Below are 144,179 nucleotides of genomic sequence, written 5' to 3'. Positions count from 1 at the left end.
CCTACGTCCACGTGTATGGACTCGGAGATCTTATGCAACTTCAAGATGGCTTGATAGACAGTCGGAGCGTTGTCTGGAATGAAAATACAACAGCTCGAATGGATCACCTTACATACTCCACCTCGATCTGCTAGGACAACGTCTAAAACCATGCGGTTTTGTAACGTCATGAGCCTATCCGCCTGAAGCTCTGCTGTAATGTTGCCAAGGGCACTGGCAGTGATATTAGCAGTCGATTCCACCACTCGAGTCAACTGTCTCAGGTTCCTACTATTAACCATAGGCCCCCAAAATGGAAAGAAACCCTTGAAAAAGTCTCCTGCCTCTTGACCGGCAGTGTCCTCTTTGCTAATCACGTCCCTCACAACTCTAGTCTTGTGGTAATCTGCGGCAACGGTAAACGTCGGTGGTAACAAGTTTGCAATATAACAGGTGCCCGCGAAGTCAAGGGGCAACCATGTATACGCACGATCGTAGCAGACAAAGTACGTACCCTTGGCAGTCAGGAGAACAGGGGAAGAGAGCATTGGTAAGACATACGTCTCAGAGCAAGCACTCTCTCCAAGGTGAGCTTTCGGGCTTCGGCCACGGCATTTCAGACAGAAATTACCAAGGTGGGGTACGACCCACATTGGGGACGAACTTCTAAGCTGTCTATCGCCTACGAGCGCACTATACTCAACCTCACTCAGATCCCTATAAGCTCGCACCTCTTCCTCTGGGATGAGTGAAGGCTCATAGATATCCCTATCTAAATCAGCAATCGCTATTACCAAAGACTTATGGTACGGGCCGGGACCAAAGTGTGGAGGACGTGGCTCTCGATTGGGGTAGGAATCTAGTGCACTTCGAAACATTGTTTGAAATGCTCGAGCTGAACCCTGGGAACTATAAGGAAGGACCAGGTACGGAATCCCCTTATCGGTGGTATGTGGCATTAACCCACACACCCAACAATTGGTAGTGTTCACCACTAACTGATGCTGATGAAGGAGCTGAACGAAGGAATTGTTCATGAATTCCGCACGTCTAACCTGCTCGTGTTGGGGTAAGATGTGGAAGGAATGGGGAGAAACAGTGGAGGTAGGTTTAGGTTCAGAAGTAGGGGTAGGTGAGGCAGTAGGCAAGAACGACTGTATCATGTAATACACCCCACCCACCAATAACGAGGAAACAGTCAAAAACAGAAGGAACACCTGAAACATGAAGCATTGTGTACGAGCAATTTGTTGGAGCTTGAATCTTTGGGCCTGAGCTTTTTCCAAATCCAACAGCTTCGAGAAAGCCATCCTCTAAAACCGTCTGCAACGTTTTTGACGCACTTCGTTCTGTGTAGTAGTAGTCAATCCCTAGGAGTTCCCAGGAACCGACGGTCTCCAACCTAGTGTCAAGACCTACTAACCAGAAGGAAGTACCCGTGCGGCCCTACGGTCTACCCGGATGTAAGGTATCTTTAATTTACAAATATATACAAAGTCTCCTAGCTGTGGAAGCAAAAACACATATGTGGAAAAAACTCAATATTACAAAAATTACAATTATACGAGTGTGTTCAGATTGAATGGTGGCAATGGGGTAACGTGGATGTCAAAGGAGAAAGCAAAAATTTATTAGTCTTTGATATTGGATCGCAGGAAATATCGGCTTCTCCCAGGACGTGTCTGTTCGTCAAACAACTGATCCGATGATGGGACAGAGTTCTGCTGATCAGTCAATTGTTCAGGTCTTGAGTTTTGCGATGACAAATGTTCAACAATGTCGTTCTGCTGCACTGAGGGCTCTCCGACAGGCTGAGCGTCACTAAAAGGAACGAAGGTCGGCACCGTGTCTGTTTCAGATGAAGCAATGCCCTTCCTCACCCACGAGTCTGCTGGTAAAGGTATAGGTACCTTTTTAGTATGGGTGGCGTGCACCCAATTTTTGCGTCCTTCCAAACGAACAGCAGTCCTCGTGGCAAGGAGCACTTGGTAGGGTCCGGTAAAGTGGGGTTCAAGGTTGCGCTTCCGTCCAAAGTTTCGTGTTACCACCCAGTCTCCAGGCTGGAGCTGGTGGCCTGGACCCTCCGTCTGCGTCGGCAGTGCTTCAAAGACCTGTTGGTGAATTAACCTCAATTTAGCAGTAAGATCATGAAGATAGTCGATCAACATTGGATACTGAAGATCAGAAAACACACTCGGTCTAGGGACCCCCCAAACATTTGCAGGACGACCGAACACTATTTCATGGGGGCTGAGCCCTACTCGGGAGTGTACAGTCGCCCTTGTTAACAGAAGGGCTAGAGGCAAAGCGTCAGGCCACGAGAGACCAGTCGTAGCCTGAATCTTCGCTAACTTCAATTTAAGGGTGCCATTATACCCTTCAACCAAACCTGCTGACTGGGGATGATTGGCGCTGTGGAATTTCTGTGTAATTCCAAGGCCCTTACACACACTCTTCATCACACTCCCCACAAACTCACTTCCGTTATCAGACCATACAATCCGTGGCATTCCATACCGAGGAAAGTATTCCTTCAGTAGGATTTTCGCAGTGGACAGAGCGGTATTGTCTTTGAGAGGATAGGCTTCAATCCATCGGGAGAATGCGCAAACCACAACTAAAACATATTTCAGGTTATTGCATCGCTCCATATGGATGAAGTCTAGCTGAATCACCTCAAAGGGACATGAAGGGGGAGCAAAATGGCCAGGAGGTGTAGGGGTTCCCTTACCAGGGTTGTACATCATACATATCATGCAATTCTTAACCAATCTCTCAGCACATTTAGTAATACCGTCATTCTTCCATACAGGAGACAACAACTTGCAGATACCTTTCGCACTAATATGTGCTAAACCGTGTGCCATCGTCACAACAGCTAGCACATACGCATCCAGCAACATCCATCTCTTATGCTCCGACAGATCGATCCAGCAGCCATTCACATCCAACTTTCCCGTACTCTCTTTCCACTTAGTCTTTTCGGTCTCGGTGGCCTCATTCTGAATCGCTTTCACGCTCTCTATAGTGTCTTCACACATACCCGTTTCTGTAGGCCACCTTACCGAACTCGTCACATACATTCTAGTGCTAAGATTCCGGGCAGTCTCCTTAGCAGTCTCATCCGCAAACGCATTACCACGACCAACATCATCCGTCACCTTACGGTGCGCACTACATTTAACAATCGCCACCTGCTTGGGCAATGTAAGTGCGTCCAAAAGATCGTTCACAAGTTGTCCATGCTGAATCTTCGTGCCATGCGACGTCATAAACCCTCTCTCTCTCCACAATCGTCCAAAACTGTGCGCAAACCCGAAAGCATACTGGCTGTCAGTAAACACATTCACCCGTTTCCCTTTCGACAACACACACGCTCTAGTCAAAGCAATCAGCTCTGCCGCCTGAGCAAAATTCTGATTCAGTCTCGCAGTCTCCACAACCGTACTCAATGTTACCACAGCATACGCAGTCGTTACATCACCATTTCTCAACTTAAAACACAACCCATCCACATACAGAGTCCCCTCGGGATCTTCCAAAGGAGTGTTTTTCAGGTCCACACGACCTTTTGTTTCCTCCTCCGTTCGTAAGTAGCAGTCATGAGGTGCTACTTCATCTGATTCCATACTAATTGGCAACAAAGTCGCCGGGTTCAGGACATTAAAACGTTTTAATTGGATATGACTTGCCAAAAGCGTCAACTCGTACCCGGACAACCTTGCACTCGTCAGGTGTTGGGTCTTCGTACGATTCAAGAGAGTGTCAACTGCATGCGGAACCATCACCGTAAGCATATTATCCATGACCAATCCTGCTGATTGTCGGATGGACACCGCAGCTGCCGCTGTTGCTCTCAAACAACTCGGCAATGCTCTAGCTACCGGGTCCAAGGTCGAGGAAAAATATGCACATGGACGCTGCTTACCACCGAACTGTTGCGTCAAAACACTCAACGCACAACCTTCTCTCTCGTGAACGTATAGTGTAAACGGCTTACTGTAGTCAGGGGTACCTAACACAGGAGCCGAACACAACGTGTCACGTAGTTCAGAAAAACTTTTCTGACATTCTTCCGTCCATGGCAAAGGAGTTGGAACATCCTTGCACGTAAGAGCCACCAATGGTTTCGCTAACAATGAAAAATTTGGAATCCATTGCCTGCAGTATGACGTGATACCTAAAAAGGCACGCACATCTCCCTGAGTTGTTGGCACAGTCATTCGAGCAATCACTGCAATTCTCTCTGGGGTCAACCTTCTTCCCTCCTTTGACAATAAGTGACCTAGATAGGTTACTTCTTGGCAGCAATATTGCAGTTTAGAAGGTGACACCTTGTGATGTAGGTCACAGAGATGCTGCAACAACGACACCGTAGCCGTTTTGCAAATGTCCTGAGTGTCTGCAGCCACCAATAGGTCATCGACGTATTGGATCAAGGCCGCACCGGCCGGCAACACAAACGCATCAAGTTGGCCTTTCAAGGCTTGACTGTATATCGATGGACTCTCACAGTAGCCCTGAGGAGCACGTTTAAACCTAAAGCTGCGGCCACCAAGAGAGAAACCGAAAAGGTCTCTACTCTCCTCAGCAATCGGAATGCTGAAGAACGCATTCTTCAGATCGATCACTGAGAACCAAGATGCAGAAGCTGGAATCAGAGTCAGTAGAGCCGTAATGTCAGACACCACAGGGAACTGAGGAATCACAATTTTATTCACCTCCCGTAAATCGATAACAAAACGATAAACAGGGGGCTTCGACGGATCAGTACGCTTCAAAATGGGCAGCACAGGACTATTGCACATGTTTCCCCGAGTCTCCTCAATGACGTCTTTCTCAATCAAATCGTAGATGATAGCTAACAACGCTCGCTCTCCATCAAGGGAGATACGATACTGAGGACTACGTGGCAATCGCACATTAGATTTCAAGTGAACAACATAAGGGGAGATATCAAGCAGGCCCACGTCATTGGGACCTGTTGCCCACAAAGATGCAGGAAGAGAACTCAATTCCGGTGGAAGTTTGTTGAGAGACAAGTACATTGGAGAGATAACTCTCTCACCCAAAGTAAGCTTTACTCCCGAAGGAGAACAATACAAAGTTGCATACAGACGTTTTAGCAAATCCAGGCCCAAAAGATTTTCACCACAACCAGTAGTCAAAATCAAAGGAGCTTTCAGCTCACGGGGCCCAATTGTAAGGGGCAAAGGCGCGAAACTGGATTGCTAACAGGAGCGCCAGAGAATCCAACGGAAACATTTGTTAAGCCAGACAAAGGTGCGCCAGGGAGTTTCGAATGCATGATGGAACTTTTCGCTGCACCAGTGTCCAACAGAAAAGGCTCAATGATGCCCGAGGTGGCAACTGCGACGTAAGGCCCTCTCTGATCAACCGGAACTGATACTACTCCCTCTCCTTGTCTATGGCTGTCCTAGTAATTACCGTCGTCAGTGCCCTGATCAGCGTAATAATCGTCTATGTTGTACTGCGCAGATCTTCCTTGCGACAATCCACGCTGATCGAAACAATTATTAGAATCTGAAGAATTATCAGAACGATCATTTTGAACACCGCGGCCTCTACCACGCGATGCTTGTTGTGGACCACTACGACCTCCTCTAGATGAACTACCACTATTGCGATCACGCAAAACTGGACAGTCGAATTTCAAATGACCCTCACCCCTGCAATAGGCACACTGATTGTACCCCAACGAAGATCTCTGCGAAGAGGAGTCATTTCGTGATTGCGACCTATTCGACTGAGACTGTGATCTATTCCGCTGTTGCGAATCATTCTGATTCGAACGTGGAGGATACGCTTGCTGCAACAACACTTTAGTTTTGAGCTCTTTTGTCTTTTTATCGGCACAGTCATTTTCCTCTTTCTCCCTATTCTCATAATACTGTGCCGTAGCCAATATTTGAGCAGAAGTAGAAACAGCCCACGCACTCTCAGAATTTCGTAGTTTGTTGCTTAAGTCCGGCAACAGATTAGACACAAATTTGTCCACGAACAACCTCTGACCTCCCTTGGTACCCATATCCTGACCACTATGATCGATGAATGCCTCCTCAAATCTCGTAAAGAAATCAGAGACACTCTCGTCCTTCTTTTGTTTGCAGGCGGACAATTTGTCCCAATTCACCTTCATAGCTGGCATAAGCGTTTTCATAAGGGTAATAATTCTCTGAGGGAGATTAGCAATCAGCTGTTCAGGTTTAGCCCCACCAACTTGCAAGGCATCCGCCGCTATAAGAGCAGCCCAATCACCACCTAATGCTGCCACATGATTTTCTTGACGAATTTTTGCCCAAACCTGTTGCGGAACTACGTTACCAAACAGCATATCAATGTCAGCAAGGTTCATAACCGTAGCATCCACTAGCTGCGACAATTCTTTATAGTACCCTGCAGGATTCTTGCGAGGGTCAGGCAAAGATTGCTTCGCTTGCAAAACTTCCGATCGTTTCCAAGGAAGGTGTATCCACACTCTCTGAAAATATGGCGGAATAATGGGATTAGCATTAGGGTCGCCAGGCATCCACACCGGTGGAACCTCGCGCATGGGATACTGACCAGGCGCTTCTAGCGGTCCCTCAATGTCTTCTACAAACAATGCCTGAGGCATTATAGAAGCACGAAAAGACAACAACTGCTCGACAGCACGTCGAACATTGGTGCCTACTAACATTCCGCTCGCAAACTGAAGCTGAAGATTAGTCAAAGCAGTCAATACATCGTCAGATGCATCAGCCGATATTTGGTCACGTAAAAGCTTGCACATTTCTTCAAACACGACCCTTTGTGTTGGTACGTTGAATTGACAAAACGTATCAAGCACCACACGTGGAGGAATTCTAAGGGGGTATTTCATCCAACCCATCGCCATATTATGCAATGTGTCACGTTCCCTACTACCGGGAAGCTGACTTCGTCTTTGAGGACCATGCGAACCAGCGGACTCAAGAATAGGTCCAAGAGAATTAAAGAAGTTAGCTGCAACAGAAGGAGTACGACGTCGAACAGATGGAGAAGAAGAGTAGCACAACGGGGTAACAAGAGAAGCGTCGGAAATAGAAGGGACAGCAGGAGTAAGTAGAACAGTAGAGGCAGCGGGAGCAGGAGTATGAGGAAGTGCAAGCGGAGGAGCAGTAGGGACGGAAGCAGGCAAGGGAGCAGAAACAAGCGGAAGAGCGGGTACAGGTTGGGGAACAGGAACAGGTGGAGGAACAGGGACTGGGGGAACCACAGGAACTGCGGTACCCTGTGCGTACGGAGGTGGCGACTTCATGAGATAGGACAGCAAAGGGTCCTCCACTGTTTCCTCCTTCTTATCCGTTCCCGTCGGTAAAGCGGGATAACACTTATCTATAGTCATACGCTGCAATCTATCGAAAACTTCCTTTTCCTTTTCCTCCTTATCTCGCTGGAACTGCTCTGCATTTTTTACCGTTGTAACAATTCCTTCTCTCTTATTACGTTTTATCTGTTTGATCTCTCTCTGCTTGGCTTCTTTACACCACAACTGAAAGGAATCAAACATGGCCGGCCTTGCTTTTCTTTGGAACAATTTAGCCTCAAGATTATCTAATATCGGGGTCTCGAAACTACCATGGGGTGGCCAACTGACTACACCGTCTTTTTTAGTATACCGAACCCAACACTCATTGAATGTAATTGGACCTAATCCATGTTTACTGTACAGTTCGTAAGTTGGAGTTCCAACCGGAGGTATCGTACACGAGTCCTCCAGTCGGGAATCCACACCACAACTTCTAAAACAACTGAACAAAGTACTACGGCCAGGCATCTTGCCCACCAACTGAGTTTCACAAACTCCAAGGGTTATAGGATTTACAATGTCCCTGCAAAGAGCAAAAACCCTCGGTTTTTGGCGACTGCAGACGTCAAATATCACAACAAAGAACCAAGTACTAAGAACCACAAAAGCAATGGAACCATGCAACAGCTAAGCACCCACAACTAAGGACTCTGGGAGCGACCCACAAATACTTAACTCAAAGATCGATGGCGTCACCAGGAAGGCCCGTCAATCGTCTCGCTGTACCAAGGTCTACGCCAGCCGCCAAAACAGGTCTACAGTCAGGGCAGCAGTCCGTCGCAGCCGTCAGGAGGCGGGAATCTTCGCGGGAAAAGTCGTCGGGCCACTTGTTTCGACAACAGGATCGATGAAGCGGGGTGCACCTTCCCTCGGAGATTACACACGAAGTTCCTCACGATCGTCGGGCTTGGACCGGTACCACTGATGCAGCCCCACGTTGGGCGCCAACTGAAGGACTGGGTTTTTCTAAGACCCAGCGGTGCCAGGGATAACACCTAAAACCTTCGTGGGTAACCTGTTCCGGCGTACAAATGACAGAGACACGGGACACTTCCTTCGGCGTCAAAGATTCGAGGTTTATTTACTGCAGGGAACACAGAAGTCACAGGAAGTACAGCATGTGTAGGTTCAAGGAGTCTGATTCAAATTGTATCTGTGGATCGCTCCTTTTATACTGTTTTCTCTCATAGGTTAACATGGTACGCAAAAGATTACAACCTGGTTCCCATCGTAAAGACCATAAGGGGTCGCTTTCATGTATTCAGGGCCCGGAACATAAGTACAGTGGCGTTTGGTAGTTCCCAACTGTAAAAACACATCTTCCCACCATTAGTACATTCCAATCAGCAGTAAACAGATCGAGGAGAGGACAGAAACAGGTGCAGAGGAAGACGAGGACAGTGAACAGAACGAAAAGGGTGTAAAAGGGGTGGTACCAGGAAACACGAGTTGCAGGCATCAAAGGGGACGTGCCTAATGAATGCACAACTAAGACAATAGACCGGCACGGCAAGATGAGCCTCGAGCGGGGCCATCTGCCTTACAGTGTCATCCCCCTCATCATAAAGACACCTTCAAAGGAAACGTGTCTTCCACAAGAGTTTGGGAATCTAAGGGTCGCAAAGCGGACAGCGTCCGTTCGCTGGCTACCTGAGGGCAAGAAACAAAATGGATGCCATATCTAAGATGGAACCCGTGGGTTCAGATGAAGAAACCCACGAAACAGATGAACGGTTTAGGCTAGTACAGCGAAAACGCGTACACCCACTAAACTCGTCATTTGCGGTTCGTAGATACCAGACTCGACCATATTCGTGCGAGTCGAAAACACCACTTACGATTGTCACGGAACCTCAGAGTGGCTGCGCCCCAGTGCCACATTGAGCTGTGGCCCAGTCCTTCTTTTTATTTAAATCAACAAATCTCAATGTCTCATGGGCTTTCAGCTCTCCTGGGCTGGGTGAATTCGACTTTTCCCCCAATGGACCAGAAAGACTGTGGGGACTTTGGTGGGTGGAGATAGCAGATGCCTAAACCAGAGACACGCTCTTTCTAATCCACGGTGTGTACTATGTCTATCAACATCCGCATTAGCATTTGACTATGAAAGGTTTGTAGATGTGTTTGTGAGTAACAACTGGGACCTGATGCACCCTCTCCTTCACCAATCATTTTAGGGTTTTCAGCTATCAAAATTGAAATTACGTGATGCTCAAATGTCATGTGCTGAAGCATAATGGACAAGAATATCCATTTTACGGTAATATCGATGTTAAAAATATCTATGTTGTTAATATACTTCACAAAAACATTGATGTTAATAGTACAGTTTTGAAATTATTTTTATGTTATGAATTGTAAAATTATCATTAGTGTTTTTTATTATAGTTTGCGGGTTGTGGCGAATATAGGGGTACAGGGTGGGAAATAAATTGATTGTCATCAATAATACATTTTTTATTAACATTAAATATGCAATTGATAATTCATTGGGTTAATTGTGCAATTTTATTTTTTAATTACATTGGGTTATAGGTGCAGGTTGTTAGGTTTGTAGGGGTATAGGGTGGGAAGTTTTTAATGACAATTATTTAATAGTTTTTTTAATTATTATTAATTATTTAGTTATTAGTTAATTATGTAACCTGTGTAATTATTTGCATTTTTTATTAATATTTTTGGTGTAGGTTGTGGGTTTTGTAGGGGTAAAGGAAATTACTTATAATATTTAATAATTAATGTTAATCATTACTAATTAATATATTGGCAAATAATTAGGTAAATTGTGTAATTAAACATTATTTGTAAGTTATATTTGAGGTGCGGGTTGGTGTGTTTGGAGGGGTAAAGGCTGGGAAGTTCCAGAAATATATACAATTTATTATCAGTTAATTTTTATTAATTGTTTAGTTGATAGTTAATTATGTAAATTATGTAATTAAGAAATGTTTTAAAATATATATTGAGTGCGAGTTGTAGGATTTCTAAAGATAAAGGGTGGGAAGGTAATTAAATATCATTTAAATTTTTTATTAGTGAATTAATTGTAATTGTTTAATTGATACAATATTATGTAAACTTTGCAATTATTAAAATTCCTAGATATATTTTTTGTGTGTGTTGTTTACTTTGTGGAGGTATAGAGTAGCAAGTTATGTAAGTAATTATACATGTACAAATAGTTATTTGTTGTTTAAAAGAAATGTGCTATTTATTATGTAATGTTTTAATTGTGTTATGCTTTTTAACTGTTAATAACATTAAGGGGCCTATTAGGATGCAGCCTCGGAGGCGGACCGCTTAGCAATCGGCCGCTCGGTTTACTTTCCGACCGGCACATTATAATTGCGGCAGTCAGAAAGTAAACCGGTCGGTTATTCCGGCTGGCTTCCGACGGACGCAAAGAGCCTGTTGTCCGATCGGAACCAGCTCGTAATACCAACGGGTGGGTGTTTTCGCCCTTGGGATTATGATGCACAGTTTCCAGAATGGTTTCATGCCGGCCTGTCCGAGAAAGAAACCATGTTGGAAAGCGTGTTTATGGGTGCACAGTACGGCACCTTTAGGTGCGCAGCCTCCTGTTGGGGGCCAGGAAGGCACCTACGGTGCCTCCCTGTTGATCCCTGCACCCCACAGCAGGCATCTTAAGGTGCCTGCCACGGGGTGCAGGGATAAACAACACATCCCATTTCTCAATGGAACAAGTGTTACGGGCCGTTTACGGCCGTAACACACGCTCCCATTGAGAAATGGCATTGTAATCAGTCCCTATTTGTAGTTAAAATATAGTGTGATATTTTAATTGCACTATTATTATTATTATTTGTTCAAATTGTTTTATTTTAAAATATTTCCCAAATTTTTTAATAAAGATGTAATTGTTTTCATTTAAATAAAATATATATATATCTATATTCCAAATTTAAACATTTATTGTTGTTGTTATTTAATGTAGTTGTTAAAATATATTATTTGTTGTAAGTGAGCTACTCTCTATCGATTTCCCTACTGTGGCAGACATTGGAGTGGGAATGGTATTCGTATTATACCTACAATTTTATAGTTTTGTTCATATTGCTTACATTTATATTATTATTGTTATCATGTTTCTGTTTATTTAAAATTATATTATTTTTATCTTTTAATGTTTAGAATATGAAATATATTTTGTATGTAATATTTTATTTGGTTTATGTTTTTGTGTCTAAATAAATTGGTATGTTTTTTAGATTTTTCCCCATTTTTTGTTCCATTTTATTGTATAAATGTATATATATTCATATATATATTTATTTGTTATTTTTTAAGTTTACAAAAAATGTGTACATTGTAACATAAATTATAGTTATTATTTTAAAAATAATTTTAAATTACATATGTTTGAATAAACACACATATATTTTGTTTTATTTTTAAATAGGTGTGAAATTTATAGAGAATTCTTGTATTATTTAAATATACATAACTTACACTATATTACTGCTTAATGTTAATATATTTCATCTCTGCCACGGTCTTCATGGAGCAGGAACCGCCATGAAACCTGTGGCGGAGAGTAAACTTGTAATATCCTTAGCGGGACCGATGTGGTTCCACCCAAGCATATTAGTGCCACTACACCCCCGTACCACTGCCAGGGAATGGTGGTTCCCTGGTGCTGCAGTGGTGCAAGGGCGGTCTGACAGCCCCAATTGCAATAGTGCGGTCAGGAGACTGCTACCGCCGTGCCCCCGCAAGTCTGGCGGTTTATGGACTGCAAGACTCATACTCAAGGCCTAGGTCGTGTGAAAAGCCATATACAAAGCCCCTAAAGTACAGCCCCAACCAGCTAATTAGAACGAGAGAGTGGACAGTGGCATTGCAATGAATGGACTCCACAGGAGGATGTATGACGGTACAACGCATACCGTCACAACGCATCCCTTTACCACGCATCCCTTACAACGCAAGTCGTTACCACGACTTGCGTTGGGGGTGCGGATTTCGAATAGTATCATTTACTATTCTAACACCAGTCCCTGTGGACCCTAGGGAAGGTGTTGGGATAGTAAATTTACTATTTTTAATCCTTTAGCGCCCTCCAGCGCAAGTCGTGATAACGACTTGCGTTGTAAGGGATGCGTGCTAAAGGTACCGCGTTGTAAAAACTTCGTGGTAAACGATGTTTACCCACAGGATCTTGCTAATATTTTAAAACTGCTGTCCTGTTTGGAGAAATCCTAAAAATGTAAACTTGTGACTTTTGAAAGACCTAGTTCTATGAAGTCCTTCATCATCACAAGCTCCTGCTATATAAATCAATATAATACAAATAAAATAAATATTAGAGTCACCTTCAGATTCATATCAAAAGGACACTCGCGAGTGATTTCAACATCCTGCCACAAATTAGAAATATTTTGATAAGATTTTATTTTCCGACACCAACATGTCCCTGGCAAAGGAAGAATGGCGAACATTGTATCCTCTGGCACAGCATTTATGACTTGCATTATTTTACCTGGCATATGTGGCCTTATTTATGAGGCACTTACGCAGCTTTTGTGTCACTTTTAGTCATGTTGCGGCGGCAGCGGCGGCGGCATAAAAAATGCACCGCAACGCGCCATATTTACAAAGTGATGCATCTAGGCAGATGCATCACTTTGTAAACCCTGGTGCCACGTTATACCTGTGACACCCACCCTGCAGGTATAATGCATGCAGGGGTGGGCGCTCCGGTGCAGAAAAGACTCGTAGAAGTGTTGCAGTGAAATCTATGAGATTTCACTGCAACACTTCTATGGCCATAGTGTGTCAAATCCGTACGCCTGTTTGAAGCAGGCATAAGTTGTGAGACAGTGACTTTCACATGGGGCTTCCCCCATGTGGAGTGACACATTGCTGAAGTTACCTCTGTTTCCAGACACACTCCAGCAATGCGCCACTTTTGTGCTGACAGATACATCAGGATTCCTGACGTATCTGTCAATCCTTGCGACATGGAGCACCATACAATAAATACGGCGCATCCATGATGTTGCAAGGAGGGTGCATTGAAAAGTGTTTTATCACTGTTTTACTGTGGCGATGCAACACTTTTCATAAATGAGGCCCATAATGCACAGGAGCTGTTTTTCCAGTGTCATAACGACACATGAAGGTCGCCCTGCAAGATATGCTGAGGGGGCCGATAACTCTAAGCTACCTTCTTCTGTCTCCATAACATCCTTTAGGAATGCGTTAATTACACAAATATGAAATACTACATAGGACAGGCCATTATCAGGAGATTGATTTACATAGTAGAAGGCTGAGTGCATGTCCCTTACCTAAGAGATACATGAAGACAATAAAAATGACCTTCACATTTTTGAATAAGTCAATTGCATTTATGTAGCTATATGTGTCTGTGGGTAGGTGATTGTAAGTGAGTGTGTCTGTTTGTATGTGTTCGTACGTGTGTGCGTCTGTGTGTGTGTGTGTTCGTACGTTAGTGTGTGTCTGTGTGTGTTAGTGTTTGTACTTGTGTCTGTGGGTGTTAGAACATGTGTGTCTTTGTGTGTGTTCATATATAAAGACATACAGAGAGAGGGAGAGAGAGAAAGATATGTTCTATATAGATATTCAGAGGCTTCTTTGCAAGAGGCTGCACCACCAGAGAGTCACTTTATTTGAGGCTCCAGTGGCGCAAGCCTATCAGTCATATCTGTGAGGCCACACAAAGCCACTCTGCGGGGCCGATTTACAAGCCCCTTGCGTCACTTTTTCGCCGCTGTTGCGTCACTTTAGTGATGCAGCAGTGGCGGAAAAGTAGCCGCCATTTACAACGTGACTCATCTAGGGAGATGTGTCACGTTGTAAAGCCCTGCGTCACATTATACCTGCGCCCGGTATATGTATGCAGGGCAGGCGTTCCCATGTAAAACTAATGCTGTCAAATTTACAACATTTCATTGCGTCACTCTAGGCATTCACTGCGTCAAAATCCCTACGTCTGTTCAGACCAAGCGTAAGGATTGACGCAGAGCATTTTACATGGGACCTACCTATGTTTTCTGGCGCATTGTTGGAGTTGCGTCACTTTTGTGACAAACTCCAACAATGTGTCACTTTTCCTCCAACAGATGCGCCAGCATTTCTGACGCATCAGCAATTCCTTGCGCCAAGGTGCGTTGTATTGTAAATACAGCGCATCCATGGTGGCGCAAGGACATTTGGAGGGGGACGCAAGGAAACTGACGCATCTATGCAGATGCGTCAGTTCCTTGTAAACCTGCCCCTGCGTATGCAGATGCGTCAGTTCCTTGTAAATCTGCCCCTGCGTACCTTTCATTGCCTCATGGGTATGGAGTAAGACAATGAAGTACAAGTCGCTGCCTTGCCTTACTCTGCTTCAAGGAGGCGTTTCATGGGTGCTGCGGTGGGTTTTCCCCCACATCTCCCATGGATTTTGAGGCAGCCTTACTTTACTTCATCACATAGACCTGGGGCAGGGCCAAAAACTTACGCCTCCCCAGAGCAGGCGTAACTGGGAGAAATATTTTCATTTTTTCTTGTTTTTTCCTCTCTCCGTATGTGCTGCATTCTGCTAGTTTCTGGATAGTTTTTGTGCAGGAAGGAGACACTAATTCCACAAAAACAATTCTTACAACACAGGCACCATTGCACCACCACGGTACAAGGGTGCCTGCCTTAGCGCAAGGCTGCCGAAATTGCCCCAGTGTGGGGGAGGAAGGAAAGGACTGCACTGTATTTTACAAATACAGTGCATTCCGGCTCTTTCACATTAGTGTAGCGCGGCCGAATAATAAGACTTGCGGCGCTGCCTTACGCTAATACCCCGTAAGCAAGGGCCTCAGTGTGTATGTGGAGGCATAGAGGGCATTATGAGGTATAGAATTCCTTCCATCACACCACAGGTAGGCAGTGCCGATTACAAGTTTCAGGGGGAGCTCCTGACAACACCCTGAGCAGCACACACCCACAGAACACGGCTGAGCACTCATGGAGGCAGAAAGGCCTCAGGGAACTAAAGTGACTTCCTGAGTGGCCTGTGGCCTTTCAAGCCAGGACGACTTATGGAGTGGATCAGACAAGAATGTCTTCTTTCCTTTGAGAGCTGCCTGTCGTGGAACGCAGGCGGAAGTGACGCAAGATATCAGAGAACAGCAGTCAACTGTCGCTGGAGTCTCTTTTATCTCCTTTGGAAAGCAACTTAAACAAGAAAGGCAGCGACTCTGGAAGACCAACAAGAGAAGGATGAAACAGCAAGAGAGAAAAAGAGACTGAGAGAATGCAGTGCTGTGGACTGAATTACACCTTCACATTTCACAACTCACCAGAGTGATGGTTAATGTTACACAATAAAGTAGATGAACAGAAAGAGAGATGAATATAAGTTTGATTTACATTCTTTGGCAGGGATATCAGGAAACTGCAGCTTGGCTTGAAGGAATGTATGACAGCCAGTTGCGTCTGGCATTAATCGAGGGTGGGGGAGCCGGGGGTCGCAAGGGGAGGGTCGCGCAGGGAGGAGGGGGTAAAATTAATAATGAAAAGAATTGTACCTGTCCGCTAGCCGGGTCCCATGTTCTCTCGGCCAATGCTCCAGCTCGGGAGCAGGAAGTAGGTAGCCTCCCTCCCCTCCCCTAAGCCAATCACAATGCTGCAATGGCAGTGTTGTGATTGTTGGGGACGCCGCCCAGCCAGGGGCTTCCCGGGAGGCCATTTTCTCCATGCAGGTGCATTGCAGCCTGCATGGAGAAAGGGCAGAGAGTGCATGACTGGTTTGGGCAGCCCCAGGTGGTACACCACTACTCCCCTGCTCACAGAGCAGCCCTGCCCACCCGCAACCAAACCCTTCTGCTTTCTCGCAGTGCGAGAAGCAGAAACATTAAATCGTAGCAATTACCATATTATTTTTCTTCTTCTCGCACTGCGGGAAAGCAGTGGGGTGATAGTTCTCCGCCCTACCGGAGGAGCCGCCCCTGATGAGACCGAGTCACAATGGAGACAAGGAAAGTCCGTGAAGCAGGCTTGGCTGCCGGTATCTCGCTTCAGGCAAGAAAAAATAAATTAGGGAAGTTGCAGCTGCATACACTGACCCCTATGCCCAGCAGCAGGAGAGACGCTGTTCAATCAATCAGAACAATCAGAACAATTGTAAAGCGCACTACTCAACCGTGAGGATCTCAAGGTGCTGGGGGCTGGTGCTACTGCTCGAATAGCCAGGCCTTGAGTAACCTCCTGAAGGTTAGTAGGTCCTGGGTATGCTGTAGGAGGATGGGGAGTGGGTTCCAGGTCTTGACAGCGAGGTGGGAGAACAATCTATCGCCGGTGTTTGATCTTCGGATGCTGGGAATGGTGGCGAGGACGAGGTCGGCGAAGTGGAGCTGGCGGCTTGGGGTGTAGAAGGTAAGTCGTTTGAGGTATGCTGGTCCGGTGTTGTGGAGTGCCTATGTGCGTGGCTGAGGAGCTTGAAGGTGATCCTCTTGTTGAGAAGGAGCCAGTGTAGGTCTCTCAGGTATGGTGAGATGTGGCTGTGGTGAGGGATGTCGGGGATCAGGCGTGCAGAGGCGTTCTGTATGCGATGAAGTTGTTTCAGGAGTTTGGCCGAGGCTCCCACGTAGAGGGTGTTTCTGTAGTCCAGCCTGCTGCTGATGAGGGCCTGGGTGACTGTTCTTCTTGTTCCGGTCAGGATCCATCTGTAGATCTTGTGGAGCATGTGGAGGGTGTTGAAGCAGGAGATTGAGACGGCGTTGACTTGCTTGGTCATGGAGAGTGTTGAGTTGAGGATGTACCCCAGGTTGCGTGTGTGGTCGGTTTATGTCGGTGCTGCTCCCAGTGCGGTCGGCCAGCAGGAGTCGTCCCAGGCTGAGGGGGTGGAGCCATGGATGAGGACCTCCATCTTGTCCGAGTTCAGTTTCAGACAGCTGTTCTTCATCCACTAGGTGGCGGCCTTCGTTCCTTCGTGGAGGTTGGTTTTGGCGGTGAGGGGGTCCTTGGTGAGGGAGAGGATCAGCTGGTTGTCGTCGGCGTAGGAGTTGATGTTGAGCTCGTGCAGTCGGGTGGCGTGGGCGAGCGGTGCCGTGTAGACATTGAACAATGTCAGGATGAGGGATGACAAGACGGAGGTCCTCATCCTTGACTCCACCCCCTCAGCCTGGGATGACTCCTGGTGGCCAACAGCACTAGGAGCACCCCCACACCCACCAACCACGCACAAAACCTAGGGGCATCCTCGACTCCACACTCTCCATGACAAAGCACGTCAACGCCGTCTCCTCCTCCTGCTTCAACACCCTCCGCATGCTTCACAGGATCTTCAAGTGGATCCCCACCGAAACTAGAAGGATAGTCATGCAGGCCTTCATCAGCAGGAGACTGGACTACAGTAAAGCACTCTACGCAGGAGCCTCGCCAAAATCCTGAAAAGACTCCAGCGCATCCAGAACGCCTCCGCTTGCCTGATCCTGGACATCCCCCGCCACAGCCACATCACCCCCACCTGAGATACCTGGCACTGGCTCCCCATCAACAAGAGGATCACCTTCAAGCTCCTCACCCACGCACACAAGGCATTCCACAACACCGGACCAGCATACCTCAACAGAAGACTCAGCTTCTACAACCCCGCCCGCCAGCTCCGCTCCGCAGACCACGCCCTCGCCGCCGTCCCCCGCATCCGAAGAATGACCACCGGCGGCAGATCATTGTCCCACCTCGCTGCCAAGATGTGGAACACCCTCCCCATCCGCCTACGGCAGACCAAGGACCTTCTAACCTTCAGGAGACTCCTCAAGACCTGGCTGTTCGAACAGTAGCAACAACCCCCACCCCCTAGCGCCTTGAGCCCCTCAGGGGAATGTAGTGCCCTTTAAAAATGTTATGTTCAATTGATTGCTTTTGGCGGATCTGATGAGGTGATGGTGTCTGCGGATGGTGTTCTTGTGGGCTGCATAGCTGTCCGGTGTCTGTTCGCGGTGCCATTTCTTCTCTAGTTTTCGGCAGGTTTGCCTGGAGGCCTGGAGGTCCACGGTGAACTAGCTGGCTCTCTTGTTGGTGCGTCTGTTGGAGGGTTTCTTGATCGGGCGAGAGTGTTCGGCGCATGCATCGATCCATCACCTCAGGTTGCGGGCGGCGATATTGGAGTCGGTGGGATCTGTGGGTGGGCTTCGGGCGAGGGTGGTGTTTAGCTGGTCTTTGGTGACTTTGCTCCAGCTGAGGCAGGTGATCTGTTGAGTGCATTAGTGTGTGGTGGGTTTACGGAAGGTGAGGTGGATGCAGCAATAGTTGGTCCAGTGGAGTTCAGTGGTGTAGTTGAAGGTGACGTTGGAGCTTGCGGAGAAGATGGGGTCAAGCGTGTGGCCGGCGGAGTGGGTGGGCGTTGTGACAAGCTGTCTGAGTCCGAGGTTGTCAATCAGGGTGGTAGAGTTGTTGTTGTTGTTGTTGTTGTTGTTCTCAAGGTGGAAGTTCAGGTCTGAGTCCGAGATTGTCAATCAGGGTGGTAGAGTTGTTGTTGTTGTTGTTCTCAAGGTGGAAGTTCAGGTCTCCGAGGAGGGTGTAGGGTGGTGTTGGGGTATGTGTGGATCTGGAAGTTTAGGTGTTGAGGGTGTCGTTGGTGCTGGTCGAGACCCTGAGGGTGGACAATGGTGATTCTACCTCCTACTCCGTTGGTGTGGTCCCTGCAGGTGATCTTATAGCTGTCCGGGATGGTTATGGCAATGTCGGGTGCCGAGGAGGCGTACATCCAGGTCTCTGTCAGGAAGGCGACATCCAGGAAAGATCTGTCGAGCAGGTCCCAGAGTTCGATGGCGTGTTTGCATGCGGAGCGGGTGTTCAGTAATATGCATCTGAGGTTCTGTCGCGGTGGGCGGATTGGCGGCTCGGAGGCTGGTGAAGCTGCAGCTCCGGCAGGAGAAGAGTCCTTTGGTGTGCTTCGGGGCAGCAAGGAAGCAGGTGTGCGGTCATCTGGTGTTGAGTGCGTGGAGTGTGCTGATGGTGGAGTGGCGGTCGGTGTGGCATTCGCGGGGACCAGGGGGTCTGGCGCTGGGCGAGGTCCAGGCGCGGACGGTCACAGACGGGCTTGCCTTAGGTGCGCCTTCAGCGCGCCAGCAATGTAAAAGGGCCAGCCCTCATGGGAGGTTACGGAAGCAGAAAAGGCGGCACTAATGATTGACTACTAAGCCTATTCACAAATCAAAAGCAATCATTTAGAATGGACAGTAACAGGAGCCAATTGAAAAGATGGGAGGAGCCTAAAGTCCGTACCTGAATACAACATGTCTCGAAGAGACAGCGCAAGTGCTGCCTAGGCACGACCTAGAAAATTATTCACATTGATAATAGTAGATTTAATTAATGAGTTGAATGGATCAAATGTACCTTCACAAAATGTTAGCAGAGGTCACTGGTACATGCCGTCTTGAATCTCACCCGATTGTAACTTGTACCAGTAATCTCTGCTAAAACAAGCTGAGATTTCTGTACTTTTATTAGACTTCTTGGGTGTGTTGTCCCCTTCTAAATGACAAAACTACACCCCAGTCGAAGAAACTTCTTTGCTCTGGCTGACTCTTTTGCATTTCGCACGCTATACATGTGGTTCCATTTCTCCTTCCACCCCGTTATCGCATTGCCAAAACAAAAGGCTGTCTCCCTAATACTAGCGTCAAACTGTACCTTCAAATCTCGCTCTAAACCTCTGGGGGGACATTGCTGGGGTGGGGGGGATAAAGCAAAATAAAACAGGACCACAGTGAAAAATATGTAGCCCAGATCTTCCAAAGTGCTCGTTTTATGCTTCACCAGACCTAGCTCCATTTTGTCTGGACAGCCTGGTCCCAACCATGGGGTTTTCCAGTAATGGCTAACTTATCTGTTCACTAAGTTTACTTGTGTAAAAAGAACACGCTGGTTTCAGATTGACCCTGGAACTCAACAGTAAGTCATAAATGAGGCTCCAAAGAGAAAGCAACCAGGGTAGGGACAGCACAGCAGGACAAACAAGCATTGTAAATGCAACAGGTTTTGCATTTGTTGGAGTTGGAGCTATTGGCATTATAAATGTCAATATTTTTTACCTATCCAATAGATATACCTTCCCCACCAAAACGTGGCATCTATGTGCATGCAATAGAACAAAAATGTACAAAACTTTTCCACAGTTAATAAACAGATAAAGATAAAGGTCTGGTAATCAGAGTCAACATTTATGGATGAAGAACCTGCTGACAAGTCCTCCAAGGTTGTGAGCACTACCACTGTTTCATGACTGTCTGAACCTCTGCCCCACTTGACAAAGAATAAGGAGGTAAGTGGTTTCATTGCAGATGTAGGACATTAAGGATTTTTTTTTTAATTGTGGGGTGGGGTGCAGACGGGTTTGCCGGGACCCAGCCTGGACTGAGTGTCTAGTTGGGAATCGGGAAAGGATGGGAAATAATTGACATTTTAAGTTGGATGTTCTGACGATCCTTGCGTTGAATACAATTGATGGAAATGCTGATTGTCTAAGAAATCAAATAAAATTTATTTTAATGAAATATATATAAAAAATCAAAGAATAAACATTGCCTATATTCTTAAAACAACAATATTAGAGCTTCCGATTTGGCAGGTGTTTTTAGAACAGGTATATAAACCCAGAATATTTTTCATTCCCATCACAAGAAAATAAAAATATTATTGGGGAAAGTAAAATGTACTATTGGCTATGAATTACTCTAAATGAAGTCATAGTGTAAACACAGAAGGATAGCATAAAAATAAAAAAGAATAAAGATTGGAAAGAATAAAACATTGGGATAGTAAAACATGAGCCAATCAGCCTTGGTCCTAAAGTGCACTTCTTGCTAGACAAATGTGCGCGTGTAATCACAGAAAGGTCAGTCACACACAATATAGGACAGCCATTGGCTAAAATGGGCTGGCCCATCGCTCTGTGCTTTATACAGTGGTGGGCGAAAGCAAAATGTGAATGTCAGGCAAACAGACCAATGGATGAAGAGGGCTGGCCCATAGTCTTCTATGTATGTATAAATGTGCATTTATATGGTGTATTTTAATACATGAGGCTGCTGAAACAAATTACGAGTGGCTAGACAAAACTTACAAAACATGAGAAATCTTCTAGTAACAGAAGTCAGTGAAATTGCTCTCCCTCCCTCACAGCTCCACCATTAGGTGAGGCCTTCCCCCGAGCCCCTGCACTCTCGAGTGTTGGTGTTCGAAACCCTTCTCCACCAGCAGGTTTCACCTGCGCCTCATCCCTGGTGGTCCAGTGGACCTCTGTCTCCATTCTCTCGCCCCGCTTTTTCTCTCCTTTTTCACTTGTTTGTTTCCCTCACTTCTATCTACCCCTTTCACTCTCCTTCTGGGTCTTTTCTCCATTTTCTGTCGTTTTCCCCTCTTTACAAGCTCCCCCTTCACTCTCCTTCTGTGTCTTTCCTTTGTTTTTCACTCGTTTTTTACCATCATCTCAATCTCCCCCTTTCACTCTCCTTCTGTGTCCTCTGTGTCTTTCCTACACTCTTTCTTGCACTTTTGCTGCCTTATTTGCACTTTTCTCTCTCTTTTTGCCTTTTTCCTTTGCCTTTTCAGCCCAATTTTTCTCTGCCGCTGCTGCCCCCGTGGCCCCTCCCCCCAGCACGATCAGTACCACAGGCCAAATCCAGCTCCCCTCCCCGCTCCCGCCTCCAAGCTGTCCAGCCCTCCCCAACCCCTACTTAATGGCGGCCACGCCACCAGCGAGCCAAAGGCTCGTCTGCACCCGTCTGCAACCCAACTGCGACCAGCGCCAAGAACCTTGGATCTCTGAACCGCCAACGCTACGTCCCAGCGGCACTCCATTCTCTCAACCCAGGCCGCAACAACAACTGCAAGCTAGCATCACCAGCGGACACCCACGGACCATTCAGCTGTCACCGCTGCCGGCACACCTGCAGCACCGCCAAGACCACGGACCCAGCGTAACCCGCCGGCAACAACGCAACCGACTCGGAGACTCTGCAATGCATCCTCCACAAACATGCCACTGAAATCTGGGACTTCCTTATCAGCACCACCCTGGACGGAGCATTCTTTACCAAAACCTGGACCAACACCACCTCGGGACTGGACATCGCCATCGCCATTCCCCAAGGATACAAGATCAACAGGAAGGACCACCCCACCCGCCCGGGAGGAGGAATCGCCAGCATCCACAAATCCACCCTCCACCGTCCACCTGAGCACACTCCCCGACGAGCCCACAGACCTGATAGAACACCTTCCCGTCAAGATACTGGCCAGCCCTACCATCCTCTGAGGAACCCTCATCTACCAACCCCGTGGACCCCATAGACTTTTTGCCAACTCCATCACGGACATCGTCTCCCTGCATGCCATCGCGACCACCAACTACACCCTACTGGGAGACCTCAACTTCCAAGTCAACAACCAACTGGACCCCAGCACCACATCCCTCCTGGACTCCGCCAGATCGTGACCCAACCCACGCACTCAGCAGGATACACTCTCGACCCCCTCTTCCCAACAGGAAACTCCATTACCTCCAGGCAACCCACTGAGCTCCCATGGGCTGACCATCAATGCGCCCACTTCACCTTCAGAACACCCACTATCCACAGACACCAGCACCTGCTCCCACAAAGAAACTGGACCAGAATCACTGACGACCAGCTAACCTGATCAATCAGCAACTCCACCCCAACCACTGTGGAAAACAACGACCCCAGCACTGCAGCCCGAACCCTGCACAGATGGATTTCCGACACTACCAACACCATAGCCCCCCTCAAGAAAAACAACAACACCCACACCAACAAAGCCAGATGGTTCACCATTGAACTTTGAGAGTCCAGGCGCACTTGCCACCACCTCCAAAAGGCCTGGAGGAACACCAAATCCACAGAACCCCACAACAACTTCAGAGCCGACACCAACGCCCACCACCAACTCAACAGAAGAACAAGGAAAAAAGCGATTGAAGACAGAATCTCCACTCATGCACACAACAGCAAAGAACTCTTCAACCTCCTTAAGGAGTTCACCCAACCTACCAGTGAGTCCACCGACATCCCTCCCTCACAAGACCTCTATGACAAACTCTGCACCTTTTTCCAACACAAAATCAATAGCATCTACGACAACTTCGACAAAGACAACCAACATACTGAACCCTCACCAACCACCCCGACACCCTGAAGCCAGCGATCGTCAACTGGACAGCCTTCACCACTGAAGACACACTAAAGACGATGTAGTCAATCCACTCCAGGGCCCCCACGGACCCCTGCCCCCATCACATTTTCAACAGAGCCACCAACACCATCGCACCAATGCTCTGCCACACCATGAACCGCTTCTTGGCAACCGCCTCTTTCCCTGACGACTGGAAACACGCTGAGATCAACCCCCTCCTGAAGAAATCCTCAGCGGACCCCACCGACCTCGAAAACTACAGACCCATCTCCCTGCTCCCATTCACAGTGAAAGTCATTGAGAAAACCATCAACAGCCAACTCGCCACATTCATTGAAGAGCACAACATCCTCGACTCCTCCCAATCCGGCTTCAGAAAAAAACACAGTACGGAAACCGCCCTCCACGCCGCAACAGACGACATCCCTCACCACTGAAGACACACTGAAGACGATGTAGTCAATCCACTCAAGGGCCCCCACGGACCCCTGCCCCCATCACATTTTCAACAGAGCCACCAACACCATCGCACCAATGCTCTGCCACACCATCAACTGCTTCTTGGCAACCGCCTCTTTCCCTGACGACTGGAAACACGCTGAGATCAACCCCCTCCTGAAGAAATCCTCAGCGGACCCCACCGACCTCAAAAACTACAGACCCATCTCCCTGCTCCCGTTCACAGTGAAAGTCATTGAGAAAACCATCAACAGCCAACTCGCCACATTCATCGAAGAGCACAACATCCTCGACTCCTCCCAATCCGGCTTCAGAAAAAACCACGGTACGGAAACCGCCCTCCAAGCCGCAACAGACGACATCCGTACCTTACAGGAAAAAAGGAGAAACAGCAGCTCTCATCCTCCTTGCCCTCTCAGTGGCGTTCAACACAGTCTCTCATCGCACCCTAATATACAGACTCCACAACGCAGGGATCCAAGACAAGGCCCTCGACTGGATCCGCTCCTTCCTCTCTGGCAACACGCAGCAGGTCAGACACCCCACTTTCCTCTCGGACCCTACACCTACCACCTGCGGAGTCTCCCTGGGGTCCTTCCTCAACCGTATGCTCTTCAACGTCTACATGGCTCCGCTTTCCCCCATCATCAGAACCTACGGACTCAACATTGTGTCATACGCAGACGACACCTAACTGATCCTCTCCCTATACAACGAACCCAACACCGCCAGAAACAACTTACAAAAAGGCATGCAACCCGTTGCTAAATGGATGAAAAAGAGCTGCCTACAACTAAACACCAACAAAACGGATGTACTCATCATGGGCCCAAACCCCGACTCCTGGAACAACACCTGGTGGCCCCCCGCACTCGGAAGCCCGCCCACCCCCACTGCCCATGCATGCAACCTAGGTATCATCCTTGCCTCAGAGCTGAAAATGGACAGCCAGATCAACTCTGTCTCGTTCTCCTGCTTCCACACCCTTCGCCTCCTTCATAAGACCTTTAAATGGATCCCCCTCATACACAGAAAAACTGTCACTCACACCCTGGTCACCAGCAGACTCGACTACCGCAACGCACTCAATGCCAGAATAAACAAAAACAACACCCGCAAGCTACAGAACATCCAAAACGCCACTGCAAGACTGGTCCTTAACCTGCCAAGACACTGCCACATCTCCCAGCACCTGCCTACACTCCACTGGTTCCCCATCGAAGCTAGAGTCGCCTTCAAGATGCTAACCCACGCTTACAAGGCCCTCCTTGACACCGGACCAGCATACCTGAACAGCCGACTCAAAGTCCACGCACCCCAAAGGACCCTAGTGTCAGCCCAGCTCTCCTACGCCATGGTCCCCCACACCAGAAAGAAGAGATTGGGAGGCTGCTCCTTCCCCTTCTGCGCTGCCAGAGCCTGGAACGACCTTCCGCTCCACCTCAGACAGACAACATCGCTCCCCATCTTCGCAAGAAACCTCAAAACCTGGCTCTTTGACAGACCCCCTCCTTGATGGACTGGAACCTGCAACCTCACACCACCAGCACCTTGAGACCCTTACGGGTGAATTGTCGCGCCTAAAAAACACTTGATTGAGTTGGAATGGGAGCAGTTGAGGGGAAGGAAAACGACGTGCAATTGTTGTTGAAAAACAAGAGAAAACAGTATAAAAAAATGCAATTTAAACCATGAACAAAATGCATTCCGTGAGATGGCTTCGTCCAAATGCCAACGCCATACATGTTGAAAATTTTGATTAAACAATTTTTGTACAATTATTTCTCAGAAGCTGTGTTCTGTGAAGCCTTTTTTCTCTGAAATGACATACAACCATTTAAACGTATGCTATATGTCTAAGTAGGTGACCTAAGCCCTGGAGCTCGCGGTTACCTACGAGTGCCTGAGCTGACATTTCACCGAAATCATTGCAGAAGGGTGAGGTGTTGGACTATGGCATTGAAAATTCAACACGTGTCACTGTTGGTAATCAGAAAGGCGATAATGTAAAATAATTCAGCTGTTCACAATTTTGAAAACTTTCTATAAACCTAAGAATTCCCTTGTATTTAAAATTTGACAAGAACGACAGACATAAGACTAGAAGAATAAAAGGGAAATTTTAGGGGATAGCTTGGAAGAAGGCACACAGCTAGGGAGAAGCCATCCTGGGCTTGTAATATTACAATGGGATTCACTATTTCATTCTGCTGTTTCCAGAGGTGATAATGTTGATCATAATTCATTAAAACAAGGTGTTGTTATCAGCACCTGTTTTGGAGAAACTTCTGGGATGAAAATGTGAACCCCTCACAGTAGAGGGAATGATCACTAGAATCTGGTCTCCCCAATATATTGAAACTCCTCTAATAAAGAGGGGGTTTACTAGGATTTCTCACCAGACATTGCAAAGAAACCAAAGTGCTGTGACACAATCCACAACATTAACTACCTGAGCAGCAGCGTGAGGACACCCATCCCTCATGGCTGCCTTTAACTTGCACTTCACCACTGAAGAATGCTGTGACCTGCACACAGTATTACACAGCAGACGTCGTGTAGTCACATATGAGAGTCGGGGACGCCTTACCATAGATGTCTCAACTCAATAACACAAACAGATGTAAGCAAAGAGTCACCTGCACCACAGGGATTATTATCATCAGCAAACGGCTGATGAGACCAGTTTGACGGCTAGCCCTGGATGCCTGGCATATCTACTCATGTATTTAGGAGCATTTATCGCTTACTCAACAAGTCATCCCAAGAATGACTAGGCTATGGAAGCTTTTCGAGGGGTCTCAGAACACCCTTTGGTTTGCAGAAGTGGCTGGCGACTGACAAGTAAGGTTGAATTATACGTGGTCGTAGTGTTGTGTGCAATGAACGGTGCAAAGGTGCAACAGCACATGGACACTGGAGTGTTGCATCCACCGGTAAACACTACTCTCCAGGTCCTTGTCTGCAATTGAACACCATCTACTGCTGACTCCATAAGGCAACTGCCTTATATATCCTTACCAGAGCAATGTCTCGGCGTGCAATGCCACCTGGCTGTGCAGAACGGTATGGCATATAACTCTTGGATGGAATGAGTGCCCCGGTGCGCATGTACACACACACACACACATACACACACACACATACACACACACACACCCACACACACCCACACACACGGAGGTACACACGCAGGCACTCACACAGACACACACACCCGAAGCACACACGAAGCACACGGGAAACATCACTTACAACGCATTTATTACAACGCACTACCATTACAACGCAACCATTACAACGCAAACCATTACAACGCATTGCGCTGGGGGGCGCTCTAGGATAGGGAATATATTTAATTTACTATCCAACACCTTCCCTACTATCCACGGGGACTGGAGTTGGAATAGTAAATTAAATAATTCACTATCCAGCGCTTAAAAGCACTATGCGTTGTAATGGTATGCGATGTAAAAACCGCGTTGTAACAGCAGGCGTTGTAATAGCCTGCGTTGTAACGACACCAATCCGAAGCACACACACACACACAAATGTGAAGCTAAAGCACGGTGTGATGCGAATGCTAAGAAAGCAAATGATTTTTTTGTTAAAGCGGGCGGCCGACTTTACACCTACTAATAAATTGAATAAATACAAAAAAGAAAACTCTTTACTTTGTTATGCAGATATTTTAAACATGTCCTCATCTGCAGTGTCACAGTTTCAGAAGCAGGACAGAATTTTGTGCCTGCCTCAGCAAGACATGAACTAAATAGTGCTCACTAACTGTTAGTGAAACCTAGAGAGAAAGAACACATGTAAGAGGGGCTGTCCTTATGGGAGGTAACAACGGAAGAGAGGGAGGTATTAAGGAAGGACTACTACGCCTATTGACAAATCAAAAGCCAGTATTTACAAAGGACAGGAAGAGGAGCCAATACCTGCGTCCTGCAGTGTGCACCCGGCCCGGATCGGTCCATTTGAAATTAAAGCACTGCGGCTGGGAAAGAAACCCTTCAATTATTATAAGCATCCTAATTTAACATTTGCATTGCAAGGGCGAGGGGGCAATAAATGCAGGGAGATGCCCCCACAGAGAACCTGCTGCTGCGTTTGTTCTTACCCCGTCCACTTCAGGATATTAGCGTGTGAATGAGCCGGATCCGCTCTGCTTTCTTATGCCAAATTTCATAGTTTTTTTCACGACGAAGAAATTGAGGTCCATGTGCCACAATAGTGGTCGTGACAGCATGTTTCCTGTTGTGGCTAGCCAATCACAGCTGTGTAACTCTGGTAGAAGACAGCAGAATCCAATTTCCCAATGGAGAAACTGCGTCTTCATCCTGTGGGATTCATTTACTTTTCTAAAGATTCAGGGGCTTACCTATGAGCCCCTTGCAACACTTATACGCCGCTGTTGCTTCACTTTTTGTGACGTAGCGGTGGCATAAACAATGTGCCACATTGCACCATATTTACTTGGTGACTCATCTAGGCAGATGCATGACCACATTATACCTGCATCAGGTATATTGTTTGGAGGAGTGGCGCTGTGAAATCGATCAGATTTCACTGCACCACTTCTAGGGCGCTACAGTGTCAAAACCTTATGCCTTGCCTCTAAGCAATGTGTATAGGTTTTCCTCATGCATTGCTGGAGTTGCATTATGCTTACGACACAACTCCAGCAATGCGTGACTTTTGCGCCTACAGATACATCTGGATTCCTGACGCTTCTGTCACACCTTGCGACATGGAGCGCCGTACAGTAAATACGGTGCATCCATCGTGTCACAAGGAGGGCGCACTGAAAACGATTGCATTGCTGTTTAATCGCAGCAGCGCTACAATTTTCATTAATGAGGCCCTCTGGCCTTTGGACCATCTGCGCATCCAGGTTTTGAGATATTGGACCCGCCATACAAAACCCTCTCTACTTAACCCTTTCCAGTCCTCCCAACACACTTTTGTAACACAATATCTCAAAACTATTGAAGGCTTGCTTAAAACCACAAAAAGGCCTTATTCTGAGTAAATATCTGGGTGCATGACAAGTGGAGTGCAGGTCCCTTTATAAGTTTTTGCTGAGGTGTTGGTCAAATTTTCCTATGGGAGCTTGAACGGAAATCATATCTTTCCCCCTGATCCTTTCCATTTTCCTCTGGAACCAACGTACACAAACTTCGACATACCAAGATGCCCTAGGGGATGACAGATGTTGTGCAGGTTCGTCAAAGGGTGTCACATGCATAAACAGACTAAAAAACAAACGTCCATTTAATGGAATAGGCATCATAACTATAACTACGCAGTTGCTATCGCCCTCCGTGTAATGTCTAAGAGCTCTGAAAGATGCCTGATTCCTGAACACAAGTTTACTAAGCGCCTGTGCCTGAGACAGGGATGCACAAAGTCAGGCGCATGACAACCGAGAGGACCTAGGCACAAATGCTCTTAGCAGACTTGACCATCAGAGATCACTGTAAACCAGGCAGCTGGTCACTGCCAAAATGACGCATTTTTTTTATTTATAATTTTTTTTTATTATTACACAAATCGACATTACAGACTACTGTGACACATGCGCAGGAGACAATACATCCTCCATTTCTCCGACTTGGGTTACAGAGAATCAATTCACAATAAATATTACACGACCATTAGGGGTTTACAAGAGTCTCGTCGTCATTCATGGGAGGCGGTGGGGTGCATATATTACCTATATATGAATTCCAGGGCCCCCATATTTTGCCCCACTTCCCGGGACACCCTCTGGCTACATAGACCGATTTTTCCCGGAACATGCACCAGTCCAGATCTTCCTTCCATTTTCCTAGCTTTGGCGGTTGGTGAGCCCCCCAATGTTGTGCTATGTTCCTTTTAGCAACCATTACTGCTAGGGTTGCCCATTGCTTAGTATAAGAGGTCAGGTCCATAGGCTCTCAAACATTTAGGAGGCATCTGCGTGCTTCAGGCTGAAAATCTATCGCCCGTACCTCCCGGGGAGTGGATGTATGGCCCGCCAGTATGTTTGTATGTGTTCACATTCCCATATAATGTGGATAAGCGTACCCACCTCCCCACACCTTTGTCTGCACTCTTCACTATCTGTCCTGCCCATGCGGACCAAGCCCGGACCGGTGATGTAGACTCGGTGTAGAATTTTTAGCTGCACAAAACGTAACCGTGCTTGGACCGCTACTTCTCTCAGGGAAGAGACTGCATCCTGCCAGTCTTCCTCATCCAGTTCTGGTCCATCTTTAACCCATTTTTCCTTGAGGGACTGAAGTGGGTCTTCCATATTGTTTATGTACTTTTTGTAGATCAGGGAGATGTTTTTTTCGGGAAGATGGTCATTGAGTATTCTATCCCTAAGGGGGATACATCGGGGAGGGCGAACATACAAGCTATGTGAGCGTGAAGTGCATGTTGGACCTGAAGATACCTTTAAACTCAGTGCCTGCCAGGCTATAATGCTCTTGAAGGGATGCAAAGGGGAGGATTGCATCTTTGACCCAGAGGTACTTCATCTGGGAGATACCTACAAGGTCCCATTTGTCAAACCCTTTAGTTTGCCGCGGGCTCCCCTGTCTTTCGGTGTTCCAGAGGGAAGTAGCTAGTGCGAGTCTACGGTCCCATCTCAGGTGCCTGTTCACCTCATGCCACACATGGACTGAGTGTGCGGTCGGACTTATGAGGGGGGTATTTACAAGGTTTAAAATAGAGTGCTCTACTATAGTCCCCTCTAGGAGGAGCCATCTATCCATAGCGTATTCTGGATTATCTGGACAACCATACATCCCCTGGTTTATCGCAGCCAGATAGGCCGCCCGCTAATATTTTTAAACCTATCATGTAGACTGATGCCACCATCGTACCAGTTGATGGTGAGTTTAGCTAGGGCAATCCTAGGTTTGCCATCCTATAAGAGAGTGCACTGTAGAGCTTCTATCTCTTTAAAATGTGATTTGGGAACCAGATCCATTGAGTTTTGGACAGCATAGAGGAAACGGAGAAGAGCTATCATCTTAAAAAGAACCGCTTTACCCAACAGAGAGAGAGGCAATGACTTCCAGTGTTTGAAATCAGCCTTCAATTTTTGAATTGGCAGCAGTAGATTGTGAGTGAAACGGAGTGCGGAGTTCAATGTAATGAATATTCCGAGGTAGCGAAAGTCATCCAAGGCTATCTGTATCGGGCAACCTTTCGGGAGAACAGGTAGATTTCCTTGCAGGATATAGATAACGGACTTAGACCAGTTTATGGTAAATCTGGAGTATCTGCCGCATATTGCGAGCATGGGAAGAGGCACTCGGGGAGGTCAGGTAAAGCAGAATATTGTCCACATATATTGATATCATATCTTTCCATTCCGGAGACCAACGCATACCGCGAACCATGGGGTCTCTGCGGATCCACGCCGCCAAGGGCTCCAGTGCTAAGGCAAATAGAAGCGGTGATAGTGGACACCCTTGACACGTTCCATGGCTGAGCTTGAATACTGCAGATGTGCGGTTGTTCACCACAACTTGGGCCATGGGTATTGAGTATAATAGCCGGATCCAGCTCACGAATTGGGGCCCAAGTCCCAGTTTGTCTAATACAGCAAAGAGATATGGCCACTCCCCAATGTAAAACGCCATGGTGGCGTCCAGTGATACAGCGGGCTCTAGGATAGTTGAAGCTCTGCTCAACACCTCATGTAGCCTGTGGCATGAAGCCAGATTGGTCAGGGTGTACCAGGGTATCGACTATTTTTACGAGCCGTGTCGCAAACATTTTAGCTAGGATCTTGGGTTCTGCATTAAGCAGTGATATCGGTCTATAGGACGTAAAACAGGTTTTAGGTTTGCGATCTTTATGAATAACTACAATGTTAGCAATCCTCTGATCCATAGGGAGTGTCCCTCTCTCTTTGCTATCCATAAACATCGAATGAAGGTTGGGGGCTATCTTGTCTGGTCTCAACTTGTATATCTCATTTGGAATGCCGTTAGGTCCCGACTCTTTCCGGGAATTAATCGCTCAAATCGCCTGAGCCGCCTCGTCATTCGAAAAAGCGGACTCAAGGTACTGACGATTCTCATCAGTCAGAGTGGGGAGCACAATATCTCGAAGTAGGGCAACGTTGTCACCCTCCGTGTACTTCTCTTCGTTCTGTTGACTTGTTGAAAATATTCTGAAAATTGGTTAGCTATGAGTTTCGGGTCAGTAATTGGATCGGCCCCTTCTCCAGCCATCCCGGGCACCAATCGGGCTGCCCAGTCCTTCCTATCCAACCATGCAATCAACTTCCCTGCCTTGTCTCCCTGTTCAAAAAATCTACTCTGCGTTTCCCTCCCCTGTGCCCTTGCTCTATCTGCTGCTATGCCTTTGAATTCGTCTTGCTTTAAACTTAGAAGGTGCAGTTTTTCAGGTGTAACCGTATGCTCCAACTCCTCTTACAATTCGATTACCTCGTCCTCCGCCCTCACCAAGTCTTTTTGTTTGTCTTGTTTCCTACCCGTAATAAGGGTTATGGCTTCCCCACGGATAACTGACTTATAGGCTTTCGTAACGTTTGGCTTGATTGCACCGTTCCGACATTTTCTCTGAAATAATTATCTGTAGTCTGATTTACTTTCTTTTGAATTTCGGGGTCACATAAATACCACAGATTAATAAGGGCAATTCCCCCTGCACTCATTTGGCCCAGGACCACATGCATCCAGACCCGGGATTGATCAGAAATGCCTCCGCTCAGATGGCGGTACTCTTGAATATCACATATCTGTGACGCTGTGACAAGGATATAGTCAAGGCGGGACAGACTACAATGAGCACCAGATTGGAAGGTGTACTGAGCCCTACCCGGGTTATGCAGCCTCCATCCATCTACCAGTCCCACGGCCTCATAGCCACTCCTGTGCTGGTCTAATGTCCAGCGGGGGTGACGGTCCAGATCCCCGGACATCACTGCGTTAAAATCTCCTCCCATGATGAGAAGGTCTTGTGGGAATGACTGAAGTACAGCACCCAGATCTTTATATGTCTCACTCTGAAGGACAGGGGGGACATATACTAAGACACATGTCATAGTACGGTCTTTCCACTGTGCTGTGATTCCTATTTACCTGCCCTGGGTATCGGACCATGTGGACTGCACCGTGAAAGGAAACAATTTCTTAACTAAAATGCCCACCCCTCTTCAACCAGATGTAAAGCCTGCGTGCACCACTAACTTATGGATGTATGACGTTACAACGCATACTTTCACAACGCATATCATTACAACACAACTTTTACAACGCAGGATCCATTACAACGCATGCCTTTACAACGCATGACATTACATAGCAGAAGCTATTACAACGCAAGCCATTACAACGTAAGTGTAGGTAAGTATATTCATTTTTTTTAAATGTAATTAATAAATATTTACTTAATTTTTTTATTAATTAATTTTTTGTGAACTTTTTTATTTAATATTAAAATTACTTAAATTAATTCATTTAATTTATATAAATTACTGTTTTTAAAACTAAACCCTTAAAATACCCCTGTACCCCAAAACACAAACCTAGCCCTAAACCCTAAAAATACCCCTGTACCCCATAACTCAAACCTAGCCCTGAACCCTAAAAATGCCCCTGTATCCCATTACCCAAACCTAGCCCTGAACCCTAAAAATACCCCTGTACCCCATAACCCAAACCTAGCCCTGAACCCTAAAAATACCCCTGTGCCCCATAACCCAAACCTAGCCCTGAACCCTAAAAATACCCCTGTATCCCACAACCCAAACCTAGCCCTGAACCTTAAAAATACCCATGTATCCCATAACCCAAACCTAGCACTGAACCCTAAAAATACCCAAACACCCCAAAACATATACCTCAGTACCCCAAAACATATACTCCTATACTCATACTTATTTTTAAAAATTACTTACATTAATATATTTAATGTATTTTGTCAAAATACATAAATTAATATATTTATTTATTTTTAATATTAATTAAATTAATTAAATAATGTTATGAATTAAATAAAAGATAAAATAAAATTATACACTTACCTATACTTACGTTGTAATGGCATGCGTTGTAATAGCATCTGCTATGTAATGTCATGCGTTGTAAAGGCATGCGTTGTAATGGATCCTGCGTTGTAAAAGTTGCGTTGTAGTGGTAGTGCGTTGTAAAAGTTGCGTTGTAATGGCTGTTTCCCCTAACTTATACCCTCCCTATTCGTTGCTTGCCACGTGTTCCCAATCAGGTTGGTTTCTTGTAACAGGACAACATCTGGGTCTTGTTTTTTGATATACTGATGGACCATACTACGCTTAATCTTATCGCCCAGCCCATTGACATTCCAGCTAAGGACTCTAACCCCTACATCCCACTGTGTACCCATCAAAACCTGCATGTGTACCCTGCTCCCGCTCTGTGTCGTCACCCAGTGTAGTCAATTGAGCTAAGCCTAAAAAAATTGAATACAACCAACATTAACAGTCCCTCCCAACCACCCCCCTCCCTGTTCCCCTGCCCTATGGGCTCCAAACTGCCCATGTTTAAACTTGCAGAGTGCCTTTTGCCCCTCAATGTTAACTAAAAGTAGAAAAGTGAGGTGCGCGGTGCCCCTATCCCCTCATCTCAAAACTACAACATCACATTCCCTTACAGATGACACAAAATAGTCCTCTATAACGTGAACTGAGAAGGTTCCAAGATGCATGCATATACTCACCAATGTGTCCCCGCTTTAGGTCTCATTCCCAGCCTGATCAATTCTGCATGAAGGTCCAATTCCCATCCTCCAGAACACACCCATACCCCCCATCAATTTTACCACAAGGTCAAATGGACCACTGATCAGCGATTGTCCAGCCACTCCGCCGCTGCCTTCTGGGTGTTCAAAGAACCAGGCCCTACCGTCTGCCTCAACTCGGAGCCTGGCAGGGAACAGCATTGCGTATTTATAGCCTTTATCCCTCAACGTCTTTTTGATCCCTAAGAAGGAGCGTCTTTGCCTCTGGACTAACTGGGTGAAGGCCAGAAAGTATGATATGTCTGCGTTTTCATACTTCAAGAGCGATCCTGCCCTGGCATGCTGGAGTATGACATCACGGTCTCGAACGTTGAGCACCCTACCTAGGATGGGACGAGGGGGAGCCCCGGGCCTCGGACGACCCCCAGGGACCCTGTGGGCCCTCTCGTTGACAAAAAATGTTCCCAGTCCCTCGGGTTGCAGGTGGTTGAGGATGAGGTCTTCCACAAAGAGATCTGTGGCCTGCCCCTCTGATTTTTCTGGGACCCCTACAATCTGTATGTTGTTGCGGCGCAGGCTTCCTTCATAATCATCCAGCTTGGTTTCTGCAAATTTTCCGAACGTTTGTAAGTCTTTGACTTCTAATTGCAGTTGGGAGGCATCTTTCACCAGGCTCACAGTGGTGAGTTCAATTTGCTTAACACGTTCATTATTTTTATAAATATCCGCCCGGAGCAGGTTAACCTCTTCAGTGATGACATCCATCTTATGTTCTAGGCAGGTCTTAATACGTGTGATTGCTTCCAGGACTTCTTTAAGTGTAGGTTCTGGGGTGGCTACTCCTTGCGCTGCCCCACCTTTGCCCGCAGGGGAGGAGTCAGGCACTGTTGTCTTAGTGAGCGTGTACCTGTCCATTCTTTTCTGTTGCACTGGTTTGTTGCCCCTTGATGATGACATTGCACTTCTTTCCCTTGTGCCAGGTGTGTCGACAGCCAAAACGTCATGACTCAATGCTTCTGATCACTACGTCACCCCACCCTGATTTTCCAGCGATCGCGCGGGGGTTGGCAGCTGAGTTAGCAATGGACAGATAGGTGTCAACAATGTCTGCTCACGATTCGTGCGCTCACTTGGCTTCTGACAGAACGCTCCCATGCCACAGTCCGAGAGGGCAGGGCGCGCTGGAGTACTAATAAGTCCCCTGAAGAGCTACCACATAGTCCAGTCGACAAGGACAGTGTTAGATCTCTCATGGGGGGCCACAGGTCCAGTACGGCTCTAGCCTCAATGTCTGGAGGGCAGACCGCAATGCATGCGCCCGCTGAAATAGCAGAACATCCAAGTCACATTGGCCGTTATGCTGAACAAGTGAAAGTAGCGCCGGCAGCACATGCACTAATGGCGCTCTGTGACCGGTGATTATGAGTCGGCGGGCGCCGCAAGCGCATCAGCACTCCGGATAGGTCCTTGCTGCAGAGCCCCCTTAGTCCGTCTCTGTATGGTGTTTCACTGGCGGGTGCCGGCACGATATCTATTGCTTGCCCGCTGCATCCTCCAGAGGATCGCGGCCTAGTTCAGGCGCCCATTCCTCATTCATGCTGTCGCGCTGGACGCATGGCCTCCGCTGTCCCCCAGATTGCCACTCTGATGCATCACAGCCCGTTTATGGGGACTCACCACCACAGTTTTATCATCCCCGCTGGGAGATATAGAAACAGATGGGGAGGGGGGTGGCAACTTCTCTTTGGGAGAGAGGGGTGGGGGAGATTGAGCAGACCATGAAACCAATAGAGTGTGAAAAAGGCCGCTTTAATGGAACAGGTGCACATTTACAAAAACACAAAACCTCGGCAACAGCCTAACAATCTAAAACCATACCAACTTTGTTTGTATATTTTCAAATCCCCAAACCCCGCCCCCACCCCTCACCCTCCATCACACCCGCCCCCACCCATACATACCCAAACACATAATAAACCATACCAAAAACCCCAACAACATTATAACATCAACATTACCCCAATCATAACTCCAAACCCCAATTACAAACCAAACTGATCCAGATCCCCCAACCCATATCTCCGAACACCACCTCAACCTGTACAAAATTCCCCCAACAAAATCCAACTTCACAACTAACGGGTCCAATCCTGGCCCAAAAACTGACAATCCAAAATAAAACCGCCACGCACCTGTCCCAAGCGACAAAATTAACACAGCAAAAAACCCCTATGTCCACCTGTTACAACCAGCCGCCAAATAAATAATAAATGAAAAGAAAAGAAGAAAGATTAAGAGCCCAGAAAATAAGGGAGGGACAAAAACTAGCTGAGTAAACAACCGGCCACCAGGTCACCTAAGCCCAAAATGGTGCCCGGGAGAAGGCGCCCCGCCCATTTATAGGCTGGGCTCCAAATACAACCAAAAATAGCCCAAAAGAAGCCCAAATGGAAGCTGCTAGAAGAAGGGCCCCACCCAGATCTCCCAAACCGCCCGGGGGAGGAGACCTCCAGGGGGTCGGCTGCCCTCCCCCAAGCCCCCCTTCGACAGGAGATGGGGGACGGAATAAGACGCACTCAGAGGAGGAAGCACTGGGGAAAAGCGTGAGGGTCCCTGTGGGGCTTGGGGAAGGATGCATGGGATGGGTGGAGGACCTTGGACAGCAAGGGTTTTTTTGTGATCCCAGTGGTCAGGACGAAGGGGAGGAATAGTACATACCTGTAGAGCTAGAGGGTAGGGAGACAAAATATCGAAATTTAAATATTGATATACAATAATATCGATGTTTTAATTTCGATGGTATAGAATATCGATGTCCAGAATATCGACAGACAGAATATCGTTTTTATGGTATGTATGTAACTAATATCGAAAATTAATAATATCGAAATTATGTTTAGTGTTTTGTATTTTATTATGTTGTTTATATGTTTGTTAAATATGTTATTAAATGTATGTTTGAAAATTAGTAATTTTGTTTACATTTTGCGTGTTAGTATCAGAGCGGGTTGTGGGTTCATAGGGGAATAGGGTGGGAAGTAATGTATTAATAATTAATTAATTAATACATATATCAAAATATTTTTAAATAATAATTAATTGGTAATTAATTATTAATAATTAGTTAATTAAATTAATTAGAGTTAATGTGCTAATATAATTTATTTTTATTATTGTTAATTAATAATTAATTGGTAATTAATTTATATTAATTAGATAATTACATTAATTAGAGTTAATGTGCAAATAAATAGAAATATTTGTTATCGGTAATTAATAATTAAATGGTAATTAATTAATATTAATTAGTTAAGTACAATAATTAGAGTTAATGTGCAAATATATGTAATTTTTTTTAATTGTTAATTAATAATTAATTAGTAATTAAATATTATTAATTATCTAATTAAATTAATTAGTAATTTTTATTCCTACGCTATCCAACGCTTTCCCTGCTGTTGCACCCTCTGGAGTGGGAATAGTAATTTTTACCCCTACGCTATCCAACGCTTTCCCTACTGTTGCACCCTCTGGAGTGGGAATAGTAATTTTTACCCCTACGCTATCCAACGCTTACCCTACTGTTGCACCCTCTGGAGTGGGAATAGTAATTTTTACCCCTACGCTATCCAACCTTTTCCCTACTGTTGCACCCTCTGGTGTGGGAATAATAATTGTTACCCTTACGCTATCCAACGCTTTCCTACTGTTCCACCCTCTGGAGTGGGAATAGTAATTTTGACCCCTATGCTATCCAACCTTTTCCCTACTGTTGCACCCTCTGGAGTAGGAATAGTAATTTTTACCCCTACGCTATCCAACCTTTTCCCTACTGTTGCACCCTCTGGAGTAGGATTAGTAATTTTTACCCCTACGCTATCCAACGCTTTCCCTACTGTTGCACCCTCTGGAGTGGGAATAGTAATTTTTACCCATACGCTATCCAACGCTTTCCCTACTGTTGCACCCTCTGGAGTGGGAATAGTAATTTTTACCCCTACGCTATCCAACGCTTTCCCTACTGTTGCACCCTCTGGCGTGGGAATAGTAATTTTTACCCCTGCGCTATCCAACCTTTTCTCTACTGTTGTACCCTCTGGAGTAGGAATAGTAATTTAAACCCCTACGCTATCCAATGCTTTCCCTACTGTTGTACCTTCTGGTGTGGGAATAGTAATTTTTACCCCTACTCTATCCAATGCTTTCCCTACTATTGCACCCTCTGGAGTGGGAATAGTAATTTGAACCCCTATGCTATCCAACGCTTTCCCTACTGTTGCACCCTCTGGAGTGGGAATAGTAATTTTTACACCTACGCTATCCAACGCTTTCCCTACTGTTGCACCTTCTGGTGTGGGAATAGTAATTTCTACCCCTACGCTATCCAACGCTTTCCCTACTGTTGCACCCTCTGGAGTGGGAATAGTAATTTAAACCCCTAGGCTATCCAACGCTTTCACTACAGTTGCACCCTCTGGAGTGGGAATAGTAATTTTTACCCCTACGCTATCCAACGCTTTCCCTACTGTTGCACCCTCTGGAGTGGGAATAGTAATTTTGACCCCTACGCTATCCAACCTTTTCCCTACTGTTGCAACCTCTGGAGTAGGAATAGTAATTTTTACCCCTACGCTATCCAACGCTTTCCCTACTGTTGCACCCTCTGGAGTGGGAATAGTAATGTAAACCCCTACGTTATCCAACCCTTTTAACTACTGTTGCAATATGTGTAGTAAGTATATATATTAATTTAGATGTACACTTTTTAATTTATTTTAAATGTATATGTATTAGTTATTAATTTTCAAATATGTTTTAATGTTTTAATGTAATAATAGTAAAATTATATGTATTTTTAAATTATTTTTACATTATTAATAATAAATTTAAAAAAACGATATATTTAATTTCGATATTTTTGTACTACGATATTTTTTTCCGATATTTTTGTACTTACCTTTATAAAGATATAACTCCGATATTTTTGCTGTCGATATTTTTGTGTCAATATTTTTGTATGTAGATATTCTGTCTGTCGATAATATGTCAGACATTCAAGCTAGAGACCGATGGGGCACACAGGCTTGGGAGGGCCTGAATAAATTTGCATCTTGGAACAATGAGGCGAGGGGTTTAGACAGGGTCAGACAAATAGATGCATACATAGCTTGGGGAGGGTCCCTCCAGGGAGAAGGAGGGCCATAGGCCAGGTTAGGCGGTCCAGAGGGAGCAGCGACAGGGTGTTAAATTGAAATGGGGGCACAGGGGGAAGCTGGGCAGGGCTTAGTGCTGGGCCCGAAGTCTGCGCTTGTCACAGATATGCTGGAATGGAGTGGAGATGAGGAGAGGAACAGCGACAGGGAGGTGACAAGGGAGTTAGAGGGAAAGAGGGATGGGCAGAAGGAAATTTACAACAGGGCAAGAAGAGGAGGATAGATCAGACAGGGGGTTTTCAGGGAACCAGCACACCAGACGTTTGTTTTGCAGGGCGAGGAGCAGGGCAGCACAGCAGACTTTCCAGAGCTGGGAACAGCTTGTTGGCGCTGAGGCAAAGGGAGGGTGGAGCCCAGACAGCGCACCTAATACGGTGGGGGAACCTGTCATGGCAGGCATATGTAGGCCCGGAATTACCTTGCTGGCCCCAACACCCGGCAGACCTTGGTGGACTGCCAGGGCAAAGAAGAACAGTCAATAAACAGGTAATTAGGGCCAATGGGAATTTTAAAGACCAGGCTCCAATATGTTCCCAACAATCATATAACAACATATATATCGGAGGGTCTAACACACAAAGCACGCTCAAGAATGGGTGTTTAAGATGGGCACTAACCGGGTGGGTTTGAATGATGACATACCCTGGTCAACGCTCTTATCCTAATGGTTTCTCTTTTGCTGCCATATGATCTGCAGCGGTCAGTTTAGTCCAATACTAAACATGGGTTTAGTTCCCCTGAGTGGGTGGTGAGCCGTCATTTCCTACATAAACCCCTTCTGTTTCAATATATCACAGTATATTGTGATATATCATTGCTGGTGAGTTTGGCTGGTGACGAGCATCCACACATTTAACCAGTTATCATACACTGATCAATCACCATACACCTCCCAGAGATATGATGACTATTCTCTCTTCCTTTACATATATTTTCTCTTCCTTTACTCATATACGTATCAGCTTTTTTAGCTGAACTAGGAAGTGAACTCTTATAGTTTGTTACAATCAATTACTGACCGGAGGTGCCCTCCACCTAGTATAACATCATGAACACCAATATCGTCTTGGTTTGTTTACAATTAGTTTCAGTTACAGGCATGTATTGAAGGTATAGGTGTCCCAGATTTATACATTATATTGGTGTTCACGATGTTGTACATCGGATGTACAACATCGTGAACACCAATATCGCCATCGTTTGATTTGTTATAATTACCGATATGCATTATAGACATTCAACATTTACTCAATGATTGCCCGTATTATTTATATTCATGTATTTTTTTATATATATATATATATGTTTCAGCTTTTAGAGAAATTGGGAAGTGAGTGTATGAAATTTGGTGTAATTAATCACCTACCGAGGTGCTTTTCATCTGTCTAAAACATCGTGAACCGCAGCATCTCCATTTTGGTTAGACTAACAGGCATACAATGTAGGCAAACCCAACTGAATGACTGTTCCTGCCTTGCTGTTTTGAGACTCTTTTTCGATAAAGTTATCCATAGTCTCCTTACTCGTTAATGCTTACATACATCGGAACATGGCGCTCTGATTGGCCACTAGTTTGTCCGGTTGAGCCTATCAGAAGCTAGCTTTCAACTAATCAGCGGAATCACACCATGTGAGCATTTTCGAGCCAATCAGGTGATACGATATAATGTTCAGCCTGGCCGTCCGACGGTACCTCCCCGATCGGCTTGGATGCCGACGCTGAAGTACCGACGGACAGGTAGGGAATGGCTGCCGGATCATCTTACGGGTTGCGTATGCGTTTGCCGCTTTGCATTAGTGATACGCGGAACGTGTGTGGAAATATGTGTGCTACTTGATAGGCACAGACAACTCACCTTTCACATGAGCTACCCACTACTTGAATGGCTTTCACTTCGCTGAAACTGCGGTCATTACAAGTGGTTAAGCCTCGTGGGGGAGTGCATTTTGCGTGTGGCTATAGGTGTATAAACTTCGTTTGGGCTTCTTTTTGATAGAGACAGAAGGAGCAACAGTAACAATATGAAGCCTCTGTTGCTTCATCATTTACCCTGATAAACACACGATTACAATAATGTACGTGTATGATCGACTTTAAGTATACGGTTTGAGAGTGAGTGAGTCCATGGTTCGATATGCGCTACCTCGATTTTTTCGAGTAAAACGATAGTTTGAGTATAATAATGCTGCGTACATGTTTATCTCTTTCTATCACAGAGCGGTGCTTCTCCTCTTCCCTGAGCCGTGGCCAGGTGGGGTGAGGTCTATACCTCTTACAAAGATGGTAAGATGGGTTAAAACACTTCATTGGTAGTCAACAGATTAGGCCCAATGATAATATGTATGCACTTCATGGTTAGAGACATTCAGTATACTTTATTGATACTAATTATTAGTCATAACTATGATTATAATGTTTCGCCGGTTTGTCATCAGGGTAGACTTGGCTGCAACCTTCAAACTTTTCTCTTTCCTCTTTTTAGAAAAACTTGTAAAGAGGGAGCAGAACACCTAGTGATATCAGGTGACCTCTGTATCTTATTTTGATTTTGAGCACTTAGTTGTATTCACTATCACTTAATTGCAGTAGCTATTAGTAAATATGGTCCTGAAGAAAGCAACGACGAACTTGTCATTAGTTTGCTGAAACATGTTGAGCACATAGAACATCCAGACAGTCTGTATACTTTTGACTGTCACTGACAACTACTTTTTTAACATTGGAAGGTTGGGTAACACCTGAATAAAGTTATAAGTACCCCCCTATCCTATTTTATACTCACTAATTTTTCTTACTTTTCTAATTTTTCACACTTTTTGAGCACTGCAACATCAGTCGCCCATTTTTGACATACAAATCCTCAGAATTTGAGTAGCAATACCTAAGTTAGACCTCACTGATCGGTGGTGGAGTTCCTTCTTACATCTGGACCCCCGACCGTGATAGTTGATTGGCTATCCCAGTAGTGGTCTTGGTGGAATCCCAAATTATGAAGGGCGGTTTCGTGTGGTGACTGATGGGCATCCTTTCTTGACCACCTTGGGGATGTTCCTTTTTTAGATACACATAGTTTGGGGTTGTTGTAGGGTACCCTGTTAGGACTCTTGAGCGCGCTTTGTGTGTTGGACCCTCCGATATATATGTTGTTATATCAAAGAAGAACAATAACAAACAGGTTGGGGTGCCGGAGGAATACTGGTGGGTGCAGTCAGCCCCAATAGAAGCAGGGAGATGGGGGTCCAGAAGGGACGCGAGGGTAGAATTATATAATGAGTGGCCCAAGAGTTGGGACAGGATGGATTAGATTTCAATGAAGAAAGCCTTGAAGAAGCGAGTTGTGAGAGGAGGATGACCGGGATGGGAGGACAAAGTAACATGTCAACTTGTGTGTTTCAGACACCACGGAAAAGGCACGGAAGGAGTCGGGCCTGCTGCGAGGCCAGCAAGGACATCTGGAAGTATGGGGCTACTGGCGAGGCACACTGCAACTGTACGGGCACCCTCCTTGGAGCCATGTAAGGCCATGTGTGCAAAGGCGAAGCCCATAATTGTTTCGGTGGGTATAGAAGGGGAGGATCGGAGGGGGTAGGCTAAGGAAAAGGAAGGATGTTAAAGACATTGGAGGAAGTTGAAGGAAGTACAAACACTGGAAAGGTGTCCGAAGATGGTGAGATAAAAGAGGATAAGAAAGAAGAGCCAGAGGGTAAGGAACTGAAGATCAAACATCTCCCTTACATGGGGGTGACAAAACCCTTAGGGGCGCATTTGATGCCGACAATGAAGGAGGGCATTTTGAAAGGGGAATATGTAGAGATGTTTAAGCTCCAGCACAGGGAGGTGAGCTCCAAGGAAGGGTCAAAAGACAAAGAATACGAATTGGCCAAGCGTCCAAGAGTTCCATTGACTATAGAAAGCTGGACAGCTGCTTTTCTGATATACGCATGCGTATATTGCGAAAAAACGCAAGGCGTTGTGAGTATTATTCAAATACATGGATGTGATCTAGAGGCCTCAAATCATGGGTGGGGGATGTGCATCGACCCAATATGATGAGGAATTCAGAGCGTGCATGGCATAGTACCCCGAAGCTAAATGGAGGGAGCTAGACAAGGGCGTGTGACAACATACCATGGGGACAGCAAAAATGGAAGACTATATTTACGGCCAGTAGTCTCCCCACTGTTTCTTTGCCCTTTCAGGGGAGGCCCACCCGGGGAGAGGTGGGAAGCACAGGAAAGGGTCAGCAAGAGGCAGGAAGGGCTTGCTGGGATTTCAACAAAGGGTTGCCCACACAAGAGTTCTGTAAATTCTGCCACGAATGCTCGACGTGCAGAGGTCAGCATGCACTGGTCAATTGCTTCAGAGTGGGGGACGGTTACCACAATGGCAACAGGTAGGATCCAATTCCAGGGGTCACCAACAACAGTTTGCAGGCGCCCTGGGAGGGAAGGGACCCCATGGGCCTGGGCCAAAAGGCTTGTACTCCGCTTAAACTGGAGAAAGTGGAGGTAGGGCTGCAGGGCTAGAAAGATCAAGGGGCAGCACAGGTTTGAGGGACGGGTTCAGATGGGGGTTTTGTTTGGGAGACACGGGTACTAAAAACAGGAGATGGGTGAAAAGCTTGCGATCAGCCACAGAACATAAACGGATAGTGCAAGAAAAATTGGACAAAGAGGTGAAGGAGGGGAGGATAGCGGGCCGCTCAAGGACTGGCACATAGAAAACGTAATTGTTTCCCCTATTGGGATAGTCCCAAATAAGTAGTCAGGGCAATAAAGACTGACCCAGCACTTGCCATGGCCAAAAGCAAGTTCGGTCAATGACTTTATCGACAAGAAAGCGGCAACAGTATCCTGTTCATCGGTTGACGCGGCCATATCATTGGTAGTGGCAGCTGTACCAATGGCACAATGTGACATAAAATTGGCGTTCTGTTTGCTTCCTGTCCATCCAGATTACTGGGATCTTTTGGGAATCCATTTAGAGTGGAAAAAGCACTGCCGCTGGGCTACTCTATTTCATGCCCCTTGTTTGAGGGCTTCAGCACATGTTTACAGTGGCTGTTTTCACGGCACACAGGGCACCAGTTAGTGACACATTATTTGGACGATTGTTTCTTTGTGGGCTCCCCTGGCTCTGTGGAATGCTAAGAGGCACTGGAAAGTTTCCAAGACCTGATGTGGGAGCTTGGGGTGCCGTTGGCACCGGAAAAGACAATGAGCCCCAGCACGGCACTGTCTTTTTTGGGAATGAAGATTGATTCCAGGGCAATGCTGGCGTGCTTGCCAAGTGATAAAAAAGGGAAAATGCTGGAACTGTTCAGGGACATGTCACTACGGGAGAAAGTGAAAGTTAAAGAAATACAGGTAATTTTAGGTCATCTCAACTTCGCATGCAGAGTAGTGAGGGCAGGGAGGACTTTCTGTAGGAGATTGGGGCAAGCACTATCAGGAAAACATTTACCTCACCAATAGGTTCGGCTCTCTGCCGATGTTAAGAGGAAAGACACTCTCGGGCAGTCATTGAGCGAAGTGGAGTAAAGGCGCCATCTTCGCCTCAGCCCACGGACTCCGCCCTCCCCTTTAATCCCTTCGATGCTCATGACGAGCTCAGCTCGTCATGAAGTACACCTCTCGTACGCTCATGACGAGCTGAGCTCGTCATGAACCGCGGGATCGCGAATCTTTAGCCCACAGCGGGAAAATGCTCCACACCGATGGTGTTATTGATGTTGCTGAATTGTCAGAATAAGAAATCGTGCTCTGGGTTTTCACTTTGAAAGGACGTCTGGCCCCTACTTTTATAAAAATATAGATTAGCTCATACGTGTGCACCGGCTGCACAACTGTGAGGCGTTGGACCTGAGACGTCTCGAGATGTTCTGAGCAGTCTCAGAGTTTCCGCAGAGACATCATCCATGAGATTTACTAGCAGCAGTGTCTACCACTGTATTAAGATGCTCCTCAGCTATTCCCCATTAGTTCAGAAGTATCAGTCTAACTAGTAGTGTGGGATTGTGAGAGGTGTCACATACTAGTGACATTATCCACATTATGACCCTCCCTGGCGGCAGGGGCGATGTTGCCACACTTGAGATTGTCTGTGTCTCCGCAGCCCTCAGACAGACGTCTCTCGGTGCTTGGGGATGCAGTAGATCCCCTGTGAGTTGATCTATTCTCTCTTTTGAATACTTTCACTATTTACTGCAGGCTGGCGCGTCGCGCGGTCCCTGGTGCCAGCGGTAGGCGTCGACCTTGTGATGGGTTCTGCAGGGTCCCTGAACCCACGTCTACCTTTGAAATGTGGTCCCTGAAAGTCATCAGTGCCCTGAGGTTGTGAGAAGTGTTTGTGATTTCTGTATCCCAGGGAGGGAGGAGCCTGAGACATGTCTGATGACTGTGGATGGCCCCTGCTCAGAGGCTTGGGCTCACAGCAAGCATCAGGCTGCTGTGTTCAGGGGCAGAGGGGGCATCTATCAAAGTAATCGTCAGAGGTGGGTGGACAGGGACGGTTCTTATACACAGTGATTTATGTCTGTGTCATCCATGTAAGTAACATGTATGATGAATGATTCTTTGTATGAAAACCAGCAGACGAGCTAGGAAAGGATTATCAAGGGAATACCAGCCAGAAACAAATGTGTATTCCTGGAGGGCGCGCTCTCTGCCATGGCACGCGCTCTGGGATCTCTGTGGGCACCACCAGCAGCCTGACTGATCAAGAACCGGAAGTAACAATCAACCACTTCCGCTCAGCGAGGACAATGCGCACAAGATCTGATCCCAGTAAAATGTGAAAGTGCACGTGAAGTCTGCCCCTCTACACTTTTCAGATCCCTGGTCCTTCCTTCTGTAGGCAGGAATAAGCACTGGCAAAGACAGATGTGGACAGTGGAGTTACGCAAAATGATGGGCCCCTGCAGAATGGAAGAGGAAGGGGCCCCTCAGTTTACCATCTCACAAATATTCACTGGCCTTGGGTTGAATGAGGGTCCCTGAAGAGTTGGGTGTTGCTAAGGGACCAGGGGCCCCCTGCACTGCAGGGGTTCCAGGGGCTACACCCCTGGATAAGGGGTTCATCAGCAGCTTGGGAGGGCACCCAGCTCTGTGCACTATAGGCCACAGGGTAGACACGCCTCCATTCTGGTAAAGTCAGAGGAGGAGACAGAAAAATAAAATACCACCTACTTGTAGCGACATGATGAATGTCTCTGGGCGAAAGAGGAAAGAAATCTAACCCGAACCTCTGGAAAGGTCAGAGGGTTTCCAACTCTGAGGGTCATTTTTCAAATGGGGTATTTTGTAGCACACTTTTCAACACATTTGTCCAAAGTGCTACATGTATTCGAGGGGTGTTTTGAGGGGCACTTATGAAACAAAAACATCTATGTTTCTTTCAGCAGGGGTTTTGTGAGGGTTTGCTTCTAAAAAGGAAGCACTGGAAATGTCAATAGGTCTGGTGTTGGCCGCAGGCCTTTTTGCTTTGTCACTTTTTGTTTTATGGTGTCATGGTTTTTACAAAGCTTTGTGGTTGTGGAAGCTGTCAGGCTCTCTTCAATCTAAAAGAAACATTGGCAAAAGTGATTGTGTTTTCTGCTGTCAAAGATCACACATTACCACTGTACTCCCTGGCACTGAAGGGAGCTACCTTGTGTGCGGTAATTGCACCGCACCCTACAGGGTTTGGCGCCCATGAAACGCATCGTCCCTGCTGAATTTCAGGGTAAAATAAACTCCCAACTTAGGGCCCGATGTAGGTGGCCCAATACCGACCGGTAACGGCCGAAAATACAGATTTTCGGCCCTTACCGATCGGTATCCAGCCATCGTGGACGGTGAAATTAGTCCGATTCGGTATTTATACTGAATCGGTATAGGTACCGAATCGTTAATGAACCGATTCGGAAATACATCGAATCGGTAAAAGAACGAATCGCTAACATACCGAATCGGTAAATATACCGATTCGGACAATGTACCGAATCGGTAGATATACCGAATCGGTAAATAGTCCGAATCGGACTATCTACCTAATCGGTAGAGTTACCGAATCGGTAAATTACCGAATCGGACAGGCCAAAACTCTGATTGAGATGTAAGGAAGCACAGAAATACCGATTTTGCCTCAAAATCGGTATTTCAAATTCGGTATTTACCATGGATTCCAATCAGGTGGTAACCAACTGCAACCTATAAAAAGAGACCCAAAATGCAATGCAACTTGCAGGATGGTGGCATTTTATGTCATTGCAAGGTGGCTATGGCTACAGCAGGAAGGAGAGAGGGAATGGCAAAGAGAGGAACAGGTCTACAGACAGAGGATCACCCTGTTCATGCTCACAGAGGGAGAGATCCTACAGAGGTACAGGCTGGACTCAGACACCATTCTGGAGCTCATCAGGGACCTCAAACCACTGTTGGACTACCCCACCCCAAGGGCACATGCCATCCCAGCGCACGTGCAGGTGCTATGCAGCCTACACCTGCTTGCGTCTGGCAGCTATCAAAGTGGAGTCCCTGCAGTAGGAGGGGTGACCCAGAGCAGCCTGTCAAGGTTTTTCAACAATTCCTTGACGCCATGATACACAGGATGGACCAATACATTTCTTTCCCTGCAACCCATGCGGAACTGGTACAAACAAAAGCAGACTTTTACCAGATGGCACAATTCCCCCACATCATCGGCTGCATTGGTGGCACGCACATTCCGATTTGCCCCCCTGCTGACACAGAATACATATACCACAATAGGAAGTCTACGCACACCATCAATGTGCAGGTTATCTGCAATGCTAAGTGCACCATCACAGACCTGGTAGCAAAATTCCCAGGGAGTACCCACGACTCCTACATTTTCCAAAACAGCGGCATCTATGCAGGGCTGACGGCTGGGGAATTTGGTGAAGGATACCTCCTAGGTGAGACACATCATCATACCCCCATAACAAAAAGTAGCACTGTAAAGTACATGTATGCAGGTGAGTAATGTTACCCCTTTTCCTTCTAGGCGACAGTGCATATGCCCTCCGCTCATTCATACTCACCCCCTACCTCAACCCCTCTACACCCAGCCAAAGGAGGTATAACCGGGCCCACAAAAGCACAAGGAATGTAGTAGAACGGACCTTTGGCATCTGGAAAAGCAGGTTCAGATGCTTGCACAAGAGTGGAGGTGCAAGGCAGTATACCCCCATCACCTGCTGCAAGATCATAGCTGTCTGTGCAATGTTGCACAACCTTGCGGTGAAGAAGGGCACTGAGGTGGAGTTGTTAGACTACGAGGACCATGACGACGACGTTGCTGTGCCACAAACACAACCTGCTGGGGTGTCTACACCAAGTGATGGCAGATACAGACGTGAGGAGATAACAGAAAACTATTTCTGAGTGACTACAGATGCACAGACAGGTCAATGGATTTTTTTTAATAATGTTGGCACAATGTTACCGCACTGATGTGCAACAAATTAAATAAGTACAGTAAAGGTGGGGAATGTAAATGGGCCGGGATGCCTCACCCACCCTGGCAGTCTCACTTCTTGCTGCGCTTAGCTGACCCACTTGGATGTGGCTCACCCCCTTCTGCGTGTCCGGCTGCCTCAGCGGAGCGCCTGGTGCTCCGTCGCGGCTCAGATACAGCGCTGGCCGGGCTGCTGCGGCTGCTGCTGTCCCCAGCCTCACCACGTCCAGGGCAGGATTCACCACCGTGTTAGAGATTATTAGTGCCTCCATGGCAGTGGTGATGCGGGCCATGTCACTGGTCACCTCTGCAGTGTTCTGCGTGAGGCAGTCCTCCATTTTAGCCCCTCGGCAGCATAGCAGGGCGGTTGCTGCGGCAAGCCGGTTGAGTGCCCGGTTTTGCACACGGGCATCCCTGCGCCTACTGTGCTCATGCTCCTCCATCTTGCCACACAGCTGGGTTATGGCGGTTTTGATGCGCCCCAGTCCAGTAGCTATTTCCCTGTTACTGTCAACGAATTTCTGAAATCCCTTTGTCATCTCCCCCATCTGCAGGTTGTGTTCCTGCAATTGGCGCTGGCAAGCCAGGATAGACTTGGCCTGCATCCGTTGGATCCGGACCATGCTCCCCTCCAGCCCTTGGAATACGGTGCCCTCCCGTGCTGGTAAAGCACTGCTGGAAGTGCGTGGCCGGCGCCGATTGCTGCTGCCCTGCTGGGTGGGCTGCTGTGCCACAGGTGTTGCAGGTGTGGGTGCTGGTGCCTGACCCGCTGCTCCCTCCATGATGGACAATGGTGCGACTATGATCCTCCTGGCAGGAGATGTGGCAGGTGCTGGCTGGGTCTGTGTGGGTGAGTTCTCCGGTGAGAATTGCAATGGAGGCGTTAGTGACAGTAGGGGGGAGTGGGGAAATGAGAGGGTATGTCCTGTGTCATCCTCATTGCCCACAACACTGCAGTCCTCCTCCTCCTCCTCCTGTGACGGTACCATGCTGCTTGGCCCTGCCACCGCACTGTCCGACGGTGCTGGAGCTGGAGCTTGTGGTGCTGCTTCTCCACTGCCTCATGGTGCCCCTAGGTATAAAGAAGCATTTGTGAACTGAGTGCAAATGTCTTACAGTCACTACATTAAAGCATTGCACATCTCATTTTCAATACTCTGATTCTGTTTTTAGGAGCATTTCATTTGAATGTGCACTGGCATTTGTTACTACAATAGCTGACTACATTTACCATGATGCATTGTTCATGTATGTTGCTAGCAGTACTGGGCTGGGGTTTGGCTGTGCATTGGGGCTACAGGGGAGGTGGTAGGGTGTGTCATGCTGCGTATGCTTCTTACCTTTTGATGTAGCTCTGGCTGAGCTGTCCTGTTCCCCAACTTCAACCACACTCTCGGTCTCAATCGTGGTTGACACCAGTTCCTCCAGGTCTGTGAGGGGTGGCGCGGGGTTCCTGCCTCCACCTGTTAGTCCTGCCTGCTTGTGCAGCTCGGCCAATTTCCTCTTGGTGAGGCTGCGTATGTCATAATACCTCTTCTTGAGGTCGTCCAGGCTCCTGGGGGTGACACCAACTGCATTCACTCTCTCACCGTTGCCACTCCACAGCTTCCTCTTGGTGCTCTCTGGGACAGTGAGGGACAGCCTCCCAAACAGCTGCCTGTGGACCCTCACCACCTCCTCTACCAAAACTTGCAGCTCCATGCTGCTGAATTTGACTGCGTTTGCGCGCTGCCTTCTGGCTCTCAGAGCTGCTTGCCATTTCCACATTTCCTCTGCTGCTCACTCTGAATGCTCAACTCAGGCTGCCTCTCCAGAAAGTTCTAATGAGTTGCACCTGCCTGGGTAGCCACTCCCTGCTAGGGTGGGGGAGGGTGGTTCCACCTCATTGGCTGTTGTCATTAGTTTCACTTTTACTTGCTCGCCGATTCCGTATTTACCGATTCGGTAATTACCGATTCGGATTTTACCGATTCGGCTAATACCGAATCGGTAAATACCGATTTGGTATTTACAATGTATTCCTATGAGCATTGCCATTACCGAATCGGTATTTGCCGATTCGGTATTCGCCGATTCGGTATTTACCGATTCGGTGAATACCGATTCGGTAAGTATCGAAACATGATACCGATTGTTTCCGATTCGGTATTTTTCCGATTTTTTTTCCCTACATATCATTTTCCGAATTCAAAATACCGATTTGGTAAAAATCGGTATTTTAAATTCGGTAAATGACTTTTACCTACATCGGGCCCTTAGTCCCCACACCGTCATCCGCTCCCCTCCCACAACATGTACATCACTCCCCAAAAGATACACTGGACACATGTTTTATGGGTAAGAACTGCTGCAGGTTTATTATCATACAACAAGAGTATGACGTTTGGTGGGTCATCTTACGGGCGATCCAAAGCAGGCAGCCCCTCGAAGTCCCGCTTGCCTAACGAGCCAGCCAGCACGGTGAGTCAATGCTCGAACGGTGCAGCACCTTGTAGATCCTATCTTATCGTCCCGCCCCCCCCTTTCAGGGTGGAGCGATATGGCACTCCCCCGGTCGGTTCAGGCCCCCCGACCGCCCGAAAGACTAACGGGGCGCCGTCGCGGTTTCCCGGAACCTCCTGCGGCTCCAGGTCCTTGGCCCAGGCACCCTTACTGTGCCAGGCAGAGGTACCCTTACTGTACCAGTCTGCCGCAGAGGTACCCTTACTGTACCCGTCTGCCTCCAGATCACCCTGTAACTCCGCCTGCAACACAAAAGACAACGTTAAAACATTCCATCACTATGCGCCGCCTGTCGAGTCGCTGGGTACCCAGATGGGTGGGTTCAGAGCTCAGGCGGGCGACAAGCCGGAAAAGAGGAAGAGTGAAGGGCAGCTGGGGCTTAAATATCGTCACGCCATCATCACGCCTCCTCGCCACAGGTAAGCCCTCCCCTGGCCGCACGCGCGTCATGGTATGGCGACCATGGGGTCGGGAAGATGGCCGTGCCTGCTCCACTCCACAGGACAAGGAGGTGCGTTATAACGAATGGCCACTAAGGAGCTGCCCTGCCAATGTCCCCCTGCGTGGGACGCGGGCAGCGGCATAGTGTCCACACCGTCATCCGCTCCCCCCCCCACAACATGTACATCACTCCCCAAAAGATACACTGGGCACATGTTTTATGGGTAAGAACTGCTGCAGGTTTATTATCATACAACAAGAGTATGACGTTTGGTGGGTCATCTTACGGGCGATCCAAAGCAGGCAGCCCCTCGCTGTCCCGCTTGCCTAACAAGCCAGCCAACACGGTGAGTCGATGCTCGAACGGTGCAGCACCTTGTAGACCCTATCTTATCGTCCCACCCCCCCTTTTAGGGCGGAGTGATATGGCACACCCCCGGTCGGTTCAGGCCCCCCGACCGCCCGAAGGACTAACGGGGCGCCGTTGCGGTTTCCCAGAACCTCCTGCGGCTCCAGGTCCTTGGCCCAGGCACCCTAACCGTGCCAGGCAGAGTTACCCTTACTGTACCAGTCTGCCGCAGAGGTACCCTTACTGTCCCCGTCTGCCTCCAGATCGCCCTGTAACTCCGCCACAGCTCTGAAGGAGGCCACCGCCTATGACAGAGCCCCTCCATCCAAGTTATTTACTGACCGCCTGCAGCAGACAGTGCTTCCTGTACGTCCAATAGGAACATATCCATGCCTAATTTCGCCAGGTGCACCCCATTTCCCTAAACTCACTTGGCGCCCGGGCTGCTGTATGCCACGCGGCCACGCCTCAGTGTCATTGTCACACAGTGTCTCAGCGGGGGGAGAAGCATGTTTCCAAACCCCAGCCCCTGGCGTGCACAGAGTCCTAAACTGAATGAACCCCCTTCACGAGGCAGGCGGTGCAAGGAGTGCCCGCCTGTCTCCTCTGGGGGTATCTGCTTTTCATCTGACTTCTTCAACCCCTGATCACTCGAGGACTGACACAATGAGGGGTGAATCTTGGCAATGGAGGGATAAGCCAGGTCTGGTGGCTCAGTGAACTAATGCATCCACTGCAGGAGCCTGTGTTGGAATGGATTTCTTCTGGCTCCTCAATCACCACGATTATATTTGCTTTTATCAGACCCCTTTTTTTGAAGGAGGAAAACAATCAATATACCTGCCTTAGCCTCATATTTCAGCTTTCAGTGACAAAGCCTTCCCTTATGTGCACATCACAAAGGCAAGAGAATTGCGACCAGACACATGTGATTCCTATTTTTACACACACAGATTTTATTTTTTTCAAAGGTAACCATAGTGCCGCAGAGATGATACCTGGGGCCAGATTTATCAAGGTCTTGAGCTGCCCTTGTGTCTCCCAAGGTGTGTGCTTTGGATGATATAATAAATATGGAGTAATGCGGCAGTGCAAGTTACTGTCTTTCATTGCTATGCATTGGGCAGGTGTTCCAAAGGTGGAGCATGGGTGGAGCATGGGTGGAGCGTGGGTGGAGCATGGGTGGAGTGCGGGTGGAGCATGGGTGGAGTGCGGGTGGAGCATGGGTGGAGCATGGGTGGAGCGCGGGTGGAGCATAGGTGGAGTGCGGGTGGAGCATGTCAAGTCAAGTCAAGTCAGAGAATTTATATAGCGCACTACATACCCAGAGGGTCTCAAGGCGCTTAAGGAGGGGTAGGGAATCACTTGTCAAATATCCACGCTTTAAGTTGCTTTCTGAATGCTAGGTGGTTCTGGGTAAGGCGAAGGTAGGTGGGAAGTGAGTCTCAGGTTTTAGCTGCCAGGTAGGAGAAGGATCTACCTCCCATGGTGGTCTTGTTGATGCGAGGTACATTGGCAAGGGCTTGGTTGGAAGATCGAAGCTGGCGGGAGGGGGCGTAGAAGGACAGTCGTGTGTTGAGGCATTCTGGTCCGATTTCGTAGAGTGCTTTGTGTGCGTGGGTAAGGAGCCGGAAAGTGATTCTCTTATTGACGGGAAGCCAGTGGAGGTTTTTCAGGTGACCAGAGATATGTTCTTTACGCGGGATGTCTAATATGAGCCTGGCTGAGGCGTTTTGGATTCGTTGGAGTTTTTTCTGGAGTTTAGCGGTAGTCCCGGCGTAGAGGGTGCTTCCATAGTCCAGTCGGCTCGTGACCAGAGCGTGGGTGACCGTTTTCCTAGTTTCGGTGGGGATCCAAAGAAATGTTTTTTTGAGCATGCGAAGAATGTTGAAGCAGGATGAGGAGACAGCGTTGACTTGTCTGTTCATTGAAAGTGAGGAATCCAGGTTGACGCCCAGGTTCCGTGCATGGTCTGTCGGGATGGGTGCTTTTCCAAGGGCTTCTGGCCACCAAGAGTCGTCCCATGCGGAGGGGGAGGTACCTAAGATGAGGACTTCTGTTTTATCTGAGTTCAGTTTCAGACGGCTGTGTTTCATCCATTCGGCTACTTCTTTCATTCCTTCGTGTAGGTTCGTTTTGGCGGTGCTAGGGTCATTGGTGAGTGATAGGATCAGTTGAGTGTCATCCGCGTAGGAGATGATGTTGAGGTTGTGTTGGCGGGCAATGGCCGCGAGGGGGCTCATGTATACGTTGAAAAGGGTGGGGCTGAGTGAGGATCCTTGTGGTACGCCGCAGATGACTTCAGTGGCCACTGACTTGAATGGTGGAAGGCGGACTCTCTGTGTTCTTCCGGTGAGGAACGAGGTGATCCATTCCAGAGCTTTTCCTTGGATTCCGATGTTTCTGAGGCGCTGTAGAAGGGTGCTATGGCAGACTGTGTCGAAGGCTGCTGAGAGGTCGAGGAGGATGAGGGCGACTGTGTCTCCATTGTCCAGTAGAGTTCTAATCTCGTCTGTTGCTGCGATGAGGGCGGTCTCAGTGCTGTGTTTTGCTCGGAAGCCGGACTGTGAGGAGTCGAGGGATTTGTTGGCTTCGAGGAAGGCGGCGAGCTGGTTGTTGACAGCTTTCTCGATGACTTTGGCCGGGAATGGAAGGAGCGAGATGGGGCGGTAATTTTTGAGTTCGGTGGGGTCTGCTGTGGGTTTCTTCAGAAGGGCGCTGAGTTCAGCGTGTTTCCAGCTTTCCGGGAAGGTGGCGGATTTGAAGGAGCAGTTGATGACGTCTCGGAGGTGCGGTGCTATGATGGAGTCTGCTTTGTTGAAGATGTGGTGAGGGCATGGGTCTGTGGGGGATCCTGAGTGGATGGAGTTCATCAGGCGGATGGTGTCCTCAGTGGAGATTGGGTTCCAGTCATTAAGGATGTTCGAGGGGGGTGGAGGTTCAGTAGATGGTTGGGTGGGTTGGTCTTCGGGTTGGTTGTCGAAGCTGTTGTGGATGTCTGCAATTTTGTTGTGGAAGAATGAGGCTAGGGAGTCGCAGAGTGCTTGAGAGGGGGTGATGTCGTTAGAGTTGGCCGAGGGATTGGTAAATTCCTTGACGATGTTGAAAAGTTCCTTGCTGTTGTGGGCGTTGTTATCTAGTCGTTCCTTGAAGGCGGTTTTCTTGGCTTTTCGGATCAGTTGGTGGTGTATGCGGGTGGCGTTTTTGAAGGCGTCCTTGGTGCTGGTGGTTGGGTCTTTTTTCCAGGCCTTCTCAAGGGAGCGGCAGAGTTTCTTGGATTTCTTAAGATCATCGTTGAACCATGATGCCTTCTTGCTGCCAAGTTTGCTTTGTCGTTTTTTCAGTGGTGCTAGGATGTCGGCGCTGTTGGAAAGCCAAAGGGTGAGGTTGGTGGCGGCTTGGTCGGAGTTTGAGGAGTGGGCTGGGGGGTTTAGAAGAAGTGATGAGGAGATCTAGTCGATGGTGATTTTGTTCCAGTTTCTTTGCAGAGTTGGTTGGGGTTGGTTGTTGGGTTTGGGCTTGTTGTAGGTAAAGTGAACGCAGCTGTGGTCAGTCCAGAGGAGAGCCGTAGTGTGGCTGAAGGAGACATGATTGCTGGAGGTGAAGATAGGGTCGAGAGTGTGACCTGCGATGTGGGTGGGGGAAGTGACCAGTTGTTTAAGTCCGAGGTTGGCGAGGTTGTCCAGAAGGGTGGTGGAGTTGCGGTCGTTGTTCTTTTCAAGGTGAAAGTTGAGGTCTCCCAGAAGGATGTAATCTTTGGAGGGGAGGGCGTGTGGGGTGATGAAGTCTGTGATGTCCTCACTAAATTGTGCGCGGGGTCCTGGTGGCCTGTAGAGGAGGGTGCCTCTGAGTGTGGTCTTGGGGTCGATGTGGATCTGGAAGTGAAGGTGTTCAGAGTTGGCGAGATTGATGTCAGAGCTGGTTGAGATGTGGATGGATTTCTTATGGACGATAGCGATTCCTCCTCCTGTGAGGCCGGTACGGTCCTTGCGTATGATCTTATAATCTTCTGGGATGGCAATGGTGATGTCTGGGGCGTTTCTGTAAGGAAGGCGACGTCCGGAGAGATGGTGTCTAGTAGATTCCATAGGTCAATGGCGTGCCTGTGGACCGATCGGGTGTTGAGCAAGATGCATTGTAGGTGGTTGGGGTCGGGAATCTGAGGTGTGATCGAAGCGGAGATGTTGACGGTGCCGATGAATCTGCAGGAGTAGCATGAGAAAGGTCCATGGGTGTGTCCAGGAGCGGCTTGGACGCAGTTGGGGGGACGGCCGGGGTTAAGGGCTAGGAGGGTGGAGGCATCGTAGGTAATGCGGGAGGGCTGGGCAATGCGAGGGCCAGGGGGTCTGGCGCTGGGCGCGGGCTCGGCGCGGACGGGCGTAGACGGGCTTACCTTTGGCGCACCTTCGGCGCGACTGGGGCGCGGTCGCTGCACGTGGACGCTGCACGTTATGACATTGGTCATAAATGGATGGTGGAGGGGGCGGAGCGTGGGAGGGGCAGCAGCTGGGAGGCGGTGGCGGGAGGAGGGGCGGACCAGGGGAAAACAACAACACCATGGGTGGAGCATGGGTGGAGTGCGGGTGGAGCATGGGTGGACTGCGGGTGGAGCATGGGTGGAGCATGGGTGGAGCGCGGGTGGAGCATAGGTGGAGTGCGGGTGGAGCATGGGCGGAGTGTGGGTGGAGCATGGGTGGAGCATGGGTGGAGCATGGGTGGAGTGCGGGTGGAGCATGGGTGGAGTGTGGGTGGAGTGCGGGTGGAGCATGGGTGGAGCGTGGGTGGAGCATGGGTGGAGCGTGGGTGGAGCATGGGTGGAGTGCGGGTAGAGCATGGGTGGAGCATGGGTGGAGCATGGGTGGAGTGCGGGTGGAGTATGGGTGGAGTGTGGGTGGAGTGCAGGTGGAGCATAGGTGGAGTGCGGGTGGAGCATGGGCGGAGTGTGGATGAAGTTTTCCTTTGCAATAATCATGGATGTTAGAGGTTTAATTTCATCCCCAGTAGGTGGTCACATTTTAGGCATTTTGTCCCTCAAGGAAGATTGAAAGGAGTTCTTCTGATATGAATACGATCCTAACCCATGTTTTTTGTTATCTTACTGTTCCCTGCTGTACCGAGATCATTGCTAATTTTTTTAATTTTATTTAAAAAGTTCTGTATACCACGAACATGACCCTAGCGGGTATCAGAGCGCTTGACAGCAGCAACAGGTACATAAACACATAATAAAGGAGGGTATCGGAGCCGTAACATTGCAAAATAACATAGGTAGGGAGAGATGCATAACACGGAAGGCAGAAGAGCATGTAAGTAAAATAAAGCAAGAAGAGTTGTTGTGACACTAGATGAGGAGGAACTCCGTTGACTCAATAAACCTATCCTTCCTGTGAGGGCGCCCCTTTCGTCTGGCCCTAGCTCTGGTGTTCACAATGAGATCTTGAATTTTCCAACTAACCCCTTCCAGATCAATCCTTGCCAAAGCCTGGCACCGGTGTATCCACCGACCACTCTTCATGCGTCCACCTGCGCCATAGACGTGGGCCACGCCATGGCATTGTGCTACACCAGTTGTACCAAACGGAGCGGGTCCTACCTGAGCACCGAGCTGTAAATATCGACCTACCAGAATATCATAGCCATAATATCGACTACCAACATATCATGAAGGAGAATACATCCATGTCAGTAGAGATTTACCACACTTAACAAACAATCCACCAGTTATAGGTATATCAAGCAACTATAAGTTACGCCAGTGCTGTCACACAATAATATCATGAGTGCTGCAATATGGGAGGTAATTAGCAGTGCATGGCAAGGGCACTGACGTGTTAGTCTTTTTTTCACTCCTCTGGCCATATATTGCAACCCTAAACCAAACACAAGGGGCTCAATTCACAAAGGTAAGCGATACAAACATCTAACGGTATGACTTTAGGTATTCACAAAGGGCATTTAAGAATAGTAAAGTTAGACTTTCTCTCAGTTAAGCTTAAGTTTTGGTCTTAAGTTTAACTGAAATCAAAAAGATAACTTAAGACTGAAACTCAATTTTAACTGAGACAAAAGTCCAACTTTACTACTCGTAAATATCCTTTATGAATACCAAAAGTCAAGGGAATTCTAAGGCAGTGCAAGGTTTGCACTCTTTTGTCTGTGCATGCTTCCACACTGACTGGGTTCAGCTCCAAGTGCCAACTGTGGTTGCCTTGAGTGCGTAGTGAGTGCACCCCTCATGTTTGAAGCCCTTGGTTTATAGGTGCAGAGACATTATAGGTGGAAACCGCCCGGCCCTTTATCAAACTGCGGACGTCACTTCCTGTTGCTTTTCAGCACTGCAAAGTTTCACATCTTTAGAGCTTCCTGAATGGCTTTTCTCCTCTCCTCTCCTATCCTCTCCTTGTGGTTCTGTGGTTTGCGAATTGGGTTCGACGGTTCCAAACCCGTTCAATAAAGATCGTCGGAAATGGACGATTTTGGTGTCAGCAGACCGCAAATGGCGAGTGTCGCGTGTCTGAGTATTTTCGTATGAATCGATATAGGAGAACACTCAGTATTCAAGGATTTAGTTTGAACCTTCGGGTTCCATTTTGTATACGGCAGCCATTTTGTATGGTTGCCCTAACATAGGCCAGATGACTGTGGCCGAACGAGTCCTTGAGACACGTATGCCTTAGCTGACTTCTGGGTGACCTGGCCGAACTGACTCCTTGCCTCTGAGGCCGACCTCGCTGAGCCAGTTTCTTGTTCAGCAGCTGGTCTGATAAAGATCAAAGAGCAGGACGTGCCCGAGTTTATGGTACACTGCTCCCACCTTCCTGCTGATGCAACTGCTGTTCCACCTGTTGTTGCGCACTTTCAGCGAGTATGGGTGCATGTTCCTTGGAAGCGTGCTGAAGTTCTAGCACTTAAGCAGACTTTACCTGATCCACAGAAAAATCCTGCAGGATATTATATAAAGAGCTTGCGCAAACTGTGAGTTCGTGCGTCATGAATTTGGCGGACATAGATATGTTGTTTGGGAATGTTGTTCCACAGCCCATCTGGAATGTCATTCGATATACGGATCATGATAATGAATTGGGTGATTCATGGGTTAATCTTGTTGCTGCGAATGATAGACAAGTTGGAGGTGCTAAGCCTGAAGATCTTATCACAGAACTTCCTGGTAGGATAATTAATTTTATGAAGACTTTGATGCCCGAAGTACCTGTTAATTGGAACAAGTTGTCTGCATGTAAGCAGAAGAAAGATGAGTCTGTGTTTGATTTTTTCACCCGTTTCGAAGAAACTTTTGTCGACCATAGTGGTCAGGATATGACTACCGAGGGTGGCCAGAGTTTATTTGTTGACAAGTTTGTACATAATCTTCTTCCCGAGTTGTGCACTAAGTTGAAGGATTCTGAGAGTGCTTGGCCTGTTTCTACGTCGGCGCAGATTTTGGCTACGGCCCAGTACTATGAAAATAGGCGCAAGGATGAGTTAGAGAAAGCGGATAAGAAGACTAAGGAATTGAAGACTAAAGTTCTTCTACAACAAGCTTATCCACCCCGTAATAATAGTCGGCGTGATTATCAGCAACCTCAACAGTATTCGAGAAACTCGCAAAGGGACGAGACTTCTCAACAGCGTTTTCCGTATGGTCCTAATCAGTGTGCGTATTGTAAAGAAGAGGGTCATTATAAGAATAGTTGTCCGGTCTTGTTACAACAAACAAATGGTTCTTCTGGTGTGAGAGGTAGCGGTGCTCAACAAGCACCTAGAGGTAGAGGTCGCGGACAGAACGTACGTCCTTTGCCTCCGCAGAATTCGATAAATAGTTTTGATCAACAGCAGAATTCGTCTGGTAGGACAGCACAGTACTATGTAGATGATTATTATGTTGAAGGTGACGAAGTGAATGGTAATGATTGTTAGGACAGCCATGGACAAAGAGAGGGAGTTGTTTCAGTTCCAGTAGATCAGAGTTGACCTTATGTTGAAGTGAATGCCTCAGGTGTGTCAGAGCCTTTTCTGCTAGATACTGGTGCTACAAAGAGTTCTATTATGCATTCTAAACTCCCTGACGCACCTTTGTCTGGCTTTAATAATGTTTCTGTAGGTTTTTCTGGCGCCCCCGTTACGAATCTGATTTCTGCTCCATTGTCTCTTTCTGTTGGTCCTCGTAAGTTTGAAGCACCCCTTCTTTTGACTACAGGTTGTAATGAGAATTTGTTGGGATTGGACTTGTTGAAGAGATTGTATGCGACGCTGTATTGTTCTCCGTCAGGAGTACATCTTACTTTGGGTGAGAGTGTGATCTCTCCGATGTATGTGTCGAAAGATTGTCTTCCATCTGAATTGTCTTTGTTACCGGATTCACTGTGGGCTACGGGTCCAAATGATGTGGGTCTATTAGATATTCCCCCACATGTTGTGACGCTGAAGGCGGATGCTAGGTTACCACGCATGCCACAATATCGTATCTCAAGTGATGGTGAGCGTGCACTTTTAGCGATTATTTGGGTGTCATTGAAGAAACACGAGGTAATGTGTGCAATAGTCCTGTTTTGCCTGTTTTAAAGAGAACCGATCCTTCACAGCCTCCTGTATATAGATTTGTCATCGATCTTCGTGAAGTGAACAAGATTGTTGTTCCACAATTTCCTGTTGTGCCTGACATTACTGCATTATTGACTCTGATTCCGGCTTCTGCTACCTGGTTTTCGGTGATTGACTTGAAGAATGCTTTCTTCAGCATCCCGATTGCCACAGAGAGTAGGGACATCTTTGGATTCTCTTTAGGAGGACGAAGTTTCCGCTCTAAGCGCGCTCCTCAAGGCTATTGTGAGAGTCCATCGATCTATAGTCAAACTTTAAAGACACAACTTGATCTGTTAGTTTTACCTGAAGGTGCAGCCCTTATTCAGTATGTTGATGATTTGCTAGTTGCCGCTGATACTGAGGAGATTTGCAGGGATGCCACTTTGTCATTATTACGTCATTTGTCGGGAAACATCACTTACAACGCATTTATTACAACGCACTACCATTACAACGCAACCATTACAACGCAAACCATTACAACGCATTGCGCTGAGGGGTGCTCTAGGATAGGGAATATATTTAATTTACTATCCAACACCTTCCCTACTATCCACGGGGACTGGAGTTGGAATAGTAAATTAAATAATTCACTATCCAGCGCTTAAAAGCACTATGCGTTGTAATGGTATGCGATGTAAAAACCGCGTTGTAACAGCAGGCGTTGTAATAGCCTGCGTTGTAACAACACCAATCCCATTTGTCTGATTGTCATCACAAAGTTTCTCTCTCGAAGCTGCAATTTTGTCAACAAGAAGTAACTTACTTAGGTCACCTCTTATCGAAGGAGGGAAGGAAACTGACCCCAGAAAGAATTCAAGCTATTGCGAGAATGAGTGTTCCTACGACACAGAGAGAAGTAAGTGCGTTTTTGGGTATTACGTCGTACTGTAGACAGTGGATTCCTAATTTTTCCTTGCTAGCAAAGCCTTTGATAGCTCTCACTGTTAAGGATACTCCAAATCCCATTCCTTGGACTGACGAATGCCAAGAGAGCTTCTCCGAATTACGCAATGCGTTGTGTTCGGCTCCTGTGTTGGGTACCCCCGACTACAGTAAGCCTTTCACATTGTATGTCCACGAAAGAGAGGGATGTGCATTGTCAGTTTTGACTCAGCAGTTTGGCGATAAGCAACGCCCATATGCGTACTTTTCGTCGACTTTAGATCCTGTAGCTAGAGCGTTGCCGAGTTGCTTGAGAGCTACGGCGGCAGCGGCTGTTTCAATTCGGCAGTCTGCTGGTTTGGTTATGGATAATACGTTAGTTGTCATGGTTCCACATGCAGTGGATACCTTGTTGAATCGTACCAAGACACAGCACTTAACTAGTGCTCGGTTGTCAATCAATCAATCAATCATCGCATTTATATAGCGCACTACTCACCCAGAGGGTCTCAAGGCGCTGGGGGAGGGGGGTCCGCTACTGCTCAAACAGCCAGGTCTTGAGTTGCTTCCTGAAGGCGAGGTGGACCTGGGTCAGGCGGAGGTGGGTGGGGAGGGAGTTCCATGTCTTGGCGGCGAGGTAGGAGAAGGACCGTCCCCCTGTGGTGGCTCTTCAGATGCGGGGGACGGCGGGGAGGGCGTGGCTGGTCGATCGAAGCTGGCGTTTGGGAGCGTAGAAGTTGAGGCGGCTGTTGAGGTATCCTAGGCCTTGGTTGTGTAGGGCTTTGTGTGCGTGGGTGAGGAGACAGAAGGTGATTCTCTTGTTGACCGGGAGCCAGTGCAGGTCTCTCAGGTGTCCGGAGATGTGGCTGTGTCGTGGGATGTCGAGGATGAGTCTGGCTGAGGCGTTCTGGATGCGCTGGAGTCTCTTCTGGATCTTGGCGGTGGTTCCGGCGTAGAGTGCTTTGCCGTAGTCCAGTCGGCTGGTGACGAGGGCCTGGGTGACGGTCTTCCTGGTCTCTGTGGGGATCCACCAGAAGATCTTCCGCAGCATGCGCAGGATGTTGAAGCACGACGAGGAGACGGCGTTGACTTGCCTGGTCATGGAGAGGGAGGAGTCCAGGATGAAGCCCAGGTTGCGTGCGTGGTCCGTCGGTTTGGGTGCGGTGCCCAGGGCGGGGGGCCACCAGGAGTCGTCCCAGGCGGAGGGCGAGGAGCCCAGGATGAGGACCTCCGTCTTATCTGAGTTCAGTTTCAGGCGGCTCGTCGTCATCCACTCGGCTACCTCTTTCATCCCTTCGTGCAGGTTGGCTCTGGCGGCGGCGGGGTCGTTGGTCAGGGAGAGGATCAGCTGGGTGTCGTCGGCGTAGGAGATTATGTTGAGGTTGTGTTGGCGTGCGATGTCTGCGAGGGGGCTCATGTAGACGTTGAAGAGAGTAGGGCTCAGTGAGGATCCTTGAGGAACGCCGCAGATGACTTCGGTGGCTTCAGATCTGAACGGAGGGAGGCGGACTCTCTGTGTTCTTCCGTCGAGGAAGGAGACGATCCATTCCAGTGCCTTCTCCTGGATTCCGACGTTGCTGAGGCGCTGCACTAGGGTGCGGTGGCAGACCGTGTCGAAAGCCGCGGAGAGGTCTAGGAGGATGAGGGCCGCTGTTTCTCCGTTGTCCATCAGGGCTCGGATGTCGTCGGTGGCGGCGATGAGGGCGGTCTCGGTGCTGTGGTTGGCACGGAATCCGGACTGCGATGGGTCGAGGGATCCATTCGTCTTGAGGAAGGCGGCCAGCTGTTTGTTGACGGTCTTCTCGATGACTTTGGCTGGAAACGGGAGTAGAGAGATGGGGCGGTAATTCTTGAGTTCGGTGGGGTCTGCTGTAGGTTTCTTGAGTAGAGCGCTGAGTTCGGCGTGCTTCCAGGTCTCGGGGAAGGTGGCGGTGTCGAATGAGGTGTTGATGATGTCCCGCAGGTGGGGTGCGATGACAGCGTCGGCTTTGTTGAAGACGTGGTGAGGGCAGGGGTCGGTCGGAGATCCGGAGTGGACGGAGTTCATCATGTGGACGGTGTCTTCGGTGTTGACCGGGGTCCAGGCGCGGAGGGTGGTGGTGGGTGGCGTTGCTGCGGTCGTGGCGTGCGTCGGTTGAGTGCTGAAGCTGTTGTGTATGTCCGCGATCTTGTTGTGGAAGTAGGAGGCGAGGGAGTTGCAGAGGTCTTGCGACGGGGTGATGTCGTTGTTTCCGGCGTTGGAGTTGGAGAGCTCTTTCACGATGTTGAAGAGTTCCTTGCAGTTGTGTGCGTTGTTGTCCAGTCGGTTCTTGAAAGCCGTTTTCTTGGCGGTGCGGATTAATTGGTGGTGTTTCCGGGTGGCGAGCTTGAGGGTGGTCCTGTTGTCCGGCGTGGGTTCCTTTCTCCAGGCTTTCTCGAGAGCTCAGCAGTTCTTCTTGGAGCTCTTGAGTTCGTCGGTGAACCATGGGGCTCTCTTACTGCCGGGTCTGCTGGGCGGGATCCTCAGAGGGGCGAGTTCGTCTGCGCATTTGCTGATCCACTTCGAGAGGTTGTCGGTGGCCTGGCTGGGGTTCGCTGAGCTGGCCGGAGGGTGCTGGCTCAGGGAAGCGGCGAGCTGGTCGGCTGTGATCTTGTTCCAGCTTCTTCGGGCAACCTGTTGCTGGTGGTGGTGGATCGTCCATGATCAACAGCATGGCGTATCCTAGTGCTAAGATCGCTCAGCACATAAAGTTTCTCAGTCTTTGGCTGGGCACGGGATTTGGTCGTAGCCGATACAGTTGACCCCAGTGATTTTCTCCCCCTGACCGACCTGGGGTATTCTCAGAACACCCGCCTGACGCCTCTTGTGATGCTTGTTCATTCTGGAAACCTCTGGGGGTGTTGGATTCAGATTGAGGCGCAGAGGACGCTGGACTTCGGTCTCCCTTGGGTGTTGGCATTTCATGAGGGTTCATGAGCTCTTCATCTTCCTCTCGAGACGAGCCCTCAATGGCTGGATTACCGGTCAGTTCTTTGAACCAGTATACATTCCTCACTACTGTATGTCTGCCTTGTTGTGCCATGATCATGGTGATATCCACATGGGTTACAGTTCATACTTGGGCTTATATGGCGTACGAAAATTCCAGCCTTTCGGTTGCTTTCTCGTTGGTCACTTGCCATTTCTGCTGGGCCCTTTCGACATCTAGGCAGGGCGGCAGACACCATTGGTCCTCCGGGATTAGGTACCTCTGCAATCTCTTTAGTAGGAGGGAGGTTGGGGCACAATCGGTCGTCGAGTGGGACGTTTGACGGTATGCGAGTAAGAACTGATGCAGGCATATTTCAGGGTCTTGGTGTTGGTCCACTTCGATCCTGAGGACTCTGTTGAGCATCCTCATGAATTATTCAACCTCGCCATGGGCTTGAGGCCATTGAGGGGTGATCCGTCGATGTTTGGCAGCTCTTCGCAATAGGAAGTCATGGAAGTCCTGGCCCAGGAACGGTGGCCAGTTATCCGACTTCACTTCTTCTGGAAACCCAAACATGGCAAACGTCTTCTCCAAGGCTAGTTGGACATGGCTGAACGCCGTGGACGGTACCAGCTCAACAATGGGGAACTTAGAAAATGAGCCTAGGATTACCATGGTGTGCCACCCATCCGGGAAGCTCCTGAAGTCGATTCTAATCTTCGTCCAGGCTGTGAGTCAGGGTTCTTCCATAAGCAAAAGCATTGAGCAGGTCGATCCCTGTGATGGTGCATGGGTGACATTGCTTGACCTCTTTGTCCACCATTTCGTCCATGTTGGGGAACCATACCTTTGTGCGCAATCTTGCCTTTGCGGTCCCTTGATGGCCTTGATGGGCAAGCATGACCATTTACTGGCATAAGACACACAATTGATGGACGGAATGAGGAACACATCAAAACATTCACCCCCGGGGGAGGAGCTTCGCGGGCAACCAAGATGGCCGCGTAAGCTCGGAGCTCCGCGGACCCTCCGATCCTCCGCAAATATCCTACTCGAAATCCTGATCCACGTTGGTGGATTCTACTTGCTGACGGATCACTGAAGCGGGAGCCGCTGTCTGCCTCCAAATCGGTGGTTCCTACGCTGAGCTACGTCGACTGGAACTTCGTGCCAGGGATGCGCCATTGTCTCCCCGATCTCCGCCACTCCGCACGACTGGAATGCGTAGTGGCTGCTTGAGGTCCCTACTGGCGAAGTGCTTGTGACTGCGGTGCTCACTTTCATCGGCCTGGCCTGAATATCTGGCTTCGACCCCTTTCCTTGGTTCGCTTGGCTCTGGCATAGGTGGTGTGCCCCTTTGTTCTCATCGGACCCATCATGGCGGGCAGAGGGGACCCCGACAAGACGTCGAACAAAGGCGTTTGCGGCAAGTCTCAAACACAACTGAACAGAATTGAGCGGTATGTTCAGCCGCGGACGCCACCTGCTGCGGTGGCCTCCACTAAAGACCTTCCCTCAGCGGGCTCGCCCGATGGCTCTGAGCCCACCCTCAGTGACATTATGGGGGCCATCACGGGCATCCGGGCCGAAATGCAGAAACAACATGAGGTCTTGACCCACAAGGTGGACACTTTGGCAGTTGATCTCACCCTTATCAGAGCCGACCTGGCTCTAATGACCAATGACCGTGTGAAGTCATTGGATATCAAAACCTCCAGCCTAACCACCGACGTCTCGGACCTGCAGACTGAGGTCCGGAACTTACGGATGACTACTGATCACTTCTCCAGGAGGCTGGAGGATTTTGAGGGACGTGCCAGGCGGCAGAATGTCCGCATCATTGGTGTTCCGGAAGGCTCAGAGGAAGCGGCAGTGGACGTTCTTGTGGAGGAACTGGTACAGACCCATCTGGCGCCTTCTGGTCTGAGTAATTTCTTCTCAGTGGAGCGTGCTCACCGGGTACCGGGCGGCCCGCCGAAGTCGGGCATGGCGCCTAGACCCATTGTTGCATGGCTCCTCAATTTCCGGGACCGGGACGCGATCCTACAGGCGTCCAGAAGGCATGGACCGCTTAAGTTCCAGAATTCGGAAGTTCATTTCTATCCTGATTTTACCAGGGCTGTTCAGAGACAGCGTCAGAGCTACGCGGGAGTGAAACGGCGACTGAGAGACATGGGCTTTAAGTACTCGATGTTGTTCCCTGCCAAGCTCCGGATTGAACATGATGGCCATGCCCTGTTCTTTGATGTCCCTGAAAATGTGAGTGAATGGCTGGACACTCTGCCGCAACGCCTTGACGACCACGGCGGACAAACTGGGGGCGCGACTGGTGGTTCGGATCAATGACACTTGGCTCTACTGAAAGGACTTTGGCGGTTGGTGGCCCTGCTCTATGTGGCTGTCGATACTGTTATTGAGTTGACTTTGCCAATTCTCCTGTCGTTTACAAGGAGGGTGGCGGGAGGTGTTCGTGGGGATTCCTTACTCCTCTGGGGGCTTCTCGTAGATTAGTTAATGGGGCGACAGGCACACTGCTGGTTGGGGGGGCTCTTTAGTCTGATGCAGGGGTGCAGGGTGGGGGGTGGGATTGGGCAAGTTTATCTGTTTGTTTGTTCTTCCTCTCTTCCTTCTATTAGGCAATGGGTCATGTATACTGTTGAGCTTCACTTGCTGTTGAGGATTGTTGGGGTTGGGTGGGGCGGGCGGCAAGATGATGGGGGGTAGGAAACTAAGATTAATCAGTTGGAATGTTAATGGGCTTGGTGACCGTATCAAGAGAGGGGTGGTGATTCAACTGCTTAAACGCCACATGCCTGATGTTGTCCTCCTACAGGAGACGCACTTGGTTGGTAACTCGTGCAAAGCACTCAATCGTAAAGGGTACAAGATGATGGCCCACTCGGGGTTCTCTTCGGGCTCTCGGGGGGCGGGTGTCCTTGTGCGTACGTCCCTTCCGCTTGCGATAGACGTCACCATGATTGATGAGAGAGGGTGTTTTGCCGCAGTGGCGGGGAGATGGGAAGGGCGTGCCCTGACGTTACTTTCGGTTTACGTTCCCCCAGGCCTACAGTCTAGTACTCTCCAAGACCTTGGTGGCGCCATTTTAACTTTGCCTGCTGGTCTGCTGGTTGTGGGGGGTGACTTCAACTCAGTCTGTTCTGGCTCCTTGGACCGACATCCGCCTAGAGACCTTCGGAGTTCCCAACTGTGGTTGCCTTCTTTCCTTGAGTCCATGGGCTTAGTAGATAGCTGGCGGCTTTTACACCCCACGCTCTGCCATTTCTCCTTCCTTTCCGGTGCACATGGTAGTCTTTCTCGTATAGACTATATTCTCACCCTAGCTGCACACGCGCCTGCCGTGTCTGAGGCCCGATTTCTGGCGCGGGGCATCTCCGACCACTCCCCGCTCTGGGTTTCGTTTGATTTTGACGTCGTCCTGTCAGATCGACCGGTGGCGGTTAACCCGTGGTATTTCCGTAATCCTACAACTCGCATTCTCCTGGCCAAGTCCATCGACCTTTATTTCTCTGAAAATGAGGGCTCGGTTGGCTCGGCCGAGACCCTGTGGGAGGCAATTAAGACTGTTTTGAGGGGCGAGGCTTTCGCTCTTATAGCGAAGGCCCGGAGAGTCAGAGATGCCGACTTGCTACGCATCGAGGAGGAAGTTGTGAGCCTTGACTCCCAGTTGGGGCCCGAACCGACCCCGCGCTCCTACACGCCCTTTCCCTCAAACAGTCGGAATACCACGATCTTGCCACGAATGCTGCCCTGGCCTTGGCTAAGGAACAGCAAGGTCGTATTTATGACGTTGGTGACAAGGCTGGGAAGCTGCTGGCCTGGTTGGACAGGAGGGAGATGGCCAGCCGCGTCGTACCCGAGATTTTGGGCGACGACGGGGTTGCTGTTACTGACCCCAGTGCCATTGCCGAGTCCTTTGCTGATTACTTCCGGGGTGTCTATACCTCTACTTCAGATTGCTCCGAGGCTGACTCGACAGCGCTTCTCTCGACAGTTGACCTTCCCTGTCTCTCTGAAGAGGACCGTGCCGATTTGGATAGAGACATATCTGCTGACGAGATCGCTCTTGCGATCCGTTCGTTGAGATCGGGTAAGGCATCTGGTCCCAACGGCATCCCGGTCGAGTTGTATAAGATTCGGCCGGACGTGGTCTCCCCGCACCTGCGTACTATGTTCTTGGAAGCACTAGACGCCGGCCTTCTTCCCCTTGACCAGAGGTTGGCCACCATTGTGGTCATCCATAAGGAAGGGAAGCCGAGAGACATGTGTCGTTCTTACCGTCCCATTTCTCTCTTGAATGTCGAGCCTAAGATCCTTGCCAAGCTGCTCGCAAATCGACTGATTGGAGTTATTGGCGACTTAGTGCATCCGGACCAGTCGGGCTTTATTCCTCACCGCAACACTGCCCTCAATTTACGTCGACTCCACAGTGCCCTGGCTAGGGCCCATACCCTTGAGGAACCGGCAGTCATCGCTTCTCTTGACGCCACAATGGCCTTTGACTCTCTTGAGTGGAGTTATCTCTGGGCAGTGTTGACGAAGCTCGGTTTCGGCCCGGTGTTCGTGGGTTGGGTGAAACTTCTCTACGCCAATCCATTGGCTAATGTTACAGTCAACGGCTGTTTATCGGCGTCATTTGCCCTTCACCGAGGAACCAGACAGGGTTGCCCCTTGTCGCCTCTTCTGTTTGCCCTGGCTCTTGAGCCGCTCGCGGCCATGTTGCGCACGCACCCTGATCTACATGGCATAACCTGGGCCCCCGGCTTTGAGGACAGGGTTTCCCTGTATGCCGACAATATTCTGCTATACTTAATCTCCCCCTGCAAGTCACTCATTGTGGCATGCGACGTACTCAGACTTTTTGGACGGTACTCTGGCCTAGTTATCAACTGGGCCAAGTCCTCCCTGTACGTCCTAAAAGGGGACACGCCGCGCCTCCCCAGAGGCTGCAACATCCAGGTGGCCAGACAGGGTTTCAAGTACTTGGGGATTTACATCTCCGGGAGTACGAAGGCGCGATACGACCACAACTTGCTCCCTCCTCTCCAGCGTCTCTGGCGCGACGTGGACAGTTGGCGCAAGCTTCCGCTCTCCCTACTTGGCCGTGCAGCATTATTTAAGATGATGTCTTTGCCCAGGTTCCTATATGCTTTGCAGAAAACCCAGGATCCGGTTCCGGCCCGCTACTTTAGGGAGATTGAGAGTCTTCAACGGGCCTTGCTCTGGGACGGTCGGCCCCGAGTCGCTGTCACGAAGCTCACGCTTCCGTGGTACGACGGGGGCATAGCACTGCCGGATGTGCGTAGGTATTACTGGGCCTCCCAGCTCGCGGCTCTCAATCACGGTTTCTATGGTCCGGTGAACAGCCCCGGCTACGCCATGGACAGATGGCTCCTGGGCGGTGGTAATTATTACCGGGCCCTATACTCGAGGTCCTTAGATCGGCGGATGTCGGGTCCAACGAGGACAGCGGTTCACATCTGGTGGGCGATTACCAAGGCGCAGGGCTGGCAGGGCAGGCTGACCAGATTCACCCCTTTGTATGACTCTGATATTTTGGGCAGACTGTGGCACACCAAGGGCTTCGATAAGTGGGACCTCATAGGCATCTCCAGGGTGGACGATATGATTTCTGAGGGCGAAATCAAGACCTTTCCCCAGTTGCAGGCTGAATACCAGTTGGGCGGCTCGGAGTTCTTCCGCTACGCCCAGCTGCGGCACGCGCTGCTCTCTGCCAAACCGACGGAGGGGGCTATTCCAGAGAGCTCTCCCTTGGAAGACAGAGTGTTGGATGGCCATATGCCCGATTGTGCTATCTCACTGTCATATAAAAAGCTAATCAATGTCCGCACCGACCTTCTCCTTAGTGTGCGTGATCAGTGGGTGGGAGATGGCCTAGAGATCGACGATGAGGATTGGCAGAGTGCGGTGTCCTCCCCTAAAGAGGTTGCTATATCCTCTCGTCTTAGGCTGGTGCAATTCAAGATCTTGCACAGAGTGTATGTGACTGGCCCCCGGCTTGTGCGTATGGGATACTCGCCCGACGGACTTTGTCGTCGAGGATGTGGTGCCCTTGCTACATTTCTGCACATTCTATGGGAATGCCCCGTCATAGCCTCCTACTGGAGAAGGGTGCACCGGATTATGAGTGAAGTGACTGGAGTGGTGACGATTGCAGAAGCTCGGAGGTGCCTCCTCAACATCTGGGAACCATCTGATCACAACACGGCGCAGACCCAGTGGGTGACCCTAGGTAACATGGTGGCCATGCGGGACATCGCTCAAAAGTGGGGTGCTGCCACAGCTCCCCTTGTGGTACAGTGGAAAGCCAACATGGATTGGTGTATGTTCCGGGAAAAGACGGTCTATGTTGCCAGGGGTAGGCCTCAGAAATGGAGTAAAGTGTGGGGAGCCTGGAATGCTTACCGGGGTGATGTATGCCTGCCGCCAGAACCTGTTTCTTTCGATGAACATATGTCACCATAGCCTATGACACCAACTGTGACACGCTGAACTGATTGATCCTGTATTTCCTCCTCCCTTCTGCCATCCTGCTTCATTCTCCTGAATCAGTAACTCTCTGCTTGCTCTCCACTACCCGCTACCAATACCCTGACAGATTTCTTACTTCCATTGCCACTCTTTGGCGCCTCTCGGCGTTTCTTTCCTTTGTTTAATGTTCTCTTTCAATATAAAATACAAAAAACAACCTTCAATGCTCTGTTGCGACTGTTCTTGCACTATTGCTCTCCTGATTCACCATGCTGCCTTGCCTCCGGGATGTTAGGCTAAATAGCTGTGTGCTCTTTCAAAATAAAGGTTTTAAAAATTACAAAAAAAAAAAACATTCACCCCCAGTCAAGAGATCTGGGCTAAATCCATCATTCTTTTGCTCACCATGCCACCCCAGTTTAGACCTGGCCATATGCAAATCAGTCTTGACCCTGTGCCTCATGGGAACAGTCCAGCCCGAACTTCCAAGCCAGGACCTCCCTGGACCGGAAACAAGCATCCTGGGACAGGTTTCGGAGTTTCACCACTCATCAGCCAGGATAGCTTGATTCCAGTGGCACAGTGAGCCAAGGACCCACGTCTTGGCATACCTGCCGCATTTAGGACGAGAAAGCAAAAGAAACACAATTGATGGATCGAATGCAGAACACATCAAAACATTCACCCCCAGTCAAGAGATCTGGGTTAAATCCATCATTCTTTTGCTCACCATGCCACCCCTGGCCATATGCAAATCAGTCTTGATCCTGTGCCTCATGGGAACAGTCCAGGGAGGACTGTGCCTAGCAGTTCAGGCTGGAATGTTCCCATTGGGCACAGGGGAAAGACTGATTTGCATATGGCTGGGTTCAAACTGGAATGGCATGGTGAGCATAAAACCGATGGATTTAGGCTCAGATCTCTGTACTGGGGTGAATGTATGACATTGTTCTGCATTCTGTCCATCAATTGTTGTTTTTGCATTCACTTGCATAGGCTTCTTGGGACGATGATCTGTTGCCCCCGTAGCACCAGTCCTTACCCGCTGACACTGACTTTGAGCTGTACTCTCCACAGTTGGCATCGGGAATTCTGTTCTTCCGCAGTGAGTAGGTTTGCTCCATTGAGGAACCGATGCCACTGCCCCTTCTCCAGGGCCTCCTTCACCCTTCCCAGTGTGTCATCCGCGTCAGTGACATCTCACAGGTCTTCCTTTGTCAACGCCACGGGGCAGACGTTGGCCTCGACCATGTGAACAAATGCTTCTCTGTTTGCTGTGCCGTCCCTTTGGGTGGGGTGTCTGGACAGGAAGTCAGCTGGGTTGTCCACCCCTGGTCAGTAGAGTAGCAGGACCGAGTACGCCTGCAGCTGAATTGCCCACCTCACCATTCTTGGGGGTGCCAGGCATGATGATCCATTAACAGTGGCAGGAGGGGTTTGTGATCCGTAATCACACGGAATGGTTTAACCAGAGAGGCCCTCTGCCATCCGGGGCCGCCCTAAATGCACCCCTGACTGTGTGCCTTACACAGGCACCAACACATGCAAGGAGTTCCCCCCCTTCCGCCTTTAAACACTCACCGGTTGTTAGGGGGGGGCTCCTCTTCACTCATGGCGGGGGCAGGCACCGGAAATGTGCCTCGCGCCCCCTCCGCCTTCTGTCGTCCACTGCTGGCGCCTGCGGGGCTCTCCCTCAGTCCTGGGAGCCCCGCACAGGCAGGCGCCATCAGTCCCCCACAGGCAGCTTCACGCAATCCCCCGAGGCTGTCGGGCGTGTGCTGGACTTCCTGCTGGAATGCAGGCCCCGCCCACGTCCTGGGCAAAGGTGCCTGACTTCCGGTTTTTCCGACCCGGCCGCGGCGGTGATTTTCTTTGCGCAAATAAATGAGGGGTGGGCACCCTCGAGGATCAGCGATACATCGCGGGGTGGGCACCCGATAAAATAAACAAATAGCGGCCATAATCGGGGTGGGCACCCGAAATATAAATAATTAAAGAAGCGGGGTGGCACCCGCAAGATGCCCACAAGGAGGAGGGGTCTTTCCTCCATAAGGGCTGCAACGTCGCGCTGCTCAGCCCCGCCTCTCCCTTCTCTATGAAATTTAAATAAAAAGCACGTTCTGCCCAAAAATAAGACGCAGGGAGGCTGCTGAAGGTCCTGGCAAAACTAATAGCAATCAAAAAGTTCCCAAAGCAAGCAAGCAGGGACATCCAGGAAAAGGTCTCCAGGGCAAGGAGAAAGTCTCCCAGCCACCCTCAGGCCAGGCAGAAGGGCATCCAGGGGCTGGGCAGGGCCCAGGGAGGTAAGCCTTCCCCTGGGCCCCAGCAGCAGTATGCCCTGCCCCCTGGTAGATTCTAGTCAGGAAAACAAGAACATTTTTCATGAGGTCACAGCCTCTTTTTAAACACTAAATCCCTTTGTCTCTAGGGTGCATGGTGGGGGAAAACCAGACACAGCTGGTTTTGGAGCACTTTGTCATGCTCAGCCCCTCTCCCCATTCAGAGGACAGGCTAGGGTCATCAGTCGCACCACAGGGGGCGGAGCCAGCATTGTGTGGGGAAAGCCCAGCCCTATTCAGGTCCCAGGTGCACTCCTCCCTAACATCAATCATGCAGATCTCTCCACTCACCACCGGGGCAGACCCATCCTGACTCCTGGAGCCAGGCTCACCAGCCAGCTCCAGCCAATCACATGCCAGACATCCAATTCACATAAATTACACAGACATGCCAACTTCTAGAAGTGGCACTTCCACACTAGACACATTAACGCCGCACACATCATCGCGCAGCATTTAATCACACGAGTTTGCACATATCAAACTCAACCTCGCACTGCCCACGCATCTGGAATTACCATAGACACACAAATGTTCCCCATGCATTCCAATGGGAGGGCAGGCCACTCTTACACATGCACTCTGAGAGCGCACGCACTTTACACTGCGCCACAGTGCTAAAGTGCGCAAAGACCAGAAATCACTATAATGAGGTAACCTTACAAGGCAAAAAGTTCAGGGGTGCACCTGCTAGAAGGGCCAAGTCCAACAGCTTTCTTGATGTTCTAGAATGCCTCTTCATCTCTGGGCCCCCATTCCCAGGGTGTGCTGGTCTTTGCCAGCTGGCACAGGGGCTCTGAATTCGTGGCGAGGTTTAGGATAAATCTCCAGCAGTATGTTAGCATCCAGAGGAAGCTCCTGATTTTAGTAGGATTCTCTGGGACTGAGGTATTTCTGATGGCTTCTGCATTCAGTGAGTCGACCTGGAGTCCATCTCTCGAGAAAACGTATCCAAAAAAGTCTATGGACCCCAGGTAGAAAGTGCATTTCCATTTGTGCAAGGTGAGCCCACAGACTGCCAATCTTTGTAGGGTCACTCTCAGCTGGACATGATGCTCCTCTTTGCTCTGTGAATGTATTAAAATGTCATCGCTCAGATTTATCACTCCAACCAGGTTTGAGAGGGTTTCCTTGATGGCGTTTTGAAACACCTCTGCTGCAGAGAACACCACAAAGCTGAGCCGAGTATAATGTCGGAAGCCGATGTGCATGGAGAAAGTGGTTATGTAGTGACTTTCTGGCGCCAGCTCCAACTGATGATACCCAGAGTTCAAATCCAGCTTGGAGAACCATTGTGCTCCATTGCATTCAGCCACTATGTCGTCAATCATTGGGGTCAGGTGTCTCTCCCTCCGGATGGCTTGATTGGGAAGCCTCATGTCGACACATAGTCGAATGGCGCTGGGTTGTTTCGGCTTCGGTGTGACTACCAGTGGGGAGACCCATGTGGTGGGTCCGGCACCTTTCCAATGTTCGTGCACGTGCGGGCCAACTTTCTTAGCTGGGCGTAGAACATGTCTCCTATTTCCGTTTCCGTTTCCGTTTGCTGGGATTGGCACCGTTTGAACTGCTCATAATCCGGGTTCATTTGCAGGTCGAAGTATCTGTTGAGCACATTGATCGCTACATCATACTCATGGGCCGCTCCGGTGTCGAGCAGCGTCTAGGACAACTCATACAATTAGTCGTCCCCAAAATGCATCAATAGGGAGCCTTTTAGCGTTCACGGACATGCAGCCAATATCTTTAATTGATCCGGCACCCTCTGGTGATGAGTTCAGGGTTGTCCCATGCTGCATGTAGACCCAGTTTATACAACCAGGACCACATGCTGAAGCCATGGTAACTCACATGACATGGCCACCATTCCAGTGCTTCTTTCGAGGTTACCTTGCCCTGAGGAAAACATTTCTACCATTGAGCAGGATGTAGATGTAATCGCGACCATAAGTGATTTTGTGTCTCAAGAATTTATAACTTTATCTAAAAAAGAATGCTTTGAAGAAATGAATAATGATATTTTATGTCAGCAGATTTCTGAATATGTTAAAAAAGGATGGCCTAAAGAAAGGTGTGCCTCTGCAGACATGTCCCCTTATTGCCATGTGTGTTCTGAAATTGAAGAAACTGGAGGTTTGCTGTTCAAAGGAGGTAAGATTTTTCCTCCTGTATCTATGCAAAAACAAATGTGTTATTATCTCATCAGGGACATTTAGGGATGTCTTCCATGACACGTCTTATTAGAGCAAATTTTTGGTGGCCTGGACTTGATAAGATGGTTGACAGGACTGTTAGGGAATGTTCTGAGTACATAAATAGTGAGAAAATGCTTCATGTCTCTTCGGCTCCTCTCAAACCAGTGCCTTGGCCTAATTTTCCATGGCCAAAGGTAGCATTTGATGCTTCAGGCCCTTTTAAACATCTTCCTCTGAATGCCAGTTATGCTTTGGTCATTGTGGATTACCACTCCAAGTGGCCTGAAGTTAAATTTGTAGCCAATGCTTCGTCTCAAGTTATTATAACTTTTTTTAAAGAGGTTTTCGCTCGTGAGGGTTCTTCAGAAGTAATTGTCACCGACAATGGGGGACAGCTCATTTCTCATGAAATGAATTTTTATTTTCAAAATTGGAATATCAAACATTGTAAATCTGCCCCAAAGTGTTTATAGTGTGGCACAAATGGGTAGTAGCTGAAGTCAGTGGAGTTCTTTCAATGTGGCAGATGATGTGGCGCTATGGCCAGAGATGCCAAATTTGAAACTGGGGACCAGTTTCAGCCCTCATGACTGGTCCCCCAGACAACTCCCCCTGAGGGAGCACATTCCCGCTCTAGACCTTTGAAGGCTTCGCAAGACCTTAGAAGACCCGTAAAAGTTTAGCAGCTCTTTTGTTTTAGCACCAGCAGGTGGAACCTAGTGGTGGCAAGAGTGGGTTAACCTTGAAGGCCTGTCCACCACAGTCCATACTGAAGAGGTGTGCCACAGCGGCCAGGGAGGCTGGCTCCGGAACACGTTTTTCATGGTTCAATCCCCGACACCGACTGCAGCTCAGCCCAGCACCATGTGATCTATGGGCAATAGCTCGCTTAATCTTCACAATGGCCCCCAGCACCATGAGACCCTTAAGGGTATTTAGTTTGCACTTCACAAATTCCGGCTTATTATTATTTATTTATTTAGTCTGGTGGGTAGGCCTATGACGCTGCACACCCACAGTGACTCTTTCACTGAGGACACAGGACCCTTCAGGCCAGTTTATCTCACCCATTGGTACCTCTATTAGCCTTGTTTCAGCAGTAGTAGCTGCAACTCACGAGGGATCGGCAATGCAGGATTTGCACACACACCAAACTAAGGGGCTTATGAATGAATGAATGAAATAGAATTTATATCGCGCAATGGCTACCTCGAGGCCTCCCAGCGCTGTGGACTAACACAGAAAGGCAAGGACGGAGAGGATTAGTTGCAATCATTGAAAATAACGTTTTTTAAGAGCCTTCGAAATGACAGCAGGTTAGGCTCCTTCCGCAGGTATAGTGGGAGGGTGTTCCAGGCAGCGTAATGAGCGAAGGAGCGCCCGCACCATCTAGCTTTCCTTATTATGTGTGTGGCGACTAGGAAGGAAGACATAGAGCGGAGATCTCTGGGAGGTTGAGAGGGAGTGATCACGGATTGGATTGACACTGGGCCCTTCTTCCAGAAGGCCCTGTGAGTCAGGCACATGGCCTTAAACTGGCTCCTCGCCGTGATTGGCAGCCAATGGAGGCTCCTTAGTGCAGGTTTCGCAGATTGCCGTCGGGGAACCTGAAGGAGCATGCAAGCCGCACCGTTCTGAATGATGTGGAGTTTATGGATGGTGGCTCGGGGGGCTCCCAGGAAGAGGGAATTCCCATAGTCCAGGCGCTTATGCACAAGCCCCTTGCGCTTCCTGTGCATCACTTTTAATATGGGAAGAAGTGACGTACCAGCAGCTAAGTTCACAAACTTCACAGCCTCTCTGCTCTATGTACAAGGTCTTTTATTATGTGCTGCCTTTTTTGGAGGCACTTTAATAATGCAGCAATGGGGGACAAAATGATGCATTAGTGTTGACTAAATTAAGCTGCAACAAAAAAAGGCTTCAGCGTAATGCGGTACAGTTTGATACTTTAGTATTTGACATTTGTACACATAGTAACAGTCTCTGCCTCATTAGTACCATAGTAACACAAATGCTGCAGTGATAAAAGTGATCAGTCAACCTTTACAAAGGGCCAGTGATGCAGGAATGCCTCTTTCCTCATCCTCCCTGCTCCTAGAGGCATGCATAATGTTCAGTGTTACAAAAGGGGCATTAAAATCACCTGCGAGTAGCAGGGGCATCTCACGTTGCTCTGGTCCAGATACACAACCACAGTCAGTGCTTAAAATGGAAAAATAGAAGTGCAGGTACTCTGTACCAGAGTACCTACTTGTTTCTGAGAAGTGCCGATACTCTCCAATTAAAGGTATTGCATTTTTCTTGAGCAGTGCCGGTACTCTCCAATTAAAATTGTTGCATTTCTCTTGAGAGGTGCCGGTACTCTCCCTCTCAAAATAAAAAAGATTTGGTACTCCGTACCGGACAGTACCGGCCCATTTAAAGCACTGACCACAGTGTATATTATTGGCGACTCACTGTTCTGTTTCTAACTGCGATTTACATTGAATAATTTAATAAAAAAGAGGCCCCCTTGGGGTAATAGTAAGTAGGCCCAATCTATAAGGGGATCTTATATCTAAACCTTGACTTTACAGCCAAGGTTGCCAGAGCACCTTCAGGGTGGGACCTGTGAAGGCCTTGCTTCTAGGCTATAGTATCACGTATGGGCCCTGGTCTATCGTTGCTACTTCCCATGCCTCATGAAAGATGAAAACGTGTTGTCTGCAGATTGCCCCATTGCGGCCACTTAACTTAGATTTCAACCACACCACATTCCAGGGTAGATTTGAGGAAACTTAAGTGAATCCTGACACAAAGCATTAATACTGCCACAAATTACCCCCTACACTTTACTATGAATGGCAGTACTGGCGCTGAACGCGGGTTGACACCCCGTGTTGTCTGGGGTGCAGCTATCATGAGGTACAGAGGAGTTAGTAGCTCCACTACACACTGCACCTTCTCCATCAGTTCACTGAATCCCCCAAGATATCAATTTCTTGCCCAGGGAAGTTTGAATATTGTGTGGATCTCTATGGCTCATGTAGGATGCGGTTAGCGGTTGCCTTACACAAGGTGAGTTAAGTTTGAATTGGATCCATAAACCTTTAGAGAGAGTTGTACATACATTTAGGCCTACCACCCCCTCCACTACCTCGTCTCTAGCCGATCTTAGAGCACTCGGTCCACTGACTGGGAGTGAGGCTTGTCAGCGAGGAGATCTGATCCTATTGGGGAATGGTATTGAGAAGAATGTCTTATCCAACAGATCACTTTATTCTTTAGGGATTCCTTATCCTCTCTGGCTCCTGGAGGCAGCCTAGGTATCCTGACCATGTAACAGTCCTAACCATGTAACACTCCTAACCATGTAACGCTCCTAACCATGTAACGCTCATAACCATATAACACTTCTAAACATGTAACGCTCCTAACCATGTAACACTTCTAACCATGTAACGCTCCTAACCATGTAACACTTCTAACCATGTAACGCTCCTAACCATGTAACGCTCCTAACCAGGTAACGCTCCTAACCATGTAACGCTCCTAACCATGTAACACTTCTAACCATGTAACGCTCCTAACCATGTAACGCTCCTAACCAGGTAACGCTCCTAACCAGGTAACGCTCCTAACCATGTAACGCTCCTAACCATGTAACACTTCTAACCATGTAACGCTCCTAACCATGTAACGCTCCTAACCAGGTAACGCTCCTAACCAGGTAACGCTCCTAACCAGGTAACGCTCCTAACCATGTAACACTTCTAACCATGTAACGCTCCTAACCATGTAACGCTCCTAACCAGGTAACGCTCCTAACCAGGTAACGTTCCTAACCCTGTAAAGTTGATAACCATGTAACGCTCCTAACCATGTAACGCTCCGAACCATGTAATGCTGCTAACCATGTAACGCTCCTAACCCTGTAACGCTCCTCACCATGTAACGCTCCTAACCATGTCAAGCTCCTTGCTCATGCAAGACAACCATTTCCCCCTTTGCTGCACATCAAACTGGTTGGCCATATAATTGGACTCTCAGGGGCAGATTTACAAGCCCCTTGCAACACTTTTTTTACACCAATGCCTCACTTTTGTGACGCAGCTGCATCGTAAACAATGTGCCCTGTTGCAACACATTTACAATGTGACTCATCTAGGGAGATGTGTTACGTTGTAAAGCCCTGCACTACATCATACCTGTGTCAGGTATAATGTATGCAGGGTGGGCGTTCAGACGTAAAAAAGCCTTGTAAAAGTGATGCAGTGAAATCTATAAGATTTCACTGTGTCACTTCTACAATGCCACTGCGTCAAAAGTTATGCCTGCTTGAAGCAGGCGTAAGTAGTGAAGCAGCATAATAGGATAGGCATTCCTGAGCATTGCAGGAGTTGCATCATACTTGCAACATGACTGCAGCAATGCGCAGCCCTTACCTCGAAAAGATGCATCACGCATCTGTCTCTCCTTCCTTCTCGGTGGACCGGAGCGACCTCTGACCCTGCTCGCAAGCAATTCGCCCACAGACTGCCGCACGGCCAGGTCTGACTGTCCTTGAACTGCTGCTGCTATTTGTACTATAGTTGTGATTATCTTGTGACTACTATTGTGATTACTGCTGTGTTGTTTCTGTCTGTGCACAGCCTAAATTGTTGTTCTTCTCTCCCTCCTGACATTCTAATTGTTCTTTTCCCCCCTGCCTTTCTTTATTCTTTATTCTTTATTCTGTGCCCTTGTTGTGATCGCAGACATTAACGAGAGCTTCGACACTGTCACCACCCCGGCAACCGCTTAAACCCCGCTCCCATGACTACCACCTGCACCAACCGCCTGCTCACCTGGCCCAACATCACCGACGACGACACCATCAAGATCATGAACACCATCCATTCCGGAACCCCGGAAGATCCCTGCCCATACCACATCTTCAACAAAGCAAACAGCACCATCACACCCCATCTCCGGAAAACCATCAACATCTCCTTCAAGACAGCGACCTTCCCGGAGAGCTGGAAGCACGCAGAGATCAACGCCCTACTCAAGAAACCCAAGGCGGACCCCAAGGACCTAAAGAACTTCCGACCCCTCTCCCTGCTCCCTTTCCCGGCGAACGTCATCGAAAAAGCCATCAATAAACAACTGACCAACTTCCTCAAGGAGAACAGCATCCTGTACCTGTCCCAGTCCAGGTTCCGCTGTAACCACAGCACTGAAACTGCCCTCAACGCCGCCACCGATGACATCAGGACCCTGCTCGACAATGGAGAAACCGCAGCCCTCATCCTTCTGGACCTGTCAGCCGCCTTCGACATGGTCTGCCACCGCACACTACAAATACACCTCTGCGGCACCGGAGTCCAAGAGAAGGCCCTGGACTGGACCACCTCCTTCCTCTCCAGCAGAACACAGAGCGTCCACCTCCCCCCTTCAACTCCGAAGCCATCGAGATCGTCTGCTGAGTACCCCAAGGCTCATCCCTCAGCCCAATGCTGTTCAACGTCTACATGGCACCACTCGCCCACGTTGCACAACACCACAACCTCATCATCTCGTATGCCGATGACACCCAGCTGATCCTCTCCCTCACCAAGGACCCCCGCACCACCAAAACCAACCCCCACGAAGGAATGAAGGCCGTCGCTGACTGGATGAGAAACAGCCGACTGAAGCTGAACTTGGACAAGACGGAGGTACTCATCTTTGGCTCCACCCCCTCGGCCTGGGAGACTCCTGGTGGCCGACTGCACTAGGAGCACCCCTCACACCCACCGACCACGCACGCAACCTAGGGGTCATCCTCGACTCCACCCTCTCCATGAAGAAGCAGGTCAGGGCCATCTCCTCCTCCTGCTTCAACACCCTCCACATGCTCCACAGGATCTTCAAGTGGATCCCCACCGAACCTAGAAGAACGATCACCCAGGCCCTCGTCACCAGCAGGCTGGACTACGGAAACACCCTCTACGCAGGAGCCTCGGCCAAACTCCTGAAACTGCTTCAACGCATCCAGAACGCCTCTGCATGCCTGATCCTTGAAATCCCTTACCACAGCCACATCACATCCCACCTGAGAGACCTTCACTGGCTCCCCATCAACAAGAGGAGAACCTTCAAGCTCCTCACCCACGCACACAAGGCACTCCACAACACCAGACCAGCGTACCTCAACAGCCAACTCTACCTCTACATCCCCCACCCGCCAGCTCCGCTCCGCAGACCGCTCCCTAGCCACTGTCCCCCGCATCCGAAGAGTAAACACCGGCGGTAGATCATTCTCCCACCTCGCCTCCAAGACATGGAACACCTTCCCTATCCGCCTGCGGCAGACCGAAGACCTTCTAACCAGGAGACTCCTCAAGACTTGGCTCTTCAAACAGTAGCAGCTCCCCCCCCTCCCCACCCCCAGCGTCTTGAGACCCACACTGGTATGTAGTGCGCTTTATAAGTGCCATGATTGATTGATTGATTGATTGTAAATGGTACTCATCCATAGTCCCACCAGGATTTTTTTTGTGACGCAATTGAACTGACACATCTCTGCTAATATGCAGAGATGCACCAGTTCTTGTAAGTCCGCCCCACAATGTTTATGCTTGCTAGGAGCTAAGGGGGGCTCAATCCTAAACAAATTGAGTCGAGGGAGAGTGGGAAAGTGATCATTATAAGAACATCTCTTTGACTCTCAATTAGCCTATAGACCCTGTCCTTGTTGACCTGACCCAATTGATTATTTTCTAAGGGCGAGACTTAGCTGCCATTTGATAGGACATATGCATCTCTTTTTGCTAACCTATCCACATCATCTTCTCATCATTGACCACCTCCCAAACATTCTTGAGCCCACAAGAAAGAATTCCTTCAATTTCATTCTATTGCGCTGGAACTAGAGTTCACAGCCAACCATTTTCATCACTCATTTGGTTAATTAATTCTACTGACTCATTATACAATTGGGGACCAGAGCAGAGGCAAAGGTTTCCTTTGTCACTGTGCCAGGAGTCCCTATAACCTTGTGTCTGCTGGTTATATTGCTTGTTTGCTCAACAACCATAAGTGGGTCACTGTCATTCCTATTATTACATTTTACTTCAAGGTCAATGTAAATTTGCTTCCTAGCGGTTGCATCCCTTCTGGATATTCAGTCCCTCTCACGTTGGATAGAATTGGACAATCCCTGGGGAACCTGGTCTGTATGATAGGATTGCATATCTCTTTCCATACTCTTTGCTAGTCCTTGTTTAGTACCTAATTCTTTCCCCCTCATAGTTATATTGTCAAACCTGGGGCTGTTTTCATTTGTTTGGTTGCTTCTCCACTTTTAAAATTGATTTTAGCTCTTCAAAAAGATTGTCTATGACGTCAATTGTACAGAATTGTCAGTAACATGTCAAACTGTTTTTTTTGTTTTTTACCCGCTCCCAAAGGAGTCTGTCAGGCTGTCTTTTTACTCATTTGCTGGCTTTATGATCAACTTATCTCAAAATTATTTAATGCCCTCAACACTTCTGCCACCCCCACAGTAGTGAAACAGTTGCACATAAAGAAAATCTTACAAGGTTGAAGAAATTAAGGGGCATATGTATGAAACTATTAAGCGATTTTGCCAAAAAACTGTGTTTGTGATCGCCAAATAGACAAACGCGAACTATGACACATTTTCGCATCGCAAAATAAAAAATTGCAATTTTTGTGATTTTTTATTTTGCAAGGCCCAAGCTCTGCACATTTCTCTGCAAATTCACAGTCTGCGATGCACAGCCTGCTAAAATCGCAAATGGAGAAATCGTAGTTTGAGAATTCGTAAAGCAATGTAAGAAAAATTTGAAAATTTGCACATCAATTTTACCACCAAGTCAATGCAGGTGGTATCCAGGTGCAAGCGATATAAACAAGCCCACAATGCAACAGGGACTTCCACAATGGCAGCGCTATATGTGATAGCCAGGAGGCTGTGAATTTGGGCAGCAGCACAGAGGAGGAGGCAACAGGAACGGATCTTCAGAGTACGCATCACTCTGTTACAGCAGACTGAGGAGGTGATCCATGAAAAGTACAGGCTGGATGCAAAGACCATTTTAGATCTGATAGCGGAGCTGAAACCTCATCTGGAACACCCAACACACAGGAGCAAAACAATTCCGGCCCATGTGCAGGTCCTGTGCTCACTGATCCTACTGGCCTCAGGGAGTTTTCAAGGGCTGATAGCAGTGGCAGGTGGGGTCACCCAGAGGTGCCTGTCTTTCTTCTCCCATGCATTCCTAGATGCAATGGTACAGAGGCTACAACATCACATACTATTCCCCACCACACAACAGGCATTACAGCAAACAAAACTGGACTTCTACCAGATTGCACAATTCCCCCACTTAATTGGCTGCATAGATGGGACCCATGTGGCCCTCACACCCCCATCAACCAATGATTATGTATTTGGAAACCGTAAATCATATAATTCCGTAAACATACAGGTCATCTGCATGCCAAACATATCATCAATGATATTGTAGCTAAATACCCAGGCAGTACTCACAACTCTTTCATCTTTAGACAGAGTGGGATATACAGACAGTGCATATGCAGTGCGGGACTTCATCCTGACCCCATACCTAAATCCAGCCAATGCAAGGGAGAGGAGATACAACCGTTCACACAAATCTATGTGCTGTGCAATAGAGCAGCCATTTGGGATCCCGAAGAGCCTGTTCCGCTGCCTGCATAAAAGCGGAGGAGCACTCCAACACAGCCCTGAGACCTGCTTCAAGATTGTGGCTACCTGTGCAATGCTCCACAACATAGCCTTGAAAAAAGGCATCCCAGTAGAACTGACTGATACTGATACTTCTGACAGTGAGAGCCCAGGTCCCCCTGGCAGACCAGCAGTTGAGTAGGGGCACCTGCCAGATGACAGAGATGGGATGAGATCACACAGAACTACTTCTAGGTAAGTAATAATGACATGATGCAAAAGATATTTTGTAGCAGGTCTGTGTTTATTCAAACCCTTAGCTGCAGGATATTATTTTGTCACACAGCCTGACAGACTCCATGAGTGTCTCTATACGTAGCACATATTATGTCCACAGTGGAGGTATGTATGCAAGTCTGGAGTCCTGTTGGAATGGGTTACCTCACCCATTTGCGTGACTCAGTGTTGCCAGTTCATCGCCTCCTGGAACAAACTGCTGCTGCCCGCTCTGGATGCTGACTGCCCTCCCTTGAGTCCACAGGTATTGCACCCTGTTTCCCACTGCATCGTCTTGGATCGGGCACTGGAGGGGTGATGCTGCTCTTGCTGGACACCTCCTCACTCTCCCCAGAGCCCAGGAGTGCTGTGCCACCTGTGTTTGCTGTCTGCAGTTGTTCCACAGCAGTGGTGACCTGCACCAGGCCTTTCGCCACATCCTGGCAGCAGTGGGAGATCTCCACTTGCATGCTGACGGTGCAACTAGTCAGCTGGCTAGTGGCAGTGCACAGGCGGTTCACCGCCTTGGTGTAGCTGTTCAGACAGCTGTCAGCACGTTTGCTCACCCTGCGCCTGTCTACCTGGTCTCTCTTTAATGTGCGCACAGTTCACGGATAGCACCTGCCATGTCCATGATACCCTCCCCATGTAAGGTAGACTTTTGTTGACTGCGAACAGCTGCCGGTTGATGGAACACATTGATTTTTGTTGCAGGCGCTGTATCTGCAGCATTTATTGGGAAAGTAACAAGGACCCCCTGAACCACTTATAGGTTGATTCCTAGGACAGGGAAAATTTCATTAATGTGTTAACATTCCTAGGCAATCTACAATTTGTAAAAGTGTATAGACAACCAGGCTATAGGTCAGACAGCATTAAAACATATTATCTATAACAAATGACAATTAATAAAAAATGAAAAATAGAACGTCAGAATGAATTGTTTTATTATTATAAAAAATTGATAAAAAAATCCTCACTTTAGGATTAGAAACAAGACGTACATAAACTCAATATATATATCCTAGAAGGACATTTTAATAATAAACAAAATAATACTTTGGGTCATAAAATCAATTTGTGGCAGAAATTATTCTTTTCGACGCGCGTTTCGGCGTAGTGGAGACGCCTTCTTCAGGAAGCCACGTAATTTAAAATCTATTTGAACAAAATTATATAAAAAAGATCAACATTAACATTTTTCATATTAGGTTAATAAACACATGAGATTTCGTAAGCACAAAAATGAATAAAACAATAATTATATAAAACAGTAAAAACTGTCCATTTCTATTCTACCAAATTAAATGTACAAAAATACAATGATAGTCTGACCTATCTAAGTTGAACTATAAATAAGCAAATGTTCTTTATCCATAATAGTGGATAACTACATGTTAAGACACTCATGCTGCCCTCCAGTCCAGCAAACACTGTGGCCTCTACATCTGTGGCAAAGCTGGTGCTCGCGCTTGGCCTGCGTCTCACGGCTACTTGCTCTCTATGTTGCAGTGTGTGCTGTTCCGGCACCTGTGTCACACGCTACCCTGACTCAGGCTGAGCATCATCTTCCCCTGTGGCTCGTGTGTCTACCTCCAGAGGTGGCAGTGGTGCCACAATGGTGAGCTTTCTCCGTGGGACAGGTGTGGTCTCTGTGGCATCGTTGGGGTCCCCGTGCCTTGCCATCTCATCCACATGTTCCACCTCCTCAGCTCCTGCGCTGCCATCTTGTGTCCCAGGTTGTGCTGTGGATGGAAAGGGACATTTTGATTTTGTGACATTGTCTGCATTTCTCACTCAATAAAGTTTCCTCAATTTGTATTGGCTAACTGCTATCTATCGCTTTTTCCCTTTACAGGATTTCACATACTGCTTCAACATTGCTGTGTCTCATTGCCCCAATGTTATGCATCTGACTACGTCTCCCATGATGCATTGCTGTGTGTGCTGAAAAAAGTGGACTGTAGTGGTATAAGTAGTTTGTGTTTGGTGCAATCCTGACTGTGTGAATTGGATGGTGATGTGTGCGGCTGCATTTGGCATGCATCTTACTTTGGCTGGTGGTTGCAGGGTCTGTGCTGTCTATGTCAGCCACATCACTGACGCTCTTGAGCAGGAGGGTGGACTCCACCAACTCCTCATGGGGTGTTGAGTCGGTTGCAGTTGGTGTTCCACCCCCGGTCTTCTTGACCTCAGCCAGCCTGGTTGCCACCTTCTCCTTGGACCTTTGGTGCATGTCGTACCATCTCTTCCTTAGCTCCTTGACTGTGCGCTGGGTCACACCCACAGCATTTACCTTCTCCTGTATATCCAGCCAGATCTTCCTCTTTCTGTACTCATGTACACGGAGTGTCTTTTTGCTAAATGGTAGTTCATGGCTGCCCACCATCTCCTCTGTCAGCACCTCCTGCTCCCTCTAGCTGAACTTGTGCTTTCTCTTTCTCACTACCCCCTCCTTGCCCTTGTCCTGGGAATTCATTGTAGCTGTTTGGGAATGTGTGCTCACTTCTCTGCCTCTCCTCACAGCCTCTGACTCTGCCTCAGGCAATCAGGTGCAGCATGTCACTGTGAGAAGTTAGCCGGGCATATGATGTCCACTATTCTAGTGGGCACCTTGCACTAGTCTAAATGACCCTTATTGATGGTGGTTGTAAAGTCAACCTTATAGACAAGCTATCCTAGTGGTAGCATGGACCAGCAGTCTTAGGCTAAAATTTCAGAGAGCATGTAAAGCAAGATGTTTTACCAATGATAATCCCTTAAATACCAAATGAAAGGACACCACACAAGGTAAATATAAAAATATATGTATTTATTTCTAAGACAACCCATCTACACTCTTTATGAGGTCAAAGATCGAAGTACATCACAAGTTACTCAAATAGCATACGATAAGTTGCACAAATACAGTTATGCCCTAGGGGCCTCACAAACCATATACTAAGTAAGTGGTATAAGGACCACTTCAGAACTAGTGAATAGGCCTAGGGCCTAGGAAATTGCTGGGGCTACACTAAACAACCAAAGGTTAGGAAGTAGGAGACCCACGGGAGACGCATGCAGTGTCTAAACACAGTCGCGAGTTACCATTGACTTATAATGGAGAACAAATAAGTTACAAAGTTACTGTTTAAGGACACTTCAGGATGGACTACAGTAAAACCCTTTTAAACTAGGACACTTCGAGAGTCAAGACCCACGGGAGCACTGGAGTACTCGAGTTACCTCACCCGGGGAAGCCGGGTGCATAGGTGTCTTTTTGTGTCGGATTTCGTCGATGTTTTCTATGGAGATCTGCAAAGAAGTGCAGCAGGCGGTCAGTGGAAGAGTGTCCGGGTGGATCCAAGGGTGGATCGGTGATGTGAAGAACCTGAAAGCAGAGGGGACAGAGTCTGGGTCACTAGCCAGTGACCAGGAAGGAACCAGGCGATGTCGAGTTGATTTCAGGTGAAGAGGTGAAGCTTGTCTCTGCAGCCACGAGGAACAGGAGGTTTTGACGACAACCAGAAGCTGGATTCGAGCTGTCCCACAAAGGATCTAGTTGACTGCGGTGTCGGTATCTGGACTGGACCCAACAAGCCTTGGTAAACGCAATCCACAAAGGACACAGGAAGTGAAGATGGGCTTCGGGTCAGACCAGCAAGCTCTGTGGGGCTTCTCCTTTGCATGGAAGCTGGAACAATCAGGGAAGCAGTTTGGTTTTAACGGTTTGTCTTCAGGGGGCTCACTAGCCAGTGGGCTAGCAACCAGGAAGATGCATTGGGCTGAAATGCAAGAATGGGCCCCACGAGGCACTCGTGGAGTGTGAAGGGCTGAGCTTCAGTGCAAATGGCGCTCTGGTCTTGGGCTTCTCGTACCCCAATGTGCAACTGCAAGGGTACCTTGGTAATTGAGCTGTTAGCAAAATGCAGGATGTCCAGGGAGTCCGGTCTCATGTCTCTCGTGTCCGCCACGGGTCTCAGCTTTGCTGTGGATGTGGGTTGGAGTCAGAGAAGTCTGAGAGTCTAGTTCCTGTGTCACTGAGTCTTCGGGTTCCGGCGGGAGCATCGACAAAGTAGACCGGCAAGTTACTGGTGGTGCCTGTTTGCACAGGGTGGTTATTTCTTGACCACAAGGGAGATGTTTTCAGTCTTCTAGTCACAATAGAACATCGAAGGCCCAAGAGTTTCATATCAGAGTTTCGTTCCAGGATAATCTAAAGTCCTGGGGACACAGCACCTAACTTTATACTAAGAAAATAGGCTGGATTACCTGCTAGGTCCCTCCTATGGGTGGACATGGGAAGGGGGTGGTTACACCCTTTTCCCTTTGTCCAGTTTCACGCTGGAGTGGGGATGGAGTGCCCCAGCAACTGGTTTGAACCAGGTTATGCATGGAGCACCTTGTGTGCCCCAGGCAGTGTCTGGAAAAGCATCTCTCCATTCAACCCACCCTGCCCCAATACACTACAGGCTGTCTGGGGAGGTGCTGGCACCTCCCTCGACGGAAACCTATTGTCCAGGCCTCCCCTGCCAGAGTTTCGTCCAGCAGCAGGAGGTCAGACTTGTGTCTGTGGCAGCAGCATCCATTTTGTGATGCTGAGGCTCTGTTTAACTTTAAATGGGTAAAGCAGTAACTACATGTCTTCCCCCTCTAGAAGGGTGGAATGCTACCCCCACTGCCAGAACTGGAAGGGGGGGGGCAGTATTCCAAAGTGTTTGACACCTTACACCACGTGTTTTGATAAAGGCAATTCAAAGTTAGCAATAACGGCGAGGATTATAATGCACTTAAGAGTATATGGTATGGCTATATCATAGAACAGCTATTAGGAGATGGTTCTGAAAGCTGCAGAGGGGCTCAGCTCATGCTAGGGCACCCTCTCACATAAAACCAAGCACTCTGCCTCCAGGATTGTCGAGGCCTACCATAGGAGTGACTTATAGGTGCATATGTGTCTATATATATGGGTAGATATAGGTATACTATATCTAAGTAAGGGGTGATTACACCACCTTACCGAAGCTGAGTGATCAGCCTGTGGTGTCAGTTTGGATCGCCAGCCAGGGGTGGCATAATACATGCTGCAGCCCCAGGTAGGCCTTGTATGCACCTATGCCCTGGGTACCTATGGTACACTATACAGGGGCTCACAAAGTTGACCCAATACCCAATCAAGTATGTACCTAAAGTACATGGAGTCCATTTTATAGGGAGAGCAGCTAGCCTGGGGCCCTGAATAGCAGGATCCCAGGCCAACTAAGTCGAAAACCAGCAAAACACTAGGCAAAAAGTTGGGGTAACCATATAGTCAGATATCCACCTTCCTACAGTCAATCTCACTTCGAGGGTGTGATGTCATCAAGCTGCACCTGAATTGCAGATTCCCTAAATGAACAATTTATTATTTGCGAATTTCGCAAATAAGGAATCACTAAAACGGGATTTGCAGTCTATTCTGAGAATTTTTAGTAATCGCAAAATATTTGCAACTTTTTATTTACATCGAGGTTTGCGATTCTCAAAATGCGATTCACTAAAAATCGCATTTTGAGAATCGCCAATCGCTTTTTTAATACATATGCCCCTAAATTCGTAGTAACTAATAAGCCAGCTTCTACTGTACACTATTTCAGTCACCCTCGCACTTAATTGACAGCCTCTAGTAAATATGTTTATTAGAGCAACCACGAGGGTGACACTGACGGATGGTCACAGAACTACATGCAATAAACTGCTAAGTTCTTTTCTGGCACTTGATGGAACATCCCTTAGTTTATACCTAAGAAGGCATTAGACTTGATGGTAATTCTTTGTTTGAACCCTTTCACCATCCCAAGTGCTTGCAAAACACATCTTGAAATTGATTAAAAGTTCTTTCGATACCTTGTTGAATAGTCGTACAATAAACTGGTAACTCTGCGTACGGATTCAAAATGAGTCATAAGTACCTGGGGCCTTATTTATGAAGGACTTGCGCCACCGGTGCGTCACTTTTAACATGGGACAAAGTAACGCACCGGTGGCGCAAGGCTTGCATAAATGAGGCCCCTGGTGTCTCCACCAAAGAAAATGTTGCCCATTTTCAGCTACAATTATCTTTTCCAAAATGGTGCAAAATTCAAAGGAAATTGCAGCTACAAAATAGCCTGATATGTCTATGATGGTATTTTCATATCCAAATGACTTAATATTGCTGCCTTTCAATTTTCTAATAAACCGCCATTTGTTAAAGAATGTGTGAAATACTAAAGAAAAAGGTGAACCAGAGTGTTACCTTGCTCTCTGGCGACCACAACACAAGACTCTGCATTTGATACAATCAGAACCACGTGTTCTCTCTCATCTTTCACTGAATGAACTTCAGTGATATTCTCCTCAATTGCAAGAATAACATGTTGAGATTTGCAAACAGTAGATAAGTGACCAACTTTGTACATTTAAAACAGTCCTTACTGTGAGCCCGACATGTAGATTTTTTCGAATGAACATAGGAGCCACACTAGGAACCATGACAGCTATTCTTGTTATTAAATAATTTAGGGCAGATTTACAATAACTGGCGCATCCCTGCATATCAGTAGGGATGCTTAGTTATTGTGCGTCACAGCACACACCACTTGCGCCACCATGGATGCGCCGCATTTATAATGCAGCACACCATGGTGCAAGAATCGACAGATGCGTGACGCATCTGATGCCGGAAAGTTGACACAGCGCTGGAGTTGTGTCGCAAGCGTGACGCAACTCCAGCACAATTCGGGGGGCCCTATACTAGCTGTGCTGTGTTCTTCCTTGAGCCTGCTTCAAGCAGGCATAAGGTTTTGACGCAGCAGGGTCGGAAAAGTGACTGAGTGAAATTTTGTAGATTTCTCTCAGCCACTTTTCCGAGGCGTTCCTGCAACGGAACTCCCCCGCCTGTGCCGGAACGCCCACATGTGGCGCTTGGCTTTAAAACGTGACGCATCTCCCTACATGCGTCACGTTGTAAATACCCTGCAGCATGTAACTGGCTTTGCGCCGCCGCTGCATGACAAAAGTGATGCAACGGCGGCGCAAATGTGGCGTACGGGGCTTGTAAATCTGCCCCCTTTTTGCCAACATCAACATGACTGTCCTTTTCTTAATTTAATAGTTTGAACGATCTGTCAATCCCCTATGCAACTTCTGTGATTTCACTGAGCAATGGAGTCTTATGTCGGAGAAGTTGTTCCAGGATTTATTTTTAATACAGCAGTGCATGGGTATTTAGTCTAGTGGGTACTGATGTGCAATGGATCCAAAATCACAATTTGCAACCAGTGGCATAACAAAACTTAAGCCCCTCCCAACCCCCCCCCCCCCACCACCAACCCTGTAAGGTACATGGAGCAGCCTCTACTCTGGATTGATTAAAGAGCTATTAGGCCAGAGTACTGTGCTGAGAGGAGAACCTGGAACTCCGCCCCTTCCACTCTGCACCCCGGGGATGGGGGGAGGGGGCTGTGTTACGCCACTGTTTGTAGCTAACACCCTGAAAGTTGCCATATAGTTTTCGAGGTGGCCCTCTTATGTTTTAAGTAGTCCTGGGCTGTGAATTCCGTTCCGCTCGCGTAATTTGTGGAATTTGGGTAATTTTGCATTCTTCAGAGAACGCAGAATTGCCAAACTTCTGCAATCCGCGGTTTCATGAACTCTTTTGCTTGTTCACGCTTTCAAAATGCGTGCTTGCGAGATATTTCCCCCCGAGCACACAAACACCGTTCGCGAACAGGAAAAAAGCATTGCGAATGGGCGGAACAAGCAATTCTACATGTTCGCGGAACTCTGCCTGCTTGTGGAGATTTCTTTATCGTTTTGCAGAGTTTTGCGTAGTGCAACTATGCAAAGCTCGCCCACCCCTAGTCTTGAGTAAGCATTAAATTGTTCCATGAGGATATTCGGTTCCACCTTAAAGCGTACTCTTTACCTGTCCAGGCCTCCTCGTGCTCATGGTCATCTGCACCGCGGGGTGAAGGAAGTGCTGGCAAGTGAGCAAAGATTTCCTGCAGGTGTGTGCCAATTTAATTTAGTAACAATCTTTTTTTTCTGGCAGCATTAAATTAATTGTCATCAATAGCTACCATGAAATTGTTGAATAAACCTAACGGCTTACATTTAATGGGCAGGTCACCTGGGTTATGGAGAAGGGGAGGTAGTGGGGTGCAGCAGCGCTGCATTTTGACAAAAAAAAGCACACCTCCATGCACAAGAAAATTCATGAGGAACAGTACCCGAGGATTAGCCAAAGTTAGAGCAGTAACAATAATGGGTGCATGCTTTCTAATAATATGGATAAGCGACACCCTGCGGTGGCAGAATCAGAGTTGTTATCTGGCAGGCAGGCAGTTGCAATGCAACCCAAGCAGGCTTCAGCGCTGAGCACCCTGGGCGGGACTCTGGGGCATATTATCTAAGAATTGCGATAAATACGTTTATCGCTCAAAATCCTATTGCTGTCTATCGCCGATTTGCATTGGCCTGTTAGTGGCGTATTATCAATGCTCAGCTAACAGACGATGTCCAAGCCGGCGATAGACGGTGATAGTGAACATTAGCGCGTGAAAACAAGCAATGTTTTCACGCGCTAATGTTCACCTTGTGAATATGGGCGGTAGATTCAGCATTGTAATCCACCCCCCATGCAAAGTATGGGTAAGATCCGAAAATAGCAGGCGTTGGGAGACCTGCGATAAACGAGTTTATCGCAGGTTTTTGTCTTCTAATGCCTGTCACGGGCCGCCTTGAAAATAATGCGATCCCACCTCCAACTACATTTTACATGTAGTTGGACGTGGGAACGCCCACTTTGCATGTCATTAGCGATGTTTATCGCTGACATGCAAAGTGGGGCGGTATGAGGCTTGAGGCAGGCGTTAGCATGCCCTTGTTGATAGGGCGCCAGAGGTATCGCCGCTTTCTCGGCACAATTCACCAAAAAAGCAGCAATACTTGACCTTGATAATATGGCCCTCCGTGTGCTTACCAACCTCTGGAAATCTGGAGAACTTTGCAGATCCGAGGATGGCAGTGGACAACTGTGCACCCCTAAGAGCGTGGGAGCATACGGCATTGGGGGCCCCAAAGGGGGCAAACAGAAATCAGCTGCGTCTTCAAAGTGGAAGGAAACAACTGATAATGTCATTTATGTGGCGACTTTTGGCGGTGCTGGGAAATCACAGGTGGGCGCTATAAGAATAGTCAGCCCAGTATAACGCTGTTCAAATAATTCAATGAAATCACAGACAAATGAGGAGAAATCCAGGGCAACAGAAAATTAATATTCTTTCCTTGCAGGGGAAGTGTGTAGGTCACCTTTCATAAAAAATATGTAATTTCAAGGGTAAAGGGTTCTCCCCTTAGAGAAACTCCTTTCCCTGCCCCAGCAGTTCTGGGGAATCTCGCTCAGTATCTGTTTATAATGTTTTATAATAATAGGGATTTTGGTGCAGTCATGTTCAGCTGCCTGCCAGTACCCTGAGTGTTGCTGACATTCACATACAGTCTAGGGGCGTATTTACAAGCCCCTATCACCACCAGAACGTCACTTTTATTAACGTTTCTTTGGCGATATGGGTTTCGCCTTACATACAAGGCAGCATTAAGCCACTTAATGTGGCTAAGGCCTCCTTGTAAATAAGGCCCATTTCACTCTATAATTAGCGTGAAACGGGTTGGTAGTGGGTGTTGCGGTCGGCGTTCCACCGCAACACCCATCGATTTTGCCGCTGCCCCCTATTTACAAGGTTTGCATAAATGTGGGGCAGTGTCATAAATAAGATAGGGAAAACCAGGTCTTAAATATGCACAACGAGGAGAAATGTTTAATTTATCCTTGTTTTGCTGTTTCCATGTGTGCTGTGTTGTACAGCACACCTAGGAACACGAAAATACCTTTGATTGTTTATGTGCAGGAGGGTATGCTTTCCTGCACATATACAATCAATGAAAAAATGACATTTTATAACTTCCAAGTCTGCTGCACATAGAAGATTTAAAACACTATTTAAAGATTGTTTAGTTTATGTACAAGAAGAGACAGCTTCATGGACATCAACAATCTTCGCCTCAATGCAGACACCCTTGCACTATGGTGCAAAGGGTGCCTGGGTTGGCGCGAGGTAACTGAAATTTGCGCCAGCGCAGCGGGAAACGCAGGGCTGCATCATATTGTCATAAATATGGTGCTACTCTGCGTTTCAGAAGTGGCGGAGTGTGGCGTGAAGCCAAGGAGGCTAATGTCACGCTCCTCCACTTCTCTAGTAAATATGCCCCCTATTCTCTCTGCGGTGTACACAGTACTTTTCAGGTGCCCTTAGCCACACAACATAGGGGTCGATTCCAATCTCGTTTGGAAGGGCTCCAAATCGGATTTGGCTTTGCCTAAACCGTTCTGGAGCCCGAACAAACAAGTACGATGCCTGGAAACCCTTAGCGATGACCAAATCAGTCCCGGAAGGCAGTTGGAGATATAGAGCCTACCAGAGCCGATTCGTACAGCTCTGTGGACTCTATGGACTAGGTTTTCAGAGCAAGCAAGTACGATGAACGATTCGGACAGCCTTTCCAATTCGGTTTGTCCGGAACGGAAAAGCTGCTGAATTCGTCTTTAGGGCACCTTAGCTGGCCTCCCTTCACCAGGAGCCCTCCGAATCGGACCCTTGGGGGTACCCATTGAGGGAAACATCCTTTAAAACGAAACTTTTTCCACGCAGTACCTTTACAACGCAGGAGTTACAACGCAAGTCGTTACAACGACTTGCGATGGAGGGCACTGTAGGATAGGGAATAGTTTAATTTTCTATCCAAAACCTTCCCTACTATCCACGGGGCCTGGAGTTGGAATAGTAAATTAAACTATTCACTATCCAGCGCCCCTCAACGCAAGTCGTTGTAACGATTTGCGTTGTAAAACCTGTGTTGTAAAGGCATGCGTGGAAAAAGCATGCGTTGTAATGACATACATCCCCCATGGATCCCCTCTTCCCAACCATGCACAGTGTGGCAGGCAGCAAGTGGTGCCCGCCACAGGGTGCATGATTTTCCCCAACCACTCCTTTTGTCAATGCGAGCCTGTGTTCGCATTCGGAACACAGGCTCCCATTGAAGCCAATGGGAGCCTGACCAAATCATATCCAGATTCATTCAAATGCATCGTACTCCTTCGGTTGGACTCTCCCAATCCAAGTCGTCCACAAAGCATTCCGGACCCAAGTCGTTTGGTATGCTTTCCGAACGAGATCTGAATCGGCCCATAGTTGAAGTCACCCTTACTAACTCATTGTGGGCTGCACTGCTGATGGTCAAGTGACTCTAGTCAGTGATGACGAAGATAGATAGTCTCACTCATAGTCGTTAAAATGTCACTCATGAGCAATCTGAAACCATGGCAGTTATGAATCGTCGCCAAAATGAAGAAGGCCCAATAACAGCAGAGCAGTGGTGGGAAGCCTTTATTAAGACCTAAAAGGTCCTCAGCAGCAGGGGACCTGCATCAGCTCCAGGTAAGTGGCAGCAACTGAATACAAAAGAATGATGCATGAGTGATGCCAGGGGAATACAGAGGCAGTAAACTACCTTGGCTATCGTGAGATAACTTTCATATAACAACAAATATCTAATTAAAAACTGTAGATAAAAACAAATTGCTAACTAAAATTTTAATAATGTAATTAACACATAACGTCTGTAGAAAACACCACACCGGTGTCATCAGTATTCCAGATGTTGTCTCCACCACAGCAGCGGTCTGGCAGCTGACTAGTGAGGCGATGGCTTTATTTATGCCTTAAGAGAATGAAGCATTCTAAGGGAAGGGCCCATCTTACAGCAGGAGGAACTAGAACTAGTGTTCACAATATGACAACAAGTTGGGCATCCAGTCCTTCAGATGAAAGGAAGTGAATGCATGGACGACCCTCCCAGGAGAAGTAGTAAAGACAAAAACAGGGAAAAGGTTGAAGAAACCAGGCAAAGATGCAAGGAGGGGAGCCCAAAACTGAACCTCTTTGACAAAGATGGCGCCCACATGGGGTAGATGGCCCTCCAAGACCTGGGCCCCAAGTACCTCAACAACCGCCTGACCTTCTACACTCCCACCCGCCAGCTACGATCAACCAGCCTCGCCCTCGCCGCCGTACCACGCATCCGCAGAGCCACCACCGGAGGAAGATCCTTCTCCTACTTGGCAGCCAAGACATGGAACTCCCTCCCCATCGACATCCAGCTAACCCAGGACCATCTCTCCTTCAGGAAGAAACTCTAGACCTGGCTGTTCGAGCAGTAAAGTACCCCTCTCCCCCTGCACCTTGAGACCCCTCCGGGTGAGTAGCGCGCTTTATAAATGTCATGATTGATTGATTGATTGATTGATGGGATAGTAAGAGATGGGAAATAGGCAGGTGGGCGGGGCTAGTGACCATGAATGTAACTCCAGCTCTGTGGACATGATTCTTTATTTCAGGTCAAAAGTGCACAGAGCACAGCAAGGAAGCTGGGAGGACTCCAGGGTAAAACTTCTCTACTGGAGGAAGAATGTCAACAGCTCCTCAGGGCAGAAAAGAGCATGTAACTGAGCAAAAAACTCACTTCTCATTTTAAACTGTGTGAACAATGAGGCATGCGCTCTGCACGCGAGGTAGAGTGTAATAATGTGGGCTGCGCTGCGCTTAAATCAATCTCTGTACATTCCACCCCCTCAGGTCTTTTCTATGCTAATAACTGGAATAATGGCCAGAGTGGACTGGAAATGCACAGTGGTAATATATATTATTCAGCAGTAGAATCGAGATGACCTTTTACAAACAAGTAAATGTGTTTTCTCTGCTTCACCGAAGCAGGGCAACTCTTCAACATGAAGGGCGCGGATAATGGGACGCAGTAATCTGTCGCAAATAATGCACATTAGCTGCACTGCATAGGCTGTCGCTCAGCTGCCGTTAGACTCCAGATTGAGCCTTATGTAGAGTGATTAGAGTTGGTGTAATGTAATTTTGGGAAACTACTTACATTGCGGTATCAATTCACCAGATATTCTCATTTGCCACGTGCCAGCACATGCACGCAAACTAGAATAGGCCAGAGTGCAGTCATTTCTGTTCCTCTGTGTGTGTGTGTGTGTTAGTGTGTCTGTGTGTGTGTGTGATGTAGTATGCATGCATGTGTGTTTGTGCGATGTGGAGTATTTGGTGCATGTGATGTTGTATATTGTGTGCGTGTGTGTGCTTATGCTTCTGCCAAATTTTCAAACAGAATTATCTTTCATGAGACTGCACGGAGCCGGCATCCAAGGTCCCGCGCTTCGCTGGATCTGCTCCATTCTGACAAACTGAACCCAATCGATCTGCCTGGCTCCTTTCATTTCGGACGCCCTCAACCTCATCTGCGGAGTTCCACAAGGATCCCCATTCAGCCCCACTCTGTTCAATGCCTACATGGTCCCAATTGCCAGCATCACTCGCACCTACCAAATCAACATCATATCCTATCCTGAAGACACCCAGCTCATATTTTCCCTCTCCAATGAGACGCCAAGGTGGAATCAACACTGAACTGACCAGAAGACTCCTAACTATGCAAAACACATTGGCCCAGCTCACCCTCTTCCTCCCACCCTGCACTCACATCACCCTGCACCTTGAAGAGGCTCCACATGCTCCTAATCCACAAATGAACATTCTTCAAACTCCTCACACACACATACAAAGCCTTGCACAACATTGGCCCATTATACCTCAACAACCGCATAAACTTTCACAAGTGTACCAAACCAGACACCTCCGCCATGCTGGACTCCTTGCACCCCGCCCCCACATGCACATAACCAGATCCAGTGGTTGTGCCTTTCTCCTACTTCACTAGAAAAGCCTGGAACAATCTGCACCTGCATATCAGAACTACCTCCTCAGTTCGCGAATTCCACGATTTTCAGAAAATGACCCTGTGTCTCCACTGCCTCTAGCTGGTATGAAGTTCTGCCCAAGACATCTTGCCTGTGTGATTGTTGGATAGCTCTTGAAGTAACAGAAGCATCCCAACTGGAGGTGCCTAGTGAAGAGCTCAGAACTGCATAAACCCTGCACACTGCAGATGCTGCTACAGTACAGGAAAGTCTTGGTGGTGGACCTGATCCAGTGGTCCAATGGAGAATGACAAGAATGATCTGCAAAATAACAGGTGATGGGATGTCGAATAATGGCTCTGTTTGGTTAGCTTGCTTCCTTGCGCCAACAAAAAAATGTCCTCCACCCCCTGACAGAATTCATGTACTTTGCAACAGCCATCTTACTTGTCTCCATCACACTGGGCTACATGTCTAGGGGTTGAAGTCCCTCCATGTTTCTCTTTGAGGACATCCAAAGACACCTGGGATAATATAATGTCTTTTCAAGTGTAGAAAGTCTAACAATAGTGGCCCCATGTAAGTTCTGAAGAAGAGATGTCCATTTGCACTATGTTAACACCAACTTCCCGCCATTGTCTTGAGAAAAGGGAATCTGCAACCCTTTTGGGCATGGACAGGATGCTCTGTACTTCTTGAAATATGTCAAGTACCATTTTTGTTTAGCAAATTGAATTAGTATCACATTTTTAAATATTATCCTCTGAGTTTTGGATCCCTTACATTGTTACATGCTGTGAGGCGTTTAGCAGCTCTTCCTGCTGTCTCACAGTTTACATGAAGCAGAATTTGTAACTGTTTTTTCTCATTTAGTACCAGAAAGTCCTTGCTGACCCCCAGACTAGTGTGAGCCAGTTGCTGTTCCTGATCTCTTGAAACTTCTTCTCAAGGCCAGGTACTTGCAGCTCCTCCCCATATTGTGTTCCCTTGCTGGACCGGAGTAAGTACCAGAGCTGCTCTACTTGTCGTTAGTGTGCTACATTGCTGTGTAGAGCAACAGGACTAGGGTGGACAGCACTGTCACTGTACTTCACTATTTCACTCTGTTCCTTGCTAACTGGCTGGTCACCGTCAAGTCATTTTGCCAACAGATGGATCTCTCTAACTAGTACTACTAGCAAGAATATTCCTTACTTTTCTAAGCTCCACAATATAATCCCTAATCATCCTATGGATTTTTTTTTAGTTGAGTACACAGTCGCGTGTTGGATAGTCTCAGACTCACATGTAAATGTAAATGTAAATTGATACTTGTATAGCGCACTACTGCTTGTACGAATACCGCTGTGGAACCCATCCTAGCTTTCCCTGTGAGGCGTCCACTCCTGGGCACCCCCAAGGTGGAGGCCAGGCATCCTTAGCGTTGTGGGGGCCATTGTGGAGATTAAGCAAGCTATTGCCCAGAGTTGCAGAGTGTGACTCCATGATTGGAATAGGCACCGAGGCGAGAATTCTCAGGTCCATGGAATTTTGAGCCCAAGAGCCGCTGAGGCGGGGAATTGAACCCTGGTCCCGGGCTAGACCTCTGCATCAGGGTCTGCCGCTCTAATCATTGAGCCACACTTCTCCACATACCTCTTAAATTAATGACTAAGCTATCCCCTGCCTCTCTTGTGATGGGAAGAGTTCCACAAAGTCAAAGTATGAACTTCTCTGGCTCCCAGCCCCGTTGATAGGCACAACAGTGGCCATTGGTTGCAAGCCAACGGAACTCTGGACAAACTCAAAGTAGCAATGCATAATTTGATGGATTGAATCACTGACAAGTGCGTTGAGCTTTAGATGTTATTCTGTCTCACGTTGGCCAACATTGCTCAAGGTGTGCACTGAATCCGGTCATGATGACTTCAGACTTCCCATAATGTTCACTGAATTTGTGGATCTTATGGAGGCAGCCACCTAGAAATCGGAGACGTTTTGACTCGAAAGGAATTAGCACACCAGCAAGGAGCGCACAAACTGAGCCTTATTGAAAACATCCCTCAACCAAAACCACCAACTCCTGAAAGAGACAAAAAGGAGCACGCTCACTGACTGCATTGAAGCAAATTCCAACCACAACAAAGAGTTCTACAACATCGCCAGAGAGTTCTCCAACCCCTAAACCACCAGAAATATTATTAACCTGTCCCCGGAACTCTGTGCTTCTCTGGCTGACTTCTTCCATGACAAGATCTGTATTGATGCCAAGCCCACAGTCAAGGTGATGCATTGATTTTCCCCACACAGTGGTGGCGATGCATCGGCTCCATAGATGAAGCGCTGAGCTGTGATGCATTTGTTCAAAAGTGCAGTGCGCTTTTTTTTTTCGCACAGACGAGAGGATGCGCCGAGCTCCCCGCACTGCTGTGGTGGTGATGTGCAGTTCCAAAGCATCAGGCTCTCAAGGCAATGTGTTCGTTATGAGAGCGATTCACCAAATGCTACTCCCTCAACAGGGCCCAGTAACCAGTTCTGTTAAAGGAAGACAAGAAATGCATGAGTTATCGGGTGCAAGTGTCTGAGTTCACTTCCAGTGAACCAGGCACAGGAGCAGAGGTGGAGACTTTAAGTCTCAAGCAACAGGAGGCAAGCCAACTATGTCCTTGGAGATCACTTCAATTGTAATGGCAGAGTCCAGCTCTCCCTCAGTAGGGTCAGAGAGCAGCAGGCTGCAGGACAACACATCAGAAAAACAGGTCGTCCAGATCACCGTCCAGCAGAGTGTCAGTCCTTGATGCAGCACTGAAGTGCTATTGACAGAGCTCAGGTGAAGGCCCTGAAGTGTCTGATTTGAAAGGGTCAGGGCCCCAGTACTTATATCCAGTTATGCCTTTGAAGTTGGGGCGAATTCAAAGAAAGGTCTTTGAATTGCACAGAAGCCCTTTCTTCCCAGCCTTGGCTCCTGACAAGCTATGGTGGGTAATCATCCCTTTGTGAGGGGACAGGACACTGTCTATACTATTTCCTGGCCAAGAAGAGCCATCTGGATGCAGATGAGTACTCAGGCACACCCAACCTTGCTGTGCTTGTGAATGTCGAGAGGCAATGCACAAAGTGCAGCTGTCACCCACTCGAGACGTGTATTAGACAGGCTGCAGGCACACATAGCTGAAAGAAAATGAGATATGTCAATTTTCAAAAATGTGGCATTTAAAAAAAAAAAGTGAAATAGGCCCGGGCATAAAAAACTGTTCTGCTTGCAGCGTTTGCGAAATTCAGGCACTCGGCACTCCATAGAGGAGTGGGAGTTCCTAAATTCCTAAATTCTGCCTTCAATTCTGCGGCAAAGAGTTGTTTGCGCACTCAAGGTTTGTTTTAGCGCTCGCTCGCAAGCACCACGATTGTCTTGTGCTGCTAGTGAGCTCACATGATACTTCTCTCTTTTGGATCACTTCCGGCTGTGATGGCTCCAATGTAGTGCTGATCACAAATGGACCACTTGAGCAGCTTTTGTGCTCAAGTGGATTTTCTTCTCCAACTGGCTGTTGGAGTTGTTTTGTTTTCCAACAGGAAAGCAGTCCCCCAGAGACTCCAACTTCCTGTTCTTGTCCAGCAGGCGCCTCCCAGTGCTTTTCGTAGAAATCACACAACAGCAAGTGTGAATCCAGTAGTATTTATTCCAAATGAATGTCCTCAGCAGGAAGCTCCTTACATGACGCTGCCACAACTGTTTTGCAAGTTTCTCTGGAACTTTAAGAGACTGCCACTCTAAGTTCCATTTGGATATTCTACTCCAGATAACATTATGTTATAAGGTTAACATTGTTCATCTTCTGGTATCTTTTCATTGGGATTTGGAGCTGTAAGGATCACTCTCCTTGTCTGCTGCATATATACCATTGGATTTAAGGACTTTGTATTTGAGATTTCACAAGTAAGTTAAAAAACTGGTGTATAATGTTGTTGTTTGAGTGATTGGGGGCATACCCGGGAATATATAAGGTTGTTGTTAGTTTGATTGGGGGCATGCCCCAGGATGGATTTGTACTTTTATTCAATTTTTAAAATGTATTGTAGTGAGTGGACTGCAGTTTCAGTAGGGGCCTAGTTATTTTTTTGCATGTGATATTTTTTCTTTTGCAAAGGAAAAATGTTGCAGAGTTTAGTGCATTTTCTACATGATTTAATACTTTTGCAATAATCAATTAATTCAGTATGTGGTCTAGTATACCAATGGGGTTTCCAGCCAGTAAGCCCAGTAGTAGTCATGGGTGCATGAAAAAACTGTTTCTGTGGTGTCAATTTGAATTAAAATATCATTTAGGGCATGGATGGCATTCCATTAAATTACAAAATGTGTTTTGGGTGGTATGTCATGTTTTCTTTTCTTGCAAGCAGTGTATAGGTGTGGTAACTATATGTAATGCCTTTGGAGGATGTGTGTTGTAAAACATTTTAGCCTAGTTAATTTTCATTTTGGCATTGATGAATTAATGCTGTTTTTCTGTTTTACCATACCTATTTGTCTGGCCAGCGTGTGAGTGTGTTTGTCATAGGCCACCATTTGTCTTTGTTCTCCATGCCATGTGTCCAGGAGCCATTTTTTGTATAGTCAGTATCCTGTATGTATTCTTTGTTTTCCATGCCTCTGCTCCTTGTTGTTTGACAACGTGGCTGGTGGCCATTTTGTGTAGGCCACCAGTGTGTTTTTGCCATAAGCCTTCATGTGTTCTTTGTTGTGGCCCTGCCTCCTTGCTGGTTGTTATTGTGAATTTGTGTCTGTTGACCATTTTGTGTAGGCAGCCAGTGTGCCTATGCCATATGCATGCATGTGTTCTTTGTTGTGGCCATGCTTCCTTGCTGGTTGTTGTTATTGCAATGACCATATGGCTGGTGGCCATTTTGTGTAGGCAGACAGTGTGCTTTGCTTTTGCCATAGGCCTGCATATGTTCTTTGTTGTGGCTATGCTTCCCTGCTGGTTGTTGTTGTTGTGGCTGACCATGTAGCAGGCGGCCATTCTATGTAGGCAGCCAGTGCATTTTGTTTTGCCGTTGGCCTGCATGTGGTATTTGTTTTCCAGGCCTCCTGCTTGCTATTCTTTGATCATGTGGCTAGTCTCTATTTTGTGTAGACAAACTGTGTGCTTTTGCTATAGGCAAGCATGTGTTCTTTGCTGTGGCCATGCCTCCTTGCTGGTTGTTGGTGTTGTGACCATGTGGCTGGTTGCCATTTTGTGTAGTCAGCCAGTGTACTTTTGCCATAGGCCTGCATGTCTACTTGCTCAGTTTTGTTATTGAGCATGTGGCAGTGGCTGGCAGCCATTGTGCCTTTCCCATAGGCTTACATGGAAGGATGAGATATCAGTTTATTAATATGCTTGAGGATGCTTTCACTTACTGTAGTTTTTTTAAAAGATGTTTTTAATGTAAAATTTTTAATGTACATTTCTGGCAAATTTTTTTATTGTAATTTTGTAAAGTAATTTATTATAAAATATTTTTCTCCATTTTGCCTCGGTCCATCCAAGCATCCAACTATAGGCGCACAGTTGTGCAACAGCATTCCGTTTTTTGGGTATGTAATACAATTTCCTCCTGTGCCCCCTGACTGCAGTGAACTTTAGAGTACACATTAGCATATTTCATTTGTGTACTGAGTATGATTATTATTCCATCCCCCCCTGGACCACATTGCCTTCCACAGGTGCACATTAACCTCCTTTTTTTAAAGATTCCTATTCCATTTACTCATTTAGTTTCCTGAGTACCACAGGTGTCTCCTTTAGAATATATGAATAAAAGGGAAAGAGCTTCTGTATATTATGTGTTTTTATGATGGGGAATTATGGTATGGGGGTATTGTTTGACTCTAAAGTGGTTACCTAAGTTAACAAAACAAAACAACCACACTAATATTGCCTTTGTCAGTACTAATTCAAACTGCAAACCATTCCATTTTTCACACTAAAAGTTTTTCTTGCTTGTTTGCTTTTAGGTGCACAAGAAAAGAGTCATCACCCCAGTGCTGCTAAACAGAAGGCCTGTGGAGTCACACATCAATCATCGAATCACTTCCGCTTGCACAGCTTCGTGCAACTGCCAACTGAGAGCTTCAAGATGGCCGCAAAGAAAGATGCTTCCAAGAAAGTGGTCAGTGAGAAGGAGCTTCCCACCAATGGCATGTTGCCTCAAACCTTCTTTGTACCAAGGTGTATGCCTGCCTCACCAGGCTCTGGGGAGAAAGCAGAGAACAGCACTTCCACATCACCCCAACCTAAGTCCAGGACCATGCCTGTCAGAAAGGCAGCCACTGCAAACATGAAAACGCTGACGAGCAGCAACATTGAATTGGATTTTTCCATTCAACAAAGTAGTACACAATTGTTTCTGTAAACAGAGCAAAGTGGTCAGCAGTCGTATCTCCCTAATGTTGGAGCAGAGCTTCCTACCGAGCAAGAACCCCCTATTTTAGATTTGTTGGCTCTCAGATCTCCAGCAAGGAAAAGGAAGGTTACTACTCCACCATCTTCTCCAAGCACCACTTCTGATGACAGGGACATGAAGAGGACACCCGCAGAGTCTAGGAGACAACAGGAGAGGCAAAGGAAAAGAAAAGTTCCTGAAAGACTTGGACTTATGGAAGGGAAAAATGAAGAGGATGAAAACAAAGAGGCAGTCATTGTCGAAGGTGACACAGGAGAGTCTGACATTGCTATTCAACCTGCTCCGATGGATGTGGCACAGGTAGCTCTGCCAGCTCCCATATTTGTAAAGCCCAAGCTAAGAACTGCACCAACCCCTACCTCAGGAGAAGAAGAGAGGTAATCAACAACAACATGCCCACCTACCTCAAGTTCTCAGTTCTTCTTTAGGCATTGGCAGTGGCACAGTAGAAAAGTATTTCTCCCAGTTTGGGTCTTTTTTATGGCTAACAAAGGGGGGAGCACATTGCAGTATGCAGCATTTACAACACAAATGTTTGTTGAGGTAAGCCTCGTACACATTATGATACAAGAGGCCAAACAATACATATGAAAAAGACAACATACAAAGAAGTGGGAGGAGCATCTTAAAAATTGCAGAACATTGTTGTGATAATGAGGGGAAACATGAAAAAGGGAGTTCCCAATTATATAAAGGACCAAAACATTCCAATGATAAATAGAGAGCGCCCACAGAACAGCTAAATATTTTTCAAATGTTTATTCTCTTATTTATTTTCATAGAAAAATATATCAAGTTTAAATAATAGAGAGCAATACTTACTTCATTTCATATAAATACATATCAAATAGTGCAACATCAGCCCAGGGACACAGAGAGCAATAAAAACTGGCACCCAAATCAATCACTCATTCTATCAACCACTGACTCATTCTCAAACCATTACATCCATACCAACTCAATCAACTACCACATTTCATCAGGCAAACGAAAGAAGCGCCGACGCGTGTTTCGGAACAGTGCCAAAATGAGGAATTCCTTCATCAGGGCGCATAGCATCAATGTAATGGTTAGCACGGTCTCTCAAGATCCGAGGAGAACACGATGTGAAAGAGTCCCAATCATTAATCAGGGAAGGGAAAGCGTATCCTAAGGCCTAGGAAATGGCAGCTTCCTATATGGCTTCAAATTGGGCAAAAAACACAGGTGAACCACACGCGATATCCTGAGGTTGATAGCGAGGGAGCACAATTGAAGGTAGACATTTGAGAGAATCTGAATTTATAGTAGATCGATCAGGGTCGGTCAGGATACCGTTAATATCTCGTATGAATGTATGGTGGACGCAATGTTGAGAATCAGGACCTCAAAACCGGGGCAGCAAGCCTGAAAACAGGACGCAGGGCGACTGTAGCGCTCAAGTGGGAGACACCGTCACCGGATCCGCCGGAGTCAGGGAGGTAGGGTGAAGCAAATAGGGTCCTCTCACAACGGCCGAACACCTCACTGTATACACCACACGGGTCCGCCACCCAGACCTCCGGGGGCCAGGAATAACTTATTGGAATTTTTTGGTCCTTTATATAATTGGGAACTCCCTTTTTATGTTGTTCCATATATATTTTGCCCTGGTGGGTTGTTTCCCCTCCCTTTATCCTCTTTAGGCTTCAGGGTCCCTCTTTTTTTTTTTGCAGTGATAATGAGGAGAGCCGGGAAGCATCAGCTACAAGTCCAGTCATGGTAAGAGGTCATGGTGGGGAAGAAGAGGGTGACATCAAGATGCAAAACAGCCCTTTCCCTAGCAGTGCACCAGCAGAATTACCCAGCTCCTACAGTGACTGGCCTAACAGGATGCACATTGAGTCTACCACCACCATCTACTTCTTGTAAGGTGCCTGTGTCAGAGGCCCTAGAAAATAAGAAAATCCAGGCTACTATTACGGGCATGTTTAGGTATGAGGGGCCCTACATGCGGAACAACCCAACCGCATGTTTGCACAATGGAAAGCTGGCAAAACATTTAGCTCTGGACCTACTTCCTTTTTCTTTTGAGGAAGGAATGGGATTCTTAGTATTTGTGGCAGCCATCTGCCCGAAATGTAAGGTACCAAGTTGGACCTATTTTGCCAAAGTTGCTGTTCCAGGGTTGCATCACGATGTGCTGCAGTTTGTTGGACAAGATTTGTAGCAAAGTGTTGTTCAGACTATCCACCTGACGACAGACAACAGACATGTGAATCAGTTGTCAGTCAATTGATTGCATTTGCATCACTGCACACTATATCTCTTTTGCTGGGGTAAAGCAATATATATCTACAGGTCTTGGCCCCAAACAGTACGATGGGCCAATCTATCTATTTGTTACATCTGCTACAGGACCAGGTAAAGAAGGTGTCTGAAAGCTTCACCCCCGCAGGTGTGAATGAAAACACAGCATTGCATGCCTTGGTTGGGAGCTTAATCCTTCACTTGGCTTGTAATACAAGGCTGCTACATGACATCATCATATCCAAACTGTACATCTATGCAATACTACTTGATCCATTATACAAAATAATTATGCCCGCTTTCATCCTTTATCTGAAGAGATGTTTCAAAATGCAAGAGGTGAATTGTTGAGCAAGCCGGAGACCTAGAAGAAGAACGTCTGGAACTTAGAGCCCCACCCCGCTGTTCTGGGGCACTGCCTTCAACTTCTAGAGAGGGCAGTATTGTCTCACACCAGTCAACAAAACCATCAATCATAACACTGGCAACAACAGCAACGGAAGGACTGGACTCAACCTCTCTATGGTATTGGTTTCAATTGGCAGGACATCAGTCCAGTGCAGAAGCAATGGCAAAACAGGTTGAGCAAGTGGCAAAACCAATGACCAGCCACAGGATGTAGCGATACCAAAGGGGATGATGGACGGAGCCTTTGAGCAAATCAAACACTCACCCCCATTCAACTGATCTGGATTTAATCCATCATCATTCTTTAGCTCACTCCACCACCCCAGTTCAGACATGGCCATATCCAAATCAGTCTGACCCTGTGCCTCATGTGAACAGTCTAGCCCGAACTGCCAAGCCATGTCTTCCCTGGACTGGAAACAAGCATTCTGGGACTGGTTTGGGGTTCATAACGCTCATCAGCCAGGCTATCTTGAATCCAGTGGCAAAGTGAGCAAGGGACCATGTCTGGGCATACCCTGCCAACTTAGGGCGAACAAAGGATGTGCCAGGAGTATCTGGGTGATCCAAAAGAGGTCTATTTGGATCAAAATCCATTGATGTATTGGTATGGAAAGATGCACCAATGGCAGAGCTCAGCGGGGTGGCATTAAAGCATCTGACTTGTCCTGAAGCTAGAGTGTCTGTTGAGTGTGTGTCCAGTGCAGCTGGTGCAGTTGTTACAGTGAGAAGAACCTCAAAACTTGGAGAAATTGACTATAATCAAAATGAACCAACATTTCATGCCACACAATTACACTGTTCATGAAATAGCACAGGAGGAGGAGGATGATTGGTCATAAGCAGGTCTGTTAGCTAACCACCTTGACAAGCTCTACTTCCTGGACTAAATATGCCAGTGCCCCCATAGAACTTTGTTAGTAATTTCCCGTTGAACTATCTTTGCATCAAAAAAAAGTAGTGAGCGGAACATTAATATTTTTATGTCCGATTTATGCTGCCCCACGATTTTTAGCCACATATTTTGCCAGATTGCAGTTGGACCAGTGTGCATTGAAGAAATATTTTCAATTCCCTTATGACCTATTTATTTATATTATGATATTGAAGACAATGCATGCCCCCTTTGCATGCCTATTGCTTACCCTTTTTTACAGCACTAAGCATTAGCAGGTCTTCCCCAGAAGATCATTGATTTACAAGAGTGCCTATCCCAAATTCAAATGTCTCTCCTGCATCATAGATGAATACCTAATACCTAAACTACCCCTGCTTGAATTGGAAGAGGTAAGTTTAACTATTGCAACAGTGAATGAGTGATTGTGTGAGTGATGATGATTGATGATTCATGTAGTGGCAGATAGTGAGAGAGGGCATTGCACTGCAATGTGGGAACTTTCTAGAGATGAGTGATTTGCAATGATTGGAGCCTGAGTAATGGGCAATTATTTACAAACATATCTAGCAAAAAAGTAATTTTACCTGTACGTTCCACTTCTATAATCCTTCTGGGCCTCATTTATTAAAAGTGACGCATCGCTGCGAGAAAACAGTGATGCATCACTTTTCATTGCGCCCTCCTTGCAACACCAATGATGCGTCATATTTACAGCATGACGCATTGCTTAAGTGTGTCACAAAAGTGACGCAACTCCATCAATGAGTCATTTCACATGGGCAAGTCCCATTTCAAATGTGCCTGCGTCAGTCTTACGCCTGCTGCGAGGCAGGTGTAAGATATTGACGCATTTGCGTCCTAGAAGTGACGCAGTGAAATCTCATAGATTTCACTGTGTCACTTCTATAAGACTTTCTTGCGTCGGAACGCCCCCCGCGCAGGGGTTTACAAAGTAAAGCATCTACCTAGATGCGTCACTTTGTAAATATGGTGCAACAAGGCGCTGGTGCATCACAAAAAGTGATGCACCAGTGGCGTAAAAGTGACGAAAGGGGTCATAAATAAGCCCCTATGTTTGTTTTCATCATCTAGGATGGTTGTCCCAGGCAATCGTTTGATTTACAAGACTGCCAAATTCCAATTTGTTGCTTGCATCAAAGGGGAGATAGTGTAACTACCACATGCTTGTATTGGAACAGGTAACCATTACACCATCAAGTGATCTGATTGTTAAGTTATTATGAGTGATAACTGATCATTCATGTGGTGGCAGAGGGTGGGGAGGATGTTGAACTGTAATGTGGAAACTTGCTTGAGATAATTGATTTGCAATGTTTGGGTCCCAAGTAACAGGCAACCATGTTTTCCCTGACGTTAATTAGCCCTTTAACTGTTAGCCAGATTTACTTGGAGGGCTCCCTCCACTTTTCTGGTTCTTCAGAGACCAGAACAGTCACTTTAGCTAACAAACAAAAAACTATGCAAAATACTGCAATTCTGTTTCTCTACTTTTTCTTTAACCCCTTCGATGCTGATGACGAGCTCAGCTCGTCATCACCCACGGGGGTCGTGTGCTGATGACGAGCTGAGCTCGTCATGAATATATGGCAACAAGAGTTTTCCAGCACTGGGGGGGAAAACGCCTAGCATCCAAGTGGTTAACAGCAGTGCACTACATGTGTATCTTGCTTGGGTCATGATGACTGGTTTTGGACGGACTTACTCAGAGTCAGGAGGGGAATGGAAGAACTAAGGGCAGGAGCTGTGGGAATACCTCATCAACATCTAGAAGCAGGATATTATCAACTTCAGTTCAAAGGTAAACCATGAATTTGAGGCCTAGTACTCAGCTAAGTGAAATGGAGAGAGATGCGTTTATTTGTGAAATGCTGCTGTGTGTGAGTGTGTGTGTTGCACTTGTGGCAAAGGTGAAAATCTAAATCCCCCCTCTTGTTGTTATTGCTCTTTCTCTCAGTCTTCTTGATACATTCCTCATGAAGCTTGCCTTCCTTCTGTCCATTACGTTGGCTCTAAAGTACAGTTTCTGTTTTACAGTCCACAGGCCTGCTAGTCTGCAGCACGAACAAAAGGCAAAAGCGAAGCTTAACTCACCTCCTTACCTACTGAACCAGTCCAGACAGGCCCTTAAGAGTGATGGGCATTCCCAAGGAGAATGCAGATCCACCATCTAATTTTGCAATGCATTATCATTTTCGGTGAACTATCCTGTTTGGAGAATTGGGTGGGTGGGTGGTTGGGTTCACTCCCAAACTAGAAGGCAGAACATTTAAATATCTGATAACTTGGGTCTCGGGGGCACAACTGTTTGCAATGAATTTTACTGTTCTCTATCATACACATTCCTTCTTTTCCTTCAAGAACATATTGGTGATGAATGATGTGCTGCTTATTGCCCAGATGAATGTTGTCCTTCTGTAGTGTTTGTCTTCGTCAAACCTTTCCCAATATCCCCTTTCCCATCAATTCATCAAATCCATAACCCTCTTCCCCGGGCTGTGTGATTTATTGAGGTGAGGCTTAATTTACACCATCAATGGATCACACACTTGGTGGAGCAGATGTGGGGAAAGCAACATTAACTAATTGCAGTATCTACTAAACAATAGCCCACACTGGCCCCATTTACCATTCCGCGCATAAAAAGTGATTCATATTTTAAATATTGAATGAAGAACATCAGAATCAGCATCACTATGCAGCCCTTGTGTTGCCTAACCGTAAACGCCAAAGCTTGTGCACTCAAGACTTTGAGTCAATTTTTTATGACTCAAGGATTTATTTAGTAAGTTACTAGTATCTCCCATTGGCCAAATTACTGCTATTCCTAATTTTTGTTATTTGATCACTATCAGGAATTATTGTTGTGTCATCATGTAGTAGTCTGGTGTCAATTATCTGTAAATCTTTGATATAACCCACTAATTCAGTGTTTTTATTTCTATTTAGTTGTCTAGGATGGATAACTCTTCTGATTATTCCTCCAGTTGGAGCTCAGCTGGGTGGAAGTGGGACCTCACTTGTGATGCCTTCCCTATTATTGCATATGGTTAAACAGCAGCAGTATACCCATAGACCCAGTTGAGATCTGGTTGAAAGTGACATGTATGTACAACAATATCTCAACAGGTATTATTTCATAGGCTAGTAAATAAACATGCACATCTAGTTGCACTGAGAACAAAATAGGGAGACCTGATGATTTGGAAAGAGTGCCAAAGGCATCATGTATGAAGAATATGTAAGGGAAAACATTGTATTGGGAACAAAGAAATTGGGAACAGTTGTATCAGCACTGTTTGCCAATAGGTATGCAAGTAACCCAACAGGCTTTGTGCACATGATTGCTCCTGACACACAAGGTTGACGGAGCAAGTGACAAGTGGAACAGCGATAGACGGCACGAGCTGAGAAGGTGACAATAATGAAAAGGGACTTGAGGTTCACAGGTAGGTATTTACAATGATTTGTACAAAATTGGGCATAATTGGTGAACCAAAGTATAAGGCGCCACATGGTGCGCTGGAATGTCAACGGCGTTTCGATCCTTAACAATTAGGATCATCATCAGGACCAGGTTACAGTTTGGGAAGTGCTGTACAAAGGAAGAAGGAAGGAAAATGAGGGAAATATCAAGGTAGGTGCATAAGGTAAACAAAAACGAATTGAACACTGTGGTAGTAAATGAGTACCTTTTCATTATTGTCACCTTCTCTCCTCGCGCCGTTGATCGCTGTTCCACTTGTCACTTGCACCATCCAGCTTGTGTGTCACGAGCACTCATGTGCACAAAGTTTGTAGGGTTACTTGCATACTTATTGTCAAAGAGTGCTGATGCCACTGTTCCACATTTGTTTGTTCCCAATACAATGTTTTCCCTTATGTATTCTTCATACATGATGCCTCTGGCACTCTTTCCAAATCATTGAGTCTCTCAATTTTGTTCTCTTTGAAACTACATGTGCATGTTTATTTAGTAGCCTATTAAATATTACCTTTATCTAGGTTATAAATTACAGACAGCAAAATACCTTTCCGTTGTCTGTATTTATAAATATAAACGGAAAAATTCCAGTTAATATGTCAACCGCAAGATTTTTTGTAGCTCCAATAATGTAGCATGTTTGCGTTTGTGGATTGGTCAACCAGGTTTCAGCTGTTTTGGACGGTAGCTTTTTGTTAGGGTTCTCCTGTGAAATGGATCCATAAACAGAAAGAAACACTTTTGCTGGAAATGTGGTCTTTTTCTGCAATTTTTAACTTGCAAAGTGCAGCCTGAGGACAGAGGAAAAACAGTTTAAAGCATGTAAAAATAAATAAACAAATCAAGGCACAGCGTTCGAAAAGTGGTCTGATTGGGTTTATTCAGACTCAAACACATTGGTTTGCCAGTTAAGTGCTACTTTTGTTTTCTTGCCATTCTTTGAACAGCATTGAAATCCACCATTCCTGAAGTTGCCATTACAAAGGCATACATTAAGGGGGCCATCAGGCCCCCTTTTGTTGTAGGGTCCTGGCTGGGAGCTATGGGGTTGGGGAGGAGATGCACACCTTAAAGCAATGGTGGGAAAACAAATTCACACAGCTAATCACTTTTCAGACACTTAAAAGGGGCATGCACTTCAGTCCCTGTATATAAGAGATAGGCATGCACTGTAGGAATGTTAGATATGCTGGTCTGTCCCAGTATTTACACAAATAACAATTTATATAACTTTATTTTGCTTTATTTCTTTTTTAATGCTATAGCACTTCTCATCCCAATGCAGGGTGTCAGAGCACTTTATATCTCACGTACACATTATACATTGACAATAAATCATGTGTGTGTAAACCAATGTGTAGGATGTGTTAAATAAGACAGTGAGGGTTACAAGGTGTAGGAGACACATGTCGCTCATAGCTCACTGTGCTCTATGAAAAAGATTACAATTTATGAACTACAAGTAACAAAAGGACCTCTTTGTTAAAAGCAGTAATCCATTTACCATCTATATAAATCTATCTAAACCTGTAAAAACCAAGTGCCCTTTGTCTATTTCAATAAATCTGAAAAAGTACTGGCTGCAGCATCTTTTGCTTGCAACAAAAATAGACGAGGATAAATACACATTAAATGACCCAAAAATAAATATGGATAAATACAGATGAAAATGTTAAAACAATAAATACCATAAAACCGGGAGCCCTAGTTGTTCTAGGCAATTTAGGTCATGCAGCATTCCCCCTAATGGTCAGGGTAGTTAGAGAGTTAAAACTCTATAACTAAGTGGTACACTCACGAGCACATAAACAGACTGTGTAAAACCTGAACACAGCAGTGCAAAGTAAAATTGAACAAACTACTTCAGGCATAAATACCTATAAAATATATTTTTTTGCAAAGAAACCCACTCTATCCACCAACACAACATGCCCACCCTCTACCCAAACAGACTGACCCAAGCCCCAATACCCCAAAATCGGAAACGTCCAAAGAAACCGGGTTCCATTTCTTCCCACACATTCAACCCTCCGATCCAACCTCAACAAGTCCCTCCACCAAACACATTTTTTTTAAAGGACTAGAAGAGGGCTTTATGGATGTCAGTCTGGAGCTGGCCCAGGATCTGCTTCAACGTGGTGAGCCGACTCTCGATGGTGTCCAGGCGCTGCAGGATACGGCACAGCAAAGGCCTGTTGTCAGCGTGGGAGGGGTGGCAGCAGTTGATATCGGCTGGCAGCAGCACTGGAGATGGAATGGTCGGGAGTCTGGAGGCTCAGGGTGACCGGCTGCACTTGTGCACCGGCTGAGAGTTATTTGCTCCTCTTCCTCATTCAGGACCACCAGCCCCTGGTATTCTTGAAGGATATGCTCCCGCAGACTGGCCGCTGTCTCCTGCCTGTTGAGTCCTATGAGTAGCCCAACAGGAGTAGATATTGAGGAAAACAAAAAGAAAAAAGACAAATTGTAAATAAAGCTCTATGCAATTAATTGTTTTAAATCAGTGGGTGGCACAGTAGCAATACATTGCTGATCCCATAGGGCCATTGGAATTTGATGTGATTATGATTATGAGAGTCTCAAAGCCAATTTTATTTTACACACACATGCCTTTCATAAAAAATCACTGTCTGTGTGGCAGACAAATATTAAGGCAGAATAACAATGGATTAAAAAATAGAGATTTTATTTTTATCCTTCTGGAGGCTTTTCACATAACTATAAACAGACGCTTTGAGTGGAAAAATAAACTACCTCTTGTTAATAAGTAAAAAATTATGCACTATGGAGTAAAAGTTGTGCTGAAATATTGGAGACATGCTCATTGCTAGCCAGCATGTTGGGTATGTTGCTACTGTCTGCAGCTGGGGCAGCTGTAGTTGACAATTATCTATTTTTACTTCCAATGACCCTGTTCTTTTCCAAATGCAGTTCTCTTTCTACCCTGACTCCAAAGAGGCAGTTGAAATAATAAATAAGATACTATGTCACACATCCCATGTATAAAATGCGTATATTATCCTGTATGCCCTAGGTAGATTTTGGGGAAAATGATGGACTGCACTATAGGAAAAGGAACGGACTATATCTATTGCATTTGTCTAATTGTTCACTGTGTATCCCATACGCCAAACTTGACATCAATGAATCCACTTACTCAAACTTTACTCACAGCCCTCAGCCACCACCACATATTATTTATTTCCAATAAATGTATTCACTGAGCAGTAAGTAAGGAAAGGAAACTTGACTTACTCTACTGTAGGGTAGGGTAGATGGATGACATGGGTATGGAACATCTTTTGATGAAGAATAGAGAGGTTGCTACACTGATCATTGATTAACCATCTTTGGCTTATTCAGTCATTGTATTGTACAGGTGTGAAATGAATCTGTTATGGGAAACCATTAAATATATTCTAGAATCCCTTCACTTCATAAGGTTATAAAATCAAATGGGGCACATGCCAAGAATGGATTTTCTGATTTTTTGGTAGGCTGGGACAGAAGACGTGAAGTACTAAGAGGTGACTTAGTGGCAAAGGGAAACCGATTTTGTTTGTTTGGTTTGTACTTGGGAATGCATTGAAAACGTAAATGCTGCATTAATTGAAGCAGACTCACATTGCACTGCCAACACTACAGTCACATCAAAAATTTAAGCTTACTGTACTTCGGTCATAGGTGGCAAAATACTGGGGAGGGTGGTGAATGATGGGTGGAATACATCTGGCTCACTTAACAAGCAAGAGAACAAAAAAATTAAAAATACTGCTTACTTTGAACTATAGCATTGATAACCCTACATAAACAAAGTAAGTGAAGTAGGTGATCAGCATGCCCCTCTCCATGAGAAGATATGACTTCATCTAAACAAACCAAATATTCATTCATCCTTTCATTCTAATTCACCCATAGCCACCATGATTAAGCTTGTATTCTCTAATCCAGTCTTTCAACAACATTTCCAATCCATTATCCAGCCATTAAATATCTATCTAATCTAATCTTCCAACCATTCTTTTGCCCATCCATTCCTTTACCCGTCCACACACCCTTTCCCCCAGCCACCCTTTCACTTATATACCTTTTTCCTACCTTATAACCTTCTGTTATTTCATATTTCCCTCAAGCCATCAACACTTATTGTGTGAGCTTTGGTGAGTTGCAGATAGAAGAGGTCATGACACCTCAACCACCGCTGCAGCTGGTAAAGCTGGGAGGGGTTCATGGTCACAAGTTGACTCTCTGGCACCAGCTAGTGAGTATAATTGTCAATAGGCAAGCAATAATGTGACTTATCAGTGCCCATTCTTGGCGCAGATTTCCCCTCTCACCAACTGACTCTCCTCCTGCAGTGGCACTGGTGCTGGCGTCACTGGTGGGCTGTGTTGCTGGAGTAAATCATTATACATATTTTAGATGCCAAATATGCTACGCTTAAATTTTTTCAATCAAAAACACAACCTCAAAATATGACTACAGTTCGGTTAGCACTGCAGTATCTTCTAACAAAAATTTCACTATGGGTATTTGGTTGGTTCACAATGTTAAACAGGCCATGCATGGAATAATGGTAAAAGAAAGACATATGGTGTCAGCTGTCCAATGCAATGAAAGTGAGACCTCATACTTTTTCTCCAGCCACGCTGCACTGTCGTCGAAAACTGCTGGTATACTATATAAATGAAGGAGACAGTGCACATTTTAGGGAGGGTGGTGGACCGTGACCATGGCCACTCTCTCATGAGCTCAAATGTTAGATAATGAGCAGGAAAAAGAAGGCCTTCTTAACAAACATACATGAATATAATTTATAATACTAGCTTATTTGGGCCTGAAATCTTCACGTTAGACAGTAGAGTTTCAAAATGTTGTATTCTTAGTCTTACTCTTACAATCCCACAAGATATATAGGAGAGAGGCCAAGATTACCAACAAAGCAGAAGGTAAGAGTACTAGAGACTACAGACCAGAAAAAGTCAGCTACCAAAAAAGAAAACGTGTAAGATAAGGAAAAAAAAGATAATGCAGGAAAAAAAGGAAAGAAACAAAAATTGAATCCATTGTGCTTTGCATGAATGGGTTCATATCCCATCCTCGTCACCAAGTGGAAGGAAGACGCCAGAAAAGGGTGTCAGAGAAACTTTATTTCTCATTAGCAACAGCAACCTCCAGGAAACAACTCCCATCCTGGACCCAGCACCAAATTTGCAATATCCCAAGATTCTACCCTAAGCCCACAACAATTTTAAAACCCAACATTAGGGAAATTATAATAATAGGACTTCCTGGGGTTAGCAGAGCCCTCTGTAGCGGCGCTGGTCATTGGCACTTCCTGCTGACCAGTTTCTCCCGGACCATCTACAATGTCCCTATACTTGCCCTTGAGTGCTGATGCAAGAAATGAAGAAGATAAAAACAAAGTGTCCGATTCACAAAAGTAATCTGTGACAAAATCCTAACTTTACAACTTTCGGTATTGACAGAAGGCATTAGAAGTACTAAAGTTAGGATTTTGTCTTGGTTAAACTTAAGTTTGTCTTTAGTTAAGTTTCACTTAAGACCAAAACTTATGGCTTGGTCAAAACTCGGTGGCGTGGTGAGCAAAAGAATGATGGATTAAACTCAGATCTTTGTGACTCTTGGTGAATGTTTGCATTGTTTCGGCATTCCGTCCATCAATTGTTCCTTTTGCCACCCTAAGTGGGAAGGGTATGCCCAGACGTGGGTCCCGTGCTCACTGTGCTACTAGTTTTGAGGACCTGGCTTGGCAGTTTGGGCTGGAACAGGGTCAAGACTGATGTGCATATGGCTGGGTCCAAACTGGGGTGGCATGGAGAGCAAAAGAATGACGGATTAAACCTGATCTTTGTGACTGGGGGTGAATGTTTGCATAATTTCAGCATTCCATCCATCAATTGTTCCTTTTGCTTTTGTCTCCCTAAGAGGGTAGGGTATGGCCAGATGTGCGTCCCGTGATCCCTGCACTACTGGATTCAAGCTAGCCTGGCTGATGAAGGGTGATGCCGTGGAACCGGTCCCAGGATGCTTGTTTCCGGTCCAGGGAGGACCTGGCTTGGCAGTTTGGGCTGGAATGTTCCCATGTGGAACAGAGTTAAGACTGATTTGAATATGGCTGGGTCCAAACTGGGGTGGGGTGGTGAGCAAAAGAATGATGGATTAAACCCTGATCTTTGTGACTGGGGGTGAATGTTTGTATATGGCTGGGTATAAACTTGGGTGGCGTGGTGAGCAAAAGAATGATGGGTTAAACCCTGATCTTTGTGACTGGGGTGAATGTTTGCATTGTTTCAGCATTCCGTCCATCAATTGCTACTTTTGCTTTCATTGCCTAAGTGGGAAGGGTATGCCAGGATGGGTCCCGTGCTCTCCATGCCACTGGAATCAAGCTATCCTGGCTGATGAGGTCAGAAAGCGGTCCCAAGATGCTTGTTTCCGGTCCAGGGAGGATCTGGTTTGGCAGTTCAGGCTGGAATGTTCCCATGTGGAACAGGGTGAAGACTGATTTGCATATGGCTGGGTCCAAATGGGAGTGGCATTGTGAGCAAAAGAATGATTGATTAAACACTGATCTTTGTGACTGGGGGTGAATGTTTGCATTGTTTCAGCATTCCGTCCATCAATTGCTCCTTTTGCTTTCCTTGCCTGTTAGACCTGGCATCCTTGGCTTGGGTCGCCTTGCATTCTCTCCCCTAGATCTCCCACGGGTTTGACCCATTCTTCAGGCTGGACTCGTTCATGCTCCACACCATAAGCCCCGTGCGAGGCCTTCTAATGATAAGTTAACCTCTGACTCCACGAATTCACTAGGACCCCAGGGAAGTAACAGAAACTCCAGAGTAGCACCCCCGATCTCCAGGCTTCATGAGACATACGTGTAGAATAGACCTGTAGAAAAATCCCCAGTGTAGAAATAGCCCTGTTTCTTAAGATCCCTGACTCCTTATCCAAAAACCGTACTTCGGGCCAGGAGAAACGTGGAGGCCTAAAGCACCAAGCCAAGTTGTCGCCCCAGCCTGGTGTAAGCCGGCAGCCTCTCAGTGAGAGGGGTGGAGTAGTTTCTATCCAGTGGCCTGCCTCCCACAAGGACCGGCTCTACTTCCAGCTGGCTGTCTGACGACCCTGCTGCCGCCTTTGAAAAGAACAAGGTGCCATCTGGCAGGAAGCCCCCACAATCAGGACAGGGGCACCAGGGAACCCCCTGCCAGATCAAAAGACTTCAAAGACATCAGGCAATATAACTGGAGGACTATTTGCTGCTCCCGGCTGAATGACTTTTGGAACCCGAGAGCCCTGCTTACTTGGTCGCGGCTCGTCCGACCCATACTCCAAGTACGCTCCATCTCCTGCATCCAGAGCCCTGCTGACCTGGTCGCGGCTCGACTCTCATTCAAGGATGCTTCATTTCCCAACAGTTCGAGCCCAGCGGACTGTGTCGCGGCTCGACTCTCCTTCAAGGAGGCTTTGTTTTCCAACAGCTCGAGCCCAGCTGACTGTGTCGCGGCTCAACTCGCATTCAAGGATGCTTCGTTTTCCAACAGCTCAAGCCCAGCTGACTGTGTCGCGGCTCGACTCGCATTCAAGGACGCTTCGTTTTCCAACAGCTCGAGCCCAGCTGACTGTGTCGCGGCTCGACTCTCATTCAAGGACGCTTTTGTTTACCAACAGCTCGAACCCAGATGACTGTGTCGCTGCTCGACTCGCATTCAAGTACGCTTCGTTTCCCAACAGCTCGAGCCCTCCTGACTGTGTCTTGGCTCGACTCTTACGCAAGTATGCATCGTCCCCTGCCTCTGAGCCCAGCAGCCTTTCACGGCGGCTCGAGATCAGCGAGCCGAACTCCATGTACACTCTGGTACTGAGAATTCTGGACCCTGTTATTGTGTGGTACCGAAGCTCTACACTCGTGTCAAAAATAACATCATATCATGACGAATTTGGTAACCGGTAATGATCGAGACACTATACCCAAGCATTTGCGTCATGATCGAGTGACGGAATCACCCTGAAATCATAGTTTTCGTCTTGAACCCTCGGGTTCCATTTTGTGAGCGGCATCCATTTTGTGGTTGCCCTTACATAGTCAAATGACCAAGGCCGAATTCGATCTGAAAGGACACGTACACCTTTGCTGACTCCTCTGTGACCTGGGCGAGCTGACTCCACTGCCTCAAGCCAAACCTGTTCGGGCAGTCCCCATCCCAATGGCCGAGCGAGATTAGTATCAAGGCACAATATGTCATAAACCGTTCATCGCATACAAGCTACACTTAATCATACACACACCTGTCCCTGTTTCTTCTTTATGACTAGTTTTACAAGGAGGAGGTGCCCGATTTTATTGGGGGTTTATCGATATCTGATGGAAGTTCTGGGCCTTGCTGGGTAATCTATCACGAACTGGACAAACTAAAATACGGGCTTGCCATCATGACTCTGCTCTTTCTTTGTAGTAGAAATATTTATATGACCAATTGTAAAACCAAAAGAATTCTTGCCTGAAGTGTAATATTCTGTATAAAAAGAGAAGGCTGGTTCTGTAAAAATGAGCAGTCTCCTGAGAACATACATGCGCTTCATGCTGTTGTACTTCTAGGATATCTGTTACTGGTTGCAGCCAAAAAACTCGATCCTTGACAACACCTAGAAGACTCTGTGTTTCTGTGGTCCGAAACAGGAAGGACTCAAGAGGTCTTTGGGTGTTCCCCTGGCACCGCCGGGTCCATAAAAACCCGGTACCTCAGTTGGCGCCCAACATAGGGCGGTATCAAGCGGTATCAGTCCAAGCCAGTTGTTCGTGAGGAGCTTCGAGTGAAAATTCCAGAGGACGGCCAGCCACTTCAGCGACCCCTGTATGTCGACGTGGTTCCGAAGGTCTTTGCTGCGAGGTTCCCCGCGTCCCGATGGCTACGAAGGACTGCTGCCCTGACTATCGCCCTTTTTTGGACCCTTGATGATTGGTAGAGCGAAACGATAGACGAGTCTTCTAGTGACGTCATCGATCATCGATACTTCAGTTAAGTATAAGTGGAGCGTCTCCCAGTCCTTAGTTTGGTTCTTAGTTTACTATCCTTTGGGATAGCTTTGATTTGGAACTTGCAAGTGCCAAAGCCGAAGGACTCGTGTATTCACGAGGCTATCGTATTCGATAATCCTTTGAAGTTTGAAGCTAGACTAGAGAGCGAAGATGCCTGGTCTTAGCAGACTTGGAAATTTGTTTTGTCTTGGTTGTAGTAGGGACTCCCGATTGGAGGACTCGTGTCCGGTTCCTCCGATTGGAACTCCAACGTATGAGCTCTATGTGAAGCATGGCGTAGGCCCTATCACATACAATAAAGTGTGGATCCGATACACCAGAAACAATGGTGTTCTAAAATGGCCCCAATATGGTTGCTTTGACACAGAGATTTTGGATAATTTAGAGGTAAAACTTTTCAAGAAGAAAGCCCGGCCGGCGATGTTTGACTTCTTTCGCCTATGGCGCAAAGAAGCCAAACAGAAAGAAATGAAATAAGCAAAGAAAAATAAACAAGGTTTGTCAATGGTACAAGCTGCCGTTGCGTTCAGGGATAATGAGGAAGAGCAAGAGAATGAATAAATGCTTAGAAGTAGGAAGTTAGCGGTAGATAAATGCTACCCGGTTTTGCCACGTAAAGGACGAGGATCAAAAGAAGAACTTGATAAGGATCCTTTAATGTCCCATTTACTGAGTTCACCACCTCCATATGCGCAAAGTGCTACGGCACCACAGCAACCTTTGGTTGTACAACGCCCTATTGTTGGACAACAGGTCCTAATACAAGCACCAGCTCCTCTTCAGCTGGTTTCTACTCCTCCGGCGCAGCCCTCTCAAGGGCCGCCGCCTTTGCTACCTACTACCTACTCCATCTGTTTTCGCTACGACTTCACCTACTGCTCCAACTGCGTGTCCTAATGCTCCCTCTGCTACTGTCTCGACCTCTGCTTTACATCAGCCTGTCTCTTCTGGCATATCTGCCCTTCCGTCAGTTTCTCCTTCTGTTCGACAGAGAGTAGCAAACACTGTCACTGGTATTTTCTCACCTTTCTTTGGGTCGTATCGCCTAATACGACCCCTAACCCAGAACGAAGACAGTTGCAGAGTCGACTGCCTGACTATCAATAGAGAGAAGTACTAAATGAGTTAGCGCGTAAATGGGTTACAAATACTGCAAAGTATGACGTTCAGTCCGTCATGGAAGTCTTCCGTCAGTGGGAAGCATCTACGCAGAGATATGTTTTTGAACAAATGTGTATATTCCTCTGTGAAGATTTGGAGGGAAATGATCCAGAGTATGACATGCCTGAACTATTCCGTATGCGGTTCAAGTTCGCGGAAGGCATGATTGTGGGTGCCAATGTTGAACAAGCAATTGAGATGTTATTGTCTTATAGGAGTAAGGGAAGCAATTCTCGTTCACTATCTGAGCATGACATGCCAGGTAGGAAAAAGGCGCGACAGTATCCCATGAGAGAGGTTCCCCCAGTTTGGAGGGAAGGTGATGCAAATGCTAATCCAGCCATTCCGCCGCATTTTCAGCGTGTGTGGGTACATGTTCCTTGGAAAAGATCAGAGGTTTTAGCGCTCAAACAGACATTGCCTGATCCCCGTAAAAATCCTGCAGGGTATTATAAGGAGTTATCACAGACTGCCAGCTCCTGTATCATTAATCTAGCCGATATAGACATGTTGTTTGGAAATGTTGTTCCACAGCCCTTATGGGGAAAGATTCGTCAGGCAGATCATGATCAAGAATTAGGAGACACATGGGTTAACATTGCTGCTGCTGATGCTTGACAAGTTGGTGGCTCTAAGCCCGAGCCCTTAGTAGCAGAACTTCCTGGTAGGATTATCACGTATATGAAGACTTTAATGCCCGAATTGCGTGTGAATTGGGACAAGTTGTCAGCATGCAAACAGAAGAAAGGTGAGACTGTGTCTGACTTCTTCACAAGGTTCGAGGAGACTTTTGTCGATCATAGTGGTCAGGAGATGGCTACTGAGGGTGGCCAGAGATTGTTTGTTGACAAATTAGTACATAATTTGCTTCCTGAATTATGTAATAAGTTGAAGGATTCTGAGAGTGCTTGGGCTGTTTCCACGTCAGCGCAGATTTTAGCTACAGCCCAGTACTATGAAAATAGGCGCAAAGATGAGCTAGAGAAGGCAGACAAAAAGACTAAAGAATTGAAAACTAAAGTCCTTCTGCAGCAAGCTTATCCACCTCGTACTGCTAGTCAGCACGATTATCAACAACCCCAGAGGTATTCGAGGAACTCACAAAGAAACGAGTCTTCTCAACAGGTTAGCGCAGCGAAACTGCGTACACCCACTAAACTCGTCATTTGCGGTTCATAGATACCAGACTCGACCATATTCGTGCGAGTCGAAAACACCACTTACAATTGTCACGGAACCTCAGGTAGCTGACCCCAGAGAGAATTCAGCAATTGCAAAATTGAGTGTCCCAAGGACACAGAGAGAAGTGCGTGCTTTCTTGGGCATTACATCATATTGCAGACAATGGATACCAAATTTCTCCTTGTTGGCCAAACCTTTGGTGGCATTAACTCGCAAAGATACACCGAAACCCATTCCGTGGTCTGACGAGTGTCAGAAAAGCTTTTCCGAATTGCGTGATGCATTATGTTCAGCTCCTGTGTTGGGTACCCCCGACTACAGTAAGCCTTTCACGTTGTATGTCCATGAGAAAGAAGGTTGTGCATTATCAGTCCTGACACAATCTTTTGGGGGCAAACAGCGTCCATGCGCGTACTTTTCGGCAACTCTGGATCCGGTAGCTAAGGCATTGCCAAGTTGCTTGAGGGCCACTGCGGCAGCAGCTGTTTGTATTCAACAGTCTGCTGGGCTAGTAATGAATAATACGCTGATAGTTCGTGTTTTAAGTTGCCGAATGGTGATACGACTGCAGCATATGCTGTGACAACTTTGCATACGATTGTTGAAGCTGCACGTATCCCCCACAACTCGGCGCAAGCAGCAGAGTTCATTGCACTTACAAGAGCATGTGTGTTGGCAAAAGGGAAGCGAGTGAATGTGTACACGGACAGCCAATACGCCTTTGGCGTGGCTCACAGTTTTGGACGATTGTGGCGTGAACGTGGGTTCCTGACGTCACATGGTACTAAGATCCAACATGGTCAGTTAGTAAATGAGCTTCTCGAGTCACTGACCTTGCCACTACAAGTTGCGATTGTGAAATGCAGTGTACACAAAAAGGTGACGGATGATGTTGGTCGTGGGAATGCGTTTGCGGATGAAGTTGCAAAAGAAACTGCTAAGAATGTAATGAGTCGAATGTATGTTGCAGGCCCTGCAAGATGGATTGGTGATGTTGGTATGTGCGAAGATACAATTGAGAGCTTGAAGTCCATTCAGGCGGAAGCCACAGAGAAAGAGTTGAATGAATGGAGAGAAAGTAGGGGTAAATTGGATGCGAATGGTTGTTGGGTTGAATTGTCAGAGCATCAGAGATGGCTGTTACCCGATGCGTATGTGCTTGCAGTGGTGACAATGGCTCATGAATGGCTCACATCAGTGTGAAAGGGATCTGTAAGTTGCTAGCTCCAGTATGGCAGAATAGTGGAATCCCTAAGTGTGCAGAGAATGTGGTCAAGAACTGTATGGTGTGTCTGAAGTACAATCCTGGTAAGGGAACCCCAACTCCATCTGGTCATTTTGCGCCTCCAACGTATCCGTTTGAGGTTTTGCAGCTAGATTTCATCCACATGGAAAGGTGCAACAATTTGAAATACGTACTTGTTGTTGTTTGCGCCTTTTCAAAATGGGTGGGAGCATACCCCCTGAAGGACAACACTGCCTTATCCACAGCCAAAGCCCTTGTCAAAGAGTTCTTCCCTAGGTTTGGAATGCCTAGAATGGTCTGGAGTGATAATGGGAGTGAATTCGTGGGACGAGTGATGAAGAAAGTGTGTGAGGGGCTAGGCATACAACAGAAGTTCCACGCTGCAAATCACCCCCAATCAGCTGGAATAGTAGAATGCTATAACGGCACGTTAAAGTTGAAACTAGCCAAGATTCAAGCAAGCACAGGTCTTAAATGGACTGACGCTCTGCCCTTGGCGCTCCTATCCACAAGAATGACTGTTCACTCTAGAGTGGGACTTAGTCCACATGAAATTGTGTTCGGCCGTCCGGCCAACATATGGGGAGTGCCAAGGCCCACCAGGTTCAGTGAAATAGAGCACCCTGTACTGCTTGACTATCTGTATGAATTGACGGCTAAATTGCGTGTTTTACACCAACAGGTCCACGACATCCTACCTCAGGCCTCTGAAGCTCCAGGACATCCTGGAACCTATGTCCTCGTGAAAAACTTCCAGCGGACAAAGAATGATGAGCCCCGCTGGACCGGCCCTCACCCAGTCCTCCTCTCCACGAGATCTGCCGTCTGAGTTGAAGGGAAAAGACATTGGGTTCACTGCAACCTTTGTAAGAGGGCCCCACTGCCTCTTCCGTATGACCGGTGGGTCCAGGAGGGGATTGCTGACTCTGAGGCTGAGACTGTGCCTCGGTTCCTACTCTTTAGTGATGAACGTCTGAAAGGAACTAATTCTGAAAAGGAGAGCGACAACATTTTGCAAGAAGCTGTGCCTCCGTCAATTCGATTGAACAGTGCTGAGACTGAACTCTTGTTTCTAGACCACACAGCACCTGGTCGAAATCGTTATAATTTGAGGCCAAGACCTATGACTATAGACAAATAAAAGTTTTTTCTTTTTGATTGTGCAGCTCTCTCATCAAAGAAACTTGCTCATTTTTGATTTTCGAACCGCCATCCGGTTCTGCTGCTAGGGTCGCGGTTGCCACAGTCTTTGGAGTGCAGCTGGAGACGGTTAGGTCAACAGTTCTGTTTGGTTCAAGAGAGTTACCCTGGATTGACAGAAGCACTCCTTAGCAGAATCAATCTCCCACCGCGGGCAGCAACTTAGAGGATGGAGTTTCCCAAGATGGAGAGACCTGCCAGATAAACGAACTTTGAAACGAGAATATGCACTGTGATGGCAAAAACACGATTTTTAATAATATGCATTTTTATGTTGTGTAGCATAATGATGTTTTTAATAGGCTATGCTTTATTCACCTTTCGAGTATCATTTGCATACACCACACAGCCCACACCTCCTCCTACTGTTTCCCGCACTCTTTTCACCCTCTACCTGAACACGAGTCTGCCAGAAGATTAGAATTTATAAATAACTCATTCGCTTAGCTCCTACACCAGCACCAGTTTGTAATGAACACGACAAATTGTTGGGTATGTGGACTTATGCCACACACGACAGATAAGGGTATCCCGTATTTTGTCCTGCCATTTAGCTACTATGGTTCTTTGTGGGCATTTCAAACAATGTTCCTATTTGCCATCGAACCAAATCCCCCACGTCCCACAGGAAGCAATTCTAGCAACAAGGCACTAGTGGCGGGAATCAGAAATATGAGCAGAGATATTGAGACGTATAGAACGATTCCCAGAGATGAATTGAAGCCTTACAGTAGATGGAATATAACAAAATATGGAATTTCCTTGAGTGAGAGCCAGCGAGCAAAGAAATCCTCCCCAATCGGGATAGTACCCCATCAGGGTCACCTATATCTGCAGGGAAATGGCAAAAACCCCAGAGCTCAGTTAAGGAAGAGTGTCTGTACTGAGACTTATGTTTTCTCGTCTCAGACCTGCCCTTCGTTCTTAGCAGCTAAGGGTACCTACTTCGTCTGCCATGATAGAGCATATACATGGCTGCCCCCTGACTTTTTTGGCACATGTTTTATCTCGTTCCTGCTGCCCCCCACCTACACGGCCGAAGCAGATTACCACAGGACAAGGACAGTTAGGGGTGTTGTGAGTAAAGGCGACACTGCGGAACAGGAGTTTGGGGATTTCGCAAAAGGTTTTCTGACGTTTTGGGGGCCTATGGTGAACAGCAGGAACATTCGCCAGTTGACGAGGGTAGTTGAATCCACTGTGATTGAAACGCCTGGTGCCCTTAGTAACTTGACTGCGGAGCTCCAGTCGGACCGCCTTATGACTCTTCAGAACAGGGTTGCCCTAGATGTCATACTTGCAGACCGTGGTGGGGTATGTAAAGTGATCCAATCCAGTTGCTGCATTTTTATCCCCGATAATGCTCCGACAGTGTACCAGGCCATCTCCAAACTACATAAGATCTCTGAATCCATTCACGTGGATAAAGGGGACTGGTCCTTAATGGGGTGGTTCTGGGAACTGATATCTGCCTGGGGATGGAAGACTCTGATAGTCATTGAGATGGTTTTAGCCATTCTGTTCCTGTTCTGCCTGTGAGTACAGTGTGCTCCTGCAATATGTGGCCTCTCCGCTTCATCATGTGTAAGGAAGCCTGTGTCATGAGATGAACTAAGTAATAGGATGATGCTACAGCAGCATCTCAATGACTTTATGTACACAGACCTGGACTCAGATTAGCATCAGTATAGGTTAGTGCCTATATAAGGGCAAAAGGAGGTCTGTGGTACTGAGAATTCTGGACCCTGTTATTGTGTGGTACCGAAGCTCTACACTCGTGTCAAAAATATCATCATATCATGACGAATTTGGTATCGGCAGACCGGTAATGATCGAGACACTATACCCAAGCATTTGCGTCATGATTGAGTGACGGAATCACCCTGAAATCATAGTTTTCGTCTTGAACCCTCGGGTTCCATTTTGTGAGCGGCATCCATTTTGTGGTTGCCCTTACATAGTCAAATGAACAAGGCCGAATTCGATCTGAAAGGACACGTACACCTTTGCTGACTCCTCTGTGACCTGGGCGAGCTGACTCCACTGCCTCAAGCCAAACCTGTTCGGGCAGTCCCCATCCCAATGGCCGAGCGAGATTACTATCAAGGCACAACATGTCATAAACCGTTCATCGCATACAAGCTACGCTTAATCACACACACACCTGTCCCTGTTTCTTCTTTATGACTAGTTTTACAAGGAGGAGGTGCCCGATTTTATTGGGGGTTCATCGATATCTGATGGAAGTTCTGGGCCTTGCTGGGTAATCTATCACGAACTGGACAAACTAAAATATGGGCTTGCCATCATGGCTCTGCTCTTTCTTTGTAGTAGAAATATTTATATGACCAATTGTAAAAACAAAGAATTCTTGCCTGAAGTATAATATTCTGTATAAAAAGAGAAGGCTGGTTCTGTAAAAACGAGCAGTCTCCTGAGAACATACATGCGCTTCATGCTGTTGTACTTCTAGGCTATCTGTTACTGGTGGCAGCCAATAAACTCGATCCTTGACATCACCTAGAAGACTCTGTGTTTCTGTGGTCCGAAACAGGAAGGACTCAAGAGGTCTTTGGGTGTTCCCCTGGCACCGCCGGGTCCATAAAAACCCGGTACCTCAACACCTCATACCCAAAAGCGCAGCAGTCTTTCACTGCGGCTCGAGATCAGCGAGCCGGACTCCAGGTACGCCTCGTACCCAACAGCGAAGCAGCCTTTCACCGCGGCTCGAGATCAGCGAGCCGGACTCCAGGTGCACCTCGAACCCAACAGCGCAGCCGCTTTTCACCGCGGCTCGAGATCAGTGAGCCGGACTCCAGGTACGCCTCATACCCAACAGTGCAGCAGCCTATCACCACGGCTTGTGACCAGGGAGTCGGACTCCAGGTATACTCCGTACCCCACCGCGCAGCAGCCTCGCAACGCGGCTCGAGATCAGCGAGCTGGACGCCAGGTACGCCTCGTACCTCCCGCTGCAAACCCGCAGCTACTCATCGCGGTTCCCCAGAACCGACCTGGACTGCCGTACGCCTCGTACCAGTGGGTTCAAGCTCACCTCCCGGTTGACTGTGAGTACCTGAGTCGCCACCATGACTCGAAACCCAACCGAACTGTTCCTCGCATGGGGTCGCCTCAGTCCCTGGCCTTATAGTAGTGTGTACCCCTTTTCTCTTCTTTGTCTGGTGACAAATAGTATATAAAGAACCCCCTATTTTTATATCCAACTGGTGTGGTGTTCATTTGTAGTGTGGTGAGACCTTACTGTGCATGACCATAAATGCGTGACCCTCTCATCTGAGGATCAGACTAAAGTGCTTGGCAACGTTACTTGGGGGGGTAACTGTCTACCCACCCTAGAGGAGGTGGGTCCCTGTTTGGTCAGAAGTATCGACCTCTGCCAACCAGAGACCCCAGATCTAACATTGCCTAAGTGGGAAGGGTATGCTAGGACGTGGGTCCCGTGCTCTCCATGCCACTGGAGTCAAGCTACCTGGCTGATGAGGGCAGAAAGCGTGAAGCCGGTCCCAGGATGCGTGTTTCCAGTCCAGGGAGGACCTGGCTTGGTAGTTCTACCTGGATTGTTCCCATGAGGCACAGGGTCAACACTGATTTGCATATGGCTGAGTCAAAACTGAGGTGGCGTGGTGAGCAAAAGAATGAAGGATTTAACCCAGATCCTTGTGACTGGGGGTGAATGCTTGCATTTTCCAGCATTCAGTCCATCAATTGTTTCTTTTAAATTTGTTGCCCTGAGTGGGAAGGGTATGCCCAGACGTGGGTCCCGTGCTCACTGTGCCATTGGTTTTAATCTAACCTGACTGATGAGGGATGATTCCCTGAAACCGGTCCCAGGATGCTTGTTTCGGTCCAAGGAGGACCTGGCTTGGCAGTTCGGTCTGGACTGTTCCCATGTAGAATAGGGTCAAGACTGATTTTCATGTCTGGGTTCAAACTAGGGTGGCGTGGTGAGCAAAGGAATGTCTTACCCCATGTGAAATGACACATTGCTGGAGTAGCATTTGTCTCCAGACACACTCCAGCAATGCGCATCTTTGCGCCGACAGATACGTGAGGATTCCTGACGCATCTCTCAATCCTTGTGCCATGGAGCTTTGTACAGTGAATACTGTGCAATCATGATGTTGCAAGGAGGGTGCACTGACAAGTGTTGGGTCGCTGTTTTACCGCAGCGATGTGACACTTTTCATAAAAGAGTCCCTGCTTGTGCACTCGTGCAACTCGATGAAGAATACATTCTCGATGAGTCTAGAAGATTTATTCTGGATTAGTGGCTCCACACTAAGGGCCCAATTATGATGTCGGGTGGATTACCCCCGCCAGGCTGGCAGTGGCTACCGCCAGCCCGGCGGGGGCAATCCGCCTGACATCCACGCTTGTTTCCCCCCCGCCATATTAGTATGGCAGGGAGGACCTCAGCGGACGGCAAGACGGTCTGCCGCTTTACCGCCCTGGTCGCCTTGCGGCCGGGGCGGAAAAGGAATAATATGGTGGCGGTGTCTATTAGACACTGCCAGCTATATTACGATGCGCCTGGGCAGGTGCCTTTCAGTGGCGGCATCAGCATGCGGTCTTCACTTTGGAGGGCCCCCTGGTCCCCAAAGTTTAGGAGGGGTGGGGGGTGCACACGGGGGCTACCTGTTGTACCACCCCTGCATTTGCATATACAATGCGGTAGGCACCGTGCGGTGCTTGCCGCATTGTGTATGCAAATGCATACATGCATTTATGGCATTGTGGCGGGCGGTGCAGAGAGCACCGCCCCCCACAATGTTATAAATGCAGGATGCGGCCGCCACAGTGGCGGCCGCATCCTAATTCCACCCACGGGACCCCCGCCCTTATGGCGGCTGGTCCCCAGTCCCGATAGGATGGCGGGCGGACTAAGTTCGCCCGTCATCCTAATGACCCCGTAGATGTCTCAATCCAGGCGTGTCTACATTGGATCTGTACATACCAGTGAGACATGTGACGTGGGGGAGGTTCTCTGACACCCAAGAGGGGGCAGGATAAGGAGTTCAGAGCGGGGGCTGGACATGACGGGTCTGGCTCTTTCAACGCTGCACAAACCCTAAATGCGTGACCCTCTCATCTGAGGATCAGACTAAAGTGCTTGGCAACGTTACTTGGGGGGGTAACTGTCTACCCACCCTAGAGGAGGCTGTACAAACCCATCGCCATCAAACCTCTCCTTGGTCCTTGCAAATCTAAAGAAAGTATTGATTCTCTCCCATTGAGGGGTTTCATGGATGATCAGCGGGGGCGGCTTCTCTGCCAAGCTCCATTTCAGTGCAGGCCAAAAAAAGAAAAAATACTATTTAGAAATGTGTATAAATATAAAGAAAAGATACCGAGCTCTGTAAAAAATGCTTTAGGAACTGAGTAATTCTAGTAGAGTTTCCTTTCTAGCCATAATACAGAGCGAGACCCCCTGAAATGGGGCGCGGTGGGGGGTGGCTCTGCTTTTATTGAAATCTCTGAAGCAGCTCCTAGCACCGCCTCGCAGCGCCAATCAGGAGCTGCTTGTTTCACATTTCTTTTCAAGACGCTTCTTTCCCGTTGCTTCTCGCACGCTATTATTTTTCCAGCATGACGGGATTAAAATCAATATGTGATTTTAATAAAAGAGTGCAGAGAAAGTGCTGTATTGTACTGCATGGAAGCGAAGGTGCATTTATAAAGAGCCCAACGAGGCCCCATGGTCTCGTGGTGAATAAGGCTTTCATGTTGTGTGTTGGATCAGACTTGTGCTTGTATATTTTAGCTTCTGCGCCTTGGTGTCCAGCGCAGGGTAAGGAGTAGGCCTGGGTAAAACCTTTAATTATGCTGTAGTAATCCGAGTAGTTTCAGTAATCTTACCTTACTCTTGATCCGCAAAATTTGTGAAAATGATACAATTATGTCTATTCGCATAATTTTGAGTAGTTTGCAGCAAAAATGCTACAGTAATGACGCTACGTCTCAGTTAGTTCAAAGGTTTATTGTTCTAGCCTACACAGCTGGCAGCTCCATCCATCACCACGACCAGCAATAATGAGTTAACAAGCAACACTACCTATGCACAAACATTCCAAGAACACACAGCTCGTCAGGGAGGAGGAAGAACTACAAGACACAATATGGAGTATTTCATGACAGGACATTCTGTAAGTACAACCGATGCCCACCCACGAGGACAGGAAGAGAGCGCGAGCTGGACGCCGCTGTTCCTCTTGTGTCGCATTTAGCGCCATTTTCGTTGCAGAAAATGCACCCTCGGGTCAATTGTGGATGCGAGCATATGTTTTGCACAAAGAAACTTTTATTTAATGCAGGGATAAGCTCCTTGTGTGAGTATGTGTTACCTTACTTCATTTTGCTGTATTTTTGTGTAATTACGCAACAGCATATGACATGAGTTACCCCACCCCCTAGTAAGGAGTGAGAAATAAAACACCAAGGCCCAGTTCCCCGTTAGCGAGTATATCCCCATATTTTAACAGGTATTAGGAGTCTCCACTGAAATGGGGAATAACATACGGAGCTGGTAATACCACGTCCAATTCATACGTTTTCTCTCTTCCAGGGGAAACAACTGGCGGAAATTTACCAGTTGCTGAAGCAGTTGTTTAATGCTTTGGGGGCTTTTTGTCCTATGGTGGAAAGGGGCCAGGGGTGTCAGGAGAGGAGCTATAGTTGTTTTTCAGTTCTGGGGAGCTTTTCTCTCCCCAAATCGAAATACTTCTCAGGCTCAGCAAGTCCCCCAATAGTTCTGGTGTCTCGAGGCCCATAAATATGGGGTCCAGAGTTTGAGGACCCTCTCACCACAGCCCAGAGACACTTCAAAACGTGTTGCCAGGTGCAGTATTTCCCCAGTGGACACCGCTCTAGGCAACTTGTAATGAGAGCCTGCGGGGCAAGTTTAGAGCTTGGCAGACAGGGTATTCCACCACAAAATTGGGAAGTTCTGAGCCTGTCAAACTTTAGATTGGAGGTTCCACAAGCTCCACCAGTGTAAACCTTTGAACCCAGTCCGCGTGACGTGCTGTCACTCAAAACCAAAAATAACTCTTGTTGAAAAATCCCAGTATATAGGTCAAATTACTATTTTTTTCTGAAACGACATTAAGCGTCAGGAGTTTATTTTTGACAAAGAAAAAAACTTATAGTGCAGGCGAACTAAACATGGCACCCTTAAAGCAAAGTGTCCATACCTTCAGAGGAGCTGTCATGGAAATTCACTGAAAAAAACACAAAGGTTAAAGTGATGCTATAGATAAAGGTTCAAATGAGGTAAACACTGATGTTTAAAATACAAAAATACCTCAGAAATGTACCAGTTATAGTTAACTGAGATTACAATAACTTTCACCCATGCACAGCTGACGACTTCACATATTACATCACTCATGACGCTGTAAATGACATCATTTATGACATCAGTGTTGACTGATAACACCTTAGTCATATACAGCTTAGACATAATGAGTGCACACGCGTGGGTCAATAGCATTCAGACACGTGTAATTAGGCATTTTAAAAGCTTTATAGTGCACAGTTTACAAAATAATAAATGTGGGGTGGAAACCTTTTAAAACAAGGTAAAGGCTGTGAGCACGTGTAGTTACAGAGCTATTTTTTAATGTTGATTGCAGCTTAAAGCCAAAGCATGTACTAAAAATATGTGAGAAAGACCAACTCTACTGCTGACATCGCATTAACTACCCATTGATATCAAGAAATGGGCTCATGTTTAATAGTTGTAATGCAGTGGTATCCACACATTCTTTAAGCTGTACATGCTTACTTTCAGAAATTCATTACATATTTTGATGCATTGCAGATTGTTGAATAATGTAGGGGTGTCCCACTCAAAGGTACTTTATCTCATTCCGGTGTTGTAAGCGTGTCTCTAAGGTTGCATAACATTATTCCCATCTCCAGAATATGTGTAAAGTATCTTATTAAACCACAGAGTTTGTTTATAGGGCGTACAAGAAGATGTCCCTACAGAGGCAAATGTACACTTGTCAACCTCTTTGTTAGACCTGACATCCATGGTTTTGTATTTACCAAACCTTCTGCCTTCACCTTCTTACTTCATTGAATTAATTTTTGTTGCCATTAGGACTCTACTGCTACAAAGTGCTTGGTTGTTGTCCTTCAAACATGGCAACATTAGCCTACACCTAATTGACTCATTTTATTTACTTGTAAGTCCATAGTAAATGGTACTACATGTACCCAGAGCCTGTAAATTAAATGCCACCATTGGACTACAGTACTTATGGAGACACCCTTTTAGTAGCCTTCTATAACATGTCTCAGGCCTGCCACTGAAGCCTGTAGTGCAATTTAAACTGCCATTTTGACCTTAAAAATAAAATTCCATATTTGTAAAGCATGGCTTATCACCTCTAAGGGTACCCAAGTGCTTTCACCGGGGATCAAACTGCAAGCCACACGTTCCAGAGTCAACCGCTCCGGCCACTGCGTCACACCTCTCCCTCATAAACCTTTTGCCAAGCCTGAACCTTCCTTTTAATTCCTCATAAGTCATTCCTCAGGTAGGCCCTAATGGGCATGGTGCTTTGTATTTAAAAGAAAGAGCACGTGTGTTTAAGAGTTTTTCACTGTCAGGAGATGTAAAACTTAAACAACTGTATTCATCAACAAGAATTGCGCTCGCAAATGGCCAGATTCTGAGAATCTGGCCGTTTGCGAGTGCGATTTTTGCATTTGGGATTCATCATCCCAAATGCAAAAATCGCTATTACCAAAATCGCATATTTGCGAGGAATTGGATTTAAGGAATCTCTAATAGAGATTCCTTAAATCCAATTCATCACCCAATTTGAAATTGCGAATTCGCAATCTTTGGTCGCAATTTACCACGAAATCTGACTTCGCGGTAAATTGCGAAAAAAGAGTAAAAAGCACTTTAGTGCATTTTTTTCTTTTGCATGTTACACACACACATGTCCTCTGGACATGTGTGTGCGCAACACCTGTTCAAATGTGCATTTGAGGGGTGCTACAGGGTGTCCTTTGGACACCCCTGGCACCCTTCAAATCGCAATCTTATTTGCGATTAGAAAATTGCTAATCGCAAATAAGGAATCAGTAGGAATCGCAATAAATTTTGCTAATCCTACATGAATCCCGTTTTGCGAGTCCTTAATAGCGAATCGCTATAATTCGCTATTAGGGCCTCGCAAAACGGGAGATTGATGAATATGGCTGAAAGTCACTTTTCACTCTTGTAAGGCCTATCGCTCCCATAGACTAACACTGTGTTGCCTTACTATATTTAATAAGTGCTAACTTCAGGTTAGGAGCAGTTAGAGAAATTATGCTTACATTCAAATTAATTGTATTTTTTAATCCTCTTTAATTGTGAAGTCTGATTTTAAGCTACAATTTTAAAAATGCCACTTTTAGAACCAACTGATCCTTGCTGCTAGTGTCCTGGGTCACATGACTGTGAGGGGCTCCACTGTAGTGCATTGCTTCCAGACAGAGAGACAAAGGAAGCCTGAGAATCGACCCCCCCCCCCCGACAACCAAGAGTGTGAATCTCTAGCGGGACCTGCTCTTCACACCGAACATTCGCAACGATCAACCATGTCGAAGTTCCAATGATGACCTGATTTTTGTGCCACAACAATGAATGTCTGATGTTCGTCCTGCTCCTCGCACCGAAAACCTACTTCTATTAGTCCCATCCACCAGAACCTCTGTGTTTCGTACTCGAGAATGTAACGCTCAGCAGGACAAACCCGGTCCCTATGTCTGCCCTGCACTCCATCATGATCAGCCATAACTTGTGACTTTCTTCCCAGACGAGCACAGCCAGATAACCAAGTGTGGCGCTTTGTGCTTCTTGGTGCTATTTTTACATAAAAATGTAAACATTAATATATCTGGGTCCACTGATTTAAATTTGTTCATTTTTCTGTCTTTTTATTGATAAACTCACTCTACTTTTCTCAGTTGTTTGGGATTTTTCTTGTGGTGCGTTTTTACTTTATTACTATTTAAGCGCTGCATAAATACTTTACACACTGCCTGGCTGCTTTGTGGCAAGCCACCACAGGATGAAGCACAGGAATAGGTCTTTCACCCATCTTAACTAATAACCCAATTTCTTATTTGTTTGACTTAAAATTGGGGGTAATGTGAACTCATTAAGTGGGTAATCCCAATTTGGCGAATAGAAAGGTCTAGCATGTGAATTACTTCAATTTCACAAATGCTACAGGATGGTGACAAAATGACTGTATGATGTCATCAATGATAATATTTGAGATGTCATCAGTGATGTCATTAATGTTGGCATCCATCATGACATGAATGATGTGATATGTGAGGCCATAAGCAGTGCACAGTGGGGGTGCAAGGTATAGTTAGATTTGTAAACCATAACTTTAATTTTTTATTAGCAAATGTGATGCATCTTGATACAATTATAACAAATGTGGGAAATGTCCTCCTTTTCTGCAAGGTCATTCCCAGTTTTTCAAGTTTCACTGGACCTTACATGTTTGCTGTCATTAGAACTCTGTGCACTTTACCCCTACTAACCAGGAGCAGAGTACCTATGCTCCCTATTTAAATGTGTTTATATTGCACTATTCCTATTGGCATTTTGAACTTGCGAGTAAGTGCCTCTATGTGTTGTAGAAGGAGGACACAGGTCCTGACAGTTAAATGTCTCTTGTGGCTTTTAGACCCTCAGTCTGTCCTAGTCCCTTCTTCAATCTACCCCTAATATATCCTAATCCCTCCTTCAGCCTATCCTTAGTCTATCCTAGTCCCTCTGTCAGTCTCCCCTCAGTCTATCCAAGACCCCCCTTTAGTTTACCCTCAGTCTATCCAAGACCCTCCTTCAGTCTACCCTTAGTTTATCATAGTCCCTCCTTCAATCTACCCTTCGTCTGTCCTAGTCCCTACTTCAGTGTATGCTCAGTCTATCCAAGACTCTCCTTCAGTCTACCCTCAGTCTATCCTAGTCCCTCCTTCAATCTACCCTTCGTCTGTCCTAGTCCCTCTTTCAGTGTATGCTCAGTCTATCCTAGTCTCTCCTTCAATCTACCCTTAGTCTATCCTTGTCCCTCTGTCAGTCTACCCTCAGTCTATCCTAGTCCCTCCTTTAGTTTACCCTCAGTCTATCCAAGACTCTCCTTCAGTCTACCCTCAGTCTATCCAAGACTCTCCTTCAGTCTACCCTCAGTCTATCCTAGCCCCTCCTTCAATCTACCCTTTGTCTATCCCTATCCCTCCTTCAGTCTCACCAATGACCCCAGCACCGCCAAAACTAACCTACACGAAGGAATGAAAGAAGTTGCCGAATGGATGAAACACAGCCGTCTGAAACTGAACTCAGATAAAACAGAAGTCCTCATCTTAGGTACTTCCCCCTCTGCATGGGACGACTCTTGGTGGCCGGAAGCCCTTGGAAAAGCACCCATCCCGACAGACCACGCACGGAACCTAGGCGTTATCCTGGATTCTTCACTCTCAATGAACAGACAAGTCAGCGCCGTATCCTCATCCTGCTTCAACATTCTTCGCATGCTCAAAAAAACATTTCGCGGGATCCCCACCGAAACCAGAAAAACAGTCACCCATGCTCTGGTCACGAGCCGACTGGACTACGGAAACACCCTCTACGCATGCACTACCGCTAAACTCCAGAAGAAACTCCAACGAATCCAAAACGCCTCAGCGAGGATCATATTAGACATCCCGCGCAACGAACACATCTCTGGTCACCTGAAAGACCTCCACTGGCTACCCGTCAATAAGAGGATCACTTTCCGACTGCTAACCCACGCACACAAATCACTCTACGACATCGGACCAGAATGCCTCAACTCACGACTGTCCTTCTACACCCCCTCCCGCCAACTACGTTCTTCCAGCCAAGCCCTCGCCACTGTACCTCGCATCAACAAGACCACCATGGGAGGCAGATCCTTCTCATACCTGGCTGCTAAAACATGGAACTCACTCCCCACTTACCTTCGCCTTACCCAGAACCACCTAGCATTCAGAAAGCAACTTAAAACGTGGATATTTGACAAGTAATCCTCCTCCCCTCCCTAAGCGCCTTGAGACCCTCTGGGTATGTAGTGCGCTATATAAATTCTTTGACTTGACTTGACTTGACTTCGTCTATCCTAGTCCCTCCTTCAATCTACCTTTAGTTTATCCTTGTCCCTCCTTCAATCTACCCTTTGTCTATCCTAGTCCCTGCTTCATATCTACCCTTCGTCAACCCTAGTCCCTCCTTCAGTCTATGGTATGTGTAGAGAGGGTCCCCGCAAGGGAAAAGTGTTATGTACACCATACACTACAAACAAAACTTATTTTTACTTTTATGGCTCTATAGGCAATAATCAAAACTACAGAATGACGGTATTGATATTTATTTTTCAATACCCAGTATTAAACATTTAACAATACATTCATAAATCATTTCAGAAAGCCCCAAAGTCGGGGGAGAAGAGGGGAGGAAAGTGAAGGAGGGGGTGTGCTCAGGGCAGGGTAAAGTCAAAAGGAGTACACATAATCACAATGAACACAATCAAAATTGATAAACACCTGAATCAAAACAAATTTGATACAAACGCCTGAAAAATTAGGGCATTCAATGTAAATATAATACAAAGGAGACCTTCAACGATCACACATAAAGTGTTAGGGCTATTTCAAGGACAAGTGCCGGAGGTCTGTATTAGAAAGAAAAGCCGTCGACGTTTCGACCCCTGGCCGTAGGCTAAGTTAGGTCCTTTAACGGGGTCTTCATCAGGACAAGAAGGGCAAGGTGGGGAGGGGCAATATTATCTGTAAAATTAAAACAATTGATCAGATCACTGTTTTTGAAGCCATCATCCATTTAGAAAGAATAAATAGCATCAATTTACCATGGGCTTAGGGCCTTATGGGCCTCTAAGTATTAGGGATATTAGAGTGAAACCAGCCAAGGGTCAAGGTTCACACACAGGTAATATAAATTCACATATTGGATATTAAAGTGAAACCAGCTAAGGGTCTGGTACAACCACAAGTGATGTAAAATCACACATACACAGAGGGGAACGCTAACGAATTGTCACATAAAATCAAGAGTATTAAAAACTCACATAAGTTATCTACCAATCAGCCGATTGGTGAGATATTTTTGTTGTCGACCCACACGGGGGCTTAGGATACCAAGCAGTTTCCACGAACTGCAATTAGAAAGTTGAAGGTTGGTGATAGGTATATGAGAATGACCTTAGTGAATACCCATTAGAACATATGAACTTACTTAAAAAGAAGAAAGGGGGCGACCATTGGTGTCACCGTGGGTCTATATCTGGGAAGCTTGCTTCTTCTTCAAGCTTTGAAAAGAGGAAATTGCTGCTATGGAGAAGAAATAAAATGGCAAAGGGCTACATCACTACAATGCATGATGTGAAACCACACTAGCAGGCAAACGTACCCTTTTTACGTACCATTAGAGATGGTCTGTCACTCACATAATGATATCAAGAACCACTCGTAGTTCGAAATAAATCAACCTTCCAGTCAGGTTAGGCAATGTAAACGCCTATAGCCTATGCGGAAAAATAGAGAAGTAGAGAAGTGTCCATTTAGAAAGCCGGCTGGTATTTAGATCATGTTAGTGGGTAAAAGTGATACGGAACCAAACTTACACGCAATGCTGCTTTATTCAAATGCGTGCATCATCACCCGTGCGGTCACTCAACAAAGTTGATGCCGAGGTTGCCTTCCGCGGGAAATATTTCGCGGGAAATTCAATCCTACGAAAAAAACAACAACAAAGGGAACGGGTTTTAGGATCACGAGGGACTATGTCCATTACGATATATATATTTGGTTTACCGGGTCCCGCTTATTAGAGAAGGCCGTTTAGTACCTGTGACAGCTGGCGATTACCGCCGACGTCCGTACACATCCAGGGTAGATCAGCAAGTCCGCGACGCGGAGTAGGGGGCGGAGCCTACAAGTAAACAGCTTGTGTGACATAGAAGAGTTACTCAGGTTGTAGCGCTACCGGAGGTTTGTGGTTTTCAGGTATTAGGATATAAATGAAATACTTTCGAGTGGCATAATATTCCTTAGGGCCACAAATTACCAAATCAAAAAGATTTGCAAATCAAAAAGATTTTTTCAAGACTCCTCGCGCACCTCTGCAACACGAGGGTGTAGGCGAGCAAAAGTACACACAATTGGTTCAAGTAGATTTTACCTCAATCAGATAAGAGAAAATGTTTTTACTTTTTTCTACTACTCGCGCACCTCTGCAACATAAGGGTGTAGGCGAGCAGAAACACACACAAGAGTTTAAAAGTAGATGTTACCTCAATTAGATAAGCATGGGAATTTTGGGTTTTACACAGAAATAAAGCACCATCAAGTGACGTGTTATTCCCTAAGGACACAAAGTGAACAATTCAGAAATACTCGCGCACCTCTGCAACAAGAGGGTGTAGGCGAGTGAAACCAAACATGAAATTTACCGAATATTATGATATTACATTATAATGTTAACTCAAGTGGACTGCTGACATGAGGGAGATGGACAGGTTATCTGGTACACATACAGACATTGTTATTCTGATGACGCGGACATGCAATTGGATGTAAACTCATGCACTTCTCTACCACGAAATTGTGGATGAGTATTAATTATAAAACCTTTCCTCATTATGTATTTGAAACCGGCTATAGCCCACAATGTATTGCAACACTTATCAGCCGTAGTTTACCCAAGTGCTGCTAACTGTGCCAGGCTGCTGTCCTGTTCGTTCAGGCCATTTTTGATTGAATCCAGAAGAGACATCCATTTGGATTCTCGAGTATTGAGAGCTCCCTGAAGGTTACCACCTCTGATACCCAAAGATACCTTTTCGACCACCCACCATTTAAGGTCAGGCACCAGATGACCCTCCATCTGCCAATGATCTACTAGAGGCGCACCCAATACCTTGCACCGCAGTCTGCTGCAGTGGGACGAGATGCGGGCTTTGATCTTCTGTTGTGTTTGCCCCACGTATAAGTGATCACATGGGCACTTTATAATGTAGATCACACTGCAAGAATTACAGTTCGTATGGTGTCTCAATGTGTAAGTGCGACCACCATGAGTGAATGACTTAATCTGAACAGTAGTGTCACAAGCAGTACAATTTCCGCATCGAAAATGACCCATCACGGGAGGTAAATTCCATAATGTTGTGATCGTAGGGAGACTCTCAGGTTCGAGGTAGGAATGAACCACCATATCACGTATGCTCTTTGCCCTTTTGAACGAGTGAAGCGGAGGATTTGTTTGTCTTATTTCATCTGCCACCAGATGCCAATTCTTATTGATGACCTGTTTCACCTCATTACTCCGTGTGGAGAAGGTTGTAACACAAATGAGACGTTCACATTCAGTTTGGGCAGAGGGTGCAGGGTTCAATAGACTTTCTCGTGGATTGTACCAAGCTCTCTTTCTGGCACGTCTCACCATTCGTGTGGGGTAACCACGTGCAATGAGACGGTCATTGAGGGTTTCAGATTCTTTTATATAGTTCGCTCTAGTGGAGCAATTTCTCCTGATCCGCAGGAATTGCCCCACCGGTAAGTTGTCTTTCAGGCCTCTTGGGTGGTGACTCCCATACTGTAGTAGGGAGTTACGCTCCGTAGGTTTTCTGAAGAGCGTCGTCTGGAGATGATCCTTATCCACATAAATGGAAATGTCTAAGAAAGGAATGGACTCGTTACTGGATTCCATTGTGAATTGAATGTTCGGATTTCTAGAATTCAACCACTCATGGAATGTGACCAGTTGTTCCTTACTGCCTTTCCAGATACATAGAACATCATCGATGTATCGAACCCAAACGGGCAGATTAGTATGAAAAGGATTGCTGATTGGAAAGATGTGCTGGGTTTCAAAATGGTCCATGTAGATAATGGCCAAATTTGGGGCAAAAGTAGCCCCCATTGCTACCCCCTTTGTCTGAACAAAAAACTCTTTTTGGAAGATAAAAAAGTTTTGTTTCATAGAAATGCTCAACAACTCAATAATGAAGTACGTAGGAACCTGTACAGGAGCCGGTCTTCGATCTAGTACCTCCTGTATAACATCCAAAGCTTCCTGCTGGGGGATGCTAGTGTAAAGCGATATTATATCGCAGGTCACTAAAAGTTCCTTTTGTGGATCAAATGGTCTTTCATCTATCAAGTTTATTGTTTGAGTAGTGTCTCGAAGGTAGGCCCGGGTGTTCAGTGCGATAGGTTTAAGGAAGAAATCGATGTATTTACAGAGAGGCTCTAACATAGAACCACATCCCGATACTATCGGGCGGCCGTGAGGAGCATCCAGGTTCTTGTGAACCTTCGGTAAAGTATAGATAGTGGCCAGTCTTGGGAACTTTTGATTTAAAAATTTAAATTCCTTCTCACGCAAAAAGCCATCTTCCAGGCCTTTCTGCGTGATGGACAAAATGGCCATTGCCAAATCTTTAGAAGGGTCACTCTGTAATTTGCGGTAACTGATTCCATCTGACAGCTGTCTGTAGATTTCTTCCTTGTATTTTGTCAAGTCCTGCACAACAATTGCACCGCCTTTGTCGGCGGGTTTGATGACCACGTCATTATTAGTGCCAAGGTCTATCAATGCCTTCTTCTCTTTCTTACTCAAATTAAATTTTACAAACTTTTTGTGTTCAAGGAGCTGGTCAACCGCAGATGTCACAATCTCTTCATACGCCAAGATCTTGTGGCTCATCGCATAGGTGGGTGGGAAAAAAGTCGATGGTTCTCTGAGTCCAGTGATCGAGTTTTGTTGCCTGGTTGTCTGATTACGAAAATAATACCTCAGCCTGATCTTTCTAAAAAACCTGTATAGTTCAGTTTTTAGCAAAAATTTATTAGCTGGTGCAGTGGGAACATAAGAGAGGCCTTTGCATAACGCTTGAATTTCGTCATCTTGTAGTTGGTATTTGGAGATGTTGATTACAGGATTCTTTTGCACTATGCTAGGACAAGGTCTATCCTGTCCAGCAGTGGGGACGTGATTCATCACCTGTAGGTGTTGCGTCTGGTCGATATCTCTCCATGCTCTTCTGGCCGGAATGTCACCCGTTTCTGTTTGCCCCTGTTGGAATCCCAACCGGAATTCTGTTGCTGGCCTCTCGCCTGTCCTCTCCCCCAGTTGTTGCCCCGCCCTCGTGGGGGTCACCATTGTCCACGGAATGCCTCAACTCACGACTGTCCTTCTACACCCCCTCCCGCCAACTACGTTCTTCCAGCCAAGCCCTCGCCACTGTACCTCGCATCAACAAGACCACCATGGGAGGCAGATCCTTCTCATACCTGGCTGCTAAAACATGGAACTCACTCCCCACTTACCTTCGCCTTACCCAGAACCACCTAGCATTCAGAAAGCAACTTAAAACGTGGATATTTGACAAGTAATCCTCCTCCCCTCCCTAAGCGCCTTGAGACCCTCTGGGTATGTAGTGCGCTATATAAATTCTTTGACTTGACTTGACTTGACTTCGTCTATCCTAGTCCCTCCTTCAATCTACCTTTAGTTTATCCTTGTCCCTCCTTCAATCTACCCTTTGTCTATCCTAGTCCCTGCTTCATATCTACCCTTCGTCAACCCTAGTCCCTCCTTCAGTCTATGCTTAGTCTATCGTAGTCCCTCCTTCAATCTACCCTTCGTCTGTCCTAGTCCCTCCTTCAATCTACCCTTCATCTGTCCTAGTCTCTCCTTCAATCTACCCTTCGTCTATCCTTATCCCTCCTTCAGTCTATGCTCAGTCTATCCTAGTCCCTCCTTCAATCTACCCTTCGTCTATCCTAGTCCCTCCTTCAATCTAC

This window comes from Lissotriton vulgaris, chromosome 11 (assembly GCF_964263255.1).
Source record: "Lissotriton vulgaris chromosome 11, aLisVul1.2, whole genome shotgun sequence".
In the NCBI taxonomy this organism is placed as follows: domain Eukaryota; kingdom Metazoa; phylum Chordata; class Amphibia; order Caudata; family Salamandridae; genus Lissotriton; species Lissotriton vulgaris.
This window is presented reverse-complemented; position numbering follows the sequence as displayed.